The sequence below is a fragment of the Pristis pectinata genome, chromosome 37 (genome assembly GCF_009764475.1).
Source record: "Pristis pectinata isolate sPriPec2 chromosome 37, sPriPec2.1.pri, whole genome shotgun sequence".
In the NCBI taxonomy this organism is placed as follows: domain Eukaryota; kingdom Metazoa; phylum Chordata; class Chondrichthyes; order Rhinopristiformes; family Pristidae; genus Pristis; species Pristis pectinata.
This window is the reverse complement of record NC_067440.1, coordinates 9,334,641-9,478,819: the sequence shown is the minus strand read 5'-3', so window position 1 is coordinate 9,478,819 and position 144,179 is coordinate 9,334,641. Positions and strand designations below refer to the sequence as shown.

The 144,179-nt window shown below is 42.8% G+C and overlaps 3 protein-coding genes and 1 non-coding gene across 15 annotated transcripts in view; 2 read left to right on the top strand and 2 right to left on the bottom strand.

Annotated features, from left to right (window-relative positions):
* The window catches only part of LOC127586474 (uncharacterized), a 15,714-nt gene extending 375 nt beyond the window's left edge, over positions 1-15,339 (bottom strand). The window contains exons 1-6 of the mRNA XM_052044479.1: positions 15,224-15,339; positions 11,592-11,704; positions 9,109-9,257; positions 5,604-5,823; positions 4,977-5,071; positions 1-1,532 (exon numbers count right to left, since the gene is read on the bottom strand). The exon at positions 1-1,532 is cut by the window's left edge and continues 375 nt beyond it. Coding sequence (XP_051900439.1) covers positions 933-1,532; positions 4,977-5,071; positions 5,604-5,823; positions 9,109-9,257; positions 11,592-11,704; positions 15,224-15,291 — 1,245 coding nt within the window. The 5' untranslated portion in view covers positions 15,292-15,339 and the 3' untranslated portion in view covers positions 1-932. The remainder of the gene's footprint in view (positions 1,533-4,976; positions 5,072-5,603; positions 5,824-9,108; positions 9,258-11,591; positions 11,705-15,223) is intronic.
* A 23,582-nt stretch (positions 15,340-38,921) lies between these two features.
* Positions 38,922-38,993, top strand: trnac-gca (transfer RNA cysteine (anticodon GCA)). Its single transcript has one exon. It is a non-coding gene; the product is annotated as a tRNA-Cys (tRNA).
* A 1,618-nt stretch (positions 38,994-40,611) lies between these two features.
* On the top strand, positions 40,612-131,074 carry LOC127586467 (GRB10-interacting GYF protein 2-like). Of its 11 annotated transcripts, XM_052044452.1 has the most exons (35): positions 40,612-40,728; positions 44,085-44,162; positions 44,516-44,679; positions 55,763-55,844; positions 57,716-57,860; positions 59,620-59,755; positions 71,768-71,830; positions 72,732-72,861; positions 74,921-75,016; positions 77,797-77,908; positions 79,150-79,258; positions 85,515-85,555; positions 85,828-86,001; positions 86,404-86,627; positions 86,929-87,064; positions 88,622-88,816; positions 90,818-90,975; positions 91,514-91,679; positions 92,553-92,719; positions 92,885-92,923; positions 94,574-94,671; positions 95,962-96,069; positions 98,708-98,808; positions 99,391-99,479; positions 101,435-101,569; positions 103,338-103,481; positions 108,573-108,773; positions 111,379-111,471; positions 113,646-113,807; positions 115,007-115,203; positions 117,116-117,273; positions 119,859-120,025; positions 123,688-123,747; positions 125,289-125,436; positions 126,669-131,074. In XM_052044452.1, the coding sequence occupies exons 7-35, from the start codon at positions 71,790-71,792 to the stop codon at positions 126,734-126,736; spliced, it is 3,717 nt and encodes a 1,238-aa protein (XP_051900412.1). In that variant the 5' UTR covers positions 40,612-40,728; positions 44,085-44,162; positions 44,516-44,679; positions 55,763-55,844; positions 57,716-57,860; positions 59,620-59,755; positions 71,768-71,789; the 3' UTR covers positions 126,737-131,074. The 11 variants fall into 11 exon arrangements, with proteins under 11 accessions (XP_051900412.1, XP_051900415.1, XP_051900413.1 ...); XM_052044455.1 differs by lacking the exon at positions 55,763-55,844; XM_052044453.1 differs by lacking the exon at positions 57,716-57,860.
* Positions 131,075-142,159: 11,085 nt separating this feature from the next.
* The window catches only part of pop7 (POP7 homolog, ribonuclease P/MRP subunit), a 4,458-nt gene continuing 2,438 nt past the window's right edge, over positions 142,160-144,179 (bottom strand). The window contains exon 2 of one of the 2 annotated variants that reach the window (XM_052044490.1): positions 142,160-144,031. In XM_052044490.1, coding sequence (XP_051900450.1) covers positions 143,568-144,026 — 459 coding nt within the window. In that variant the 5' untranslated portion in view covers positions 144,027-144,031 and the 3' untranslated portion in view covers positions 142,160-143,567. The remainder of the gene's footprint in view (positions 144,032-144,179) is intronic. The other variant, XM_052044491.1, reaches the window with a different exon arrangement.

Below are 144,179 nucleotides of genomic sequence, written 5' to 3'. Positions count from 1 at the left end.
ATCTAAATCCTGGAATTTCTTACAAACAGCATTGGAAAGTATCATCCTCAGGACTGCGTGGTTCAAGATGGCAGCACTCTCCACCAACCCGCTCTCTCCCACCCCGCTCTCTCCCACCCCTCCCCCATGGCAATTAGGGATGGTCTTGCCAGCAAAACCCATATCTTGAAAACTGAATAAATAAAAGTGACTTGTGACATCATTCAGAACATGTTAAGACCTTGCATCACCTGTACATCATGGAAACATGAATGAGACTTCCCTGAACTTCACTCATTGTTTGTTCGAGCATGCTCAAATTTTCCTCTTTCACTGTTTAGCCACTTAGCTGTGCCTCAAGTTTACCATCTTTCAATCTTGCACACTCCTCCAGAGAAGAGGACTCTCTTCAGCCACTGTGAGACTCCACCCTGGTCTCACCATTTCTCAGTTGACTCTTTCATTAAACCCAGCTCCTTCGTCACAAGATGAACAAAAAAAACCCTTCAGATTTCCTTCAGGACATCAAAGCAAGTCTCTTAACACCTTTAATTATTGCCAGAATTATCTCTATGTGCACCAGTAACTACCAGAGAAACTGGGCATTGAACTTTTGGGCATTGAATATCTGGGTATTAAAAGATCCATTTCAGTAGAATTACTAATTGGCTTCCAACTGCAGAGAAGGAATGATCCCACATTTTAAATCACTTCAAGTTGTCAATGCTGCTACATTACATCTTAGTGTACCATTTCTTCACCGATAGTAGGAGCTAGGAGAAATGACTTGATTAACTGGGCAGAATTAATTTGTGCATTTTGCCACAAGGCTCCAAAACTGAATTAAAACAAAAGAGGTTCGGTGCCAGATAAACTCTGACTTAGAACACATTTCTTCACCTGTGGCCTGTCTTTTTCCTCCCAGTTAGATTGGATCTTTCAGAGTGGCTGGACTAAGTAAGGAAATCACAGCTGCCAATTTCAATCTCTTGACCAACCGCTGGCAAAATGTCTGTTGACATCACTGGGTCAAATGGTTTAATCTCAGCCCCTGAGGGTGTGCTGTTTAGTCTGGATGCCCAAGTATAATCGGTGGATTTAGGAGGCGGAGAGGAGCATTCACATTCAGGCAGGGGTACGTGATGAATTTTATGAGCCTCTGCGTCATGATGAGACTTTAATGAGGGGCTGTTACAGTCATGAAGAAATGAGAGGTGCTTTTGCTCAGTTCCATTACCATCCTTTATTCCCGAGGTTCCTGAATTGTCTGATAAATGAATGCCGTTAACGTCAACCTCTGGCTGTTGAATACCCTTGCTCTTCAGTGCACACTTTGGTGCATCTGCCTCTGCGCAGTCTACCTGGGTGCACTGTTTAAGTTCAAGCAAGGTGCTGATGGCGTCGTGCTCCGCTTTAGATATGGGCCTGCTCGGCCCCCGACACCCGTTTAAAGAGGGAGGAGCAGGGCTCGCCGCTGTTCTTGGAATGTTCGTTGGAGCCACGCATGCAGACATGATTGGAGGAGGAGTGTTCAGTTGTAAACCCTGAATCATCTGAAAAGACAATTGGATAATCATTAATAACACAATTAAACGTTTACCAACTCCAGTAACTCAAATATACAGCACAAAAAACGGGCCCTTTCGACCCACCTTGTCCATGCTGACTGTGATGCCCATCTATGTCAATCCTGTTTGCCCGGATTTGGCCTGTATCCTTCTGCACCTTTCCAATCCAAGGATTGTCCAAATGCCTTTTAAACATTGTAATTGTATCTGCCTGCACCACCTTCTCTGGCAGCTCATTTCAGATAATGACACTGCATTCTGTTATTGTTTTTCTTTTGTACCACCTTGATCTACTTATGTATGGTATGATCTGTTTGATGGCAATGCAACTAAAACTTTGCAATACAGCTCAGTACATGTAACAATGAAAAACTAATTACCCCCCTGTGCAAATTTACCCATCAGATGGCCTTTACATTTCTCCCTTCTCACCTTAAACATGTGCCTCTAGTTCCTAAACCCCTTCCGCCCTTGGAAAAAGACGATTCATCATATCTATGCCCCTCAATTTATAAACCTCCAAGGTCACCCTTCAGTCTCCTACATCCCAGTAACGCCAACCTATTCGCTCTCTCCTTTTACAGCCCTCCATTGCGGGCAACATCCTGGTGAATCTCTTCTGCAGTGTCTATTACTACTACATCCTTCCTGTACTGTGGCGATCAGAACTGTACTCAATACAATGACTGTGATAAAATCTAGAAAATCTCAACTGCAGATCCACATCAAACGTTCTAGTGAGCAGCAAGTGCAAAATGCCAGATTAAGTAATAAATGCACAACACTTTTCATGCTACGTTTGGTTGTAATGGTGACTGATCTCAATTGCTGGTTCTCTAGCAGGCTGCACTTTTAAATAGTGGGAAGGAAGGGGCTGGGTTTCATGGAAGCTGTTGGCTTCAGATTATTGGCATTCAAAAACTGATGTGTACCACTTACAAAATGCAGTGACTCACCCAGGCTACTCTAACAGCACCTCCCCAATCCCCAATCTCTACCCTCAGGAAGGACAAGGTTAGGTGGCACTTAAGAACACCACCACCTGCAGGTTCTCTCCACGTCACACGCCATCCTTACTTGGAAATACATCACTGTTCTTCACCGGAGAACTGCTGGATCCAAATCCTGGAAATCCCCACCCAACAGCACTACGGAAAGGACTGCACAAGTTCAAGAAGGTGGCTCACCACCACCTTCTCAAGGGCAGTCAGGGATGTGTAATAAATGCTGGCCTTGCTGTTAATGCCCAGATCCAGAAAACGAATGCTTAACTTAGACCATTCATTCTTGGCTAAGGAACATGAAAAGGGTTGCTACCTTCAGGGCAGTTGAGAAGATAGCAATGTAACATCACTCCTGTATAATGCACTGAGCAATGGCAATATCACATGAACAAATGGTGCCTTATGGAGAAACTAGTTTTTTCTTTTGTTACAGTTGACTGATAAAGGGAGATTTAACTGTGGTGGCCAAAACCAAGGATTTACACGAAGTAAAATTGCCAGGCAAATCAAAAACTGGAGGTCACACCAAAATAATGGACAAGAGAACCAGAGGGACAGCGGGGGGAGAAAATCGACACCACAGATCAAGTTATGATTATGGTTGGGGTTGGGAGAAGCAGATACCAGAGTAACTTCCAATAGGGAAACGGATATACACATGGATTATTTGGGAAGAGCGAGATTAATTGGATGGCCCAGTTGATCACCTACACTGTGAATGCCATCCAGCCAAAGTACGGGAAAAGGCACAATATTCACTAATCTGCTGAGGGATGGGGTGGTTCTGGGGTTAGAAAGAACAGCGAGCAGAATACCTGACGTCTCATCTGGGCAACAGGGCAACCTAGCATTGGTGCATCGTTAGTTCCACTGGATAAAACAACATGATGGCAAGTGTCCCACCTTTAAACTGTTGTCATATCAGAACAGTATTTATGTCTACTACCGGTAGGGCTTGAAGTTTTTGATTTTAATGAAAATCAGAAACACCCAATCCTGAAGAACCTACCAGGAAAATTCAGGTTTCTTTCCACTGATACAACTCTGTGCTAGTGATAAAGGCCAGGTGCACAGAACTGACATCATACTACATTTTGCTTCAATAGTTCAATGTGACATTTAAAGCTCACTCTTTGTCTACTGAGTGATCAATCCTATTAGCTTGGGACAAGCTGCTCAGCAGCCTGACATTGGTGAGCTAGCTGGTAGTGGTATATTTTTAGTATATTTGAATGTGCATCAGTGACTTTACTTTAGAGACCCAAAGCTGATGCATCTCTTGACTGAAGTATCTTTAATAACCAAAAATGCCCAATTCTATCAAACATTAATACCCCTGAACTGAGCCAAAAGTAAAAGTGGGAAAAATTTCTAGACCTAATTACCAGAATCCAACAGATGCAAAAGAGACAGCGAGAAACGTTTACATCTTCTCTGCCAGATTTTCACATTCTTAAGCTCCAAATATTTTATCAACATAGGTAACAGACCACCACACTTCGGGCCTTGAGTCAGGATCTTTCAAAGTAGCCAGGTTGAGGCAATGTTTAACTCTTCCCAACAGCATGCACTAACTAGCCACCTACTTGGGCAGCAGTAACTTCCAACCACCTCTCTTCCCCACCCATAACCCCTTAATTTTGAGACTCTGCGCTCATCTAAATTTGCTGGCCACTCTGCAGGATGCTCTGTTGCATTCTGCCAGACTGAAGGGTAATTGGGCTGGAGCCATCATGAGTAAAGCAATTGGCAAGGATAGTGGGAAAGAAGGAAAGATGGAAACACACATTTTCTGAGAAAGAGGTGGAAGGGAAGGAGAAGCAGGTAAGGGGAAAGGAGGTGAGAGTAGGGTAGCAGTAAGGGAGGTAAGCTGAAGGAGCAGAGGGAAGAAGGAGTGGGTCACCAGACTATTTTGTGGCTTCCCCAGTTCAAAACTTGCCTCTAGAGGGGCCTCTGCTTCCATGCCCTGTGGAACTGATCATATCCTGCCCAACCAGTTCCTACTTAAAAAGGTGACTTGATGTCCTATTCGTAATCACAGGAGCTGATTTCCATATGAAGCAAGTTCCATAACCAAGTGCCATGTGTTAAAATTAAAATGGCTGGCAACAGCCAGAGAGCAACACAAAACTGACCCCAGTGCATGTTATCTGGAGTGGAGAGGCAACAGCTGAGGTTTTAATAGCACCTGTAAGACAGTAAGATGTCCCAAGGCATTTCATAGGAATGAAGAAACCCCATCAATGAGGTAGGATCTACAGAAGGAGTAAAGGGTGGTGCAGATGATCAGGGATGGGGGTGGGTATCCAGAGCTGGGGGCTGTAGGTATGGTTGACAATGACACAGTGATGTAAATTAGGGGCTAGAGGAAACCAGGCAAAAAAGTTAGGAGAAGGCAACATCCAATCCAACGGTTTATAGTTACCTGGCGTGTGGGAAGCGAAAGATGGTTGTAAACTCGATAACCGGATGGCAGCATTGGGTCGGTGTAGAAAAACTCACACTGATGGAGAGCTGGCACTGAAATGGAAAGGTCAGGAGATGGTGAGTTAGACTGCCTTTATTTATTCAGGTCTCAGCAACAACCTGCATTTCACAGCATCAGAAGGGACAAGGTATTAGAAAAAGTCCAGATGTAAAATTATGAGGAAAGATTATCGAAGGGCGGCACAGTGGCGCAGCTAGTAGTGCTGCTGCCTCACAGCTCTAATGACACAGGTTCAATCCTGACCTCAAGTACGTGGCTTTCTTCCAGATGCTCTGGTTTCCTTCCACATACCCCAAAAAAAAGTGCAGGGAGGTAAGTTAATTGGCCACTGTAAACTGCCCCAAGTTTGTAGGCTAGTCATAAAATCTGGGGGAAGTTGATGGGAATATGGCAGGGGGGAAGAAATAAAATGGGTTAGGGTAGGATTAGTGTAACAAAAAAAATGGGTGTTGGATGGTCAGCTGAAGGGCCTGTTTCCATGCTGTCTCTCGCTACGACTATGACTTATTAAAATGTGCAAAAGAGTGTTTGATGGTCTTATTGCAAAGTTCTTGTTCCACTTACTGTTAATTTCTTGGGAATGGAGGCCAGTGGCTTCAGATTTTTCCGTAAAGTCAGCTGATGAGCAGGAATCGATGGAGTCTTTGTTCTTGAACGTGGAGCTGTTGATTTCTGCGGATTGGCTCTGTCTCTGCCGAGACGAAACAGCAGTGTAAAAGGACTGGAAAGACGGATGTGATAATGTCCTCATGGAGAACGGGGCAACGACACCCGAATACTTCGCCTAAACAGAAGAAAAAGATATATGCGTGGGTACTTTTTGTTTAAAATCACTTTCCCGGTCTGATTTTTTTTGGCCAAGAGCCCAGTCAGATCTAGGTTTCTGAAATTAGGAATTAATTTAAAGCTGCCTTGACCAATATTAAACAAAAGAGATAGTCTTTCATCTTAAAACTCTCGGAAACTTGTCAAGCATAATTTTTCTTTCATAAAACTATGTTGACTTTGCTTGAATGTCTTATGATTTAAGGTGTACAGCTATTAGCTCCTTAAATGATATATTCCAGTTTTTTTTCCCCTTAGTGACAGACGTTGGGTAACCAACCTATAGTTACTTCCTTTCTGTATCCATCAATAATACCTTTAAATATGCAATTTTCCGATCCTCTGTGACCTCTCCAGAATCCAGGGAATTTTGGTAGATTGCAACCAATGCATTTACTGTCCCAGCAGCCACTTTAAGACCCTTCAATGCAGCCCTTATTTCTCTACCAATTAGTTTGCCTCATAAGAGTGGCACAGCTAAGAGCTACCACCTCACAGCTCCAGTGACCCTAGTTAAAACCTGATCTCTAGCTCTTCCCATGTGGAGTTTGAACATTTTCCCTCGATCATGGTTTCCTCTGGGTGCTCCGGTTTCACCCCACATCCCAAAGACATGCAAAGTGACAGGTTAATTGTCCACTGCAAATTATCCTGAGTGTAGACGAGCGGTAGAATCTGGGAGGAGTTAAGGGGAATCTGGGGAAAAATAAAATCAGGGATTAGTCCAAGATATCGAACAGTCTCCTAGTATGATAAGATGGACTCTTGCCTTCACAATCTACCTCTTTATGGCCTTGCACCCTTATTGTCTGCCTGCACTGCACTTTCTGTGATCTGTATGGATGGCATGCAAAAGTTTTTCACTGTACCTCAGTACATGTGACAATAATAAACCAGTTTACCAATTTTCTGAAGGGTGATTAATGGTCAGTGTGGACACAGTTGGCTGAAGGGCCTGTTTCCTTGCTCTATGACTCTACAAGGTACAACATGGACACCTGCTATTTGCCTGCCTAATAACCAATGGTCCTGGGATGGATATTGTTAGTTATAGAACAGCAATAACCCACATTAAAATGTACCCCCTTCTCAGAGGTGGCCACTGTTCTTCTTGGGGACTTCAATAATCAAGGCTGGCAAAGGTGCAATAACATCAGGCCTTGCTTGCTGGACTTCAAGAGAATGGGAGCTGACCTCACAGGTTTCCAAGCTTCTGAGAGGGATCAACAGGGTCAATGCTGGGAGGCATTTGACCTCAGGCTAGAGAGAGTCCAGAACCAGGGACAGGACTCCCAATAATGCACTGAGATGAGCAAAGATTTCAAGCAGGAGATGAAAATTGATGGAATTCCCTGCTCAGGAGGGTAGTGCTCAGCCCTTGGTTAATCAAGGAAATCAAGATAAATGGGAATCAAGCAAGAAGTTGGACAAGGCACAAAATCCACCACTACGACTCCTTAGCCACTTCCAAACCTACAGCCTCTAGCAGTTAGAAGGACAAGGGCAGCAAAAGTGTGGGAACACCAGCCGCTGGAAGTTACCCTCCAAGCCACACACCATCAGGACTTGGACCGTCGCTGAGTCAAAATCCTGGAACTCCCTCCCTAACAGTAGTGTGGGTTTACAAGGACTGCAGCAGTTCAAGGAGGCAGCTCACCACCACCTTCTCAGCAGCAAGTAGGGATGGGGAATTAAACACTGGCTCTGCCTGCCAAATCCATATCCCCTGAACAAATAAAAAAAACTGATGAGTCACAAGACCTACTGATTCTATGTCCAATTCTCCTTTGCTTAGGAGGAGTCAAGCAGGCAGCAGCTTTGGCCATTAACTGCCTGCCCTTGGGTTGCAGGTCTAGTATTTAACAGGTTCACTTTAGCTTTCTGCTCACCACCTCATTCATCATAAAGCAGCACTTGAGAGATAATAAAGCTTGAAACGTTGATATCAGCACCTGTGCCCCAGGCACTGCTGAACCTGGAGCCAAAGTAGGAGGGCTTCCCTCACTGTAAAACTGTAGAAGCTTGGTCCTTGTAGTAAGTCCAAAAGACTGCAAGCTTTCAGCACCCAGCAGTCAGCAAGGCTGTAGGAAAACAAAATGCTGGGGGTGCACAATAGGGGGAAAATGCTGGCATTTGACTGCTCGCAGGTAAATACATCCCAAATGCAGCAAGCCCTGCTGTAAATCCAGAATGAACCGAGTGGTAGTGCTCTGCACATCCATCACTGCTCTCTGCAGCTGGACTCTGCCTGGCACAGCCTGATGTGGTTCTGGATTCTGCTGGGGAACCTGCCTCTGCAAACCTATGTCAGCCAGACCTGGAACAGGATTGCAGTTTTGACAATAATAAACCAATTTACCAGTCCACATTTACTTGACTGAGGATTCATATCCTGAGGATTAGGAAAAGAAAGGCATTAATTTTTTTTGGACAGAAACTTTATTTTAATGCTTTAAATTTATTAGTTTTAATGCATTTTAACAAATGCTTCCCCACCCCATGTAATATTTTTTAAACATTTAAAGCAATTTTAAATGCTTTTTACATCTCTGACTGCAAAATTCGTTACAAAGCCTCCAGATTTTGACAGGAGGCATGGTTTCAACCTCAGCCTTCTCTTGTGTCAAAGGGCATCAGGGCGTTTTGGGGCAGGGGGTCAGAAGTCAACTGTGGAATCAGGAATCCCAGGACGAGTTGATTCAAGAATCTGTACCAGTTATTACTGGTGTGGAGGGAACATGCGATTGAGGGTGGGGAGTTGTGATGAGGCGGGAGTAAGCAGAATTGAGCACAATTTGGCATGAAAGTTCAGCGGCCATCTGTGAAGGGGAAAGACAGATGTGGTATTTCAAGTAACTGCCGTGAAAGTTTACATACAGGACGCCCCACGGACCGTGCATGCTCCAATTCTGAGGATCAACCAACACAATCTGGGAATCGCTGTCTGAACAAGTTGGGAACTACGTTGCCAAAAACAAAAACACGTAGCCCGCATCAATGGCCTTTACACTGGCCTGTTACAAGGGTAAAAATCACCATCTTAGGGTGAGAGTTTTAACACAGAAAGGGTCAGAGAGGCAAATATCCAGCTGTCTTGTCTCATCCTCTCTCTGAGGCACATTATAAAGTGACATCCAAGCAGGCTTGACTGGAAAAAACTGCATCAGAAAGCCAATACAATAGAGAAAGGTTAAGCTGGGTATAAAGGTAACAGATAATAAAGTAACAACAGACATGTGCAAACCTTTCTGTACTGGGAAACATTTCCTAAGCTGGGTAACTCTCCCTCATCAGCGCTGTTAACTGTTGAAGGTACATCTTGGTTCGATGACAATCCAACATCTGGACTGCAGGGAGACTCTCTTCCTCTTTCGTGATCCTTCCTGGAACAAACTGGGTGAAAAGTGCCATCAACTCTCACATTCCCAAAAGGCCAGAATCTCTCTCCCATAGTCATGAACATGCAAGTCTGCATCTCACCAGAGTAAAAATAGGCTCAAGCGACCACCGAGGACTAATCAGTGAACCCTTGTGACTGGAGGACTTTTGTGGGGGTTGAGTGTCAGTACAAACAAGTGGGCTTTCACTGAAGGCAGAACAATGCTGGAAACACAACAGGTCAGAGAGCATCTGTGGAAAGAGAAACCTAATTAATGTTTTAGGTCATTTGATGAAGGATCTTTGACCTGAAACATTAACTGTTTCCCTTTCCACAGATGCTGCCTGACCCACTGAGTGTTTCCAACATTTTCTATTTTTATTTCAGATTAACAGCAGTTTTCTGATTTTTTTTTGTCTCTGAAGGTTGGGAACCACTGATGCAGAGAAACAAAGGGATCTTGGAGGGAATGTTCACAAACCCCTGAAGGAACAGGACAGGCAAATAAGATGTTAAGAAGGCGTGAAGTAAACCTGCCATTAATAGCAAAGGAACAGAATACAAGGGCAAGGAGATCATCCTCGAATTGTATGCAACATGAGTTAGACCACAGCTTGAGCACTGTGAACAGTTCTGGTCACCACGCTACAGGAAGCATGAGAGAGGGTGAAGGGGAATGTTCCTAGAATTATACTCATCAGGAGAGACTGGTTAGGTTGGGATTATTGTCTTTGCTACAACAGAGACTGAGAGAAGGATTAATTGAAGTATATAAAATTATGAGAGGCCTGTATGGTGTAACCAGACAGGACCTATTTCCCTTTACAGAGAGATCTACAGTTAGGTGACATAAACTTAAATTAATTGGATCAGAGGGGAATTCATGATAACAAAATAATCACCAACCAAGCTGTAGAGGCCTAGAACTCCCTGCCTGCAAGAGTAACAGAGGACAAAATCCTCCCCAAATACAATAGCTCTGAATAAACACAGGAAGAACCAGAACTAGCCTGGCTATGCTGAGCTGAATGGCCTCCTTCTGTGCAGTAAACTTCTGAGTGGATTGAGCAAGATTGCCCCAAACTCAGTGGAGTTTCAGACCTCAAGAGGTGGCCCCAGGTACAAGTGCCTGAGAGATTGATAAAGTATTTCAAGAGGGGTCAAGGGTGGCTAGTGGCACAACAGTTAGCACTGCTGCCTCACATCTCCAAGGACCCCGGTTTGATCCTGACATCCAATACTATCTGAGTGGAGTTTGCATGTTCTCCCTATGACCATGTGGGTTTTCCACAGACACCCCAATTTCCTCCCACATCCCAAAGATGTCCTGGTTAGTTAATTGGCTACTGCAAGTTATCCTTTAGTGTAGGTAACAGCAAAGGGGACTTGGTAGGCACGAGAGAGAGAAACAGCCAGGCTAGAGGGAATGGGGAGGAGGGAGGGGAAATGGGCGTGATGGATGGGAGCAGGAATGGACGCAATGGGCTGAATGGCCTTCTACATCTGAATAAGTTGCTGTAGCTGCTTCCTCTGGCTTGGACTGGGGTGAGCATAGTCTAAGTAGGAGGGGTTGGTTATTTAAGAAAAAGCAAAAGGAGAAATGAAGAAATTGACTCAATTTTCAGAACATTTAGGATCCTCTATCCCAAGTTGCTATGGATGTTGGGTCTTCAAGCACATTTGATTGATAGATCTTCAGACTCTAAAGGATGTCAGGTTTTTGGAAAAGTGTAATTGTGCAAGATCAGCACAATCTTATTACGTGGCAGAGCAGGCTCAAGTGTCTGAATGGCCTGTGCCTGCTCTTGCTTCTTACCTCATACACAGTTCATTGCTGCCATGAGTGACTGGAAGCCCCTCCCCAATATGCCAATGGTTTATCATTAAAAGTTCAAATTTTCTACCAGAGAGAAATGAACCCCTAATCGCTCAGGAATTCCCACAGTAAATAAAACACGTGATGGGCCATTAATAACCTGCATTAATTATTATGGTTATTACCACCACCAACTGCCTCCAATTGGTTATTACAATGCAGAGTATTTAACTTGTTAGTCTTGCAACATACCAAAGCAAGCAAATTTTGCAGCATCACGGTCAAATTAATTAGATTCAGAGCTGGAATGTGAGATTTTCATCATCGTCAGGGCAATTAGGGATTGGCAATAGCTGCAGCCTTCCACAGTGACTTGGGTGTGGGGGGGGGGGGGGGGGTGGTGGTGGTGGTGGTGTGTGTGCATGAGGACAAAGACAAAGACATCGGAAGTAAATCCATTTCCTCGTACCGATACCAGGTATGTGTCAGAAAGCACACTGTTACTTTCCCATAATCTCACCAATTATCTTACCTCCGGCATGCAGAAAAGAGAAAGAACTCTCTGTTCTTGGATTGTTCATTGCATTCTCAAACTCGGTGTAATACTGAAATGGGGGAGGTTTCCCAATGATCTGCAGCAGAGATCTACAACGAGAAAGAACACATGCTTATAAGTTTCATTTGATCTCATGACTCCAACACTCAGGTCTATCCCCACCCTTGCAGATCCAGCAAGTGAATCATATCCATTTGCTTTAATTGACGTCGTTCATTGTTTAGACATTGTTTCTGGAATTGGACCGGATTTCATAGATCCCATCCTGGGATCAGGTTTGGTCCCTGCCGTAAGAAGCTACTCTGTCTGACCTAACTGTTGACTCCACAATTTTCTTTGTTTTAGGTTCTGCAGAGGCTGCCCATGCAACATAGTTTTGAGGAATCCAACAAGGGATTCCAGGAACAGTTCCTTCCCCCAGCGAGTGGGGAGAACGTGGAAATCATTCCTGCATAGAAAGATTGAGAGGAAGAGAACAGATGTATTGAAAGGGGATGCTCAGCAAGTCCACTGTGAAGGCAGCAATAAATACTACACACAGGGATGTGGGTGTAAGGTCAAGTGGAGTACAAGTACCAACACAGAATAGTTTTTTTTTGAGCCTTTTGGTTCATGAAGTACACCTGCCCTTTTCTCTTTCTTTCAACATCATCTTAGGCAGTCCCTTGGATCGTGCACGAGTCATAAAACATGGAAACAGGCCCCTTGGCCCACCGTCAGTGCCGACCATTTACACTAATCCTACATTAACCCCATTTTATTCTCTCCACATTCTCATCAACTCCCCTCACCTGCACACTGGGGGGGGGGGGGGGGGGGGGGGGGGTGGGGGGGGGGGGTGGGGGGGGGGTTGCAATTTACAGCAGCTAATTAACACACCAACCCACGTCTTCGGATGTGGGGAGAAACTGGAGCACTCGGGGGAAATCCCACGCGGCCACAGGGAGTACGTGCAAACTCCACACAGACAGGACACAAGGTCAGGATTGAACCAGAGTCTCAGGAGCTGTGAGGCAATGGCTCTACCAGCTGGAGTACTGTGCTGCCCTATAAAATTTTGCTTCCATTTCAGTTCTGAAGAATGGAGGATGCATGTGCATGAATCCTTTTAACGTGGGGTGGCCATCACAAACGACCACATAGCAAGATCTTGGTCCAACACCTTTCTGTAACCTCATGAGATCTTCATAGAGTCCAGAGTCTCTCAGATGCCTAGCATCCACCCCACCGAAAGCTTGGAGCCATGTTCAGATATAAAACAGCCTAACAATTCTATCGTTTGGTGCCACCTTAAGGGAGTTGATCCGACAAATGATCACTGATACCAGTCAGACAGTTGCTCCATTGTCTGCAAAGTCTAGTAAATTATTCCCAGGCTCTCTGTATATGTCAAGTGCTAACACACATGGTCACGTGCAGTGGTATGTAACAGCATGCCATGCACGTTCAGATGCCAGTCCCGTGTAATGCAATTGTTCGTACACCGTTTTGGGCAGTACTTCGAGGACTTAGTACTGATCAGGACCCAGCCCAGTCTGTCACTTGGAACTGTCCTTCAAATACTTGCCCCTTGTTACAGACCACCTTCAGACAACCCCCCCCCCCCAATGCACCATACCCTGACTAACTTCCTCCCACATCTAGACTCTGACCTTTCTAAACCCAACAGCAGCTGACTGCGACTCCCCCCGCCCACTCCAATCAGAACCACTCACAAAATGCACCCTGCCCAGTTCCTGCGCTTGTCTGACAATGGTGCAAGAATGGTTCTATGCACATTAAACATGCAAGACCTGTTCTAATACATGCAACAACTTGGGCCTCAAGTACAACAGAAATCTTCAGTGGCAATCCCTCATACACTGCCCGTTTAACGCATCTTTCTGGGGCATAGAACAATTTCTGGGCAATTCTCTCTTTTGAGACTATTCAAACTTTCCCTGGCCATGAACTAAGTGGTTTGCTGGGGCAGTCTGGCCACATTGCTTTTGGTCTGAGATCACATGTAGGCCAAACAGGAAAGGGTGACAGATTTAATTTAAGAGGAATCTGGACAAGCACTTGAACTGCTAACCTCGTAGAAGGCCACAGATTAATTGCTGGTAAATGGGATTAGTATAGATAGATGCTTTGATGGTCAACTTGAACCTGTGTGGTCCATTGTGCTCATTTCCACGCCGTACAATCAATGACTATTCCCTTCCCTGTGAACTAGACAATTCAGTAATTTCATGGTTACCATTACTGAACCAGACTGATTTAATCAACCAAACTTAATTTACTCCAGAGAGATCAAATAGTTTCGTGACAAACATTGCTTTTTTTTGGGAATGGCAAAAAAAAAATGCATTTTTCACCTCTACTGAAAGCATTGTTCACAAGCAGTTGTCTTCCATTACACTTTCAGGCAAGAATTCTTCAGGCAAGAATCTCCAATGGGAGTTGGCAGACTGTTCAAGAGCAGGAGGCTCACCCTGCAGCCAAGCTGTGGTTATAGGACACACAGCAGGGACCGGAACTACAGCACAGTTTCCAAGCACCCTCCATCTCCCACCAACTTATTCATGGCGGTAAGGGGCAATCATGGAAAGGTACACTTCCATACAAATTAAACACAGTTTCCAAGGCCAAAGAGGAAAATTATGCCAGATAACATTCCATATCTGTACAAAATATATCAAATTCAGAAATAAATATGGAGTGGCAGGTAGTAAAGTCATCATGTTATATTGTATAACTAGGATAACAGGCACCTCCCAGGAATCAGTCCAACCTAGTGTGTAATGCATATTGATTCTGCTGTTCATAGCTGACAGTTCATCTCAACTCATCTATTTACCTGTCCTATTTCTGAACGTGTTACCTTATGCTTCATCCCTTTTGTCAGTTTATCTCTCCCAATCGAAGAACGTCCCTTTTGTGCTCTTCTTGTCATCCTCTCCTTTCCCAACAATTTTCTTCTTATGAATTCTTAAGTTCACCCCCCCCTCCAGTTCCATGAAAGGGCGAAACAACAAACAGACCACTGGAAGAACCCAGTGGGGTCAGGCAGCATTTGTGGAAGGCAAAGGGATTAGTCAACATTTCAGATCGAGAGCAATACATCAGGACTGTCCGTCTCCGATGAAAGGTCACCCTATTCAATAGTCGAGTTTATTGTCATCTGCACAAGTACATGTATGCACAGGTGCAATGAAAAACTTAGTTGCAAGCAGCATCACAGGCACATTAGCATCAGGTAGACAACATTTCACAAGGGAAAAAAAACAAATTAAACATAAATTATACCCAATTTTTACAAGATTGTTACATAACAACTGAAACATTAACTATGTTTCTGTCCTGATGGACCTTGCCTGAAAGGTGAATCCTATTTTTAATCGAGGTTAAATTAAAATGAGCCTAAATCATGTTTAAAAACTTTCCATAAGTTTAATCACAAGAGCATTCATGATCTAAACTGTAGTTATCAGTGTAGATAAATACACAGAACTGCCATTTTTTAGCAGTTTAAAATTATATTACATGAAGCAACAGTGGAATAAAAATGCATATGGAGTTCATGAGGAGTTCTTAAAACCCCAGCCACATCGTCTTGCAGACAATACCTGAGATAGTCGTGTTCTTCAGTTAGCTCCTCCTCTAACACATCAGACCACCGTGCTGTCCAAATCATGAAACATATGCGTCTGACTCCGAAGACCCAATCCCAGGTTTGATTCTCCGAAGCTTCACTGCGTGATTGCCATGATGTCTCTTCCATTGGCGACTCGCAATTCCAGTAACATTCCTTCTCTGTCAAAAGAAACTAAGTTAAGTTGCCTATAAAACCTGTGAAGCAACTGTAAAGGCAGGTTGTGGCTCAGTTACAGAAGCCCTTTATTGAATTGTAGTAAATTACAGTGCAGGAGGAGGCCATTTGGCCCACTGAATCCTTCCTGGCTGACAATGGGCCTTTAGGTCAATCCCATTTCATAGCTCCTGACGGTACAATGCAGCCAGTTGCCATTACCACCTTTTCAGGCAATGACTTTTAGGCCGTCAATCGCTCGTCGAATGAAATCAAGTTAATCAGCTCCCATTCATTGTAAGGTAAAGTGGCGGCGGCAGGGGACATTTTGTACCTGTACCAGGACTTGTTTCATTGGTAAATGATGAATTCCCAGCTCATGGTCATTTAAAAAAAGATTGCTGCACCAGAGAGGAAAAAAAAGTGTTGGCAATTTCCCTGATTTTGTAGGGTGTGGGATTGATCTCTTAGCAGAGAGGAAGGCCGTTCAGTCTTCCATGCCTGTGCCGACTCAATAAAAGCGCCTACACCCAAGTTTGTCCCCCATTAACATTGAAAACTGGCCTTCTGAAGTTGCATCGTTAATTTCATGTCCCATTGCTTTTGGGAGATACAATGGAAGCCAATGATACACCTTTCAGGTAGTTCAGTACCAGATCTTAAAATGTGAAAGAAATTCTTAGTTCCTCTCCATAGCTGTTATTTTGGGCCTGTTTTCTTTAAACCATTGCAAGAAGAATTTTGCTTCCTTCTGTTCAAGCAAAATCCCGTAAGAATTTTGAATAAGTCCTGTGAGTACAAGACACGCACAAGACTGTAATGGTAAGCTTGCACAATAGCAATATGGGACAGAGCACCCACCCATTGCTGGGTTTATGAACCACACAACCAGTAGAGTTTCTGGTTTAAATGCACCAGGTTGTGCTTTAGATGCTCCAAATGAGAGCCAGCAGGGTCTCTACACCCAGTCACTGTCCAGTGAGAACTGTGCCCGAATACAGCAAAGAAGGTGTGCGATGCCTTCCCCAGCTTGAATAGGCTGGCAACACTCACTCTTTAAGCTCATTCTTGAAGGATGGCCAGCTGCTGGTGTCTATGGAAACAGCATGAGCTAGTGCTATTAAGGAGAGGGACAAACACTCCAGGAAGTGGAAAACATTGGTGAAATTAAAATGAGTGGTTTCTCTGGACATTGAATGTTGTTGCAGACTCCAAAAAAGGAGCCTGGGGGCAAGAAGTGGGGATCAAAATATGGAAATACTTACCTCCACCCCATGCAGATCCATAGCTGGTTTCCTTTTTCAGAAGTGGGGGTGCCTGCCTTGGCTTCGAGGGGCTCACAGCTTCTGCGACGCTCCCGGAAACCTTGCCTGGTTCCCGGAGTTGACGATTCATTATCGTCGCCTTCCATCCCTCGTTCAAAATGTCGACAAGTTAAGAAGTTGCATCATTAAAGGAGGTCCCAGCACCAGGAGTCTAAAGGACAATGGCAGGTTACCAATCTCCACCCACATCCTAAACCTCTTTGCCAAGAAGCGCATGGTACAGTGAGCTGGAGGTAGGGACCAGCTGAATTGACATTGGCATTGGATCAAATCTTAAGATACTTTCTAAGCTAGCCTATTTTCTTTAACGTAAAAGGAACGTGTTGTTACTCTGGTGGTGTTAGTGGACAGGGACATACCACAGTGAGGTACACGGACAGACCTGGATTATCATACATTTGATTCCCATGGTATGCATTGACTGTCTCAGTCAGGGCAAGGTTGGGATCTAATACTGGACTTTGCATTCCCAAGTAGGGAAAGGGGATAAACATTGGTGGGGGCACAGGGTCCGATAATTGTGTCATGACCTCTTACTGGGACTGAATGTGGGTTGACGTTATGAGAGAAAGGGTCTGAGATGGGATGAGGCAGTTAGATTACCAGTTCACACTCATACACCAGGAATGGATCCATGCGCCATCCATGGGCAAGTTCCACGAAGTCACACACAAGGCGAACAGTCATGTGGGTGAGGTGGTTTCTGGCTACGTCTCAGGAACCTCCAACCACCAATGCAAGTGGTACCGTCGGTTACTGTTGTGAGTTCCAGGAACTGACAACTAGTTGGGGGAAGGGGGGGGGGGGGGGGAAGAAGATGGCAAAATAAAGTTCAGAGGCATTCAGGGGAGGTGTGCCTAGTGTGGGGCAGTGAGGAGGGAGAGGGATGAGGTGCCAGTTATTAGGCTGAGCAAGGGGGGGGAAGAAAGGGTCCAAAGTCCAGTTTGCGTCAGGTAGTGAAAGGGATGTGTGGTTGGCAGAGAGATCATGATGAGGATTGGGGAAAAGAGAGCCTGATAGGGACCGGGAGGAAAACATAGCATGACAGGAACTGGGCAAGAAGATGCAATGAAGGGGTAGGGGCTCAGCTGCAGGGAGGGGCAGGTGTTACTGGTTGGGGGGTGGGAAGAGAGGCAAGAGATCTAGGGAGGAGGAGGAGAAGGAGAGCTGGGTCGAGTTAGAGGGGATTCTGTTTGGGATGGAGGAGATGGGGGTGGCGATCTGTTTGGGATGGAGGAGAGGTGGGGGCGCGGGGTGGGTGGGGGGGGGTGCCGGCGAGGAGGCGGGGCTTCCTCGGGAGGCGGGGCCTGATGTGGCGGGCGGGCGGGCGGTTCCCGCCAGTGGCCGGCCGCGCGCCGAAATTCGCCGTTGGCCCAACCGCCGCCTCTCGCGGCCCTTTCAAATGCGCGGGGTGGGGGTGGGGGTGGGGATTGGGGGGGGGGTGAGAAGGAGGCGGTGCGCGTGCGCCGTGAGGGGGGGGGGGGGGGGGGGGGGGGAGAGAACGCGGACCGTGTAGGGAGGATGGCGCCACCTTTCTTCCCTGCCTCCCTCCCCCCACCTCGGCCCGGATTCGGTAATGGAGTTTTGTTTTCTCTCATTAACTCATTAATCTCACCCGCAAAACGTCGCCGTGTGGCTGCCCGCTCTTCAACAGGGCCCCGGCCTGAGCTGGTGCGCAGCCTGTACGGGCGATGTCCCGGACTGGCCGGTTCCAAAACCAACACTGACACATTAACTCCCGAAAAACATTTTTTATTTCCGCCAGGACCCCGTGATCCCGATGAGGCGCCGGGGAGGGGAGCTGATGGCTGCAGGGAGGGCCGTGGACAATTTGCGCGCAGCAAGCTCCCACGGATATTGGTTTGCGCACGGCGAGGGCTCACCTGGACGCGGGCTGTGCACAGCAAGCTCCCACAGGCGTGGGGTTCGCGGGCTGTGCACAGCAAGCTCCCACAGGCGTGGGGTTCGCGGGCTGTGCACAGCAAGCTCCCACAGCCGTGGGGTTCGTGCACAGCAAGCTCCCACTAAAAAAAATTAAAATGTTTGCCCACGGGAAGATCACTCAGGTGCCAATTTGGGCACAGCAAGCTCCCACAAACGTGGGTTTGTGCACAGCAAGCTCCCACAAAAATGTTTGCCCGCGGGAACTTCGTATCAGGTACTAATTTGTGCACAGCAAGCTCCCACAAATTTGGTTTGTGCACAGCAAGCTCCCACAAATATGGGTTTGTGCACAGCCAGCTCCCACAAATTTGGGTTTGTGCACAGCAAGCTCCCACAGAAATGTTTGCCCACGGGAACTTCGTATCAGGTACTAATTTGTACACAGCAAGCTCCCATTAAAAAAAAGTTTGCCCACGGGAAGATCACTCAGCTGCCAATTTGTGCACAGCAAGCTCCCACAAAAACATTTGCCCACGGAAACCTCAAATTAGGTGCTAATCTGTGCACAGCAAACTCCCACAAATATGGGTTTGTGCACAGCAAGCTCCCACAGAAAAGTTTGCCCACGGGAACTTCGTATCAGGTACTAATTTGTGCACAGCAAGCTCCCATTAAAAAAAAGTTTGCCCACGGGAAGATCACTCAGCTGCCAATTTGTGCACAGCAAGCTCCCACAAAAACATTTGCCCACGGGAACCTCGAATCAGGTGCTAATCTGTGCACAGCAAACTCCCATTAATAAAATGTTTGCCCACGGGAAGATCACTCAGCTGCCAATTTGTGCACAGCAAGCTCCCACAAAACATTTGCCCACGAAAACCTCGAATTAGGTGCTAATCTGTGCACAGCAAGCTCCCACAAATATGGGTTTGTGCACAGCAAGCTCCCACAGAAAAGTTTGACAACGGGAACTTCGTATCAGGTACTAATTTGTGCACAGCAAACTCCCATTAATAAAATGTTTGCCCACGGGAAGATCACTCAGCTGCAATTTGTGCACAGCAAGCTCCCACAAAAACATTTGCCCACGGGAACCTCGAATCAGGTGCTAATCTGTGCACAGCAAGCTCCCATTAAAAAAAGTTTTCTCATGGGAAGATCACTCAGCTGCCAATTTGTGCACAGCAAGCTCCCACAAACGTGGGTTTGTGCACAGCAAGCTCCCACAAATACATTTGCCCACGGGAACCTCGAATCAGGTGCTAATCTGTGCACAGCAAGCTCCCATTAAAAAAATGTTTGCCCACGGGAAGATCACTCAGCTGCCAATTTGTGCACAGCAAGCTCCCACAAACACATTTGCCCACGGGAACCTCAAATCAGGTGCTAATCTATGCACAGCAAGCTCCCATTATAAAAATGTTTGCCCACGGGAAGATCACTCAGCTGCCAATTTGTGCACAGCAAGCTCCTACAAACGTGGGTTTGTGCACAGCAAGCTCCCACAAAAATATTTGCCCATGGGAACCTAGAATCGGGTGCTAATTTGTGCACAGCAAGCTCCCACAAATGTGGGTTTGAGCACGGCAAGCTCCGGCAAAAATGTTTGCCCATGGGAACCTCGAATCGGGTGCTAATTTGTGCACGGCAAGCTCCCACAGATGTGGATTTGTGCACAGCAAGCTCCCATTAAGAAAATGTTTGCCCACGGGAAGATCACTCAGGTGCCAATTTGTGCACAACAAGCTCCCACAGGTGTGGGTTTGTGCACAGCGAGCTCCTAGAGATGTCGGTCTGCACACAGCAAACTCCCACACATCAATTTTTATGCAGGAAGTCCCCACAGACACATGCTTTCGACAGCAAGCTCCCAGAAACACCTGTTGTTGCATACGTTTGCAGTGGTTTTCCATTTTTATGTGGTGCCTTCAACATACCAAAACATCTCAAACAAAAATTGACATCAAGCCACATATCAGGGCAGGTGACCAAAAGCTTAAACAAAGAGTTAGGTGTTTAGGAGTATTTTAGGTAAAAGGTGAAAAGAGATTTTTTTAAAAGGAATTCCATCCTTTTACAGTATTGACAGACTAATGACTTTGCAAGAGAAATTCTATTATTTCCTCTGTAACAAACTGCATGAAACACATATTCCAAGCAGGACAAACTTTGGTATGAAAAAGAAAGCGATACCCCTTACATACCTGTTCCATCTGGAGCTTAATTATTCTTATGTGGAGCATTGACTTATCACTTTAATAAACTCCAAGGCTCCAAAATTATCCTACGAAACAGAAATCTATGCATGTTACAAACTCCATATTTTCTATTTCGTAATAACCTCTAATCTTAACCACAAACTCCAAAAACCACTAATCCCAGCCTTAACCACTAACCATATCCTCTAGATGTAACCTTAACCACTGATTTTAGATTATACCTCCAACTGCTATCCCCAAATCTTAACCCAAATCACTGATCCCAAGCACTAATCCTCATTTCTGTGCAGTTACTAGGCACTGAGATCATTGTTAACACAGATAAACCCTGTTGTAGCCTATAATGTAAATGGCTTAACTCCTATGTATATAGGCATTGGGGAAAGGAATTTCAGATGTATGTGTAAGGCATTTCCAAACTGCTTATATGCATGTATGATTTCAGGCCCCTATCATAGTCCACGTACAACCGTGCAGCATAATAAGGAACTATTGACTTATTCAGACCTATTTAATGAAATCAGGACACAAGAAAGACTGCAGATGCTAGAAACCTGGAGCAACACACAAAAAATACTGGAAGAATTCAGCAGACCAGGACCCTGATGAAGGGTCTCGGCTGAAACATCAACTGTTAATTTCCCTCCATAGATGCTGCCTGATCTGCTGCGTTCCTCCTTTTTTTGTGTTGTTTAATGAAATGCTATTTGGCATCATATCTTAAAACTTCATTTCCACTCTGAAGAGATATTGACCAAGGTTCCTTTATAAGTCACCTGACTTATAAAGAACAACTTTCTCTGGGAATATGTTTCATAAGTTTGTGAAGAGATAAATGATTCTTTAGCTGGTAAATCTTGTGACTTGTGGATCTCTGCATATAACTTTATCCTCATTTGTACTTTTCAATAACTTTGAAGCCATTACAGTCAGGGAAATTATTACAATTAAATATCCAGATGTGAAACATGCTGTAAACTCAGCTAAACACATAGATCTGTGTTTTCCTCCAAAGTTTTAATCAAAAATGCTATTCCAAATGAAAAATATGATACGTACCATATACGTACATGAGTAGGCAACTTTCCCATCCCTGCTGTGCATTTCCAGTGTTTTCTGTTTTTTTTACAGGAACTTCTTCCAGGACAACATAGCCCAGGTTTCTCCCTCCCCAAAGGAGCGTTGTGCAGGAATTACATCATCCCACCCCATGCACGACTAAGGTGGTAAATTGCACCAGAATCGCAAGTATGATTCATTCCCAGAAATGCCCAATTGAATTTTTGGAGTGGCACAAAACGACCCAAGATGGTCATTAATGCATTTCACTCCAGGACAAAGTTAAATTTCAGTTACAAGGACTGAAAAAGGGAACATTATGCAACTTAATTCTAAGAGCTCTATTTGTAAGCCTTAAAAATTATAACAATTCCAGGACAGCAGTGAGAATAGGACAACTGAGATTGGTGGTAACAATATCCTTATTTTTATTTTCTATTTATCTCTTTTTCTTCAAATGAAAAGGAAAGAAGGTTGATGCAAAAGATCCCATGCCACCATTTTGAAGAAGAGGAGGGAGTTATCCCTTGTGTTCTACCCAATATTTATTCCGAATCTACGTCACCTAAGTGGGTTATCTGGTTACTGTCACATTGGTGTTTGTGGGAGCTTGCTGTGTGCAAACATGCTGCTGATTTCCTATGTTTAAACAGTGATCACACTCCCAAAATAACTTCATAGACTCATGGAGCGATACAGCACAAAAACAGGCCCTTCAGTCCACTGATTCTGTGTTCTCCCCATATTCTCATCAACTCCCTGCAGATTCCACCACTCGCCTACACTCTAGGGCCAATATACAGTGGCAAATCAACCTACAGACCTGCACCTCTTTGGGAGGAAACCAGAGCACCCAGGGGAAACCCACATGGTCATAGGGAAAATGTGCAGCTCCACACAGGCAGCACCCAAGTTCAGAACTGGACCCAGGTCTCCAGCACTGTGAAGCAGCTGTTCTTCCAGCTACACCACTGTGCCGCCTAACTTCAGTGTCTGTAAAATTCTTTAGGGCATCCTAAAAGTGGCTTTGAATTGCCATATAAACGCCAGAATTTTCTTTGTGAGAACTTACCTAAAAGCGCAGAAGGAAATGCCCTGCTTACAAAGTGCTCTAAGACATTGCATGGGTGTGACAGAGCTCTAAATAAATGCTTCCCTGTTTTCTCTTTCATTCACTAGTCCTGCCTATGACTCATTCACAGAGCACAGTCTGAGAAGCCTTTGAAATGTTTCAATAAATAATAGTTCACAATTGGAAGAACTTGACCTTACCTGAATCCCCAAGTGCATTCAAGTAAATATCTTCACGTTAGTGCAGCTTTGCTGGACTTGGACTGGCATTTTAGGTGCCCTGCTTTCCAACACTTAAAGCTGGCAATGACTTGCAGTGACTGACCACGTAGAGACCACTCCTGTCTGGCCTTTAGTCTGGCCTGCAATCAGGTTGAGAGCCGGGGATTGGCCCAGATCACAGAGACAAACAAACCATCAGCACCTTCCTTTCACAGAACCAGCTGAGTGACTGGAACAAGGAACAGGAGCCAAATGAGGTGCTAATGGTCACATTGTCTCAAGAGAGGTGACTTCCAATGGGCTGCTCCTAATCAAGGATTCCCTTCCCCCAATGTGGGACATACATAGTCACAGCTAGACATTGTGTGAGGGACAATTGTATTACCGGTCAATCTTTAAGAACACTGGGAGGTATGGGGAAAGGAAATTTGGAACCAAAAATTAGATTTTCCATTGATTAATCAGTAAAGTCGAATTCCCATGTTTTAGCAGGATGTCCTGCTGCAAAGACTTGAACACAAAAATCCAGGACACAGAAGTCCTGCATAGCTGAAGGTCCTGTCTTTAGACGACTCTTTAGACTGATGTCTGCCTCTGCCCTCTTGAATTACTGGAAAGGTATGACCAATGCTGTCTTGACAAAATCCTCCAAATCCACTGGTAGCATCCTCTCCCAGACAACAACCCCAGCATTGAAGGCATAATTACATTTGGTTGGCTGTGTTGAACAGACCACATCATCTGCATGAAAGTTTAAAAAAACTGCAGATGCTTGAAATCTGAAATATATGTAAAATGCTGCAAACACTCAGCAGATCAACCAGCATCCATGGAAACATAAACAGGGTTAACAGAAAATGCTGCAAATACTCAGCAGATATGGCAGCATCATAGGCAGTGAAACACATCATTCGTATCCAGCACCAGACTCCTGAAGCAGACATTCTATTCTGAGCTCCGTTATGGCAGGAATTTACCAGGTGAATGGAGGAAGAGATTCAAGGATAAGGTCTTAAGACTTCTTGAAAACGAGCAACATCCTCACTGACTCCTGGCAATTCCTGACTCAATTCAAAGTAGAGCATGAACATTCAGGAAGGCTCTGAGAACCTCAGGGCCATGCATTGGGAGCACAAAGAAGCCCAGTGTAAATAGCACCTTCTCTACATTGAGCAATCATTGGCTGGGGATTCCCATAGTCAGTGGGAATGTCACATTTTTTTCATGGAGGCTTTGAGCACATCCTTAAATCTACTCCTCCGTCTACCTGGCAATGTTCTCTTCTGACAGAGCTCGGAATACAGTTTGTTTCGGGAGTCTGGTATCGACCCCACCTGAGATCCAGCTGTGATGAAAGATCATTGACCTGGCACGTATAAATAAGAAGAGGGTGGCTGAGGTAAATGTGGGGCCTCCAGAGCGTGAGGCTGGTGAATTAATAAAAGCAAACAAAGGAATGGCAGATATGTTGAATAAATTATTTCCATCAGTCTTCATCATGGAAGACATTGCTAATATCCCTAAGATATCTGATGGACTAATTTCAAATAACATGGTAGAACTTACAAAAATTCCAATTATAAGGATAAATTATTGGAGAAACTCAGAGGGTTAAAGGCGGACAAGTTGCCAGGTCTTGATGGACTGCAAAGTCAAAGTCGAGTTTATTATCATATGCACAAGTACATGTATGCACGAGTGCAGTGAGAAACGTATTTGCAACAGCATCACAGGCATCATATGAGCAGCATTCACAAGAAAAACATAAATTAAACATAAATTATACACAACTTTTACAAGAAAGAAGATAATTTGAACAAAAAAAGCAAGTCCATTTTAGTGTAGAGTGATCAAAGTGGCCATAGTGTTGCTGTACTGAGGTAGTGATGCCAGTTGGTTCAAGAACCAAATGATGAAGAGAAGTAGCTGTTCTTAAATCTGGTGGTGTGGGACTTCAGGCTTCTGTACCTCCTGCTCGATGGTAGTTGTGAAAAGGTGGCATGGCCTGGATGGTGGGGATCTTTGATGATAAATGTTGCCTTCTTAGGGTTTTAAAGGAAATGGCTGTGGAGATAATGAACCCATTGGTTGAAACTTTTCATAACTGGCTAAACTCCAGGAGGGCACCAGAAGATTGGTAAACAGCCAATGAGACTCTTGTTCAAAAGGGGAGAAAGGCAGAAGACAGGGAAGTACAGTCCAGTCAGTTTAGCAGCTATTATTGGCAAGATGCTAGAGTAAATAATCAAAAAGGAAAAGCTAATCATTTAGAAAAGCTGAATACAATTATACCCAGTCAACATGGTTTGATGAAAGGTAATTCATGTTTGACTTTCCCTCAATGTCAGCAAAACAAAAGAGTTGGTAATTGACTTCAGGAAGGGGAGGTGGGGGGCGGTGCACATGCTCCTCTCTTCATCAATGGTGCTGAGGTCGAAAGGGTTGATAGCTTCAAGTTCCTAGGAGTGAACATCACTAATAACCTGTCGTGATCCAACCAAGTAGACACCACAGCCAAGAAAGCTCTACTTTCTCAGGAGGCGAAAGAAATTCAGCATGTCCCCTTCAACACTCATCAATTTTTATCGATGCACCATAGAAAGCATCCTATGTGGAAGCATCACAGCTTGGTATGGCAACTGCTCTGCCCGTGACTGCAAGAAACTGCACAGAGTTGTGGACACAGGTCAGCACATCACGGAAATCAGCCTCCCCTCCATGGACTCTGTCTATGCTTCTTGCTGCCTCATTAAAGCAACCAGCATAATCAAAGACCCCACCCACCCTGGACATTATCTCTTCTCCCCTCTCCCATTGGGCAGAAGATACAAAAACCTGAAAACGTACCACCAGGCACAAGGACAGCTTCTATCCCACTTGTTATAGGCCTATTGAACAGTTCCCTATGGCACTATTGACCTCACAATCTACCTTGTTATGACCTTGCATCTTATTGTCTACCTGCACTGCACTTTCTCTGTAGCTGTGACACTTTATTCTGCATTCTGTATTTTACCTTGTACTACCTCAGCACACTGTGTGACGAATTGATCTAGATGAATGATATGCAAGACAAGTTTTTCACTTACCTCGGTACAAGTGACAATAATAAACCAATTCCAATTCCAATCATTTAAAACTGAGGTACCTAGAAATTTCTTCTTGCACTGAGTGGTGAATCTCTGAAATTTACTGCCCTGGTAGGTAGTGGAAGCTAGATCATTAGAAGTATTTAGAGTGGAGGTGGTGATAGATTAAGGAATCAAAGGTGTGGACAAATGGCACAGAAGAGGAGATGAATCCAGCATAGATTAGCCATGATTACTGTATATGAAATGGTGGGTCAGGCTTGAAGGGCCTGGTAGCCTACTCCTGCTCGTATTTTCTTGTGTTCTTGTCTTAACCTTACTCCACATTGACTCTATGATCTGCTGAATATTTCCAACATTTTCTGGTTTTATTGCAGTAAAAACAAAACGTTACATTTAATTTAAACCTAAAATGGGTTTCTTTTAATTATCCTTATTTTTTTTCTCAATGAACATAGTTCTAAGCACAGAAGGAAATGTAACAGTGGATCCTGATAAGGTAAATGCAGATGTAATCAGATACCCTGTGATCAATTGTCATGAGCACAAGGGAAATGAGGTTAAGTGTCAAGTGATCAAACACAACATGATTTACTATGGAATATATCCACGCCAAGTTGGCAAAAAAAGTGAGGGCAGCTTCAAAATTTGGAAGATCAGGCTAATTTATCTCCTTCCTTACCTTAGGAGTCAACCTGGTAACTACCTTCAACACCAACTACACCAAAATAGTGTAGGGTTTAGGTAAACGTGTTATTGGGATGGAGATGGCTTTAAAGTGTGATTAGTTAGTGCTGGTGCGCCTAATTTCCCTCTTTACATAGAAGCTTCAATCGTTCAGTTCTTAAACCAGGTTACAGGTCATGCAGGAAATGTAGAAAGAGAAACAGAAGTTAACATTTCAGGTCAATGTTGTTTGTTCAGAACTAAATGTACCAAAAACAGTAATCTGCTGAATATCTTGATATCTGTAATTGTGGGTGAATGCAAAATGTAAGGGGTGGAATTCTAGACGGAATCCATGTGCAATAAGTCTGAGCCAGTGATATTCCCTATGGAATGAGATGAGGAAATGAATCAGAATCAGATTTATTATCACTGAATTATATGTTATGAAGTTTGGTGTTTTGCAGCAGCAGTACAATTCAAAGACATAAAAGTTACTATAAATTACAAAATAAATAAATAGTGCAAAATAAAAGGAATAAAGAAGTAGTGTTCATGGGTTCATGGACCATTCAGAAATCTGATGGCGAAGGGGAAGAAGCTGTTCCTAAATCGTTGAGTGTGGGTCTTCAGGCTCCTGTACCTCCTCCCCGATGGTAGTAGTGAGAAGAAGGCATGTCCTGGATGGTGAGGGTCCTTAGTGATGGATGCCGCCTTCCTGAGGCACCGTTTCTTAAAGATGTCGTCGATGTTGGGGAGGGTTGTGCCCGTGATGGAGCTGGCTGAGTCTATAACCCTCTGCAGCCTCTTGCAATCCTGTGCATTGGAGCCTCCATACCAGCCTGTGATGCAACCAGTCAGAACGCTCTCCACCGTACATCTACATAAATTTGTAAGAGTCTTTGGTGACATACCAAATCTCCTCAAACTCCTAATGAACTAGAGCCACTGGTGTGCCTTCTTCGAGATTGCATTAATGTGTTGAGACCAGGATAAATCCTCCGAGGTTGACGCCCAGGAACTTGAAGCTGCTCACCCTTTCCACTCACATGAAGGTGAATTTTGGTAAATGGTTGGTCAAATACAAGAAAGGAAACAGAAACTGACGATTGAATAAACAATCATGGAGGAACTCCACAGGTCAAGCAGCATCTGTGGGGGAGAAAGAATTGTTGATGTTTCGGTTCCTCAAGATTCAAGCATCTGCAGTCTCTTGTGTCTCTTTGAAATAATGCTTCATCGTTTTTCAGGGGTTGGGATTCCTGCAACTACTGAATGCAAGCACATCACCCTATTGGATGTGCTGGTAAACCACGGTTGGAGCTATGCATATTTCAGAATTGTTGAATCTCAGTAAGTTACTGGTAAGGTAGGGAACTGGCTAAGTTTATCTTCCATTAGATCAACTGTGGCTCTTCAGTTGCAATTATGTAATTCAGAACCATGGGTCACAAATGTGAAAGCTTCTTTTGCTCTTGACAAGTTTTGTGGTGATTTCACCAAGTGAACCCCAAGGAATCTAAAGGATTGAGATCTGACCCTTGGATCATTTATTTATCTTCACTTCTGAGTCATATCTCCCAAACCCATGCCCTCTAACACGTAGAAGGACAGGGGTAGCAGGTACGTGGAACACCATCAGTGCAGATGAAAAAAGCAACAAGATGCTAAAGGAACTCAGCAGGCCAGGCAGCATCCATGGAGAAAAACAGTCAACGTTTCAGGTCAGGACCCTTCTTCAGGACTGAAGGTAGGAAAAGGGGAAGCCCAATATATAGGGGGACAAACAGAGCAGTGATAGGTGGACAAAAAAGGGGAGGCGGGGTGGGCACAAGGTGGTGATAGGTAGATGCAAGTAAGAGATTATGATAGGCAGATGCGAGGGAGGAGGGGAGTGCAGATCCACCAGGGGATGGGTCAAAGTATGGAGGCAGGCGCCTCATGGGGTGGAGGGGTGGAGAGGAAAAAAAAAGAAATAGGCGAGGAAAAAAAAGAGATATAGGCTAGGAAAGGGAAGAAAAGAGGGATAGTGGGGGGGGGGCACGGGGGTTGGTTTACTTAAAGTGGGAGAATTCGATGTTCATGCCATTAGGATGTAAGGTCCCAAGAGGTAACATGAGGTGCTGTTCCTCCAGTTTGCGTTTGAACTTCTGGCAGTGGAGGAGGCCGAGGACTGTGATATCAGTGATGGAGTAGGAGGAGTTGAAGTGACTGGCAACGGGAAGATGTAGATCGCGGTTACGGATGGAGCGTAAGTCTCCTACAAAATGGTCACCTAGTCTGCACGGTCTTGCCAATGTAGAGGAGGCCACACATGGATCACTGAATGCAGTATTAGGGGAGGTGCACGTAAATCTGTGCCTCACCTGAAAGGACTGTTTGGGTCCCTGGATGGAGGTGGTGTAGGGGCAGGTGTTACACCTATGGCAGGCAGTGGAAAGTCCCTGGGGTGGGAGCGGGATGGGTGGGGAGGGAGCGGTCCCTGTGAAAGGCAGAAAGGGGTGGGGAGGGGAAGATATGCTTGGTGGTGGGGTCCTGTTGGAGATGGCGGAAGTGGTGGAGAATGATGTGTTGGATACGTAGGCTGGTGGGATGAAATGTGAGGACAAAGGGGACCCTATCCTTGTTGGGTCTGGAAGGGGTGAGGGTGAGAGCAGAAATGCAGGAAATGGCAGAGATATGGGTGTGAGCTCTCTCGACCACAGTGGGGGGGGGAAGCCACAGTTAGTAAAGAAGTTGGACATTTCAGATGTCCTGGAGTGGAAAGCCTGATCATAGGAGCAGATGCGACAGAGGCAGGGAACTTGAAAGAAAGCGATAGCGTCCTTGCAAGAGACAAGGTGAGAGGAACTGTAATCAAGGTAGTTGTGGGTGTCAGCTGATCAGAGTACCTTCACCACACAGACTGCAGTGGTGCAAGATTGTTCATCTCAGGGGGAATTATGAATTGTAATTACATCAGTGCCCAGATCCCATGACAGAATAAACAAGAGTTTAACCTGCTGCAGGGACTTAAGTGCATGGTTCAAATTGACCACACCAATCCAGTACTGAAACACAGAAGCATTTATTTCACACACAGTATTTTGGGTGTGTATTTCATACGCTGAAAAATAAATCTAATCAGAATGAGGAACAAACCTTGTACAATCAGGACACCAGTCATATTTGAGTTCACATGAAATTGCTCATGGAATATCTATCCAAGCAAATCAGTCCCTGTGGAACTGTACTCTAACAAGTATAAAAATTTGTAAAAAAAAACAATTCATAGTGCTTTATTGTGTGATAGTCAAGCAGAAGTTGGAGGAATATCTGAGAAAGTAATACTCCATGGCCTGATCCATTCATGGTGATAGATTTTTTTTCAAGATACGAATCACTAATGTGAATTAACTTGAAGCAAATTATGTCTCTTCATTACTTTAATCATGACAAAAACCCTTATATTTCAGACAAGTTAGGTTTAAGTGTGCATAATAATATTTCTTCTGTCTTGTCTGTGTACACCCTCAGCAAATGCAGAACACCTTCACAATCCAATACCTTGTATTATTTCTGATCCATCAACCAGCCTTCAACCTGCCATGGAGAATGTTTCTTTATATTCATTTTCAGGACGTGGGTGCCGCTGGCATTTATTACCTATCCCTAATTGCTCTCGAGAAGGTGGTGATGCAGCTGCCTTCTTGAACTGCTGCTTTCTGGTGAAGTAACTCTCACAAAGAATCTAGACCCAGTGATAATGGAGGACCAGCTATCTACTCGCAAGTTAGAATGGTGGATGAGTAACTACAGTGCGTTTTGTAGATAGTACACACTGGAGCCACTAGAGGGCCAATAAAGCAGGTTGCTTTGTCCTGGGTGACTTAAGCTTCTGAAGTGTTGTTGCCTCTGCACTCATCCGAGTAAGTGGAGAGTATTCTTTCATGCTCCTGACTTATGCCTTGTAGGTGATGGCAAGGTCTCGGGTGTCATAAGCTGAGTCACTCACTGCCTCTTACCTGCTCCTCTTTACGTGGCTGGTTGGTTGAGTTTCTGGTCAAAGGCGACCTCTAGGACATTGAGAATATTGATGGTAGAGAACTTGGCGATGGTAGGGTAGGTGGTTAGGGTCACTTTTGTTGAGTATGATCTTTACCTGGCAATTCTGTGGTATGAATGTTACTTGTCTTTATAATCCTATGCCTGAATGCTGTCTGTTCTTGCTGCATGCAGGGATAGACTGCTTTTTTTGCTAAGAAGTTGCCAATGAAATTGAACATTTTGAGATCATTCACAAAATCCCCACTTCTGAACTTATGATGGAAAGAAGGTCATTAGTGAAGCAGCTGAAGATGATTGGGCCTAGGACACTGCAGTGATGTCGTAGGAATGGGATGATTGACCCCCTGACAACCAAAACTATCAATGTTTGTGTGAGATATGACTCTAATCATTGGAGTGCTTTCCCTTTGATGCTCATTAACTTCAGTTTTATAGGGTGCCTTGAAGACACAGTCAAATTCTTTCTTGATGTCAAGAGCAGTCACTCTCACCTTGCCTCTGGGATTCAGTTCTTTAGGTCCCAGACTATGAGGGGGTCTGGAGCCCAGTGATCCTAGCAAAACACAAACTGGCATTGGTAACCAGATTATTGGTAAATAAGTGCTGCTTGATTATACTGTTGAAAACAGCTTCCATCACTTTACAGATGATTGAGGGTAGACTCCTAGGGCTTTAATTAGCCAGGTTAGATTTGTCTTGCTTTTTGTAAACAGAAAAATCTGTGCAGTGTTATGTAGATACCAGTGTTGTAACTGTACTACCATGGCATTATGTCACAATTTGCTGTCATATTTCAGTCCATCTCCACACTGGACAACATACACTGTAAAGAAGGATACTTATTCAGTAATCTGAATCCACACAGGGAGAGACATACTTTACAGTGGGGTGTTTAATATGTAGTGCAGCTCCTCACTGGAAGAGACACATTTTATGGAGGGATACTTATTGCAGATTTCAAGTCTGCACTAGGAGAAACACTAAACAGAGAGGCATGTATTGCAGAGTCTAACTCCACACTGGTACATTCATTGTACAATGGAACATTTATTACACAGACTGACCCCTCATTGGAAGGCACTCACTGTAGAGATTAGCCAGACTGATTCTATACTGGAAGAGGCATAGAGTGTGCATGGATTTTCTGTTCTTTGTGATCTGGGTCAGTCCCCATGATAGGCCTGCACAGTAGGTGGTGCTGTGTTGATAATGTAATGAGTGGTACAGTTGTGCTCCTAGCCTCTGTTCCTAGGTCTGCCCTTATGACCTTTGGTTTCCACTTATTGACCTACCAGTTTTCCTCTCCTTCCAGTCTGTCACTTCTGCCACTGCTATTGATTGATCCTTCACCCATCTTCAGTTTCCCACTGCATTTGCCTGATCTCTTACTCCTACAATCAATTACATCCATAGATTTACATTGTGTCCACAGTAAAGATTTGATCACTAAACCCAACCAGTCTGTGCCAGTGTTGATGCTCCTGGAGCCTCCTCTCATCCCTCTTCATCTCACCCCATCACCATATCCTTCTCTTCCTTTCTCTGTTTATCCACTTTTCACTTCAGTGCATCCATGCTAATTACATCTACTCCTCTGATGGCCAACTGCACACTGCAGAGAGTAATATAGATGCATAGGAAGCTAGAGCAGGAGTAGACAACTTGGCATCTTGAGTCTGTTGCACCATTCAATAGCATGGCTTATCTGGTAGTCTGATTCCTCACACATGTTTTTTTCCATGTCCCTACTGGGTTTATTATTTAAGATGTATGACCTTCCAGTTATGGATTTACTCCACACGGCATATTGGATTCTTCCATTTTCTTGGGGACCATCAGATCGTTTTCCATCCCTTATTGCCCTTGCTGAGTTAGGCCATTTCAGAGGGCAGTTTAAAGTCATGAAGACTCAGACCAGAAATGGACAACAGATTTCCTTCCCTGTATAACACTAGTAAGGCAGTTAGGTTTTTTTACGACAAACCAGCAGTCTTCTGGTTACCTGATCTGGGTTTGTATGTCCGGGGATGTATGGTGCACCAATCTCGTTTGGGTGTGGCCCTCTATAACCTCAACCTACCTCTCCTTTGTCCTTTAACCTGTTTCCTCACTCTTTATCCTCCACTTTACTGTCCATTTGCCATCAACCTTCCTGAAGCCATGTTCTTTCCACCTCGTTCTTCTCATGACATTTTATTCCTCTCAGCCCGAACTCCTTCCAACTTCACCCTTTATCTGAAAAGCAACTTGACATTCTCATAACAAACTCACATCCATCAATTAAACTCTGCACCTTGACCTTTCCTTAGATGACACACCCACTTTTAGACAATCACCATAGATGAAATAACCTTCCAAAGCAGTCTCACACACTTCTTTGATGTCTATCCAAAACTCTCCATACAAACCAACATATTAGTGAAACCATATGGGGTACTGGTCTCCACATTTAAAGAAGGTTATATATACATTGGAAGCAGTTCAGGTAAGGTTTAGTAGACTGATACCTGGAATGGGCAAGTTGTCTTATGAGAAAAAGTTGAACAGGGTAGGCAGGTATCCACTAGCATTTAAGAGAGTACAAGGAGACTTGATTGAAACATATTAGATCCTGGGGAGTCTAGACGGGGTGGATGTGGAGAGGATGTTTCTCTTGTGAGGAAATCAACAATTAGGGTTCACTATTTGAAAGTAAAGCGTTGTCCATTTAGTCCTTTGCATTTTTCTCTCAGAGTGAATCTTAAAAACTCTCTTCCTCAAAGAACAGTGGAAGCAAAGCCTTTGAATATTCTTAAGAAGAGATAGATAGGTTCTTGATAAGGAAGGGGTGAAAGATTTCTGGGGGTAGACGGGAATGCAAAGTTAACATTATAATTAGATCAACCTTTATCTTACAGAATGGCAGAGCAGGCTCAAGAAACCAAGTTGCCTATTACTGATCCCAATTCATATGTTTGTGTGCTCATTTGTTCACATGTATCTGTCCTTATCATTCTCTCTTCTCACCCCTTCCAATGGGCAGGAGATACAAAAGCATGAGAACATGTACCACCAGGCTCAAGGACAGCTTCCACCCCACTGCTTTAAGACTCTTGAATACTCTTAGGTGATAAAGATGTACTCTTGATTTCTCAAGGTATCTCTCTTGATAGATGCTGCCTAACCCGCTGAGTTCCTCCAACACCTGTGTATTGCTCTTGATTTCTCAGTCTACCTCGTCATGGCCCTTGCACCTTATTTGTCTACCTGCACTGTGCTTTCTTTGTAACTGTAACACTATTATCTGCATTCTGTTATTGTTAGTTATTGTCTTCACAGCCTTGGACCAAGTGTGGACAAACAAGCTAAATTCCAGAGGTGAAGTGAGTGTGACTGACCTAGACATCAAAGCATCAAAGATTCCTGGTAGAACTGAAGTCAATGGGCAAGAAGGAGAAAGCACTGAGTGGTTGGAGTCATACCTTGCACAAAGAAATATGGTTGTGGTTGTCAGAGGTTAATTATCCAGCCCAAGGATATCATTGCAGATGTTCTTCAAGACAGTCAGAGTCCTAGATCCAACCATCTTCAGCTTCTTCATCAATGATTTTTCCTTCCATTATGTGGGAATATTTGCTGTTGAATGCACAGCATTCAATTCCACTCATAACTCCTCAAAAAATGACAACATAACTCCTAAAAAAATGACAACAGTCCACACCTACAGACAGTAAGACTTAAAACAACTTTTCAAACATGGGATGACTGTGACAAGTAACATTTGGGCTACACAATTGCCAGATAATGGCTATCTCCAACAGGAGAGAGTCTACCACCTAACCTTGACATTCAATGGCATTACCATTGCCAAGCCCCTTATCATCAACACCCTCTGGTTACCATTGGCCAGAAATTCAATTGGACCAGCCTGAATAGCTGGAGGTTGAGGGTGTGGGAATGTATTGAGAGGAAGGGAAACTGCCGAGCAGGCGCAGTTTGTAGGGATACCCCTATGCATACTGGGAGGTGGCTCTCAATCAGACAAACAGACTGAACTCCTAGCCATGGGAAATTCAAGACCCAAGTACTGCTATTGGGAGATGTTGACATCCAGGACGGTGAGGCGGTCTCCTGAGCATACTTTTACAAGAAGGAGCATTCTGTGGGTTGGACTTCTTGTATCCAGAACATAGACACCTTCTATTTGCATTTTTCTATTCTGATATGAGCTTCATACAGCGTGGAAACAGGCCCTTTGACTCATCGAGTAAATAGTGTGTCTATAAGAGCAGGTCAAAGGCTGAGCATCCTTTAGCAAGTGACTCACTTCCCAACACCTCAAAGCTTTTCCATCTTCAAGGAACAAGTGATGAGTGTGATGGAATAGTCTCCATCTAACATTAAATATGAAAATTAAAAAAACTGGAAATGCTGTAAATTCAAAATAAAAACAAAAAATGTTCCCCAGTGCCATTAACATTTAACCTTGTGTTATATTCTTTTTATGTAGCACCTTAGAGAATATCTTTTATAATTCCAACTGGACTGTATCTATTGGTGCCTCTTTATCCACCCTGCTCGTCACATGCACACAACAGAAGTACGGAAAGAGCCAAGGCCATGATTTGGAAACTGGGATGAGTAGATGAAAATTGAGACATTGCAGAAGGAAGAGCCAATGTAGATCACTGGGCACAGGGGATGGTGCGTGAAGCATTGCATGCAAGTTCATGCAATGAAACAAAACTAATTCTGCTGGCTTCCTAATGGGATTGATTGGAATACTTCATAACCTCACTCAATCCTGATCCGTAACCTCTTCAGAACAATGTGTGAGATTATCTTTCTCCCAAGAAGATCCCTCATTTACCAACATTGGACATAATTAGTCCCTAAACAACTGAAACTTTGGATCTCATTATTAACTCACTAAAGGGCTTTGGACAGAATAATTGCAAGCTGCTTCCTGTACAGCAGGCTGACTTTGATGTTGTGGGAGAATCTCCCAAGAATAGCCAGAAGTTGTGGCTGTGGGAATGCATAGAGGGGCGTGGGGGGCTGCTGAGCATGCCCAACTTGTGGATGGTTCTCCTATGCACACTGGGTGGTGGCTCACAATTGGACAGAACTTCTGGCCAGGGGAAGCTACATGTCCCAAGTGCTGCTATTGGATGGGGATGGGGATGGGGGTGGGTGGGTGTGGACATCCAAGAGAATGCAGAAGTGGCCCTAGCATACTTTGATAAGAGAAGCATTCTGTCGATTAGAGTTGGGGTATTCATAACACAGACTCTTTCTATTTGCATTTTCTACTTAGATGAACTTCATAGAGTCATACAGCATGCAAACAAGCCCTTCTGCCCACCAACATTTACACATCCTACAGAAATTTTATTCTCCCCACATTCCCATCAACTCCAGCCCCCTGTTCCACCCCCAACCAGGTTCTACCTCTCACCTACACATGGGGCAATTTACAGTGGTCAGTTAACCTACCAACCCACATATCTTTGGGGATGTGGGAGGGAACCAGAGCACCCAGAGGAAATTCACACGATTACAGGGAGAAGGTGCAAACTCCACACAGACAGCCTTAAAGGTCAGGACTGAACCCATGTTGCTGGAGCTGTGAAGCAGCAGCTCTCTTAGGCTCTTCAGACCACACACCCCTTTCACCACCAAGATTGATTACTTCCAGTTCTGTAATATCACCAAGTGCATCCTAGGTTTACCTGCTACTCAAACCCTCATCCATGTCTTGATACCTCCAGAAATGACTATTCCAATGTAGTGCTGGCCAGCTTCCATCATTTTACTGTACCCAAACTGGAGCTCATTCAAAACCCTGCTACTCATGCCATAACTTGCATCTGCTCCTGTTTACCTACCATCCCTGTCTTGCTGATCTGCACTGACTCCTGGTTTAGCAATGTCTTTGATTTTAAAGCTCTCCATGGTCTTACCTCTCTATGCAAGTATAATCCCCTCCAGCACTATCTTTTTTTGATTCTTTTATTCAGCCAGAGCAAGCAAAAGCAGATTAAAGTTGAGGTTTGATAACCACTTAATGTACCAGCAGGCCAAGACCTGATGATATGCAAATTCAGGGTTCAGTTTGAAAAGTACATAAAGCCCTAGTTGTTCAACAAATTGGCACACTTTCTATGTTCCAAACTAACGTGGTTCAACACAGGCCAGCATTTATGATGCAGCAGATACTTGGAATATTGATGGCTAGATCCTTGACCCAATTTTTGAGCTCTGGTGGTGCTGACCACTTTACACATTGTCTCTAGAATGATGGAAGTTGGAGTGCAAGAACATTAGGAGCAGTTGTAGGTTATCTGGCTCTTCAATCCCCTCCACCGTTCATTAAAATCATGGCTGATCTCCTGTCTCAACTACCCTTATGTCCCTTGATTCCCTTAAAGTCCAGAAATCTTTCAGTTTTGAATGGCTGAGCCTCCATCTTCCAACAGTTATAGAACTCCAAAGATCCACCACCCTTTTAATGAAGAAATGTCTCCTTATTTCAGTCCTAAGTGGCCTCCCCTTTAATCTGAGACTGTGACACTTGGTGCTAGACTCATCAGCCAGGGAAATCTTCTACCCTGTCAAGCCCCATAAGAATTTTGTAAGTTTCAGATCACTTGTCATTCTCCTATACTTGAGAGAATTACAGGCTTAGTCTATTTAATCTCTCCACATGCCCTATGAAAAAGGCATATGGTATGCTCGCCCCCATAAATTGGGGCATAGAATATAAAAGTTGAGTTGTTACATTGCAACTTTACAAAATACTAGTTAGGTTGCACTTGGAGTATTGTGTGCAGTTCTGGTTGCAACAGTATAGGAAAGTTGAAAATATGTTGGAGAGAGTGCAGAGGAAATTTGCCAGGATGTTGCCCGTATTTGGAGGATTTCAGTTATGGGGAGAGATTGAGTAGTTGGCTTTGTTTGTTTCTGGAGTGAAGGAGGCTGTGGCTGCTGTGATAGAAGGATATAAGATTATGAGAAACATAGATAGAATCTTCCCCATGATAAGGGCAGCAAAGGACATACAGTAGGTTTAAGGTGAGAGGAAGTAGTTTTAAAGGGGACCTGAAGGAGTTTTGTTTTAAGCACAAAGAGTGGTTGATATCTGGAGTGCATTGCCAGAGGAAGTGGTAGAATCAGGCACAATTACTATGTTTAAGAGGCATTTAGACAGACACTTAAATTGGCAAGGCATAGCATCCTAATGTGGGCAAATGGGCCAGTGCAGATGTGGGCTGAAAGGCTCATTTCTGTGTTGTACTATTCAATGACTCCAATCATCCCATCAACTAGACTGGTGAATCTTCATTAGGTTCCCACTTCAATGCAAGTTAGGTAAGGTGAAAACTGTGCAATAATAACAAAGAGGCTGTTGAGGAGATTCTGAGGCTGGAGTAAGGAATATGAGGGAGCCCTCAGAATGGGTAGGCAAGAAAGTTTGACTGGATGTGAGGAAAGGTTGAGATAGGATGAAGAAAAGGCCTAAGGCCAGAGGGAGGCAGGTTTTATGGGCAGCCTCAGGCTGGGGTTGAATGAGAGAGGAACTCTTGAGATTTAGATTGGGTTGGTGAGGATGTTCAAGGTGGAGGAATCTCAGAATCCTCAGGCTGGAAGAGACATTTCAAACAGCATATGAGTATTTTGATCAGGGTTAGGTGAATGAGGGAGGTCTTGTGCTAACACAAGAGACTGCAGATGCTGGAATCTGGAACAACAAACTATCTGCTAGAGGAACTCTGGGTACTATCTGAGCACTATCAGTAGGAGGAAAGGAATTGCCAACATTTTGGGTTGAAACCCTGAATCAGGTCTAGTGGTAAGATGGGAGAAGTGAGAGGAGGCCTCAACCCTGTGTGTACAAAAGGACATTTGAGCCTCAGGTTGGGTTAGTCAGTATGTCTGTGGGTACATTGTTAGTAGGGGGTATAGCTCAGTGGTAGAGCATTTGACTGCAGATCAAGAGGTCTCTGGTTCAAATCCAGGTGCCCCCTTCCCAGCATTTTTTGGGCAGCACAGTAGCATAGTGGTTAGCGTAACACTATTACAGCACCAGCAACCGGGTTCAATTCCTGCTGCTGTCTGTGAGGTGTTTGTACGTTCTTCCCGTGTCTGCGTGGGTTTCCTCCGGGCACTCCAGTTTCCTCCCACATTCCAAAATTACATACAGGTTAGGAGCTGTGGGCATGCTATGTTGGCACCGGAAGCGTGGCGACACTTGCGGGCTGCCCCCAGCATATTCTCAGTAACGCAAAAAGACACATTTCACTGTGTGTTTCGATGTACATGTGACTAATAAATATATCTTATCTTATATGTCATCTGGGTCAGGGTTTACAAGGAGCTTAAAGTGGGCTCAAGAATCTGACAGAGGCTGCGTTGGGCGGTGAGGGAGCAGCCCCACGGTGGAGAGGTACAGTGGCCCAAGCGATTGGGGTGCGACATGTGAAGGAGGTGGTTCTCAGACAGACTGCGGATTGTAGTGTGTGGTAGAAAGCTTCTGGTGGCTCTGGCACGGTGAGGGGGGGGAGGCCTCGGGCGGCAGCGGGCAGGCTGAGGGAGAAAATGTTTGGTGGGGGCGGGAGCGGCAGCGTGCAAGGAGGCCTCGGGGTGAAGCGGACACGGTGAGGGACGAGGGCTGGAGCTGGAGCGGGCACGGTGAGGCGGGAGATCCCGGTCTGGAGGCTGAGGCGGGAAACACCAAGCTGAGATGGGCGCGGCGAGGGACGGGGACCCGGGGCGGGAGGGCGCGGCGAGGGGCGGGGACCCGGGGCGGGAGGGCGCGGCGAGGGGCGGGGACCCGGGGCGGCAGGGCGCGGCGAGGGACGGGGCGGGAGGGAGCTGCGAGGGGCGGGGCCACCGGTCCGGGGCGGGAGGGCGCGGCGAGGGACGGGGACCCGGGTTCGGGCCGGGAGGGCGCGGCGAGGGGCGGGGACCCGGGTCCGGGGCGGGAGGGCGCGGCGAGGGACGGGGACCCGGGTCCGGGGCGGGAGGGCGCGGCGAGGGACGGGGCGGGAGGGAGCTGCGAGGGGCGGGGCCACCGGTCCGGGGCGGGAGGGCGCGGCGAGGGACGGGGACCCGGGTTCGGGCCGGGAGGGCGCGGCGAGGGGCGGGGACCCGGGTCCGGGCCGGGAGGGCGCGGCGAGGGGCGGGGACCCGGGTCCGGGGCGGGAGGGCGCGGCGAGGGACGGGGACCCGGGTCCGGGGCGGGAGGGCGCGGCGAGGGACGGGGCGGGAGGGAGCTGCGAGGGGCGGGGCCACCGGTCCGGGGCGGGAGGGCGCGGCGAGGGACGGGGACCCGGGTTCGGGCCGGGAGGGCGCGGCGAGGGGCGGGGACCCGGGTCCGGGGCGGGAGGGCGCGGCGAGGGACGGGGACCCGGGTCCGGGGCGGGAGGGCGCGGCGAGGGGCGGGGACCCGGGTCGGGCCGGGAGGGCGCGGCGAGGGACGGGGACCCGGGTCCGGGGCGGGAGGGCGCGGCGAGGGACGGGGACCCGGTCCGGTGGCCCCGCCCCTCCCCCCTCGCCGCCTCTTCCCGCGCCGCACGTGGCCCGGGACGGCCGACATCCGGGTCCCGGCGGCGGCTGCGCGCGGGGGTCACGTGAGCGGGTGCGCGGCGGCCATTTTAGAATCGGAGAATCCGCAGAGAAGCGGCGGCGGCGACAGTGTGTGTGAGTGAAGAAAGGGAGAGAGAGGCGGAGGCGGACCCGGACCACCCTGCTTCATCCCAGGTAACCCGCCATCGTCCGGACCTCATCCCGGGCTCGGTGCGGATGGGAAAAGAGCGAGACTCTCCACCTTCCTCATCCCGCTGCCCGGCTCCGCCCCTTCGGTTCCCTGGTAGGCCCCGCCGCGTCTCCCCGGCCTCGAGTGACTGCGGCTCCCGCTCGGTCTTCAGGAGAGCCCGAGGCCTCCCTCCAGCGAGCGAAGCCCATCGGAGGGAGAAGCAGCCGGTTGTCAGGGGGGAGAGGAAAGGAAAAACAATCCCGGCCCCAAACCGCCGTTCAAAATCAATAATTTTCCTCCCAGATGAATCTGTTTGCATTTACTTGAATTAAAAATGAACGCACAGTAAATTTGGAGAGTGGTGGATGGAAAACGGACGTGGCAGCTCTGCTTCCAGAGTTGTTTGGCAGTGAGGGGCCTTCTCACTGTTTGAGATGTCAAATGCCAGGCTTTTTTTTTGCATCAATGTTTCATTTATAATTAATAAACAACCCCTCCCCCCCCCAATAAAAACAGCCCCTCTCCCACATCCAAACAGATGGCAGTTTGTGTTACTTTGCAAGTTCTAAATGGGCATTTAAATTTAAAAAAAAGATCTCCCCATTTCTAAAGTAATATTTTGCATTATTTTATTATGCAAACTGAAATAGGTTTTGAATCAGGCTGCCTGCAGACCCTTTCTGCTCTGACCTTTGTCCCTTGTATTTTAAGTGGTCCCCACCGTATTTCTATCTCTTTCTCATTTGGGGCAGGTCTAAGTTGTGACTTTTTAACAACAGTGAGGGATCTTTGCATCTCGATCCCACCTCTCTGTTTGTGTGACCTTGATTGATATCTTGGGGTTAGAAGGGGGAAATGATCTTTTGTGGAAGGTAAACATTTCTGTGATTTCAGTCTTGTGCACTTCGGGGAATGTTTTGAAGAATTGAGGCTGTCTATAGTGGGGCCTGTTCCAGACTTAGTAACCGAAAGGGATCAAAAAATGTCTTCCTTGCATTTCGTTGTTATTGTCTTGTGTGTCGTGATATACTTCAAAAATAAAACAAAAAGTGCTGGCTTAACTTTAATGTGCTTTAACAGGTAATAGTAGTTCATAAACTGTAGATGGTCATTGTTTAAAATTGAGAGTTGTGTTTTGCACTTTAATTTTTTTGGCATCGTTCCATTGTTAAAGTACGCTTGTATGTTTAATGTATTTTCTTTGTGTAATGTAATTGCCGAGTAAACTTTGCAAATGTTATGTTATTGAGTTAATTTTGTTTTTATGTGGGCGTACAATGATTTTGTGGTTTCAAAACTGCTATAGCAAAATGGCTATCTGAGCTAAATGGTTTCTTTGCCTGTTGTGTTAATGAGGGACCAGCAAGATTTTTGTGTGTAGTGCTGTAGGTTTGAAATTGTGTCATTAACTCAGTTTAACCAGTGAAATCAGTTGCTGTTTACATGGGCCAGTTGTCCAAATTGAAATGTAAACATAACACTGGAAGTATTCTGCAGAACTAATTCTGATGGTCATTGATGTAAAATGCTAACTTTGTGTTCTGCTTCAAAGATGCTGCCTGACCAACAGAATTTTTGACAATTTCAGTTTTTAAGATCTCTAGCAGCTGCTGTTTTTTTTAATGTCGATGAATTGTTGACTGTTGCCTAAATGTCTTTACCTCAAATGAGAAGTCAGAATATCACATAACTTATAAGTGGACTGCTTGATTTTGTGCATGCATGCATGTATGTACACCAAGTTGACTTAGAGGAGCAGTTAATTTACATAGTGTGTGACTTCATTGGTATTGATGGAGATGATTAGAAACCCATGAGCTCCAACCTTACAATGACCCCTCACTAAGCTTTCTCTCCTGTCCTTTCCTGGCATCTCTCCCTCCACTTCCCAGCATTTCCTCCTCTCCTGGTTCCTGGAATTCCTTCCCTCTTCCTCCTTTTCCTGCCTCTACATCACAGCATTCCCCCCCCCCCCCCCCCCCCCCCCCCCAACCTCCACACTCCACCTCTTTATTTTCTCCCTCTGTTGCCTCTATTTGGATACTATGGTTTAATTTTCTGGCTGTCATCACATTTCACAGATCCCAATTTATAACAATGCTCCAAAATTAAACAATGTATTGTAAAATCCTGAGGTATAGGTGCATGTATCATCCAGATACAAAACATCATATGTCCCTATGATCCCATGTGACTGCGAGACATGAGTTGTCACAGACTTGAAACATCCCACTCCTACTTTGCAGGTGTCACTGGGAGATGATGCAGTAAAAAATCTTGGTAGTGTTTACTATGAGGGCTCTTTGCAGGCAGTCAAGACCTTTTGTGGCTTTGGAATACCATCAACGTCTTTCCCATTTGCTTTGCCTTTAGCTATGGTATCTATATAGCACCTAATAAGCAAACTTTCCCAGGAGCACTGTCAAATATGGAAGTATTAGGGCAGATGATTAAAAGCTTTGTTTAATGGTAGGGTTTAAGGAGCAATGAAAGATAAAGAATTTAGAGCAGTTTCCCTTGTTCAGGGCCTTGGCACCTGAACGAAATGTTGGGCTAAATTCAGGGGACCAGAATCAGATAAAGCAGAGGCCAGGGAGGGTAGGGGATGGGGATCTGGGAATTTGGGAATGAGGATGAGAATTTTTAAATGGTTTTCCTGTTAAGCAACTAAGTCTAGTTCAGTAAGTAAAGGGATATGATGGATGAACAGGATTTGGTGTATGTTAAGATACTGTTGGCATAGTTTTACAGTTATTAGGGGAACCCTAATATCAATCTGAGCTTTCACTGACTTTGAATAACTGAATCAATAGGGTCCACTAACATGGAGTCCTTTTCCTTCTATTCTCCTGCTCTATAACAGTTATTTTTCTTATATGGTGGAAGTGTGAATTCCTAGTGGGATACAATTGTACAAGCATAAGCAATTCTGCCGCATTTTGCGTCTGTTTTCTTGGGACCGTGGGCTGTATAATGAAAGTCCCACAGTAGTTGGCTTGTCCATTCAAATTAGGATAGTGTTGAGTCTGATTCCTGATCTGTACTATGTTAACTGACCTGAGGTCAACCTGAATTTATTTTGGCCATCATGGTTGAATCTAATGACCCCAACACCAGCAGCTTGGCTTTGACAGCCTGCTATGGTGGAATTGAAATTCAGTGCTTAAGCTTGCAGTTGAAGGATGGGCAGACATCTGTGATGTGCAACTGTTCCCTGAGGTGATTTGGTGCTTTCAGGAGAGCAAAAATCTTCAAGATGGCACACTTGATAAAATTGCTTGTGATGCTTATTGCCTATTTCACTTATTTTGGTTTGTCAGTAGGAATAACTCTACCTTTAATTTTTTTTTGTCTTTTACAGATTTATTTCTTTTAGGTGGTGGTGAGACATCAAGTCATCAGAACAATACTCTGCAAACCTATTCCTGGCTGTGGTGCAGTAAGTAACAGTTTCAAATTCAGTTTGTATTGTAGCAGTAAAGCTTTAGATTCAGTGTAATCAGTGGGATTTTAGTAACGTGTGATGGGAGTTTGTGAAATATTCATGGCCTGTCCACTTGAATTGAAAGCATTCAGTTTAAGTTATTGTCTTTCCAAGTTTGGATTGTCACAGCAGCAAATGCTTTTTAACACTGATAGTTGGCTGCATGAGAACAGCTTTAAGGGCTTTAATTCTTCCTTTCCATTATACTGATACACTACATGGACCCAATGCATTATGTTCATATATTTAAGCATGTGGAAACAAAGAGTTTAAGCACATCTCATGCATTGTGTGTTTCCTTTTTAAAGGTTTCATTAACACTTGGAATACTGTCCAAACAAAAACTAAAAGGACGCAGAGTTGATAATCCTCAACCTTCTGATGCACTAGTCTCTATGGCTGCCAGCGCTAGACTTCGTGTCAGACGCTGTCCCCACCAATATCTGAACTAAAACGTAAACTACAAAAACACGTAAGTAAATATGGCTAGATTTTGCAGTAAAATCAATGCAGGCTCAAAATCTGCATTTGCAGTAACTTCACTGGTGTTCCATTGTCACATAAGCTCTTGTCTCATTTCTGATTTTTAGAGCCACTTTTACGTGTGTTTAAAATAGCTTCTGTGGATCGAGAGAACTTTTAGGCCTGTCCCTTTATGAAACTTCAATTAGCGGCTGAGTTGTGTGGGCAGAGAATAAGCCAGGTTAATCCTTTAGCTGGGGTGGTGATAAGAAAAATGTGTAAAATAGAGAATGAAGTGCTGTCATCTATATACACAAAAAAAAAGAAGAAATGGGCAGCCTTCACTTGGGCAGGCAGGGAGCTTTATATTTTTCCCTTTTTAGTCTATTTTTAAAATTTTACCCCTTCCTAAAACCAGACTCTGAAGATGTGAATGCAAGTAGCAATGCATCCTGCAAGCCCCAAGGATTCACTGTTAGCACCTGAGCTGCGTGACCAAGCTGTGAGTATGGAGAGTAATTTTGGGTACCACACCGTAGAAGGGATACCATGGCCTTTCAGTGTGGTGTGTTTACCAGGATGATACTTGGATTCTAAAGATTAAAATACAATGACAATCACAGATTAGAAGATTAGATGAAAGTTCCTGATATATTGAGGAAAGCTGTTACTCCTGGTTGGAAGTTTGAGAATAAAGGCAGAGTCGAGAAACTAAGAGTTAGGTCTCCCATGGAGTTCGCAAATGCTTCTACATGCAGAGGGTAATGTAACTTTTATAACTCTTATGCAAATGGCAATAATCATAGAGTACACAGCATGGATAAAGGCCCTTCGGCCCAACTCGTCCATGCTGACCAAAGTGCCTTCCTGAGCTAGTCCCATCTGCTTGCATTTAGCCCATGTCCCTCTAAACCTTTCCTATCCACATATCTGTCCAAATATCTTTTAAACGTTGTAATTATACACGCATCTACCACTTCCCGTTCCATTTATCCACCATCCACTGTGCAGAAAAATTTGCCCCTAAGGTCCCCTTTAAATCTTTCCTGTCTCCCCTATAGCTTTACTCCTTCACCCTGGGAAAAAGATGGTGATCATCCATCATATCCCTCTCAATTTTATAAACCCCTATCAGGTCACCCCTCAGCGTCCTTTGCTCTAGGCAAAACAGTCCAAGCCTATCCAGTCTCTCCTTATAACTCAAGCCTTCCAATTCCAGCAACATCCTTTTGAATGTTTTCTGCACCCTCTCTGGCTTAAATCGCATCCTTCCTATAGTATGGAGACCAGAACTGCACACAGTATTCCAGAGGCAGTCTCACCAATGTCTTGTACAGCTGTATCATGATGTCCCAACTCTTTACATGGCTCATCCAATGAAGGCAAGTGTTATATATGCCTTTTTTATCATCTGGTCTATCTGTGTTGCCACTTTCAGTAGACTTGTATCTGTAGGGCTTTCTGTTCTACAATACTCCCCAGGGCCCTGATTTAACTTCCCAAACTGCATCACTTTACACTTGTCTGAATTAAATTCCATTTGCCGTTCCTTTGCTCACTTTCCCAGTTGATCTGTCCACCATGCCACCAATTTGGCGTCATCTGCAAATTTACTAATCATGTCACCGACGTTCTCATCCAAACTGCTAATATATATGACAAACGACAGGTGACCGATCCGTGCGGCATTCACAGGCCTCTATTCTGATAAACAGCCCTCCACTGCCACCCCTTCATCAAGTACCACCAAGGCACATTCCCACCCCCATCCCATGCTGGCAGGTCAGATCCACTTTCACAAAGGTAAACTCTCAGAAAGCGGTCAGCCCAGATGGGAGTCCCTCATTGGGTCTGAAATCGTGCCCCAATCGACTGGCCACTGTCGCCTTGTGTTGTGAACCATGAGGACGTAAATTGGTGGCATGCAGAAGCCCTGTGTAAGTAGCGGAAGGAGTGTACCACGTCACAAACTACCCACCCTCCTGTCCCATCCCTGGAAGAATTTGCGATTCCCTCGTTGGCCTTAACACCTTAAAATCAGAGTGCAAGCAACCTTGACGTCATAGGAATGTCTAAGGGGTGGCCAAATAGGTGGGATAATCTAAAGAGCCAGCTCCTGTTTGTGTTTTCCTATTATACATTGCTTATATTTCTAATTTCTTTGCTGAACATGCTCATTGCACAGTTACTGGGTGAGAACAGGATGCAATTGTGACTATTGAAGTATCATTCAGAAGCTTGATAAAGATTGGCCACTTTGTACCAAACAGTTGTTGATGTGGGATTATTCTCTGGCTCTTTAGGAATAGTGTAAAATTGCTTTTCTTGAAAGTGGCAATGAGAAGTGAGAAAACTGAAGAGTTAAGTAAAAATCAGACCAGAAACTTGTTCTCTTTTCCATAAAGTTTTCGCAGAAAATTAATGTTGATCCTATTCTTAACTGTGTACCAGAGCTGACTTCAGGCTTCTGTAGAATGTTGGATTACTGTTAAAAGTTAAATAGCTTTATCTGCTGAACAGGTTATGTGATTTTTCATGAACTTTGGCTTGAATAGTTACTAATGTGATTTTATTTAAAACTTGTTATTATTCAAGTGTTACACAATTGCATTTTGGGATATTATTTAAAGTGATTGAAAACTATTTTGCAATTGAGTTACATATTCCAAAATCACACGAATTCAAAGTAAGGTTTAAAACAAAAGACCAAAGTATGTATGCATCAAAACGTTAAGCAAGATGAACCAGTGTGGGGATGTCACAATCTGACGTCTGCTTCACACTGGTTTGCTCACCCAAACAGAATTCACAGCCCACCCAATCAATTTCTGCTGCTGCACTTGAGCCTCCTCTCATCTTTCCTCATCAGCTTATCCCTTTTCTCTTTTGGTTTATCCAGATTCCCCTTAAATGCACCCATTCTGCTCAACTGCTGTCTGTCACACAAGCACGCTCATATGCTTGACACACCCTGAGTAAAGAAACTTCTCAGTGTTTTTTAATTTTCTGGGGACTCCTCAGTTGTTGTCCTTCAATTTTTTTTCTCAAGTGAAAGTGCTGTTTGCTTATCCATAGCAAACTCTCTAAGATCACATCTCAGACCTATTAGCTGGGGTTGGAGTTTTCTCTTGCCTGATTTCAGGAGGCTGTTTCTATTGTATAGGCACAATATCTGGTGCCTGCAGAAACTATATTCCTGAGAGAAGAATATTGGAGGGTGTTATTTAACAAAATAACACACATTTTGTTAACAGACCTGCTCAGTCCCACATGTTGAGGTGTTAATTTGGTTTAGAGAAACACGGGGTTAACCAGGAAATCAACTGGCAAGCAGATTTTAAGGAAGTGTCTGTGGATTGTAAATTTCAGGAATTGCAAGCTGAGAAGAAAACTGGGCAATTTTTGCTGCAAAATGTGACTTGACCAAAAAGTTGGACCAAAAACAGCCAATCTCCGGGGGCTCTTCGTTTGTTTTTATTGTACTATTGGCCTTGGAAGTCTCTTGGTTTGATTTTTAAACTGATTAGAGAAATCTGTCCAGTTTTGGTCCTATGAGTCATGTTGTTAATACCCCTGTGTTGCACTTTTATGTATTGAGCTGTGGGGACTCGAACCAAAATGTAAAATTCCTGGACTATAGTAGGAGTGATCAACACCTGTATCTAAGAAAATATAAGGGAGGCAAAAATTGCAGATGTTGGAAATCTGAACTCAGTAAATGTGGGAATGTTTAGCAGGTCGGTTAGTGCCCTTAGAGAATAAGAATTAATGTTATGTGTTTATAACAGTTCATCAGAGCCCCAAACCTGGAGTAACCTGTAATATATAGAGAAATTAGAAATGAAAAGCATGTTAATTGTTAATAATGTAAATCAAATTGATTAACAATTGAGCTGATCTTTGCCACTTTGACTCTTCACGTTAGGAATGATCAGTGCAGGCATAACAACAGTGTGCAAGTACTTGGCTTGGAAAATTGGAGAGTGGTTTTACAGCCAATTTTTCAGCTGGCATGTTTGGTTGTGAGGGTGCGATTTCCTCTTTCGAATCATCAGCTGCAATTGTAGACACCTTGGAACTTAAGCACTGGGAACTTTAATGGACCCATGGCCATTGATGTGGTAAATTTAAGTGGGTGACTAGTGATTGAAGACCTTGTATTTAGATAGAGTTCTGCCTGCAAAATACCATTTTCTTTCCTTCCAAGTCTTCGAACTGGAACGTCCTCTCCTTTGGGCTTTCTCCTACAGACTATTACAACTGAAGCTCGGTTTCTTTTCTCTCCCCCTCTTTCAATATTACATTTTCTGCTTTTGTGCTACACAGTTGACCTTGGGATTTCACTGAGGTTTCTTTGTATTGTGACGAATCCTGGTTTATAGAAGACAAGTATTAGTGGTGTATAGAAGATTCTATTTTCTCCGCCTCTCAACAAGCCCAGTATATGAAGTAACTACACCACAGTCCCTTTGGTTGCTTGGCTGTTGTGCTATCTTCAGCAAATCTTTGTGATGAGGACATCAGTCATCTGTGGCACTGGAGTCTGGTGTAAATAAAAAGACTTGCATCTGTAGAATGTCCTTCACAACTTCCATATCCTAGAACATCAGGAATAGCAGCAAGCACAGGCCATTCTGCCCTTTGAGCCTCCTGCACCCTTCATTGTGATGATGACTTGATATTCTACCCCGTATTCAGTTTTGCGTACTAACCCCTTAGTATTTGTAAACGTTGGCTGGGGCACGAGAGAGCTTTCCTTGTTCAAGGTAGTGAATGTTCGAGGCTTTATGGCTTCCTGAGAATAGGGACTCTTTAATGTTTCATCCCAAAAGTATTGCCCTAAACTGTCGGTCTAGAGTTTTGTGTTCGTGTTTCTCGGCTGAGACTCAGGCCAATAGCCTTCTAAATTGGAGAGGCAAAAGAATGCTGCACAATGAGCTGTGGTCAACACACGTGTCCTAAAGCACCTGTAGTGAAACTCTCATAGTTGTTGGTGTAATACTTCAGTTAATATGTACAACAGTGCAAATAGTAATTTGGATTATAACCAGCTAACAACCATTAGTCCAAGCCATGTAGAGGAGATAGGGATGTTTACATATTGATCAACATGTAGCTTCTTAAGAAAATTTGTGAATTGTCATGGTTAGTATTGTTTTGTGTGGAGTTAGTACAAATTACTAATTGTTTCTGTGGGAGCATTTTTTTTACTCGAGTAGTGTAACTCATGCATTTGTACCCCATGGTTGAAATTGGACCAAGTGAAATGTGTATCAACTTATGACCTTTTATGTTTCTTTTTTACTTGTGCTATTTTTATTCTTGTGTCTGTTCCTTGTAGCCTTGCCTCTAGCTGCAGCTAAAATATGATCCATGGTACTTTCAAGCTGGTGTTGGTACTTGCTCTAACTTGCTTTGTAAATCTGACTTGACTTGTGTAAATACTGAGCGTGGCTTGTGAATGGTATGGGCATCTGAACTGCCTTTGTTCTGTTGATGGGCACTAGGATTCTTCTATTTAAAAATGTTTGCTTCCTCCATTCCTCAAACTGTGATTTACCATGACCCTTCCCCTCCGTCTTTCTCCCCCCTCCCCCCCACCACCAAGTCATTGATTCCTATAATGACCACTCATTTCCACAGTCCTTGCTTTTTTCATTTGTTCATGAGATAGAAGATGTCAGCAAGGCCAGGATTTATTTCTTGTCCTTAATTGCTTTGGGGTAGGTGCTGGTGAGCTGCTTTCCTTCGTGAACAGCTGTTACCTTTGAGTCCTAGGATTTTGATCCAACAATGTGGAATCGCAATATATTTGCAAGTCAGGCTGCTGTATGCCTTGTGTGTGGTGGTGCATTTTCTAGGCGCTGCATACTGCAGTCTCATTATGCCATAGATGGATGATAGGAATGTTTAGTGTGATGGTTGGGGTAATGATCAATGTGGATTGCTCTTGGTAGGATTGAGTTGAGTTCATCCATACAATTCGAGAGCTCAACTTGACCTTACTTGGGAAATCCACTCCTGATTTGTTCTGTTGTGTTGCAAAGGTTTTGGGGAATCCTGAGGTGACTCACTCAATAGAATACTAGGCCTTTTTGGCAGGCAATTTGAATACACTCAGGCTCCCACAAAGGAGTAAGATGAGATCAGCTGATCAGCTTCATTGGTATGTTGATCGGAGAGGTAAATGTTAGCTAGACATCAGGAGAATTCCCCATCTCTTTTTGACTAGGTTTTATTGCCTTTTATTTGTATGTGACCAAATAGCTAGAACCTTGCTCTGATACTTCATCCAAAGGAAGATGTAGGTTTCAGCTTCATTCCTTAAGTATAAAATATGGGTAGTTAGTGACTGCTGCTTTGTCTGAGATGCCATCTTTCAGACAAGAAGCCATGTAAAGGCTTCGTCCTCTTTTGTGGTTATGTCTAGAAGATCCCTTGGCACTATTTGAAGAGGAGCAAGGAAGAGGTTTTCACTTCTTTCACATGCTAACCTTGGCCAGCATCACTGATTATTTATCTGAGCCATGACTTTTCTGACCAGAGCATTTCTTGGACCTTAATGTGTTTGAATTGGCTGAATCACTTCCCCAGCTGCCTTTGCAGATTGCAATGAAGTAGAATTTGGACCAAATGCTAACTCTCAAAGATATAGGAAATACTTTTAAAGAGATGGTGACAGGGAAAATACCAAGTAGTGATCATCTTGTCACTTTAGCATTGTGTCACTCTTTAGCATTTCTTTTTGCACTACTACAGATTACACAACAATCTTTGCACCATTCTGTTATTTCATGCTTGCTGCTGTGTTCATTCTTGTATTTATTATTACCTTGTACACTGTTTACTCTGAGCTTCACGCAAGCAAGGAATTTCATTGCACTCTGGTGTATATGACAATAAACTAATCTGAATTGGATACTTCCAGAACTTCTAAAGCCAGAGGAGGTCTGGGAAGGGAAGGAAGCTGGTAAATGTGAGCCATGCACTTCTCTGCACCTGCAGTGAAAATGCCTCGGATCTGAAAGATGAAAAAGATAGTTGCCCTACATTACCATTTATATCTGCTGGTCGTCAAGATGTTTGCAAGGGTCCTCTTGGAAAAGTTGATTTCTTGCTGGAAAAATTTAACCCGAGAGCTAGTGTGAATTTGGAGCAGGACTGACGAGTTCTTTCTACGCTTGTTACAAGAAAAAAATCCATGACTTACAGACAGCTCACTTGTGTAGCATTTATTGACGGCAAAAGGTCTTTGACGTGATGAGCAGGAATGGCATCTACAAGATCTGTTTAACTTTTGCTGTCCAATAAAAGATATTCTCCTTATTCCAAGAATTCCATGTGAAATGAAGGCAGAATGAGAATTAAATATTTTTATTGGTATGGAGCAAGGCTGCATTTTGGTGCCTATTATCTTAGGCATTCTTTAATCTGTGCTTTTCAAAACTATCATTCTGGTTTGATTGAATCAAATTTGACAGCACTTGTTCAGCATCAGGCAGTTTTAGAGTAAAAAAAAATGTCTTATTTGGCTCAGTATTTGAGATCTATTTGCAGAATCCACATCCGTCTCTAACTTGCCTGATAAATTGCAGATCATGATAAACACGTTCTCTGGATGCACCAATTTGTCATCAACGTTTCACCCAAAAACTGAACCAAGAATGAAGCTCTGGCCAGTTTTGGACCTCTGCCATCTCGACTCTTCTCCGCTAACTTGAACCTTGACAGACGGCATTACAGAAATGAGTGAAGTCTCTATCACTTTTGACAAACTTACCTCGTATGTCTTGGAGCAACAAATTACTAGCCCTGAACACACATTAGGCTTGTGGCCTCTTTACCCTTTTTCACTTGTGACAGTTGGATCAGATTGAAGCTCCAGCTTCCTACGTTTAGTCTCAGAAAAATCCTTGGAGTCATTTAGTCCCAACCGGTCATTAACAGTATAATCAAGACAACGACCCTAGTGTTTGCAGGCTATGCTGGATACATGGGCTTCACTGGCACACTCTCCATATCAACTTTCAAAGGTTGCATTCTAAGGCCATCTCGAGAACTGTCTGCATTAAAGTTCTAGTGGTAGAAGATAAAGCAAGCTCTCAATTCAACGTTTCCACTGACAACTGGAGGAATCCATGTTCACAGTCATTTGGACAAGATGAATCCAGGTAGGTGGGGTTACTATTTAAAAAATCTGGCTGAGCCCCTTCTATCTTCTGGCAAGTGGGTTTGTAGTCACTGGAGGAATATTTCCAAATTCGGCATCAAACTGTTCTCCCATATCACTGCCAAGCAACACTGATTTACTGATTTTTTTTTTGTCTCATCTCCTTTCATTTGTCAATATGTTGGACATCCTTCCAAGTTCCCTACGTCATGATGATAACATTACTTCAAAAATAAATTTGAGCAGTGTTTTGCAATGTCCAAAGATGTATGATCCTCTGCAAGAAAAAAAAACTTCCATCCTAAACGAGCAGCTCCTTATTCTGGATCATTTTCTATCAGAATCTTGAGTTTCAGTAAGATTACCTGTCATTTTTCTGAAGTCTGATGGGTAAAGACCCAACCTGCTTGGTTCCTCTGAAGACAACCCCACCATCCCAGGAATCAAAATGAATCTGCTTTGAACTGCCTTCAATGCAAGAATGTCCTTCCTTAAATCAAACCAAAATTGTATGCAGTGCTCTAGGTATGGCATTGCCAACAATTTGTACACAATTGTTGCAGGCACAGTAGTGTAGCGGTTAACGTAACGCTTTACAGCGCCAGTGACCTGGGCTCAAATCCGGCTGCTGCCTGTAAGGAGTTTGTATGTTCTTCCCGTGTCTGCGTGGGTTTCCGCCAGATGCTCCGGTTTCCTCCCACATTCCGTTCCAAAGATGTACAGGTTAGGAAGTTGTGGGCATGGTATGTTGGCGCCGGAAGCGTGGCGACACTTGCAGGCTGCCCCCAGAACACTACGCAAAACGATGTATTTCACTGTGTTTCGATGTACATGTAACTAATAAAGGTATATTATCTACTGTTATAGAAGACTTCCTTATTTCTGTATTCCATTTACCTTGCAGTAAATGCAGTTTAAAAACTTGTCCACAGAAGTACACTGTTGCTCCACAGTGTACTTCACACATGCAGTAACCATTTGTGTGGCTTCTTGTATGTCTTTTTGAAATACAACATACAAAGGTTTCCTGTTATCCACCCTGATGCTTGCCGGTGGGGGGGGGGCGGGGGGGTCACAGTCTCAAAATAAGGGGTGGCCATTCAGGACAGAAAGGAGAAAGCATGTTTCTTTATCTAGGCAGTGGTGATTCTTTGGAATCTGTTACCCAAAAGGGCTGTGGAGGCTCAATCACTGAGTAAGTGAATGGCAAAGATAGATTTTTAGATATTGGGGAATTGAAGGATGAGGGATTAGTGCAAGAAAGTGAAGGTGAATTAGCCTTGATTTTACTGAATGAAAGATCAGGCAGGAGGGGCCAAATGACCTTCTATTTCTTATGGTCTTGTGTTACAGCAGTTAAGCCCATTCGTGTGCTTAAGCATTAGTTGTCCATGTGGTGACTGGGGTCTGTAATCTTCCTTAGTTGTAGGGCTCAGGAAAGCCGGTACTGGATTAACTTGATTTATCTGGGGAGATTCCATTGCTAATGGCACACATTGCACTGTTCAAGGAGAACAGTGAATTCTTGTGAAGTGATGGCTTTGGAGTAATTAAGGGATTTCTGTGACAGCAAAAATAGCATGCAAGTTCTTCTGGCAGATTTTAATGTGATTATAAATTGGTTATCACTTAATTGCAATGTATATGGTCTGAATGTGTTGAGCTACATGAGAGAGTGAGTAACATTGACCTACAGACACGTTTAGAATGGGAAATGATCTCACTGAGATATTCTAAGAGGACTTATCATGGTGGATGCTTCATAATGTTGGCTGTAGGCTGTTGACGCATAGGATCAGCTACTGTTGAATGGTGGAGCTGACTTGGGTGAAGTTGGGGGTGGGAGTGCTGCTGCTTGGTGCTACAAGGCTTGCTTTGAGTTATGCTCTTACTGCTAAGTTAGGAAATGGGCAGGAGGTTTGTCACAAATTTATCAACCAGTAAGAACATAATGGGCTGGGAGAGATTCTTACTCAAGATTAATGGTCATCGGATCAGGAAATGACGTGGTACATGTGTATTTTTATCATCAGTCTAGCAATTTTGGTTGGTGCTAGGCCAACAGTGAAACTGGATGACCTTTACTAGAGTCTGTTTCAGACAGGTGGCAACAAGCTATTTTCTTTGCTGCTTTTTCTTAACCAGTCAATAACTCCTTTTTGCTTTGCAATTCCATTGCGTTACTGTGTCTGAGTGACTGCTCTCCATGGGTGAGTGTTGGATCCTGAAATTGGCACATCATTGGGAGGTGTGAGCTTACTGATAATTCTACATTCAGCTTTTCTCATCTATGCTGTATGTCTGGAAGAATTATCCACTTTCCCTATGCAGTTTACTACTTTTTCCAGATAACTATCTGTCTTACTGTTTCTGTTGGGGCATTAAACTTGCAGTATTATTCTTTAAATTCAATTTGTTCCCAAACTATTCAGTACCGGGAATTAACAAAGCCAGTATCAATTTTGAGTGCCCATACCTACCTTTCTTTAAAAAAAAACTTTTTCTAGATTTGCATCATTGATATTGCCTGTAAACTTCTCTAGCCTGATCATGTTCTCAAGATCCCAATAAGGTAATGGGAGAGTCACATTATTTGAAATAATGATTTCTATTGGTTTTCCAAGAAAAATAAATTCTTCACTCTTTATAAAGCAAAGAATGCTACAACTTTTGACAGTTCTGTCATGTGTTTTCACTCTTGAAGGTCCTGGTGAATATACCCCTCGGATCTTAAAATAGTAATTGTTTCCTCATTTTATTGATTTCTTATTCAAACTGTTTATAATTGTTTGCAGCTGAGTTAGCCTTCTCTGTTCCAATTTATTGCCTAACTTCTCCACAATATACTTCATTGCCAATCTGCTTATTTGTAGTTGCTTACTGTCCTGTTGCCAATTTTCTTTTTCTTTTTTCTCCCACCCAGTGATACTGAGACCAATTGTAGTATCCTTATCGCCATCCTAGGTGACAAAAAAAAAACCAGCTGAGCCTCTGGGGGAGACTGTGTAAGTACCCACTTCAAATAGTTCCTTTTAGAAAGAGAGCGCTGATTAGTCTTGTTACTGCTCCATACTATTCATTTTAGGACCCTTTCAGTTACAAATCTCAATGGAAATCTGCATTTAAGTTACTTAAGCCTTTTGCCTCATGGCTCACTCTCCTTCAGGCATGCTGTCAAATTTGATAACCTTCTCTGTATAGTTCTCCTCCAGTTTCTTTAGAAGTGATTGTGTGGTTTTAATTTCTTCCTCATCTCCATTCTTTCCTCTAAGTTATTCATAACTTGATTAGGTAATCAAATTGTTTGGGGTACCCAGAGTTAGTGCTGAGGGAGTTACTGCTGTGATGTCTTGAGAGCTTTCAATTCTCCCTTTTAAAACCGCAGGCGTTCTTCATACTGAAGGTTTACAGATCTGTGTAGCTGTGATATGTCTGTCATAATCTGCAAAACTCAGGGCCAAGAACTGCACAGTGAGTTTATTGGAGCACCACCACCTGCAGGTTCCCCTCCGAACTGTACATCATCCTGACTTGGAAATTATCATTGCTGGAATTCTATCCAACAGCATTGTGAAAGTACCTTTACCAGTATAACTGCAGTGGTTCAAGAGGGTGGCTCACCACTGCTTTAAGGGATGGTGGTGAATGTTGGCTTCATCAGCAATGCTCAATGAATGAGTTTTTTAAAAAAAATGATTTGGATTAGCCTTATTTTGGCATCATGGACATGTGTTGAATGGTCTCCTGTACACACACACGCTCACATTTGCAGCACAAAGTAGATTCTGGAGAGAAAAGTTGATCAAAGGGATACTCATTGCATAATGTCGAATGTCTGTGCTTGAAGACAGAATTTATCACTGTGCTTGTGATTCATACTTAGGGGGAGAGAGGATGTTGATGGGTTATTGGTATCTTTTTAAAACAAAAAGTTGCTAATTATGTGAAGGAACTATTTGGACTGAAAAGCTTATTCTTACCAGAGTTTCTATGGGGCAAACTTGTGTGAGAGTTGCAAATGAACATTCAGCTTGATGGGCAGATGCTTCAACATCTAGCTGTCCTGATGATCAGTGATTTTTAACAGTAGCTTGTTGGTGATTCGTCAACATTTTGGAAGGCCTGTGGGGAAGCAGCATGCCTAGGAATTGGAAATTAGTATCTGCTTTGGTTGGAGTGTAGTCAAAGATTTCGTATTCTGGTGTTAAGCTGGCATGATGCCACAACTGAATAGTAGGAGCCACAGGACAGCTTAGCTACTTGGGGTTCTTGAAATGTGTCGTGTGATATGTACATATTTGTGAATACCTACCTGTTCAGGTAATGGAAATTCACCATCCCAGAATTCACAAATCACTACCCAAAAATTTGAGATGTGGAATAAAATTTGTTCTTGCAGAATTAATGTTTAGTTTTCTCCCCCCTCGACTCTCATTTCTTGGTGCACACTCAGATGATGTGACTTTTGCGTTGTGGAAAGTTGCTGTACAGACTGTTTTCCAGGAACAACTCGTCCCCCCTCCCCCCGGGTAATGTGATGGTCATCTGTGATCAGTAACTTTATAAAGGAATTAAGCTCAAGAAATGTTTGTTACCTGTTAAAATGTTGTAGGTGGGCAGTTGCTCAACCAGTGTTTGTTGCTGCACTATTTTGTCTCTCAAATCCATTGGGATTCTAGTGAGAGTGAATGGAGGCTGCCTGTTACCAACAGTTATCTTTCTCTTGCTTCAGGAGCTATAATTGTGGTCAGGGTAAAGTGAGACTTTCCACAGACTGACTGAAATTTTCACCTGGGGGTGTGTTTGATACAAACCTCGGGTTCTAAAAGTGAATTAAGAATGTGTTCTTGACCTCTCACCCTTCATTCTGTTTCAGTGCAAATATAATGACAGTTATAATGGGATTCTGTTGATCTAGCCAAAGCTAATGGTAATCTACTAGACACAAACCTTTCCCTTGTGCACCTTGCCAAAGTCAGTGAGAAAGGATGCAGTGTGTTTCTGGCTGCTTGGAGGTGCAGGTACAACATTTGAATTATTTTTTTTCTTGCCCTTCTCCCTAACTGGTTTGATTGATACTTACCACTTACCATGTCCATGTGTGCAACTTATTGCATGTTAGGAGAGAAATTGCCAGCTTGTGTTTTTAAGCAGTCGTGAGATACCTGGCTGAGTGCTTTCTATCCCCCCAGATTCCCTTCCTACTTTCTTTCCCATTGTCACCTCAACAAATTAAATCCAGTAACTTTCTCTTCTTTCCTACCCCTCCCTCCCACTGCTGATCACATTGAGACTAATGGATCCAGCAGAGAGCATATTTTAGATGCAGGGCTTTCATGTCTGCATAGCCAAGGAGTTGCTACCTGCTGGTTAAGCACTTGATGAGGAGGGGACGTGGGAGGTGGCATGTGCTATTTTTAACTTCCTCTCTGGCTGATGCATCTGCTTGACAGGACTGCTAATGGTGGTATAATGTGGGTGAATTGTGGGTCTGTTTGAATGGCCAAACCTCAATCCTTTATGAAAAGGAGTTGCTGACTCTAGTTTCATTTCCACATAGTCAGTAATTTGTCTACTATGGAAAGTTGTATATAATGTACTAAGTTACTTAGCCAGTTGTGCCCTTTGCTTATGCTCTTATTAAACGAGGCAAACAAAAGTCTGTGGCTTTCTGCCAGACTTGGATAATTTCACACAGCAACAGATTGCAGAATATCTGCTGATGTCATCTCAAGTTCTAATGCTTGCTATTTTAGTAAGGGCTTTCAGGGCTGTTTCTAAACATTCCTGTGATGCAGAATTGCATAATTTTGCCTTTAGATGTACCACTGCTATGTGTAAAATCTTGACCTGTGCTTGACTCTTGACAAGTTGAACCCTGTGGGCTGTTGTTTAGCGGAACCTGTACTAATGTGTTGTAGTTCGTGCATAATTCCTAGCGCTATGATCCTTCCCATTCTCCAACCCCTCGCACACTTCTGCTCCCAAACAAATCTCTGGTAGATGTACAGCAATTCCAGCTGAATATTTGACATTTTGGTGGGTTGGGCTCATTCCAGGTTCCTATTTTAAGGCATTACATGGAGTGGAGTTTCAGCCCAAAGGGTTACTCACTGTTCTGCAGTAGCCAAGGCTAAAACAATTAATTTGGAGAAAGAAAAGACACTCTTTGCATTTATATAGAAACTTTTGCATCGGTTACGAAGTAGTCACTTCAACTATAGGACTTCCAGATTAAAATTTGAGATTAAAATGGCAGACCTGTCTTTTGCATATTATATAAAAGTCAGTCTTTTCATTAAGCATTTGTATACCATTCAGTGTGGGTTGATTTTTCTATTCCTGTTTTTTTATCCCCCCCTGGACTCCTAACCATTGCATCATTAACAGCTTTTGACAGGCAATTCTATACAACCATGATTCTAAACAAGTTCATTGTTTCCTCTTCAAGCATTTTATCTTGCTTTTAGTTAAGTACATTTTCACTTGCATTGGGTTTAAATGGCTATTTGCCTACCTGCATCATACCTCTAATTTGATTTCCCACTTCATCTCCAACAGATTCTACATTCTCTCCAGTGGTACTGTACAACTCTTGCAATTTTTGAGTATTGATTAATGCCTGCTGTCCCATCATTAGAGCATTTTGCTTGGGTGTGAGGGTAGTTACCATTGATTTTATCTGGTAGCTTTCTAATCTCCATAATCCAAAAATAAATGTTCAGTAATGTAGGATGCGGTGAGTCTTGTTTCTAATTGAGAACTTTGTCCATTTTTCAGTGAAGCAAGCAAGAGTTTTTTTGAACCATAAGAGGGATATCATCAGACCAATTCATCTGTTGTTGGCTACTCAGAACAACACACCTTGGGAGTCTCCAACGCTGCTAGTAGGTTGGGGACCTGACCTTGGGTCAAGGTATGTGACACTCTACTATTCCATTGTGTTATGGATTTTGTATGGATGTACTTGCCTTACCCAGCTCCCTCACCAAATAAACAAACTCGTAGTGATTTTTTTCTTATTTTTACACCCCGTTCCTATACCCCTGCAAATGTAATTAATATTGATGTGTAAGTTTGAAGTAAAATGTCTATGTAGTATAGTTAAAATTTTCAATGTGGGGCACTGTAACATGGTGGTTGTGTTACTGAACTAGAAACCAGAGACCTGGATTTTTGATCTGGAAACATATTTAAAGCTCAGTACAACTGTGGAATTTAAATTTGGTTATTAAATCTAGAATAAAAAGTTACTGTAATGTTGACAAAACTGACAGATTGCTGACTAGCATCCTTCAAGATACCATTCAGTTTCTTTAATCTTGTGGGTCATGTTGTGCGTTAAGTTCTATTTGACAATGACACCTTTGACATTTCACTTCACTTTACCCTCCTTATAATGTCCTCTAGGCATATCTGGTTTCAAAATTCCCTAGTATTGATATCCTGTGTCATCTTCAGTGTCTGGTTAATTTAACCTGTACCCTGCCTTGTTTTCACTGAAATTTTACTGTGTGTAGTCCAGAACTTGCTGTGTTTTGACCAGATAACTTTCTGTTACTTTGTGGAGAAACAGTGGCCCTTGGATTTACTGGTTCATCTGAATAAGTTATAACCACCTGACTGGCATTCAAAATGTAAAAACTCTGCAAATTAGGCAGTGTTTGCAGTAGAGAAAATGGAGTTTGATGGCCTCTTTGTTGAAAGTTCATGGACTTGAAATATTAACACTTTCGTTCTCCACAGGTGCAACCTAACTTGAATGATTTCCATCATCTTTTTATTTCAAATTTCTAGCATTCTAGTTTTATGTCGACTCTACTAACAAGTTTCCAAAATTAGGACAATGAATTACTTCTGTAATGTAGGAAACACCATCACTGGGACTAAATCCCTATCCAGCAACTCCGGTGGGAGTACCTGCAGCACATTAAGGTGGCTCACCAATACTACCCCTGGGATAATTAGGGCTAGGCAATAAATTCTGACCTTGTCCATGTCATCTGCGTCCCACAGTATGAATCTTAAATAAGTGAATTAGTGCAAAGTAAGTTCCTCCTTGTAATCATGTGAAAACAAGGCAAGTATTCCACTTCTGGCAGTGATGATTGAGGAATAATTTGTATACTTTATATTTCCTTGTGACTTAAATGGGCTGAAATAACATCCTTCTGAGTCTCTGCTGAGTCACAGAGCAATTCCTGTTCTCTCACCAATTTTCCCTGGAAATCTATTCTTTCTATATTCCAATCAACTCTGCCAAATGCTAGTTCTGACACCAGGAAGACTTCTCTTTTTCTCACCTCTAGATCTTTGTACTGCCTGAGACAGCTGATATTCAACATAATTTCTGAAGTGGTGTACCTCTGACGGTACTGTTCCTCAGTACTGCACAGGAAAACTAAATAGAAGCAAACAGGGCATTTGGCCCCATATCTGCTCTATCGTTCAGTAAGATTCTGTCTGATCTTTTACCTCCGCACTGCTTTCCTGTATTAATATTTCCCTTAATTTCTAAAGATCTGTTGATATCTGTATTGAATAAATTCGGTGACCAAGCCTCCACAGCCTTGTCTGGGAGTAAATTTCAAAGATTTACTACTCTATGGATGAAGAAGTTTCATCTCGTTATTCATGAATGGCTTGCTTTGAGACTGATCCCTTGGTTCTGGATGCCCAGCTAGGGGGAACCTCAATGAGCTGCTTAGAATTTTATGCATTTCAGTGAGATCTTTCAAACTTGAGTGTAGGCCTAGTCTTTTGTACAACAAACCTGCCAATCTGGTGGACCCTTGCAGCACTCCCTCTGGAGAGAAACATATGATGGTGCATGAGTCAGACTTAGCACTTTGGACAGAGTCGGAAGATTAATCAACTGTCAAAGCCAATACTGGAAATGCTGTTTCGGACAGTGCTGAATGAAATCTTGGCACAATTGGCAACACTTTACTGAAGGAGAAGTCAGCATTTCAATTTATTTCTAGAATGAGACCATTAACCTATGCTGCTGCTGCTCTGCAGCACTGAAGGAATACTTTATTAATTTTACCTTTCAGAGCCTGGAGCTTTTTGTGTAGGCCCGAAAAATTCCATGTTGCAACTGTAAGGGGGGACAAGGCATTATTCCTGGTCAACTTCCATCGATCAAAGTGTATGAAAATGGGCTTCTCATTAATCCATTTGCTACATTGTTGGAGCATTTGTCCATATAACTTGCTTCAGAGAAATGTATTTGAAGAAGTCTAGTTTATCCAAAAAGAATTTCTTGGCAAGTATATTTTTAAAAGTTGGCTTGAAGTGCAGTAAAACAAATCATTTTGTGACATGAGGTTCTTTGTCCCATATGGATTGGTATTTTAAGTATTTGTGATGTGTGCAGGTCACAATTCTTTCCTTCCATTCCCAGCAAAACCAAAATGTGAAATTAATATGGAGGAAACATGAGGTGAAAATACTTCATTAAAAATGTTGCTTTGTATTCCGAAATCATTGTTCAATTGAGTGTTAAAGATTCTCTGGGGGAGTACACTTTGCTTCACATGCCTAATTTGTATTTAGAATCAAAGGATCTTTAAGACAAATCCCCAGATGTCTTCTGGCAGCAAATCAGTTTTTTAAAATATTCCTCCTGAGTTTGGTGGATGAGGTCCAGAATTTTCCAATACTCTGGTGATGCCTGTAGCATTTGCCACCTTAATTCATTTGTTCATGGGACATGGATCTTTTGTCATTTGTTGTTCATCCCTAAATGTCCAGTGAACTGCCCATGCCCTCGTCTCATTGCTGCCATCAAGCAGGAGGTACAGGAGCCTGAAGACCCACACTTCAAGGTTCAACAACAGTTTCAGCCATCAGGTTCTTGAACTGAACTGAAAAACCCTAATTCTACCTTTGACTATGTTTCCCTCAACTTGCATTAATATTATGTTTATTTTTGTTTATTCTGTCATGTAAATTGTGTATAATTTATGTTGATCTAAGTTTACGTAATTTATGTTTGTCATGTTTTGTAATGTACTGTGCTGCTGCTGCAAAAAGCTAATTTTCATGGTATTTATACCCTTGGTATGTATGCCCATGACAATAAACTTGAAACTTGAACTGAACCTTTTCAGAGAGTAGTTTAGAATTAGCCACATTTGATGAATGTGGAGTTGCATGTGGATCAGTTTTGAGCAAGATTCGCAGGTTTCCTTTGCTGAGGAACGTTACTGTACCAGTACCAGCAAAATTGCCATCTGCATATTATGTGCTGAGTTTGCAGGAGCACATACAGCTCTGGACCCAAACTTCAGAGGTGATATTTTTATGATGGCATTTTTATTGTAGGGGGCCTGATTTATCTTTTGTCATTACCATAAGAATATATGTCATATTTCAGCAAATACCATTTGTGCCTAGTTAAGGATGGAGCTAGGGCATATGTGTACCGGGGCAATAACAATGCCGTTTGTAGTCTCCTGAAGACTTGGATCATCAATCAAAAACTGATTCAAGACACCTATAAAGCCTTTTATTCTTTGCAGGAAAAAAGTTATGTTGTATCTATTCCCAAGGCAATTTCTGCAACTTTTTCCACCATTGAAGAGGCTAGAACCATAATATCAAAAATTTTAGTTAAAATGGATATAAATCAGAATTTATTCGTGAGTTCTGTTGTAGTATTACAAACAATAATGGGTGTCTTTTAGTTTGACTGTTTCTGTGTCCATGAAGGAAAAGCCTAGGTGGAGTGAGAAAGTTTGGAAATCCAGGTAGACATTATTTATAGCTAATGGAATATTTCTTTATCTTGTCTGGAATGAATAAGGGAGGAAAAAGTGCTTTATCTGTACAGAATCTTGTTCTTAAACCCACCTGGAGCACAATGTTCAGTTTTTGGGAGCTGTGGCCTTGGGCTTCAGCACAAATTCATCAGAATTTTAGAGGTTTGAAATTGTTGAATTATGATGTAGGTCTTTGACTTTGTTTGTATTTCCTTGGAAACAGAAAATTGTTTGCACATATAGTACAAACCTGGAGCTGTCTCCTGGAAAGGTTTTGGGTGCTAAGGGTCATTTGGAACCTTCGAGATTGAGATTAAACTAAAAGTCAAGTAACTTGAGCATTGATAGCAAATGTTGTTGTGGTACCCACCAACCATGATGTGAGTGAATGGAAGAGAAGGCTTTTAAGATCTACCACCTTTTTCTGTTCCCTCATCTTCAACATGCATTCCTTCCCAAATCCTAGTTTTTTTTCTAACAGTCAAGTCTGTAAAGACCCAAATAACTGGCAGAAGTAAACTTTTCATAGTCCTATGTGACTTGAAGATACTTCCTTGCAGACACCAAGGAATATCTTGGTTGGGATGAAGAACTGCAATGTTGTATCTATTTTAGAGAAAGTCTAGATTTATCTAGTGTGTTTGGATATGTTTGTTTTCATTAGTTCTGGGACTGTCCATTGGAAAGGGGCAGGGGAGTGGACTTTATTGTATGTGTGTGAGGTAAATTGATTGCAAGCCATCAGGTTTCCGCAAATGCCCATTAGAGGTACATAGGTGGTGAGTTGGATGTTGGGGGTGACCTCCGGGTCAGAAGGAGAAGCAGTAAAAGCAAAAGTAAGGGTGGAGCATTTGGGGATGGGGTGGGGAAGGGTGCATTGCAAATCTATTGGATCAGTGCAGATGTGGGAGCTGGTACAAGAAGCAGCTGTGAAGTGGGGAGCAACAGTAAATGCTTGAGGATCCAGGAATGTCACCTATACTGTAGGTGAGATAGAATAGTATTGATCATTCATTGAGGGGGCACTAGCTCTGAGTGGAAGAACATCATTAATGCATTATGTGTTCTATAAAACAGCGTATTTGTTACTTCAGAATAAACGCAAACTCCTCTGGTGTCCTTCCCCCAATAGCAATTCAGATAAAGCAATTGCTTTTCTTGCTTTCAACGGTTGCATGGGTGGAGAGTGGAAGGCAAAGAGGATAATTAATTCTCAATGGTCATTTGACTGCTTTGCACAAGTTTTCAATTGACCCTCATATCTTCGAGTCTGCTCCAGCGAAACTGTCGCGTGGCAGAGAGGTTATTTCTTATCTCTAACCTTGTGATATTTGTACTTGTCCTCTAGTCGCTGTCCAAGTTAAATATGTTGTTTATTTTGACCACCTCTATATCTTTCCTCACTTTAACTGCAGGTAATGATACAGCTATGGGGGCAGGCCCTTCTGCCTGGTTACTGACGTTCATGTAGTTTTTAACACTCAGAATGACGCAGCACAAGGTGCTGTTAGAAAGCTATTTGCGTGTGCATTTGTGGTTGGTGTTCAAGTGGGAAAGGACCAGATTTTTCTGGGAGGGATGGTTAAGGAATTGCACAAGTTTCTCTGTTCAGAATTTACTTGTGTGCATTCATGATAGCAGCTTCCAATAAAGTTCATCTCTCTGCCCCCAACCTCCCCTAAAGAAATAGGTTTGCTGTCAGTAAACATTTTTTATAATAGGTAAATACTGGAGCAGTTCAAATATAACAAATGTTAGACTTTTTGAGTGCAAAATACATAATTAAAACCACAGGTGATCAAGGCAGATAAAAGTACATTTGTCTGCAGAACTTGGTGTGGGTTGGCTTTACGTTTAGGACATAGAACATAGAAAACCTACAGCACAATCCAGGCCCTTTGGCCCACAAAGCTGTGCCGAACATGTCCCTACCTTAGAAATTACTCAGCTCCATGTACCTATCCAAAAGTCTCTTAAAAGACCCTATCGTATCCGCCTCCACCACCGTTGCTGGTAGCCCATTCCACGCACTCACCACTCTGAGTAAAAAAAAAACTTACCCCTGACATCTCCTCTATACCTACTCCCCAGCACCATTAACCTATGTCCTCTAGTGGCAACCATTTCAGCCCTGGGGAAAAGCCCCTGACTATCTACCCAATCAATGCCTCTCATCATCTTATATACCTCTATCAGGTCCCCTCTCATCCTCTGTCGCTCCAAGGAGAAAAGGCCGAGTTCCCTCAACCTGCTTTCATAAGGCATGCTCTGCATTCCAGGCAGCATCCTTGTAAATCTCCACTGCACCCTTTCTATGGCTTCCACTTTTTGTTGAAAAAAAGGATTGGTCCCTTGCTCTTCACCTTCCCAATGCTCGGGTTATGAAAGTACGAGTGAAGTATTCTGGTTAAAATGTGTAGTATTTGATTTGGTGCCACGATCTCCAGTTGGCCATTTATTTTACCTGAAGGTGTTTGTGGGTCTCTGGGGTTTAATATACTCTGCCCCTCCTCCCTGGAGAACCTGTCACATGTTGCAAAAGGTGCTTTTTTTCTCCAGTTTTATTGCCTAGCAGTTTTTGTCTGATAAAGACTTCCTGTAAGTCTCTCATGAAGAAAGCAGGAAATTATCAAATGCTTCACTTGCAATCCCAAATCCCTTGGGCAGTTTGTTTAGAAGTGCTTTCAAAAAGGAAATCTTAAACTAGACTGATGAATGGAGGGGCTCTAATTAGGTCTGCAGAGTGCACTGATCTCAGCTGAGATGTAGCTTTCAGTGCAGTAGTTGCTGGATTAGAATCCAGATACCCACACCTGATTGCAATTGTCCTGGACCATTGTGTGGAAATTGACTGGAGATTTCTTAGTTATAGAGTTTTCCAGCACAGAAATGGGTCCTTTGACCCACCACATCCTGCACTACTTCAGACTCCAAGAGACTACAGTCAGCCTTCAGTATATTCCTGAAGAATGATCACTTGGAAAATTCCTAGGATTGAATTCCCTAGCCCCAAATGCACAACTTTTTAAAGACTGCCAGTCCAAAAGCAGTAACCATCTGGAAATGATCCAAAAGGGATGCTCAAAGAAAATCGCTTTGGTGGCTGCACATTTTGATGCACTTTGCTTGATTCTCTGATAGCTACCGCTTGTCCAGTCAGCACTTGTGGGACATATTCACCTGCTTGAATTTGGCTGGTAGAGTGATGTGGAAAATGATGGCACTGAAAGATAATTAAGGATGCAGAAATACAGCAAATAATTCATGGGGTGATAGCACCTTTTTTCATATCAGAAGAATCCCACATTCCTCGTCTATCTGTAATAATAGCTGGGGAGTGTGGAATTTAACTGGGACCTTCTGAGTGCCACTAGAAAATTACTACTGTTGAATTTAAATTGATTTCAATGTGTGTTGATGCAGGAACTTGGTACCATCACAACATTTGCAACAACTGATGAAAACTAATGTTTGAAGCAGAGATTTGGCTGAAGGATCAGGGTTCCTTTTGTTTAGATGTGATTGAAAGGTCCCATAGCAGGACTTGGAGAAGCAAGGGATTCTAATATCAGGACAATACTTACCCGTCCCGAATCATCACAGTCTTGAGTGACTGTTTACCTCCACTGTCTGCTTGTGTTGCTCCAAGCAAATTTGTCATATTTTCCTACAAAGCACAGACTGCAGTTCAGAATTAGTTCACTGCACATTACCTTGGGGTGTGAAAGATGCCATATAAATACTCATCTCTCAGGATTTAAATTGGGTCTACATGAGTCCCATTAGAATTGCCTGTTGCAGTAGAAGTACATTCCGTGGTTGCAACTGATATTCTTTAGGGAAAGCGTTAGTATATTTTGTTTTCTACTTTGACTCCATCCTTGGTTTTTAAGTAATGCTGGGTTTTGATTTCCACTGATATTGATGGCCAGTGTAGTCATCCTTTGCATGCAAGCTTGAGACTGATTCTATTTGACCACACGGCATTGTAGCTCTTCCTAAGCTTATTCCTACAGATAATACTAGTGCCCCAATTGCAGTTGCATTTGTTGCGTAAATTCAGCATTGACTTCAATTGAAACTGCAGTCTACTTTTCCCCATTTATTTTCTGTCATTGGAGGAGTTCATTTGATGACCCAATGGGCCTAATATTGAAAGGAAGAAAACATGGGTAATTCAGTAATCTGAAATTCATGGTGAAAACTGAATTCACTTGTGCCCTCAGATCGAGGATCCTTTTTTTTGTTCTGTTTTAAAAATCAGTGAGAACCATTGTAATGCGAGTAGAATCCCAGCAAGATGACTTTTTTGTTTGTACCTTCCTGTACAAGATAACTAATTCTTGTATCCAGGTTTGTTGCATGCTAGAGAAATCTGTGGAATAATATTGGTGGTGGCTATTATGCTTTCTTTCCTACATTTCATAAAATGGCAACACTTGTGCTTGTGCATTTCTGCTTGATTCAGTAAACTACATTCTTGCTCCTGAATCGTAGAGTTATAGACCTGGAGAAAGTCATGCAGCTCATCACAGCCAGGTCTTTGAAGGAACTACCAGTAAGCCCCTCTGCCCTATTCCCCTTAGTGCTGTAAATTTATTCCTTCAAATAAATATCAGATTCCTTTTTGAAAGTATTACTAATTCTTCTTCCTCTACAGGCAGTCCATTTCCGTTTACAATACTGCATAATGTTCATTCCTCTGGCTCTTTGGTAACTTTGGCTTGGAAACAGTTTCCTATTTACTCACTGAAAAACCCTTCATGAATTGTGGACAGTTGTCTAAACTTGCTCCTCTTTTCCAAGGAGAACAACCCCAACTTCTCATGCCAGGTTCCTGCCATCATTCTCACTGTTTTTGGCATGCTTCCTCAAGTGAAGTGCCCTGAACTGAAGTCTCAACAACTTGATCTGAGAAGCTAGACAATATGATATTGTTAAATATCACCGGTATGCCACTTTTGAAATTTTAGATCTCGGGGCATGTTATGGAGGGCAGGGAGTTTACCTGATTGGCATTCTTGGTTAGCATTCCCCTCTCAATCCAATGCTATCCCCACTGTACATGCAAATTATCTAGTCATTACTGTCATTGTGGTTTGCTGAATTTTATGTGACTGGGTTATGCTTGAGTACATCACTGTACCAATTCATGGGCTAACTAAATTGGGCTGGTTTTACAGCGTCATATATTTAAAGTGGTCGGATTTGACATTTCAGTGTGCTACATATTGGTTCTATCTTCCAAGAAATTCTGATGCTTCAATATAAATGGTTTTCCCTGAGTAGTTATACTTGAATGGTTCGGATTTGTGTACAATATATTGCTGAAACTATATAGAATGTCTGTGTAAATTGGTGGATGTGATTAAATATTAGTTGTGACAGATTTGCCAAAATATTCTGATTGGGAAGGGGGAAAATTAAGACTTGTGGGAATGAAAGTTAGCAGTAGATGAGCATTCAGGACTTGCATTACAAATGTGCATTTTAATCAAGCTAGTAATACTGTCATAAGGTAGTAAACGTAAAGTGCTATTTAAGTGGCTCTGATTCCACAAAAACAGCTTCTGCCCTCTCCATAGTTCTTCCAAGTGGCTGTTGCTCAGGTCTGAGCCAAAAGTGTAGTTCTCCTTAAGCAGTTTCACTGTGGGATATGTTACAGCCCAAGAAAATGAATCATGGAATTAGCATAATATTGAATAGTCAGATTGAAGTAGAAAGTGAACAGGAGCCGGTGCAAAGTAGACAACAGAATTTGAATGATATGAGGACTACAACGTTTTCTGCAGGATCATTGGAATTCCCAAACTTGGAGGTGACGTAGACCTAAGGCAACGCAGGCACTGGCAGAGATCATTGGTGAAGGGCTAGAGGTTGGCTGCCTTTTATCACAGCTTGAAAGCTCTGCTGGAGGTGAGCAGGATAGTAAGAATGCAAACAGTCTAGTTCAGCTGGAGAACTGCATGTATTTTCCAATTAATTAGTCACTTGTACATCTGCCTTGGCTCTAGAAGCTCTTGTGTCTGAATCAGATGGTTGCTGGATCAAGCTGCACTCCAGACCCGTGAAGTCCTGCTTCACTGTGGTATTGAAAGAGCGCTACACTGTCAGAAGTGCCAACATTCAGATCAAATGTTAAACTGCACCCAGGTTGTCCTAAATATAATGCAATATTCACTGCTTTGGGTGGGGGAAAAAAAACACGGGAGTTCTTCTTGATGCTTTGAGCAATATTTATCCCCAAATCAGTACAGTTAAAGCAGATTAAATGGTCACTGTCTCATTGCTGTTTTGGGAGTTTACTGTGGGGGAGAAGTTAGCTGCTGTGTTTTCCTACAATGGTGACTGCATTTTCAAAAAGACCTTGACTGTAAAGTTGGGTTGTCCTGAATTGTGAATTGAATATGTGCAGTTTTTATATGTGTGAGCTGTAATTAATTGAAGTGTCTGGTGACTCCCAAGGCATGGACAGGGTTAGAATTTTCAGTGCTATTGCCCATTTCTCACATTCTCTTCCCACAAAGTCCCACATATGAAATCATTGCTGTAGTATTTTAAGCTTGTATTCTTTGAATACATCACAGGAATAGTTTATTATATCTACTCCAAATCAAAAAGATTGCAACAAATTCATTGCCAGAAAGGTAGTAGCAATTTTATCACAAATTGGCCACATGTCCTGGAGGTAAAAGTATTAGTTTAGGGGTAAAGTGCTTGTAATTGGGGAGTTTAACTTTCCACTTTGATACTGGGCTGAATCACTTAGTTTACAAGTTAGTGTCTTAGTTTTCATGGGAAAACAGGAAATATTACTGAAATTAATTTCTTTTTGTATAGTTATAGGTTCCCTTCCCTCTTATGAAAGTGATGCTTTGAGGCCATTTCTGGTACATTTTAAATGCATGTATGTTCTGACACTTTAGTATTTTGAGCCTTTAAGAGGTGCCCTGTTCTGTTTTGTGGGGATAAAAATACGTGCCAAAATGGGAGGTAACCTCTAAGTTTACAACATTAATTTATGATATGGAGAAGTTTGTAAAGAGTGGTTTGAAATGGTCACTTTCAATTAGGGCTGTAATCTTACTGGAAAACAGCTGATTCTTTCAGCCTCAAGGTTAAGGTGATTTTTGAGTCATTTATAACACAACCTAGTCATGCCTTTCACCTACATCTGCTCCCCCAAATCTTAAAATAGTAACTTGTACTTCGTAAAATGGTGTTTTGATGATAGTTGATTTTACAAAACTGCTGTGCTTTGGAGGCACCCTGTGTTGTTTGTGCTTAACGCTAAGGCCTAATGCTGTAAACTGGTTCTTTCAGCTGACCATTTACTTGTCTGGTGTATTTTTTTGCCACTAAATCCAATGCTTACAATCTGGTTGCGGAGTTTGGTTTCAGAGAGCACTGCGTGGCCGATAGCTCTGGGAATTATCATAGCCTGTGATTATACTCTGCCATCAGACATCCTTGTGCAGGCTATACTGGAAAGACGTGATGAATAGGAGCTGAAGCTTCCCACTGTCCTTTAAGCATTACCTTAGTATTTCTGCATAATTTGAAATAACTGAGTGCATGATCTGGGTATATTAGTGCAGTCACCCAGTACTTGCATAAAAATAGTATGAGAATCTAGATATAAAAATGAATTGTTACTAGCAATTTGTCTTTTTCTTAAAAAATTATTTGCATTGTTGGTGGCTCTTATGGGCTGTTTCATTAGGTAGCTGTTGACGTAGCTTATTGTGGTATTTCTTAAGCTTTTCCTTGCCAATATTCCCATTCCCTAGTAATCCCTTTTCAGAAAGCAGTTATTTCAAGATTTGTGTTTTGTGGGTGGTGACGAGCATCTGGTACATAATTGAAGTAGCTTTTGAATCCACAATTTCCACCTTGGGTGAGAGCGCTGTCTTTGAGCCAAAATGATAATGGTGCCCTGTGGATTTGTTTTAATTCATGACAGAGTGCCAACCTGTGGCACTTTTTCATAGGCAGGGCAAGTATACATCAGACATGGTGTTGCCCAAGGTGGTGATTGAGCATTTTGTATTAGCTGCTTTTTAGAGCAATCTCCAAACTGGCTACTTAAACGATGTAAAACAAAGCTTGTCAAATTGCCTAATTTCTTAATAGAAATGTATTTTTTGTTTTTAATCTTCTAGAGCTGTTGTCAAAGACAAGGAAATGGCAGCAGAGACTCAGACACTCAACTTTGGACCAGAATGGTAAGGGGTAATCTTTTCAGTGTTGCAGTTAGGAGTACTAATGGGGCTATTGGGTAATTCAGAGTATGTAACCATTTGTGTCTGAGCTGTTTTACTTTGGGTCTCTTGAGCACATTAGTTGCAGTGGATTTTGGCTTGATTTTTGGTGAAGGTTAATGAATCTCTTGGTGCAGGTCAATATCACCTCAATAAGGACAAAATATTGTACTGAATGTGCTGCACTTCCCCATATCAGTGGGGTGGTCTTATTGAATTAAATTTTCATCCAGTTATCTTTGTGCAACCTAATTGAGTCCAAAATGAGCTTGCCCATGCAACATTCTTTTTAACTACTTGCACCAGTACAGCAGACTGTCTTTAATTCTGCATTCACGTCCTTGTGTCAGATCTACCCAAATGAGTGTTGTGGCACCTGTGAATCTTGAAGAGGTGGAAGAGACCCTTCAGCCCTTTGTGCTTTTGCCAGCTCTATCCAATTTGATCCCACTTCCATACTCTGATTTCACTGATAACCTTTTCAGTTATGTGGATACCCATTTTATGGGTCCAGATCTTTTCCTTGGAATAAGAAAGCTAGAAGTCATAGGATGGAAAAAACAAATAACTGTGGAGCAATTCTTCAACAGTATAGTTTTTAAAAAAAAAATGCCCTGCCTGTATCTCATTTTAAATAATGTGGCCAAAGAACTAGAGAGAGGAGCGCTGAATAAATTGTGCATTTGATTCCTTCTGATTTGTAGCACTGGTTGTTATTTAATAGTTTACCATTGTCTCCAATTGTTCATTCATTGTTGGATGGAGTTTGAGTTTTCTCTGTACACTAATTGGTTTTATGCTGTAGGTTTCAAGGATGTTGCTATTATATAGGTATGTTTTTGAATTTCATTCTCTCTTACTGCAGGCTTCGCGCATTGTCCAGTGGTGGAAGTGTTGCGTCCCCACCTCCTTCACCTGCATTGCCAAAATACAAATTAGCAGATTATCGATATGGAAGAGAAGAAATGCTAGCACTTTATATGAAAGATAATAAGGTATGTTCAATATTATTTCAGAAATTTAAGTTCCATTTGTAGTGTGTCACTAACTGTCATTTGTGGATCCAGCAATTTTTGTTTGTAGAAAGGTAACTAAATAGCTGGCTGTGTTATGTCAAGTTATCATCTCTGAGCATTTTAGTAGGTTGAATGAACATTGTGTGACAATTGGGACATCTAGGAAGTGGATGGAAATTGGTTACTGATGTTCCATGGATTATGAGGGTCCCAGACATAGAATTGCAAATACTGTTTGATTTGGCTTAGTTGGGTGCCTCTCCATTTATTTTGGCACGACCTTCATTTACCTGGTTAATTGGAGTTAAAATAAATCTGTCTTCTGCTGTTTTTATTTGTGAGTAAGATTTGGGATTTGTGTTTAATTTGAAGTAAATTCCTCAACAGCTCTGCACAATTGTGATATTCAGTCTTTCAATCTAGGAAGCTGGTGCACTTCCCTCTTAGCTGCAGCCCTGTACCAGCTCTTTTGCTTTGCAAATTAACATAAGTAATACCATTAATTCAGGACTAGCTGAATTTAGATTGAAGAGATGCAGATTGGTTTAAACTGATTAGAACTTTGCAAAGTTGGTGATTGAAGGTGAAAGACCTTGACCCCAACATGGGATGGCACATTCCATTGCAGCTTAAAGGCTTTGCAGCTAAAATTCAGTGGAGAGGCAAAAACTTAAATTAAGAATCCACAGGAGTAGGACAAATTCATTGGCAAGCACTATTGAATGTGCCTGTATGAGAAAGAAAGACATTGCATCCATTTGGCAGTAACAGGCAAAATATCTCCTATCAGCAGTGGCTGTACAAGTGCTTATGGGGTTAGGAAGATACTGAAACTAGAGTGAGTGACACAAAATATGGTTGAAGATGCACACTTGGATGTTAGCAATCTCCTTTGTGTGGTGCTGTGATTGCTGTGGGAAAATATTTTAATCAGGGTGAGGATCCAAGGATGATATCTATATAATGCATTAATGCAAATGTTCTTGAAAAACAATATTGCAGCAAGTTCTGACCCTCGAGCCCACAGAAGAAGTGAAGATTATTGAATATATTGTGTTTTATAAATGTGTAATTTTGATCTTTGACTGCAATAAAGCGGAACAGATGCCAGAGTATTGAATTTAGTAGGGTATTTAATTTAGGAGCCAAGAGGTAATGTTGCAGCTATATAGGACCCTGGTCAGACCCTGCTTGGAGTACTGTGCTCAGTTCTGGTTGCCTCACTACAAGAAGGATATCAAAGCCATAGAAAGGGTGCAGAGGAGATTTACAAGGATGTTGCCTGGATTGGGGAGCATGCCTTATGAAAACAGGTTGAGTGAACTTGGCCTTTTCTCCTTGGAGTGACGGAGGGTGAGGGGTGACCTGATAGAGGTGTATAAGATGATGAGAGGCATTGATCGTGTGGATAGTCAGAGGCTTTTTCCCAGGGCTGAAATGGTTGCCACAGGAGGACACAGGTTTAAGGTGCTGGGGAGTAGGTACAGATGAGATGTCAGGGGTAAGTTTTTTTTTGCTCAGAGTGGTGAGTGCGTGGAATGGGCTGCAGGCAACGGTGGTGGAGGCAGATCGGATAGGGTCTTTTAAGAGACATTTGGATAGGTACATGGAGCTTGGTAAAATAGAGGGCTATGGGTAAGCCTAGTAATCCCTGAGGTGGGGACATGTTCGGCACAGCTTTGTGGGCCGAAGGGCCTGAATTGTGCTGTAGGTTTTCTATGTTTCTATGTTAGTATTGTTTGTCCATTCACTCTGCTGTTCTTAGTTCTCCCCACCCCCCTTCACTCGCCCCAACCCCCCTTTGCTGCTTCTCCCTCCATCACAACTCGTCTCACAGCAGCATAGAAAATTAGCAAGCCATCTTTGGCACACTCCTTTTGCCTCCCTGAAGTTTTATGGTGTAAGGTGGCACTCCAAAACTGTTTTTAGCGCTAGTACATGTGACTAGCAGATCAGGGACTCCAAGCAAATGAAACCAGAAGCAGAAGTTACACTAGTGCACATACTAATAACAAGTTCCTCATTTTAATTTTGCCAGGTTCCTGAAGAGTTGGCGGATAAAGAATTCCTGGCTATTTTACAGGATGAGCCACTTCTGCCCTTGGCACTTGTACCTCTTACAGAGGAAGAGCAGGTGGGTGGTAATACAATTTGTTTACAGTAAAAGGATGCAGATATTGTTGGATAAAGTGCTTAAGTACTATATTTTTTCCCTGAGTGGTATAGGTAATTGTATGGCAGCTAGACTTGCTGAAGGTCCCTTGTGTACTTAAACTGGGGCATTGCTGATAAACTCCAGCTACTAAAAATGGAATAGAGACAACTCGTTTAGATGTTGTAGTTACTATCCTGCCCCCCCCCCCCCTCCCAATTTGTTTGGAAGGTAGACCACTTTAATATTTAATTGCGTAATATCTGGATACCTGTGCACTTAAAGAAAAGTTGGGACATTCCTTGGTTTAATTGTGTAGATTGTGCACTGGAGTCGGAAGTTTCCAGGCTGCTGGCAGCACAAACCTTCAAATGGCTTTGATTGCTTTGGGCAAATGCAAATGAAGTTTCTTTCCTACTTTCAGTGCACTTTAGGAGAGAATTAGGTTGCCCAATCTTAATTATTTTTGAATTTCTATTTAAATTCAAGCTGCCTGCAGGGCGCAATATATATAGAACAGGTACTGTGGATAAGATAAGATCAAGCTGAAGCTAAGGTTTCATTAGCCTCTTTGGAGCAATTTTTTTTCCTCTCTGATGAACAGCAGGTTCAGAATCAGGTTTATTATCACTAATTTACATGCCGTGAAATTTGTTGTTTTGTGGCAGCAGAGGTGGCTTTGGAAGGGTATGGGAAGGTGTAGGTAGGCTAGAGAATGCAGAGCTCCTATCCAAACCAAAACTTCCTTGAACACATTCTTAGATATTCCTATTCATTACTGACCTTGATATGAACAAATTGTCTGATATATTTACCCTCAATGAACAAATAGTGAATTCACTGTGAAGTGCTTTGGGATATCCTGAAGACTATAGATGAATGCTAATTTTTAAAGGAGAAATCAATAATTGGCACTAATTCTGTGTAGTCATATTTTAGGCCAGATAAAACATGAGCAGAAATAAAGCCTCAATTGTGGTGACACCAGAATTGTAACTAATGTTTCCAGTATTGTAGCTTATTTTCCCTCTAACTTTATTTTACTCGTTGCAGCTACAGATGCATGCTGAACAGTAAAGATTTTTCGAGAGCCAGTATCTCTGTTCTATTTAAATGATTTATAAGTCTTGGTTGTGTGTTGTCAGGCAGGGAATTAGGTGGGCTGAGTGCTGGGACTTCGAGGAAAGGAGAATTGCAATAGTGGATTCTGAGCTTCTCACTCCCAATGGCAAATGTGTGTTCCTTGGGAGGAAGTGGCTGGATAGTAGTTACAAAAAAAAACTTGTGTTTGTAATAGTCTTGAATATCACTTTCAGGGAATCTTGAAGCCAATGAAGTAGTTTTTAAGGTGTAGCCGCTGTTGCAATGCAGCAATCAATTTGCATCGGCCTCTGATGTGATAGTGATTGTACCTCTCGTTAACATTGAGTGAGGCATAGACATTGACCAAGGCTCCAGGGTTAAATCCTCTGCTGTTCTTTGAAATACAGATATGGACCTTTTAAGTCATTGAATGTAGTATTTTCGGAGGAGGTCCAAGAACTCTTGAGCTATATCTGACAATGTGCTTGCAAGCTGTATCGTTACTAACCCCTTCATACTGTGCTGATTGTTGGCTATTTAAATCAGTGTAGAAACAAACCTAGATCGTGTGTAATTTTAATGGAGAAGTTGAATGTTTGTTACCTTTAATAATGGTCTAATTACATTACTGTGGATGCAACTTCATTGACCTGTCTAAATCATGGGTGCCATCATAATTAAATGAACTAAGAAAATACAGTTATACTTCAGTCCCACTTTAGCCAATTTTTTTACAGCAGCTATTCTCAGGAGAATATATGCTGATTTGTAGAGGGTTACAACATGCAGATCGACTAGTTGATGGTTGAAATTATTGAATAAACATGGATTCAGTGCAGCTTACAATAGGTAAACATGGAATTAATGTGCAAGATAGTCATTGCGATAGATGTAGCAGGCTTTTTTCTGGGAGTTGCTGTTAGCATTGATATTTAAACATCTTCTCTAATTGTCCTCCAGTGGTGACCCCCCCCCCCCCCCCACACCTTTTTTTTTGAACCATTGCCATGTTTGCGAAGGTGCTTCTGTGATTATACTAGGGAGTGAGCTTTGGGATTTGTACCCAATAACACATTCGTTTCATTACATAGACTGTATTAGTTGGTGTTCCAGTGGTAGAGGATATGACTATTTAGAGTGCCAATGAGGTGGCTTGTTTTGCTGTTGATGGCTGAAGCTGCCCTTATCCAAGTTATTGCAGAGCATTCTGTCAAACTCCACACTTGTAGTCAAAAAAAAATTCAGGAGGTTGGTCCCTGGCTGTGGGCAACCCAGCCTCTGACCTGCCCTTAGAACCTCGGCATTTATGTGGTTGCCACAGTTAAGTTTCTGTTCATTGGTGATCAAGGTATTAATAGAAGGAGATTGAGCAGTGGTAATGCTATTGAATGTCAGAGAGGTGTATTAGATTCTCTCTTTCTGGGGTGATCATTGTCTGGTATTTATTACCATGAATGTCATCTATCATTTAGCAGCCCATGCTTCAATATTGGCTGAATCATGCAGGTCCTGTACATAGAATAAATGGCAAATGTTTGGACAAAATGTCTTTACAGCCTCTACATGAGGAATGTCCGGGTCACACCCCAACATGAGACTGTTACAAAGTAGAGCTTAGCACTTGAAAGCGTTTATGAATTTCGTTTTAACCGAGATCTTTTTTTTTAAATCCTATGCAGAGAAATTTTTCAATGTCTGTAAACAGCTCTGCAGTGATGAGGTTGATGGGGCGGGGAGGAGGAGCCCCACCAGCGGGGGTGGTCAGAGGCAGAGGTGGTGCCAGGGGCCGGGGTAAGTAACCAAAGTTTATACAAACCATAAATTCCCAAAATAGTGAAGCAAGCTAGAAAGCAGCTTAGAACCCAAGTTCAGAATTGGTTCACGAGACCCCTCATTCAATAAGTTTATCCATACAATGCCTGTTGTGACAACAATTATGATATCTAAATAGTGAGAGCTTATAGAGCCTGGAGATGGAGGCATCCGCATTACTTGCAAAAGGCTTGTATGCAGATACAACCAGCGATTAGGTAATTTAGCCATGCTATTGCTAGGGAAATTGAATATAACAGTGGAGAAGTTATCCTTAGTAGGATGTGGGTAAAACTATATCTGGTATACTGGGTACAAGCATTATTGGTCTCTTTATTTAAGAAAGATATAAATGCACTGGAAGCAATTTACGGAAGGTTTATTAGGCTGATACTGGAATGGGCAGGTAGTCTTGTGAGGAAAGGTTGGACAGGAAAGGCTTGTAACCACTAGAGTTAAAAATTTATACAAGATCCTGGGAGGTTTGACAGGGAATGTGAAGGGGATGTTTCCTCTTGTGGGAGAATGTAGAACTAAGGGTCACTGCTTATAAATCACCACCTATTTAAATCATGAGGCAAACTATTTGCTGAGGGTTGAGAGCCTTTGGAACTCTAAGGGCAGTAAAAGCAGAATATTTGAATATTTTTAAGGCAAAAATAGATACTTGATTAACATGAGGGTGAAAGTCTACCAGGAGTAGAGCTTGCAGTCGAAGCAGCCATGATCTTATTGAATGGCAGAGCAGGCTTAAGGGGTTCAAGGAACTACTTCTCCTATTTTGTATGTTTATATACACATTCATATGTTCCACAAGCAATTTTTAGTTTTCATAAACTGCAATTGATGCAATCGTCAATTAACTTTAAATCAGAGACTCAGATTATTGTTAACTAAAAATAGTGATATGCTGCAAATGTGAGCATATTCAACTTTGAGTTATTCTCCTCTTTTTGTTTTAATTGCCTCTTAAACCTGGGGTTTGAAATTCTCTTTTGTTCATTATTCTTCATTCAATTTGAGAAGCATTATGTTGTGTTTGTTGCTCTACTGGAGACAATTTCAATGCAGCAAAAGTGGAAAGGTAGTGTAGAGGCATAACTCAATATCTTTGGGCCCCGTACTGAAGAGATCTTCGAGGATCTTTTTTCATTGGTGAATGTATTTGGGCACAGTGTTCGATGTATCTGAGTACTTTCACCTTGCCCCTTTTTATACAGGTCGAGGAAGAGGAGAAAGCGGTTATTACCAAAGAAGTTTTGAAGATGGAGAAGGGGGGTTTAGCCGTGGAGCACGTGAAATGCTGAGGAGTCAGAGCTGGGAGGAAAGGTAAGTGTCCACAGGTACTGTGTACAGTTTGAGGATTAGAGCATCTATAACTTGCTATAGGTAAGATGTTGTCCTAGACATTCTTGGTTGTCTTGAAGCAGTTTAGAAAAATGATGATTGTTGTTTAAAATTTACCTCTTAAAGTGAAAGCTTTCCTTGGTGTCTGTGGGTGGTGGAATTGATGTTGCACAAAAATATGAAATTTTGACCACCAATTTTCTGAGCAGATCACACACACTGCATAGGCTTTCCAGCGGAGTGAGTACTTGGGTGCCCATTGACATGTGGTGAATTCTTTTTCTTCCCGGTTCTAAGTAATAGAGAAAAGCCACTTGCAGTCAGCCAACCGTTTTGCTGGTAAAGTTCAGCAAGCACAGTACAAATGTTTGTGAACGTTCTCACTTTTGTCCTCAAGATAAGCTCCCTTCTTTACATTTGGTGGTAGTGCCTTTTTTCAAAAGGGGTGTCACTATTTTGATTTCTACATCTCTGGTGGTTCTTTTAATACAACTCTTAGGTTTGGGTGTTAGAGTTGGAGAATAGAAGATTTTCTTGCTACCGAGCAACAGCAAGTTCAGAAATTGGATGGAAGTTGAGAATGAGATTCACACAGAGCTACCTCCAATATCTATACTTTGTTTTGAAATATTTAATGAGCCAGTCTTACCACTTTACCGTCTGTACAAGGCTGATGATTGGAAATTTACCTGATGACCATCTGTGCTCATTGAGTTGATTTGTGTGCCCAAAGTGTGCAACTTAGGAACTTCTGAATTTGGCTATAGAATGTTGTCCTTCCCAATGCTGGACTAGGTGGACAAACGTGGACATGTTTTAAATTGTTTAACCATTGCCTTGACTGTTAGCTATAGACCTACAAAGTTGGGCAATCTGAGCTACTCTGTTGCTGTCACCTGGCAAGTGAGAGGAAAATCCTAAATGACAATGCCACCTCTTGATTTGGTATAATGGCTTGTATTCAGTTGCATATTTCTTTAAATCAAATTGTAAAACTATTCCTACATTCATCCTTGCAACCATCTTGGATGTACTTCCCAGTTGAAGACTTTTAATTTTGTAGATCAACAAAGTCTTGGGGTTCATCCTTGTTTGCTGCTCAATAATTAGTCTCAACCACCGACTAGGTATGCAAAATTTGGTTTCGTTGTCCATGTTGTTCAACATTGGAATTCCTGATGATGACTGCCTGCTGAAGTGTGCTAGGGTGTGTGTGTTAGCATTGAGGTGGCACGAGGTCAGGCCTGGATGCAACTAATGATTGCTAGAGTTTATTGTCTGGCTTCAGAAAGAAGATTGGCGCTGCTGAAAATATTTATTGGATGCATTCAACCTTTGAGAGGTGAGGGGGAAAAAAGGATTAAAAAATAACTGGCTAGGTTTAAAGGATGTTCCAAGTATTTTTCTAGTTGATTGGACTTGTAAAAGAATTATTGCTGAAATGATGTGGATATAAAGCGATAAGAGAATTCTTGAACATGGATTGGAATTGGCTTAAGGCTAGAAAATGGTGCTGTCTGTTTAGTGCATTTTGGCCTGGAGAAATGTAAATAATAGTGTAGCTTATAATTTTAAGGAGCGTCTGGCCCCTGTTCTTAATATTTTATATTTTCCTAAATTTATTCATGCCATAACAATGATTTTGGCAAAGCTACATCCATGGTTACCCTAAGATGATTGTGGATCTTTTGATGCTTGCTTCAGTCTTGATTTCCGAGTAGTGTTAGGTTGGAAGTTCCAGGCCTTCCTTGGTAGTATGTGATCAGGAGGGGGGCATTATTTGTATTTGGTGGGAAGGTTGTCATTGGGAACAGTGGGTAACGACTAATGTGTTGTTCAAGCAACCTTGGTGCTTTGCTGCAGTTATCCAATAGACCTTCTGCACTGTAGCCATGCTGTCCTGAATTAGAGTTGGGTTTATTATCACTGACATGTCATGAAATTTGTTGGTTTGCGACAACAGTACAGTGAAAGACATAAAGATTACTATTAAGTTACAAAAATAAATAGATTTTTTTCCCGGGGTGGAAATGTCAAGTAGTAGAGGGTATAGGTTTATGATGAGGGGAAAAGTTTAAAGGTAATTCACAAGGCAAGTTGTTTTATTTTACACAAGTGTGGTAGGTCTGGAACATGCTACCAGAGGAAGTGGTAGAAGAATCAGAATCAGGTTTATTATCACTGACATATGTCGTGAAATGTGTTGTTTTGCGGCAGCAGTACCGTGCAAGACATAAAAAATAAGTCATAAATAGTGCAAAAGCAGAATAACAGTAGTGTTCATGGGTTCATAGACTGTTCAGAAATCTGATGGCGGAGGGAAAGAAGCTGTTCCTAAATCGTTGAGTGTGGGTTTTCAGGTTGCTGTAATTCCTTGATCTATGCCGCCGCCTTGATGCACCTTGAAGATGTCCTTGATGGCGTAGAGGGTTGTGCCCATGATGCTGGCTGGCTGAGTCTACAACCCTCTGCAGCCTCTTTCGATCCTGCGCATTGGAACCTCCGTACCACGGTGTGATGCAACCAATCAGAATGCTGTCCATGGTACATCTGTTGAAATCTGCAAGTCTTTGGTGACATACCAAATCTCCTCAAATTCCTAATGAAGTAGAGCCGCTGGCGTGCCTTCTTCGTGATTTCATCAATGTGTTGGGCCCAGGATAGATCCTCTGAGATGTTGATGCCTAGGAACGAAGCTGCTCGCCCTTTCCACTGCTGATCCCTCAGTGAGAACTGGCATGTGTTTTTCCGACCTTCTCCTTCCTGAAGTCCACAATCAACTCCTTGGTCTTGCTGAAGTTGAGTGCAAGGTTGTTGTTGCGACACCACTCAACCATCCGATCTACGTCACTCTTGTATGCCTCCTCATCGCCATCTGAGATTCTGCCGACAGCAGTTGTGACATCAGCGAATTTATAGATGGTGTTTGAGCTGTGCCTAGCTCCACAGTCATGAGTGCAGAGACAGTAGAGCAGTGGGCTAAGCACGCATCCTTGAGGTGTGCCTGTGTTGATTGTCAGTGAGGAGGAGATGTTACTACTGATCAGCACTGACTGTGGTCTCCAGAAAAGGAAGTCGAGGATCCAGTTGCAGAGGGAGGTACAGAGGTCCAGGTTTTGAAGCTTGTTGATTAGTACTGAGGGGATAATGATGTTGACCGCTGAGTTGTAATCGATAAGACAGCAGCCTGACATGTGTTTTGCTGTTGTCTAGGTGCTCCAAAGCCGTGGAGAGCCAGTGAGATTGCATCTGCTGTTGATCTGTTGTGGCAGTAGGCAAATTGCAGCAGGTCCAGGTCCTTTCTCTGGCAGGAGTTAATTCTAGCCATGACCAACCTCTCAAAGCACTTCATCGCAGTGGATGTGAGGCAATGGTCCTTGAGCCAGCTCACCCTGCTCTTCTTGGGCACCAGTATTGATGCCCTTTTGAAGCAGGTGGGAATCTTTGACTGCAACGGTGAGAGAGGTCCTTGACCACTCCAGCCACTTGGTCGGCACAGATTTTCAATACCACGCCAGGTACACAACTGGGGGTCTGATGCCTTGGAGGGTTCACCCTCTTGTAGGATGTTCTGATATTGTGGTAGGCATTGGTAGAAATCAAGCACCTCTGGATAGCTTGGGTAATGTCGTTCTTAAAACTATCTGGGAGAGTGCCCCATCATACTTCTGCTTTTATTTGGAGTCCTATTTCAAGGATGATTTCAAGGCCATGGACTTGGTGTAAAAGATGTTCTCTAACATGATACTGGTGCTTAGCAGGTTTATTTTTGTGGAGAGCTGAGAAACTGGAGATGATCCACGTGCTTGTTATCAGAAAGCTCTGTAGCCAATCAAGAAAAAGAAAAAAGTCTTTTAATTTATTCATTCATGGGATGCAGATATCGCTGCCAATGCTGACATTCATTATCCATCTCTAATTGCTCTGGAATTGAGGAGGCAGTTAAAGTCATTGGGTCTGAATTCAGAAAGGGCAGACCATTTGGAGAAGCATAATCTTATTAGGGATGGTCAACGTGGCTTTGTGAGGGGCAGGTCGTGCCTCAGAAGCCTAATTGAGTTTTTCAAGGAGCTGACAAAACAAACTGAAGGTAAAGCAGTGGATGTGGTATATATGGATTTTAGTAAGGTGTTTGACAAAGTTCCCCATGGTAGGCTCATCCAGAAAGTCAGGAGGATTGGGATCCATGGAGACGTAGCTGAATGGATTTGGAATTGACTTGCCCACAGAAGGCAGAGGCTGGTAGTAGATGGAGAGTATTCTGCCTGGAGGTCAGTGACTTGTGTTCTGCAGGGATCTGTTCTGGGACCCCTGCTCTTTGTGATTTTTTTTATATAAATGACTTAGATGAGGAAGTGGAGGGGTGGGTTAGTAAGTTTGCAGATGACACGAAGGTTGGGGTGGTGTGGATAGTGCAGAAGGTTATTGTAGGTTACAACAGGATATAGACAGGATGCAGAGTTGGGCGGAAAAATGGCAGATTGAGTTCAGTCCAGAAAAGTGTGAAGTGATACACTTTGGAAGATTGAACGAAGGCAGAGTACAAGGTTAATGGCAGGATTCTTCGTGTGGAGGAACAGAGGGATCTTGAGTTCTAAGTCCATAGATCCCTCAAAGTTGCCATGCAAGTTAATAGGGTGGTAAAGAAGGTGAATGGTGTGCTGGCCTTCATTAGTTGGTTGATTGAGTTCAAAAGCCATGAGGTAATGTTGCAGCTCTACAAAACTCTGTTTAGACCACACTTGGAGTATTGTGTTCGGTTCTGGTTGCCTCATTTCAGGAAGGATGTGGAAGCTTTAGAGAGGGTGCAGAGGAGATTTACCAGAATGCTGCCTGGATTAGAGAACCTATCTTGTGAGGAAAGATTGAGCAAGCTAGGGCTTTACTCTTTGGAGAGACGGAGGATGAGAGGTGACTTGATAGAGGTGGATAAGATTGAGAGGCATAGATAGAGTGGACAGCCAGCACCTTCTTCCCAAGGCGGCGATGGCCAATACCAGAGGACGTCTGTTTAAGGTGAGTGGAGGAAAGTTTAGGGGAGATGTCAGAGGTAGTTTTTTTTTACACGGAGTGGTGGATGCCTGGAATGCACTGCTGAGGGTGATGGTAGAGGCTGATACAATAGGAACATTTAGAAGACTCCTAAGGCACATGGATGTAAGAAAAATGGAGGGTTATGGGCTATATAAGAGGGAAGGATTAGATTGATCAAGGAGTAGGCTTATAGAGGTCGGTACAACATTGTGGGCTTCAGGGCCCATACTGTGCTCTACTGTTATTCTGTGTAAGGATAGATTTCCTTCCTTAAAGGGCACTAGTGAACCAGATAAGCTTTTACAGCAACTCAATAAGAGGCATTGAGTATAAGAGGCTTGAGGGGTGACCTTAAAGGTTTATAAAATTGAGGGGTATAGATAGTCAGAATCTTCACCCCAGGGCAGGAGAGTCTAGAATTGGAAGGTGATTGAGGAGAAATTTTAAAGGAGATCTTTAAAGGAGTAAGTTTTTCACGCAGGGTGGTGACCATCTTGAATAAGGTGCCAGTGGAGGTGGGTTGAGGCAGATACGTTACAACATTTAAAAGATGTTTGAACAGGTATTTGGGTAGGAAATGTGTAGAGAGATACGGGCCTAATGCAGGCAAATGGGAGTAGAGTAGATAGGCATCAGTGGGCATGGATGAGGTGGAGCGTAAGGGCACATTTCTGTGTTGTACATTTCTGATTCTAGCTGATAGTAACTGTAATCATGAAACTGAGCATTTCTTTGGTCTCCAAGCTAATAGCAAAGGAAGAAGTTTAACGTGGAGAGATTTTACATTTTTAAAAAATCATATGATATCTAAATTATAAGTAAAAAAATGCCAAGCTTGATTGCAGCAGATTCCACCAAAAAAAAGTCTTAAGTGCTTCTCAATGTATTTGGAGAAGGAAGATAGGAATCTCTGGACAAAGATGAAGATTCATTGATGAATAGCCAACCATATTATAAAATCTTATCAATTAAGGGTAGGAGAGATCTGCACTCGCCTAATACACACTGCTTAATGATAAAATCCCACCATTATGCCAAAACTGGGCCAGTTTTTGAGAGCTGGTGTAAATTTACAATTTTTGTGCAGAGATTTTGAAAGAGACTTACTGCAAACTAGCTTGCCTGCTTGCATTGGCATTTTTCCTCTACTTTCTCCCCTTTTTGAGTATTTATTCTCTAATTGACGATTCCTTGCATCTTGTAGGGGTGACAGAAGATTTGAGAAGCCTGGTCGTAGAGATGGAGGTATGATTTGAAGTTTTAGGAAAATATTATGGACAAATTTAAAATTCTATTGTAGTAATAGAATGGTGATCAGAAGTTAATGCTAACTTTTGCTCAACTGTTTTGGGGGAAAACTAGTAGTATGGAGGTAACCTGCACTTAATTTCATGGAACTAATATTAGGCAGCTAATTCCCTTGGGGAGAAAAAGTACAAAACCTGACATTATTTCTCTTGTTTCCCATTTTTTTTCTCCTCTTCCATCTTCCTTCCTTTTCTCCTCTTTCCTTTAAGTACGGGTAGGGTTTGAGGAAGTGACTCCAACCTCGCGCAAGCAGGATTTTGCTCGTTCTGACAGTGAGAACTGGCGAGCCATCCGTGAAGAGCAGAATGGTGAAGATGAGGATGGAGGCTGGAGAACAGCTGGAGCAAGAAGAGAAGGTGACCGGTGGCGACCCCCCAGCCCAGGTAACTTGGCAAAATTGTCAATTCATGCAAAGCCCTGGAATGAAAGAAAGATGGGAGACAACAGAAGGAAGTCTTTGGTAAAATGGAAGGCAAGGGCGATTAATGGCAAAAGGATGATGCATGCATTCCCATGAGTATTCATGACATGGGGTTACTTGATGCTGACATCCATTTCTTTGAGTCAAGTGTGTGTGTTCTTTTAAATAAAGAAATATTGTCATTTTGAGCAACTTATGCTTACATTTGCTGAGCTTGTATGGTGAGTTAGTTAAACGATGAGTCCAGTCTAGTTTTGTCAGCTGTAGCAGAGAGAAAAATTTAAACTTCCTCTTCGTTTTGTTTATGAAGTGCTTATTGTCTCTCGTGTGTCCTGGTAGTCTTAACCCCCATCTGTTGTTCCAGATGGTCCTCGCTCCGCAGGCTGGAGGGACCACACCGATCAGCAGCGGCGGCGGAGGTTTGACTTCGACTTTCGGGAGCGAGATGAAGACCGTTCATATAGGAGAGGCAGGACGGGCAGTGGCAGCTATGAAGATGAGAAGGATAATTTGCCCGAATGGTGCCTGGAAGATGCAGAAGAGGAAATGGGAACGTTTGATTCATCTGGGGCTTTCATGTCATTAAAGGCAAGGAGTAATTGTTCTGAAGTAAGATGGACAAGAGAATAGAAGAGTAACACGGATGTTTTAGTGTATGTGTTTTAGAAATTTGTAACGTAATTTTCAACATTTTTAATGTGATTCTGTTTTTCCAAAGATAACTTCCTTTTCTACCTCTCCGGAGATGCATTGGACTGTGTTGTGTAGCCTTGTGTACTGGATCATCAATGTGTGCTTCATCAATGTGATGAAATTCCTATTCATGATCAATCGCCTCTTCAGTTCCGCTTTTTAACCCCCAACCTTTATTAATTGGTACTTTAAACAGAAAGGTTCCAAGGAACCAATTCCCGAAGAACAGGAGCTGGAGTTCAGAGGAGTGGATGAATTGGATGAGCGACCAGAAAACGAATACGATATGGAATTTTACAAGGAATCTGACAGGACGGAAAATGGTGATGCAGGTAACTAACTATTATACTTATTTAATCTCCAGACTATTAGTGTCTTTGAGCATTACCAAGCAAGTTCAGTGGTACAGGTCTGATCTGTATATCTCAACAAACACCTAAAATATGTCTTGAAAATCAAAAAGCTAGAGGTGCTCAAAATGAATAACACAAATGCTGGGTATACTCAGGTCAGAGTGTTATATGTGAACTACTTGTTTCCACAATTAATGCTCAAGTGTTTCTAACATTTTCTGTTCTTATATTAAAAATGTTTTTACTTTTAAGGTGGTGGATTTCCTGCTGGTGTATGAATACACAAAATGCATCCTTGGGAGAGGGGGAGGAATGTGGGCATCATAGTCACCTGGTTGAAGGGTAATCTAATGTCCCCAAGTGAAAGAAAGATGGGGAATAGGAAATGGGGCTCCCTGGTATGCAGGTGATGATTGCCAGAGATTTCTTGACGTGCATAAACAATTTGTAATGCAAGATTTTCATGATATGAATTGTGCCGGGGGTATGTATTGGCAGTACAAGGTTTCCTGTTTTATCTGGTTGCACAGAACAATGCTGATTAAGTACATCTCCATTCCTTGTGCATTTTTAATTTTGTTCCTGACCCCACCTTGACCTTTCCCATTTGTGGTCTTAAGTTAGAGTCATTGAATAATAGTGTGGAAACAGGCCCTTCTGCCCAGCTCGTCCATGCCAACCATGGTGCCCACCGTTAGTCCCATTTGCCCATGTTTGGCTCAAATCCCTCTAAACCCCTCCCATCTATGTACTTATCCAAATGTCTTTTGAATGTTGTTATTATACCTGCCTCAACCACTTTCTCTGGCAACGCTTTCCACTTACACACCACCCTCTGCATGAAGTTGCCCCTTGGGTCCCTTTCTAGATGTTTCACCTTAAACCTATGCCCCTCTAGTTGTTAGATTCCACCCCCCCCCCCCCCATCTTGGGGGGTGGTGGGGAGGGGGTGCAGAAAAAGACTAAGTGCATTCACCCTATCTATGCCCCTCTTGATTTTATACACCTCTATAAGGTCTCAATCTCCCACAAGAATTAAGTCCTAGTCTGCTCTACCTCTCCCTATAATTCAGGTCCTCAGATCCTGGCAGCATTCTTGCAAGTCTTCTCTGTGCTCTTTCCAGTTTAACGATGGCTTTGCTATAAAAGGGCGGCCAAAACTGTACACAAGTTCCAGAAGAGAGCAAGTTGGTAGGTAGGTTCCTTGCGCAACGCTTGATACCTTTTTGAGGTAGCCACTGATGAGAGTGCAGATGGTGGTGGCTGACTCTGTGACTGTGGTGGCTGTTCCTGACCTGTCCTAACCTCATGTTTTTTCTACAGGGTCACTTGTTTTTGATCCAGAGCCCATTCTTGGAGCCAGCAAAACCATTTGCTGCATCCTCATTGCCCACGAGCACATGTACACAATCAATATAAATTGTCTGACAACCAGGAGCTGCCCATGGTAGCTTTTGCACATTAATCATGTGAAAGGAGGTAGTTATTTTAAGTCATGAAAATTTTGGAGTTAAATAACCTTTTTATCCAATGCAGACAGAACAGATCTGCCATCTGAAGCATACAACGGCAAGACCTCTCCATCATGCTCATCTTCCTCTCCTTCGGAGTCCCAGCCCCAGGAGGTGTTCCTTCCGGTACCTGAAGAATGTGAGGCTGTTGTACATCGGGCTGAGACAGAGTTGACAGATTCTGTGTCAGACACCCAAGGACACAACAAACCAGTTGATGGTACAGAAATCTCATTGCCACCTTATTAATCATGCATACACACTATTAGGGAAATGTGTGAAATTGTGCAACTTGTGCAGTTGTAGAAATTGGAATTTTGTGGCTATGTATCCCATCCACATGAGTTTCAGTAATTACAATTAAATATTTTAAACTGTTAATTTCTGTAAATTAGCAGATTATATGGATACAACAATCTAAATCATACATAAATTGCTAGCCAATTCACAGGGGACAACTACAAGAGGCTTCAGCCCAGAGCATTGAAAAAATGTGGTTGTGCATGCACTTTTAAAAACAATATCAATGTTAAACCTTGAGAATCAAAGGACTGCAGGTGCTGGAATCTAGAGGAAAAACATGATGATGCTGGAGGAACTCATCAGGCCAGGCAGCCTCTGTGGAGAAAAGCAGGCGGTCAACGTTTTGGGTCAGGACCTTTCTTCAGGACTGAAGATAAGAAAAGGGGAAGCCCAATATGTAGGAGGGAAAAGCAGAGCAGTGATAGGTGGACAAAAGAGGGGAGGCGGGGTGGACATAAGGTGGTGATAGGTAGATGCAAGTAAGAGATTGTGATAGGCAGGTGTGGGGGAGGAGGCAAGAGCAGATCTACTGGGGGATGGGTCATGGGTAAGGAGGAAAAAAGGGGGGTTAGAGAAAAGAGAGGCTAGGAAAGCGAAGAAAAGAAGAGGCATGGTTGGGGGGTGGGGGTTGTAGGGAATACTTAAAGTGGGAGAATTCAGTGTTCATGCCATTAGGCTGCAAGGTCTACATTGAATTCTCCAACTTTAAATAATTCCCACAACACTTTCTCCCCTCCCCAACCCTCCAACCATGCCTCTCTTCCTTTTCCTAGCTTTTTTTTCTAACCCCCTTTTTTTTCCTCCTTACCTTTCCCCATCTGCCGGTGGATCTGCTCTCCCCTCCTCCCCTGCACCTGCCCATCACTATCTCTTATCTGCATCTAGCTAATATAAAGTGCTTTGAAACATACAGAGGTCATGAAAGTTGTCCACTAAATGTCAGACTTTTCCTTTCTGGAAGGGGCAGAAGGTGCTCTCTCATGCTACTTATCAAGCAGGACTTTAAGAAACACTTAATTCAGAAGCAGAATTTGCATTTATGTAAGATGTCCTAAAGCACTTTAGAGCCAATTAAATACTTCAGAAGCACAGTCACTATTGCAATGTACTTGAGTTCTGGAGTAGGGCTCCAGAGTGTCCTGACCAAGAAACAAGATAGTGGATCTGTTGCCTATAAAGTTTTAACGAAAGTGCTTTTTTGTTTTGAATTTAACAAAAAAAAATTTAATCTAAATGGTCATTTAAAATAGTTTTTCCTGTGTGTTGCACTTTAAAATAGTTGATTATTGGAGAGGATTTGCTTGTGTTGAAGTAGAATCTGTAGTGCAGGAGAGAGCCACTGAATCCATTGTTTTTGTGCTGGTATTTCCAAAGGTAAGATCAGTTAGTCCCTTGCTCTTGCAATTTGTAGAAAGATTCATGTACATACAATTACTAACCAGTTATAGGGGCTGAGAGCACATTGGTCTTGCTGGTTAGCCCCCTTTTTTTCTTTAGATTGGGAGAGAAAAATAAACGGGAATCAGAAGTAAAAGCAGGGCGTAAAAGTAGTACACCAGGTTTAGTTCAGTAACTAAAAGACTTTTGGTGCGTACTGTTTAAGACTCGTGTGATGAAGTGCCCAAGCCAGTACGTTGACTCTTTCAGATAATGTAGTTCCAGCAGTTTTTAAAAAATATTTGATCTCCGATTCATTTTTCCTTCAATTGAGGTACTGACCTCAACATAAGAATGCAGAGACTGTAATGCTAATTGTTTAGAGTTAAATGTGTGGTCATTCTGACCTTTGCAACTCCGTTCGTGTATTACTGAGGCAACACTTGAAATTCTTTGTATAAAGAACTCTTTATTTCACAAGTTGTTTTGTCAGGGTGATTATTGAAACTTTTGACCCTTGATTCCTTTTGCTTCCATGCAGAAGCTGTGAATTTGGGCCAGCCTGCTCAGCTGAGTCCAGCCACGGTCTCGACTTTATCATCCTCTTCACCTTCCTCCTCTCCTCCATATCCTGGCACTGCTGCTGAATTCATACCAGCGGATAATGACGACGATGAGGGAATGAAACGTTTTGAGCAGGTAGCAATTGGAACACTTGTATTCTGTGGGGATAACTCCATGCTGTGATTTTTTTTTTAACAAAACCATTAAAATCCATTGGCCTCCAGCTCTGGTGGCTGAAGTAGAAGCAGCGATTTATTTTACCCCCACCCCAAGCGGGTTTGAAATTTTAGCAGTTCATTTTACTTTAAGCCTTTCTATGGTTTAATGTGTTGCATTTGCTATCAGTTTTGTTCTAGAAGGTGCTGGAAGGTTTCTAGCTTGTTCACATTCTAGTCAGTTCACATGCTTGTTATTGGAAGTGTATGTGCCTACACATCATGAAGATTGGGTCTGAATTTTAAAATGGACAGCCCACACATAACAGGTCCACGTTCATAAAATCATTTAAATCTATGACCCAGAAAGTAGCTAATGGCTGAGAGCCCATGAGAAACTACGCAACTCAATCCCAGTCCATGGTTTCTAATCTTGTAGATAATGCCTTGCCAAAATTGGTGCAGATTATTGCATAATTATCGTGTTCTTTTGATGTGTTGCTATTCCTCCCTTGCAGGAAGCTGAAAAAATGGTTGCATCTCTGCATGACAACTCTCTGGACGATGAGCGGTTTGTAGAGATGATGCAGGATCAGAGGAGTCGAGCTGCTGCTGCTGCCTTGCCCCTCTCGCATGAGGCAGCTATGAAGTGGTTCTACAAAGATCCACAAGGAGAGATTCAGGGTAAGCTGAACCCACAGTATTCAGAAGTCTTATCGGATAAATTGGTATTGGGTGAAGCAAAGATTTTACCAAGTGGTAACCTGCACTGCAAAGTCTCCGGGGGCACTTGTAGAAACAAAGGTAGTATTTCCTGGAATTTTGAAGATTAAGAACTAATTTTGATAGGGTGAATCGTAAGAAATTATTTCCACTAGTTGACATGGTCTAAAAATTAAAGCCAAAGTCAATTTTATATTGTAGTACTGATTTTTGTTCTATTAAGGGAAATGTGTGAAAATGGGTACAAGGAGTTAGGTGGCACATCAGCCATGATGTGACGGGTTTGAAGGGCTAAATGGTGTTCTCCTGGCCCTGACCCTGTGACTTCAAGTTAGCTGGCTGTCGTGACTGTAACACATGATGTGCAGAGCAAGAAATTTCAGATGCAGTTTCAGGTCGATGCTGAATGAGCTCATCTTGCCCAAGACAGCCATAGCCTTTATTATGGTCCGCATAAGGGACAAAGTGAAAAGTGCACTCAATTGCCATCCAGAATCACAGAAATGCTGACGAGTGCATAACTAGATTCTCCTGCTTTGGGACTCGAGGAGAATGGAAATCTGCAATTTTCATTCCACCGCATTCCCAAACTCTGGATGCTGACTGTTAATTGGAAATGCTCATAGTTGGATTGATATACTTTTAAGAGGTGTACCAGGGATACAAATCCAGGAGGCACAGGATCTCTTTCTATGATTGCATTGGCTCTGGTCGTGGTGGAGGGCTGAGGAAGGAGAAAGAGGGTTGCTAGTGTGACATTTTTTTCTGATTTGCTTGCATTTTACTGGGGGTCAGAGGCTGAAAATCATTTCTCAATACTAATTGTTTTTCAAGGCCCATTCACGACACAGGAAATGGCTGACTGGTTCCAAGCTGGATACTTTCCCATGTCCCTGCTGGTCAAACGGGGTTGTGATGAGGGTTTCCAGCCTCTGGGCGATGTGATAAAAATGTGGGGAAGAGTGCCTTTTGCTCCTGGACCCTCCCCGCCACCATTGCTGGTAAGTAACCCAGTCGTTATCCTCTGGACTTTAATTATTAGGTTGGTCTAGGATATGAGTGAGCTTATTCTGACACTTTGTTACTATTCCTTTTTTTTGCCCTGCTTGCTGGTTCCTGACACAACCCATCCCACACCTGAACATGTGGTCGGGATATACACACAGCCCAACCCGAATTCGACAGATGTAGTCAGGACACATCAGGCACGTGGGTTAACCAGTCTTGTGCTTTCTATATGCTACATTGCTCTTGAACTTTTCTTTAAATATGGAAACTTGGATACAAAGTGAAATGTTTTCTGGCTTGAAGTGCCAATAGGTCCTGGAATCCAGGCCTTCATAATGATTTTTCTGGTTACCATGGATTGTTTCCAATGAAGCAGGAGTGAGGGCCAGCCCAACAGCACTCCTGCTTTGTCTGTGCTACTTGAGCACAAGATGGGGTGCTGTAGAGAAGTTGCTGTTAATTAGATCGTGCTTTTGTCTGGTTGGGGGTGAAGATTGCCCTTTTGCGGCAAATCCTGTTAAAGGAAAATAAGCAGTTCCTTTCTGTATTTAAATTACTAAAATATAGTTAAATCGTAGAGCAATCCCCAGTTTTAGATTGGGGAAAATGTTGCACTTGAATACTGAAGTCTCACTGAGCCGCAAAGACTTGCCTTGCTGGCCTCCATACTGTTGTCATCAGGTCTGAGATTTCTCAACCAGCCTCACTGACAAAGCAGACTGGATTAAATCATAGCGTTATTAAAAGCTATCAAAAAGAAAGCAATTATACGTCATATCTTTCACATTCCTTCTAGGTTTTACAGGTACATTTTAAGATGTTTTTAGTTCCTGCTAATTTTTGGCCCACTTCCCCTACTGGGTCTATTTTAAGTTGAGCCAGAGTTCCTTGACCTCTGCATTGATGCTCTTGGAGGCACTTGTGAAACGAGCTGTCCTCCCATTTTACCCTTGCTATTAAAGTGAGTGGTTGGTCTGTGATCAACCCCTTCCACAGAGGAATGCTTGATCCTTTCTCTATATCAGTAGATTACTAAAGCACCTGATTCCTGCATAATTATAGCTCTCTAAACCCTTTAAACATTGCCCTTTAAGTAGTTTGTCATTGTAGGTTACTACTTGACTAACACATTTTTTCCGCTAGAAATTTAATTAAGGATAAGTTGTTTTGGGATCCATGTCCACCCTTTATTAACAGTTTGTCCCTTATTCTGTAACTAACCAACCAAGAAAGTGGACATGTGGAATTGTGATCTCCTCACACTCCTGTTAAAAGTGCGACCTTCAGCAGGTAGGAAGCCCATGTCAGCTGTAAACTAAGGTGTCAGTGTGTGACTGGCTGTGTTACCTGGGACTAGAATTTAAAGCTTCCACACTTTTCTATTTGTATTCAAAAACAATTGCAAATTCAATTGACTCCATAACTGGTAACTGGAATGAGGGGCATGAATCAGTGGGCTTTTATACCTAGTTGACTTTCAAACTAGCAGCCAAAGGAAATCCAGTTCTCTTTCCCTGCCTCATTGGGTTTCACGTTGAGCTTGTGCAGCGACTGCCCAATTACACTCTGTAGGTGAAATGCTGAGAATTTATAAAAAGGATTTTTTTTTGTGAAGTATAGGTGTGTATAATTATTTGCCACTTTTTTCATTTTATTTTTCTCCCTATCTGTATTTCACAGGTGTTTCACAAGATTAACCAGTACAAATATTTACCTGTGGTTAAAACCTAAACGTAAAGGTGACCGAGCAGTCTATTTGCAGAATTGGTTTTACAGAGTACATGTTTATTTGAGAGTGAGAGGTTAGATTTATTTTTTTTCAAATGGAGTTTATTTGGTCTTGATAGGGCGATATGGACCAAGGGAGACTGAAAAAGCAGCGAGAGCTGGCAGCTGCCTTGTATCATCAGCTTCAGTACCAGCAGTTTCTACAACTCATAAACAGGTAAAGAGCAAAAATACTCTCTCCATGGACTGCAAGGGGCACAGAGACCTGCAGTGTTTATTACATTGCACCCCTCCCCTGCCTCTCTCTCCCAACCCCTTCAAATGTTAAACTATTGCCTTGGCGCATTCCTTCCAACTCCAGTCATCTAATTGAGGCATTTGCTGCCTGAAGGTCAATGAGTGCATAGGTGCCTGAGTTGTGTAAACCAGATGTTTCTGGGTTAATTGGTTTGTGCTGTGCTGGATTCAGACAGGGTCCACCATTCGAACACTAGACCCAATCTCTTTGATCTACTGTCTGCTTCCCTTGCCTACCTCCACCCACTCACTGGTGATACCCTGCTTATGGGACACACTAGATTGATTTTTGGTCTCAGTTGAATCTCTGATAGTTCTCTACAAAATAATGAGTTGTGCTATTTTCTCAGCAGTTTTAGAATGCAACCTTTCTCCTTGTATGAACTCTGGTCAATATGAATGTGATAACATTTAAGAAATGGTGACTCTTTCACTCATTGGCATTACCCACTCTCAGATAAGAATCTAAAGGAGTAAATTTTACTCTGTGCACCCCCCAACCAATTTGCCTCAACTGTCAGCTTGAGAAGGGCACCACTGCTTCCCTATGTAGCCTCTTGGTTTCTCCCACCTGTTATTGATGTGATCTCAAGATATATTACTATTTCGAAATAGTGGGCAGAATTTTGCGCATATACAATAGACAAGCCATTACTAAGATCTGTGTTCACGTAATACCGTGTATTTTAGAAAAAAAGACATTAGTCTCAGCAATTTAGCCTGGGTCCAAAATAATAATAATGTACCAGGCTATAGTGCTTCTGTGAATGTTTACACAAGATCAATTTGTCAGAAATAAAAGCACATTGGTCTATCAACATCTGTAATGAGAAAGGATGGGTGATCATTTCATCTTTTGGTTCCTTGATTGATTCGTATTCCCTGCATCGGTCTTGTTTGGTGACTGTCTTTATTAGGCCAGGCTTAGGAATATTATCAAGTTTCCTTTGGATGTTTGACTCATCAACCATCTCTTTGCAGTTGAATCCTGTTCCAAGTAATTGTGAACCTTGATTTGAGATTAATTGTGCTTTTTGGGGTTTGGTGCTATTTCTCCGATAGAATAGAGGGAATTTAACATCGACCAGAAGAGGTGTACTTGGCCATGTAATTTTGGGTGATCCAAAAATGGCAGCAGGTTTCAAGGAACAGAAGAATAAATAAATAACAATTTGAAGACACAATTGTAATGCCTCTCTTGTCTTTGTAGTCGGCAACAGCTCTTACAGTGTGCACTGCAGCAGAAGGCGAACATGACGCCCCAACAGCAGCAGCAACTTATGCTGTTCCTGCAGCAGATCCAGAACCTCAAATCCAGGTGATGAAGTTAACTCCCTTGTATATACTGCACTGAGAAATGAATACAGTGGAACTGCTGTCTTTAAAAAGTTGCAATGTTGTCAACTAATTGTAGTAAAACCAATAGTTGTGTCAGGAATTTGAATTTAAGCCAGAATTCTTCAAAGCATTACTTGTGCGCTACCCTTAATTCACAAAAGCAAGTTGAGTGGTTATAACTTAAAAACAGAAAATGCTAGAAAAACTCAGCAGGTCAGACAGCATCTGTAGAAATAGTCAATGTTTCAGATCAATGTCCTTTCATTAGAATTGTTCAGATATTGCTTGACCCAAGTATTTTCAGCATTTTGTTTTTCTTCTCTGTACAGTTATGTAGTTTAATTTGCCACCTACTTGGTAACGGGCCAAGCTTTATCGACACTGTGCTGACCTAAGGTTTTATTCTTCCTCCCTCCAGTCAGGTCCCGATCCCACATTTCTATTTTATGACCTTCCCAATGGAAACTTGGCAGGAGAGGTTGAGGGTATATGAGCACATCCCGGCTGAGGCATCAGTCTCTCAACAGGAAAATGGGACAAATGAATATTTTCTGCTAGTTTTCTTGTGAAAACCTAGTCATGATGGAATCTGCATGTATAAAACCATGACCTCCCATTAGAATAATATTGCCCTGCAGTGGTTGGAACTGAAAGTCTTACTAAAAGAAAAAAAATGTGGTAACTAATTAGTAGGTCAGGCAGCAGATATGGGGAAGGAAAGATGATCTTTCATGTGGAAGTTTGAAAGATGTTCCCAGAAGGTCAACAACCTCGAATCCTAACTTTATTTCTCATCCACAGGTACTGCACAAAACAGGTTTGTGCGACATCTGTGGATGGGAAATGAATATAAAGTTCCAGGTTGATGACCTTCCAGAATATCTTTCACAGAATCTTGCTTCTGAGAAGAGGCCAAATAAAGTTTGCATGTGTCTATTGTGTTCTTCAAGGTTATTTTTTAAAAGAAGAAGAACTTCTACTTCCTAGAATTTAGAAAGTTGGTAATTTGATCAAAGAGAAATTGATGAGGTAGAGAGTAATTCCCAACTGGATTGAGGCTAGGACTGGCATGCGGCCTATAATTAGACTAGGGCTCAGAAGTGAAGCTAGGAAACATTTTTCAACACAGTGGTAGAAATTTGGAACATTCTTCCAGAACTGATATATTATGTCAGAGGTATTCGTTATTGCTGCTGCCTGACCCACTAAGTATTTCTGACATTTTTAACCAGTATGGGGAAATGTTGAGTGTGCAGAGTTAGATCACAGGCCTTTGGCTAAGTGGCCCACTCCTGTCCTTGTGTCTGTTGTGTCAATGTACAAAAGAAAATGACTGGATGAGTAGTCCCTTGACTGTTCTGGGACAAATGGATAAAGATCAGACTTTGATCATTAGCTGCCTGTGCCATTAGCCACAAGTCCTTTAATGTCAGTGTGTCCGAATTCCATTTTCCCAACTCTGGAGAAGCATTCCATGATAAACGGGAAGACAAAATAAGCAAACACTTGAAATCCCAAATAAAAACTAATTTAAATCACTTTTTCTTCAGATCCCAATGTTGTCCGTATCCTGTGTAATTCATTCATTGCATATGTTTTAGCTGTATCTGTATATATTTTTGTTGGTCGTTGTTAAAGTACTTGATTAATGATTCCTAAAGTTGAAACCAAGAACAAATGACCTTTAAATGTTGCTTTGATGTACTGCTAAGACCATTCTAATTCATATTTCTATTTAAAATAGCCCATCAAATTTATGCTGGCTCATTGAGCAATCCCGTTCCCCACTCATTTTCCTTGTAACCTATTCTTCCCACATTCCCGTAAACTGCCCCCCAAGATTCTACCACTCGCTCTCACTAGCAACAATTTACATTGGCCATTTAACCTATCAATCCACACATTGAAGCTAAACTGAACCATCCAGGAGAAACCCACACAGTCACAGGGAGAACGTGCAAAATTCACACCGGCACTGGACATCAAGATTGAACCCAGTTCACTGGAACTGTGAGGCAACACTCTACTTGAGGTGAAACCGACAACATTTTCTAGTTCACAAGAATTCCTGATAAAGGGAGCAGTTGTAAAGGGGAAGATGGGAGGTCAAATTGTTGGCTGTCAGCTGCATTTTCTGGTAGGAAAAATGTTTTTAGTCCTGTCAATGTTGTGCCAGCAATGGGAGAGAATATTTACATTAATGATACAAGTTGATTTTAACATTCATATCAATCTGGTTGTAAGATTTCACCTATTGGGCATGTGTGGGCTGAATAGAATTAAAGGGAAGCTTGCGTTTTACTGGGAGCTGCTATGCAAGCTCTTTAGTCTCCCAAGCAGGTTTCCCTGTTGCTGATTTGGGCTGTCACCTGAGGGATCGAGGAGTGTGATCCCAGATGTAATGATTAAAAACATAGTCTTCAGTCATCTTGAAGCATTAGCCCAGATTATTTCGCTTTCAGTTTCAGTTTCAGGATGGTTTGGAAAAAAACATTTTTCTACTTGGTTACTGTTTGTTACCTTTATATAGTGACTTCCCCCTCCTTCATCAACCCTCCCGCCCTAAAAAAAGAGTAGAAATCACTGAAGATCTTCCCCCCCAACTTTTGTCCCCCCAGGTGTGCAGAACAAAATTTGATTCCTCCTATCAACAGATCTGTGTCAGTTCCCGAAACTGGGTCCCTCTGGGACCTTCCAGCCTCTGCTTCACAGCCCTCAGGTGAGGACCCACTCTTGATGCTTAGTGCTTCAGGTAGCAATTCCTCCAGATTGCTGCAACCTAAACTGAAGAGAAGCAATGTAATAAGTGACATGATAGACTGGTTTGGATGAGTGTCAATATAGTATGATACATGTTGATAGGTTAATATACATAGTGTGGTGATGGTTTGTAAAGTTCATTCACTCTTTCCTCTATCAAATTTTCTCTCTTGCTATCCTTGTGCCTGGCATCCAGTCTTCGCGCATAGACAGCCCCTTCATGAAAGGGCTAAGATAGTGCGTGTGTCTCTATTTCTGTTTTCAGTTGCAAGTTCTATCATCCAAAACATTTTTGTATTATTGTTTCTTGTAGAGGTCACTTCATAGAGCAGTTGGCCACTATTGCAACATGGTCCATAGGTCCCACCATGTTCATAATAGTGGCTATTTCAGAATGCATGCCAATGATGGAAGAAGAGAAAAGCTTTGCCACTGCATGAGTCACCCTAATAGCTTGTTTAACGTGTGTTGTGTGTATAACAATGGTAGTTTTGAAACTGGTGATTTTCCTCCTCTAAAATGTGTGCATTTTCTGTTGTAGGCTGTGAAGCGGGTAGTTTGTGGGATTCAGCATCTCAGGGTCCGCTACTGGAACAAATTCAAAAACTAGAGCGAGAGAAAGCTACAAAAGTAAGACCATTGTGTTTTATTGACCATTTTATGATGCAGTTCACCCACTTTTCATAGTGTTTCACAGCAGGAATTGTGTGAATTTGTATTAATGATAGGTTTTCCAAGTGAGATTCCTGAACTGTCATTTTCCCCAGGGATTTACAAGCATCTCTATTTCATGGAAGATGGCCCATTGTGTCCTTAACTTCTTCAAACTTGAGTCCCTGTTCCTTTTAAATTATCTAAGGAATTGGATTCCATTACCTTCAAAGGATGAGTGTTCTAGATCTTGATGAGACCAAGTGAAAAGAATGCTGATCTCCTTTGATCTTTCACCAGTGATTTTTAAATCTGTCACCTCTGGTTGTTGACCACATGCATGGAAAAAGCAGCACAGCTAAGGCATGCTAGATAACAATGAAATAACTGTGGTGGCCAGTTGAGAGATCAACAACTACACCGGTCAAGGTTGGAGACTAGGGTAGGATGTGCGATCTTGTGGACTGTGACTGCTCGTCGCTACCTTAACAGTTGAACTGTCGAAGAAATTCCTCCATTTTCCATTTTTACTTTTTCAGAACTAAACCTGTATGAATATATTTCTGTTAACTTGTTTTTACAAAACATTTGTTAGTAAAATTTAATTTTTATGTTACATAAAAATGAATGAGTGTACTAGTACTCAAATTCTTCAATTTGAAGTGACAGTAAGAGAAGGACATCCAAGTGAATTGAGGAATTATCCAACTTAGAATCTCCAAAGGGATCTTCCCCCCCCCCCCCACCCCTACCCCCACCCCCGAGGGGAAGGCAATTAGGCCCATGAAGTCTCTGCTTGTTCTCAGAACAATCCCATTAGTCCTGTTTCCCTGTAACCTCTTTTCTCTCGCATGACCACCAACTTCATCCTGATTTTCCAACCTTCACTCCCATTCACTAAGGGCAATTTACAGTAGCCAGTTGATCTACCAGCCATCCTTGGAATGTTTGGGGGAGGAGAGGGGAGCAGAGCCCCTGGGGAAAACCAAGCAGTCACAGGAAGAACGTGTAAACTCTACACAGACAGCACCTGAGGTCAGGATTGAACCTGAGTTGCTGGAGCTATGAGGCAGCAGCACTGCTGCGCAGTCAGGCATGTATTTAAACATTGGATTTCATGGCAGCTTCTTTTGATAAGGTATCTTTTATTAGTCACACGTACATCGAAGCACAATGAAATGCATCTTTTGCGTAGTGTTCTGGGGGCAGAAGTGTCGCCACGCTTCCAGTGCCAACATAGCATGCCCACAACTTCCTAACCCGTACGTCTTTTGGAATGTGGGAGGAAACCGGAGCACCCGGAGGAAATCCACGCAGACACGGGGAGAACGTACAAGCTCCTTACAGACAGCGGCGGGAATTGAACCCGGGTCACTGGTGCTGTAAAGCGTTATGCTAACTGCTACACTACCGTGCCTGCCCAAATTTAAATTCCCCAGCTGTCATGAAGGGATTTGAACTCCGGGTCTCTGGATCAATGAGCCAGTATTCTTGCTGCTAGTCAATTAACTTAACCACTGAACCACCAAAGACTTCTCTGTCTCCCATTCCCTCTAATCAGGCATCATCCAATGACTTGTCAAAGATCGTTTATGCTCCTGCTGCACTACAGCTGTGCTCATGTCTTCACTTTCCAAGAGCATGGAACTTGTAATGTAAATCTAGTTGAGGTCCCACCTTGTGCAAAACAGGCCACATAGAGCAAATCTATCCTGCTTATTCCACTTTCTCCAGGTACATGCAAGTTTTTAGTGCAAGCAGAGATAGAAACATACAAGTGTGGTTTAAATTCAGTCCAAAAGGTGCTATAGGTCTGGGTGGCCTCCACTACCACATTTTGATGATCCTTGTGAGATGAAGTTGGCTGTGGGGTCTGGGAATGGTATAATAAACATGCTCGCCAAGCAGTCCAGAGTAACATGTTGTTTGTTCAGCTAAAGCAGGAGCGAAGAGATGTGGAGCTAAGGAACAAAAGGGAAGAGGATGACAGAAAACGACAGGATGAAATCCGGTGGCAAGAAGAAGAGCGCAAACGTAGGGATGAAGATGAGCTCACGAGGAGGAAACAGGTAAACTGTCTGTGTAGTTCATCATTGACCATTTGGGTCCCACAGCTTTACCTAAATTTATTTTACAGATCAGTTTGTGGTTTAGGAAACTCTACCTTTTTGGATAAAACAAGCAATCCATAGTATTGCACTCTTTGGAGATTTGTATAGTAGTGCATGTGCAGTAGCATCTTGTCAAGTTACTGGGCTAATAACCAGAGGCCTGAGCTATTGATCCAGAGGAGCAATTTAAATCCACCATGATGCTGTGCAAATTTATGTTCAAGTAATTTAATGAATCTGGAATAAAAAGTTAGTAAGAACACACCTGGTACACTAATGCCTTTCAAGGAAAGCCTCCCATCCTTACCTAATCTGTCATATGTGACTCCTGACCCACCAATAAAGCCAATGCTTAATTACCTTCTGAAATGCCCAGCAATAGGTGATTAATAATGGACAATAAATACTGTTCTTATTAGAAATTTCCACATTAAGTGAATGAATAAAAACCATTTTAAGACATGGAAATAAATATAATTCCACTGCTGTCTGGATTTCTGTAGATAAGTGAGAGTGAATCAAAGCGCAAATTGTATGAAACTGTCTTTCACTTTTTTGGCAAAATTTTCCTGCTCTTATTGAGAAAAGTTGCCATATTCTGTCAAAGCTTTGTTTCCTCTGCTCTTTAAATAAAATCAACTTAGTCAAGAGTCTATTTCCTGTACAGTCTGCTGTGAGCCCCTCTTCCTAATTCATTAGTTCACGGAGCTGTCAGTAGAGTTGCTGCTTAATACCTTGAGGAGTATGGTTTTAAAACCTTGCAAACTAGAATGCTCCACGTTTTGTGTGCAGTGTTGTAACCATGTTTCTAGTTGATGAGGCCAGGGCCAGAAAGAAGGCAGGCACTCTGGTGGGGTTTGAGCTTCTGTAAGATAGTCATTGATGTTTACTTGAATGTACATGATTGGGTCTTGAGTGAGGTTAGGTTAAATTAGACTGGATAGCATGACTTTAATGAATGGCCCACTGACATTACTTTGGCATATTTCATGAAGGCAGACTGCATCTCAGAGAACTCTGTGGAGCTTTGCCTCCATGAGTTGCCTCTACGAGGAGAGGGAAGAGTCAGTGACAATGAGGAATGGAGGCTAATGGTTATTGGAAATATATTGTTGAAAGAAAAATATGTCCTGGGGATACAAGGCCTTTTTATTGGACTTTGGTGCTCTTCCTGCACAACTGCAATCCTTGAGCTGAAGCTACTCCCACAGTGATGTTCAAGGATGGAAGTCCCAAAATAGGATACCAATAAAGGACTGGTAGTGGTGTTCCAAATCTGGCTGATGTGCAATTTGGAGGGGAGCTTTCTGGCAGTGTTCCTATTGCATTGGTAGAGGCAGTCATTAGAAGACTGCACATGGCTTAAGCAGTGCTGAAGTGAGCTTGCAGAGTTTCTTGGATGCGTCATGGAAGTGGCATCATGTTTAACTGCAAGCTGCCTTTCCCCATCAAAAATCTAATCGATACACCTTTCATTTGTGGTCAGTATTGTTACTGGATCTTTGTTATGGCTCAGTTTCCTCACCCCAGCCTAACCTCACTCCCCAATTTTCTCGTGGATCTGTCACTTGATCAGTTGGCCTTGTGCATGCCAAGGCTTTACTGTGCAGCATATTAGTGCTGTACAACCATAAGCCAGCGCCTTGCTGTTTGATTTCTGATGTGAAGGTCAAGTTTCCATGCTGCGTTCCCTAGCCTGAAAATAACATGCCCTGTTTTCTTCCAGGAAGAGGTGGTCCGATTTCAAAGAGAGCAGCAAGAGGAGGCTGCCCGGCGCCAAAGAGAGGAAGAGGATCGGAGACAAGAGGAGGCCCTGAGGCGACGTGACGAGGAGGAAAGGCGGCAGATGGAGGACATCCTCCGAAAGCAGGTAGCTTAATCATTTGTATCTCACCTTTTACTCTGCATGTAGCACTTATTTCTAAAATAATTTGCATATTTGCTTTTATAAGCAATTTGACAGCTGTTCACATTGGAGTAATATTCCAGAGCAGTTTTTGAAGTAATATTGTACACCTCAGTTTCTTTAGAGCTTCACCTATTTTCATTGTCCCTCCAATACTTCTCCAGCTCCTCATCTGCAGTTCCAGGCAGATTGTTGAGGTGGATTAATAATATAATTACAGTGCAACCTGTACTACATTTGAGACCTCACTGGCTGCAATATCAAATCCATCATTGAATTTTGTGTCTCTCTGGAAAAATTGTGTCTATTCTGGAGGCATGGTCAGTTTAATCCATTTTCTACAAGAGTAGCGAAGTCTCTATCCCCAATGAAAGATCACTGATTTAAAATGTTAATTCTCTCTACAGATGCTGCTGATCTGAGTATTTCCAGCATTTTCTGCTTCTATTTTAGATTTCCAGCATCTGTGGAGTCCTACCATGTACTTTTGTTACTCTTGGGTTCCTTGTCCTTGATTATTTTGGAGTTACCACTCTCCAAAATTACTTATGGAACCAGCTTCTATATCTTTATTAGGGAGAGTGTTACAGATCCTAAGTGGTGAAAAATTCTTCCTTATCTCTAGAACTTTTGCCAATAATATTGAATCTGTGAATCCTGTTAAATTGACCTGCATGTTGGAGGGAATGGTGGTTGTATAAGGGTTAAATTACTGGACTCGTCATCTAGAGGCCCGGACTAACATTGCAGAGACCAGAGTTCAAATCTCACCACTGCAGCTGTGAAATTTAAATTCAATTCATAGAATTATAGAATCATACAGTATAGAAACAGTACAGAACCATTCAGCCAACTCGTCTCCATCAACCAGCGGGCACCCGTCCGTATTATCCCTTGCCCAGCACTTTGTGCATAGCCCTCTATGCCTAAGCAATTCAAGTCCTGTCTAAACACTTAAATGCTGTCAGCAACCCAGCTTCAAACCACTCTCTCTCAGGCAGTGCATTCCAGGTACTTGCCATTCACTGGGTGAAGAAGGTTACCCTCATATCCCCATTTAAATCTCTTCCCCCTTGCCCTAAACCTTTATCCTCTAGTTTTATCTACCTCTGATATGGGGAAAAGTTTCCTGCAGTCTACCCTGTCATTTGTATGTATCAATCATCTGCACTTCCTCTGCTCCAGGGAGAACAGACCTAGCTTCTCCAGTCTATCCTCATAACTAAACTGCTCTATCCCAGGTAACCTCCCGGTGAATCACCTCCATCTTCTCCAGTGCTATCGCATCTTTTCTATACCTTGGTGGCCAGAACTGCGCACACTACTCCAGCTGAGGTCTGACCAATGTTTTATAAAGTTGGAGCATAACTTCTCTACTTCTGTATTCAAAGTCCCAACTAATGAAGGCCAGATCCCATATGTCTTCCTAACTGTGTTGCCACCTTCAAGGATATGTGGACTTGTACTCCAAGATCCCTTTTGTTCCTCAGTATTCCCTGAGACTCTGCCATTTGTGGTGTATGTACTAGCCTCATTAGTACTCCCAAAATGCATTACCTCTTAGTCTGGATTAAACTCCATCTGCTGTTTTTTTTTCAATCCATTTCACCAATACATTGATAGCTCTCTGTAGCCCAAGGTTACCATCCATACTATCAACAACTCCACTGATCTCCATGTCATCCACAAACTTACTGATTTTTTTTTTTCCTTCTGCATCCAAGTCATTCACATATCACAAACAGCAAGGGTCCCAGTACCAATCCTTATGGGAGACCACTAGTTACAGGTATCCATTCGCAACAACAACAGTCTACCATCGCCCTCTTTTCTGTGGCCAAACAATTTTGGATTTGGTTAGTCAACTTGCACTGGATTCCATGGCCCTCATCTTTTGAACCAGTATCCCCTGTGGGACCTTGTCAAAGGCTTTGCTGAAGTTCATATAAATCACATGTGCTGCCCTGCCCTCATCAATGTTGGCGCCGGAAGCGTGGTGACACCTGCGGGCTACCCCCAGAATGCTCTACACAAAAGATGTATTTCACTGTACATGTGACTAATAAAGATATTTTACCTCTTCAAAGAATTCAGTCAAGTTGGTCAAAGAGGATCTGCCCTTAAAGTCATGTTGACTGTCTGATTTGTCCCTGCCTTTCCAACTGATCAGTTCGCTGAGAACTTTTCCCAGTATTTTACCTATTGCTGATGTTAGGCTCACAGGTTTATAGTTGCGAGGCTTTTCCCTGCTGCCTTTCTTGAAAGAGGAACCACATTTACTGTGTCATGTTCAGTTAAGATCTAAAAAATCTCACCCAGACCCCCAGCAATCTCATCTTTTGAGTCCAGTAGCAGCCGTGGATAAATCCCATCTGGTGATTTATCTACCTTTTAAGCTTGCCAAGGCATTAAGTACCTCCTTATGGAAACCTGCACTAGACTTTCACCTACACCTTCACAAAATTCTTCAACTCCAAAGTCTGTTTTCTTTGTGAATACCGATTTTGTTGGGGGGAGGGGGGGGGGAGGTTGTATTCATTTAGGACCTCACTTATATCTCTGGCCTCGCAGACTGATTGCCCCTATTTTTTCCCTGGTTATTCTTTTGTGCTTAATATACTTGTAGAAACCTTTCGATTTACCTTAATTCTGTCTGCCAGTGATTTTCCTGTGACGTCCCATAGCTTTCCTAATTTCCTTTTTAAGCCCCTCTTGTACTCATGACAAGCCTCCCTTATCATTAGTTCCTTAGTTCCCCTTTTTCTCTTCTTCCAACCCTGAATATCCCTCAACGTCCAGTGTTCCCTATTCTCGCTACCCATGGCTTTTACCCTTATAGGAATGTGTTGGCCATGAACTCTTATTTCTCATTTGAATGCTTCCCACTGTGCAGATGCAGACTTGTGTACAAGTAGATGCTCCCAATCTATGTTTGCCAGGTCCTCACTTGTGTTAATGAAATTGGTGTTCCCCAATTTAAGACCTTTTATTACTGGTCCATCCCTATCCTTTTCCATACCCATTTTAAAATCTATGGGGTTATGGTCACTTTCCTCAAAATGGTCTTCTGCTGACACTCCTTCCACTTGACCACCCTGCATTTTTCATGATAAGGTCCAGTAATGCTCATTCAATCGTTGGGTCTATCTACATACTGCATCAAAAAGCTTTCCTGGACATGCCCCAAAACTTTTGCTCCCTCTGACCCTTTAACGCTAATGCAATCCCAGTTAATATTTGGGAAATTGAAACCCCCAGTGCAATAGCCCTTATTATTGCATCTCTCTGATATCTGCCTGCATATCTGTTTTGCTCTCTCCTGTTGACTCTTGGGAGGTTTGTAATACACCTGCAGCAAAATGACAGCACCCATTTTGTTTCTAATCTCTACCCATGTGGTATAGATTGAGGAGCCTCCTAAGATATTCAATATCTTAGAACTGAATAATTAATTAATGCAATCTTTGATTAACAGTGCAATACCTCCTCCCTTTCACTCCCCACTGTCTTGCCTGAAAATTTTCTACCCTGGGATATTGAGTTGCTAGTCCTGACTATCCTTCAACCATGTCTCAGTGATGGCAACGACATAATCAACCCCGATGTTAATTAAAGCGTAGTGTTCATCTACTAGTTATACTCCTTGCACTAAAAAAAAGTTGATCTAGAATTTGGAAATGAAACTACAGGATTCTTATTCAGCAACAAAATCTGCCTTCCCTGGTCTGGCCAAAATTGGATCCAAGACCCAACGTGCATGGTGGATCTTAAACACCGTCTGAAATAGCTTAGCACGCCACTCAAGGAAATTAGGAGAGGACAATAAATGCTGACTTGTCACTGATGCCCAAATATTGAAAAATTAATTTAAAAACAATTTTTTCCCCCCCATCAATGTCAGGCATTGTTTGGAAAACCTCTATTAGATCACCCCTAAAGCCCTCCAAGGATATCCATCCTAAGGTTTCCAGACTCTTAGCTGAAGATTCCCCCATCCCCTGGTAACGCAGTAAATAAACCTCCAATGTAATCAGGTGGAGATCACAGACCCAAAACAATCACTGTTTCTCTTTCCATAGATGCTGTCTTACCAGATGAGTTTTTCCAGTGTTTTCTGTTTTTCAGATTTCCAGCATTTCTAGTTTTTATTCATTTACTGGTAAATTTCTAACTTCCAGCTAAGCAGTTTGACTGGTCTACATTGTGGATTGACTATACTTTACACATGGAGATACAAGGGATTGCAGATGCTGGAATCTGGACAAAAAAGCTGGAGGAACTCAATGGGTCGGGCACTGTTAGTCAAAAATTGCATTACTTCGGATTTGATGGAGGATGTCTTGTAAAGCTCCTCAATCTGTGCCATGTGGGTAGAGATTAGAAACATAAAGGATGTTGTCACTTTGCTGTGGGTGTGTTACAGACCTCCTAACAGGAGATAGAAGAGCAGATATGTAGCCAAATATCAGGTCCAATTAGAGTTGAGTCCCGGAACCTCAAATGTCCATTTCCCCCTTCACGTGCTGAAGAAGGAATCCATTAGACTATCCATGAGACACTTCAATTTTTGCGAAGGTAAATGTCTTCTGTGCTCGTACTGCTAAACATTTATATTGTATTTTATGCCTACATTTCCACATCTTCAGCGTTATATGAGAGGTTGGAACAGCTTCCCACGCCTCATAAGTGCTATTCCGCACATCAAAATGATTTATGACTCAGTGCAGTTTATTTCCATTTGCCTCTTGGAAGGGTTGGTGGTGGGAGGATGAGAGTCCTTGCAGTGGGGGATGTTGCTAATTCCACCACGCAAACAGAGAACTCGGGGATAAACATTTGCTCCAGGCATTGAGCCCCCTTTAGTTTCTCCCCTAACCTGCTAACAAGCTGGCAGCTGGAAAATTGCAACTTGCAGCATGAAAACAGCCAGTTCAGTCCAGTTGAATTGTGCCATTCTTATCGTGAGCAGCTTCATACCTAAATGCCGCTAACCTTCTCTGTATGGTATTCTGCTTGACGACATCCAAACCGCTCGCCTCTCTGACTTCATTGCAGGAGAAGGATCGGCGGTGGATGGAGGAAGAGGAGAGCAGGCGCCAGCTGGAGGAAGAGGCCAGGCGCAGGCTTGCTGAGGAGGAGGAACGGAAACGCAAAGAGATGGACCTGCAACTTCAGCGGCAGCAGGAAATGCTGAGGCATAGGCAGCAGCAGGAGGCACTGAGGCGCTTGCAGCAGCAACAGTTGGCACACATAAAGGTACTGTTGATGGTTTTTTGGAGGAGATGGTATAACTGGGTGATTAGTTTGTCCAGTGAGATTAGATTCCCTTTTGACTCTTCAGTACAGTAGCATAGGTTCCTGGACTGGTATCCAGAGTGTTGATTTAGATAGATATTTGAGTAACATGTACATTGAAACACACAATGAAATGCATCATTTTGCCTTACTGAGAATGCTGGGGGCAGCCCACAAGTGTCGCCACTCTTCCGGCGCTAACATAGCATGGCCACAGCTCCTAACCTGTACATCTTTGGAATGTGGGAGGAAACCGGAGCACCCGGAGGAAACCCACGCAGACACACGGGGAGAACATACAAGCTCCTTACAGACAGCAGCGGGAATTGAACCTGGCTCACTGGCACTGTAATAGCGTTACGCTAACCGCTACACTACCATGCACTGAAGATATGGGTTTGAATCCAATCCACAACAGCTTGCAAATTTGCTCTGTTATTAAATTAAAATACAACATCAGTAATAACCTTGGAACAATCTGCCTAGTTTACTAGCATCCTTTAGGGGGAAGGATGTTTTTGTCTAGGTTATGCATGATGCCAGCTATGTGAAATAGACAGACAAACTGCTCAGTTTAGGAGCACTGAGAAATGAACGATAAATGGTAGTCTAGTAAGTGAAGCCCACCTCCCATGAATTAATAAAGAAATAAGAGTTTGACAAGTCCCACCCTAATGGAAATGAATCTTCTCCTTTACACGTCCTTTTGCAGACGTGCTGTTTTTAAAAAAAAATTGCTGAATACATGACCTGAACCTCCATTTGTAGGTCTGCTTTTAGCATCGGTGTGGCTCTTCAGAGATGTGGGTGTTCCAGTTAACTTAAAACAAGTGGAAGTCTTGTTGTCTAAAGGTTTTTTACTATCTCTGTCTTCCTCCCACCCTCCCCACCACTTCCAGTGGCTGTCCTCCTTCCTGCTAACCGTCTTGAGAGTTGAGAGCTCAGAGATTTGAGTCAGTAATTGATGAAAGAGACAGCTGAGGACTCTAGTTTCTGACTGGTAGATGCGACCAGTGATGTTTGCAGGGTACCTTCATTCAAGCCTTCCCTTCACTATATGTATTAATGTTTTGATGACATGAAGGCAAACGGCATAGTGCCCGACACCAGAAAAAAAGCTAAGTCATAGAGTTGCAGAGAGATGCAGCACAAAAACAGGTCCTTCAGCCCATCAGTTCCGTACTGACCATCTGTCACCCATTTAGGTTAATCCTATTGTTTTTCTCCCCACTTTCTCACCAACTCCCCAAGGTCTGGATTGAACTTCTCTGGCGCTGTAAGTAGTAGTTCTACTAGCTGCGCCATTGTGCCACTCATTTAGACTTATCACTGAATCAAACTCCAGTGGTTTGAAGTCCCTGGTTTGTCCCTACCTGTGTTGTCACTGTTTCTTCTTTCTTCCCCCTTTGCACATGGGAAAGGTGTTCTAAATAATCCAAGTACTTTGCTGGGCTCGCAGTGATGTTGTAGATTCTGGGATATCAAAATAACTCTGATGCTGAGATACTGGGATATATCAGCTGCCACCAGCTGAATTACAGAGGGGATAGGGGTTGATTGAATGGTCTGTCTCTTGGTTCTGTGTAGTCTCCACATCTGCCCCTATAGATCAGACATTCTGATCCTTCTATGAGCGTTGTGAATTTTACTTGGATTAAGGATGAATATCCTGTGAAATATGATCACAGGTCTTTGTTATCCCCACTTCCTCCATTGATACTTGGTCACTGCAATGGTGCCCATCATAAATGTTTTACTAGTCTGTAGGTTTAATTGTGAATGTGATGATGATACGAGAAGACAGGACAATTCTCTGACCAAGCCCATAGGATAGGGACGTATCAAAACCTCAACCACGTCAACTGCATCTAAAGCAGTGACCCTCATTCAAAATGGTGGCAAGCGGTTTGTTTTCAGTAACTTTAATTCACGTTAATAGGAGATCAATGGCGCCAGAGCATGGCGACTCATTGCAAGCTGCTCTGTGCAAATCTATTCATTACTTCTATTGTAATCGTTCTACTCTTTTAAATCTGAGTCTAAGATGGCCTTGCACATTATTTTCTGCCTTCACTGCACTTTGTAACTGTAACACTTTATTCTGCATTCTGTTATTATTTTCCCTCATGCTACCTCAGTGCACTGTTGTAATGAAGTGATCTGTATGGATGGCAGGCAAAGCAAAGTTTTTCACTGTACCTCGGTACATGTCACAATAATAAACCAGTTTACCATCTGTGATAGATGCTTGGCTGGGGCTGGATGTGGAAGACCTCTTGCTCCTTGATTACTCCTCCCCATCCACCACCAACCCTGGTCAAACATGGAGGAGAATAAGATTGGGACCATCACTGTTAGTTCCTTTTAAATCCAGAAAGGAATTTGGGAGAAATTTCTTTTGTGAGTATTGAAAGGTTGAATAATGAGGGACAGATAGATGTGGTGGCGGGAGGAGAAATAGGAGGAAAGGGTTAATGTGGAGCATAAACAACATGGAATGGTTGAGACGATTGGCTGTGGTTTCTGGAAGTTGCAGAGCGAGACTGAATTGTTTCCTCTTCATTAGATCCCTTCTTCCACTACATGGGGGCAGCAATCCAACTCGGTACCACCTCTTCAGAAGCTGGAGGAGGAACGGGAGCGGCAGCGCAGGGAGGAGGCAAGTTGTTCAAGAACACATTTCATGTGTTTATTAAACAAAAACAAGAATGTTGCCCTGTTGATACAATCCTACCTTGATAATTTGTTTGAGAGGTTTCCTCTTGTGAACTGAGAAATGTTAGCCGATAAATTCCACGATGTGTGGCATCAGTTCCTGTCATTCCTTAACATATCTCATGCATCCATTTCATGTTGCACTCAGTACAATGTGGATAATGGCAGAGACTGTGGTTGATTTTAATTCTGCCTGTGCCACCCCTTCCCCCCCCCCCCCCCCACCAATCCCTTACCCTTTGGCCAAGATGCTGAGGACAATTCTGCCTCATAGCTGCTGTCCTGGCTTAGGTCATCTAAGTAACACAGTACAGGATGAATACTCTTGAGGTTTCTGAGGAGACGTCTGTGTTGTGCCATGTGAAATAGCCTTTGGAGCTTCAGAACACGGGAGCTCTTGCTCTTAATAAGGACCACCCCTAACCTCTTAGTGGGATGTCTCGTTTTTAATTGCTATAACATCCTGAATTTCAGCCTCAAAATGCTGTTCAATTTCCATTTCTTGGTAAGTAGAGGAATGAAAGTGTTACTCTTAGGGTGCCTCACGTCCTGTTGTGAAGCCTTGCACAGTGACCCTTTGAACTATTTTGTTCACCCAGCTCCATCCCATCGCTTAAACATTCTGGCTAGGTATGATGTGACAGGAGCCCTCGTGTCCCTTTGCCTAAATCATGTGCATCCGCACAGTGTGTACTGCTGGAGCACCACAATCTGGATTCATTATGTTACTGTATTTCACATAGTCTGTAAGTGGAGTCCTATACTGAATTATGAACTATGACGGCCTACTGTAGAATCATAACAAATGGAAGCTGAGGCATATTGTCTAAATGGTGAGAGGTAGCAGAGGTCTGAGATGCAGAGGGACTAGTGCATAATTCTCAAGGCTAGAATGCAAATGTTGGCTATGTATTATTTGTTGCTGGAGGAATTGAATTCAAAGGTTGGGGATACATGGTTCAGTTACATGCAGAATTGGTGAGGCCTATCTGGAGTACTGTACAGTGTTGGTCTCCTTATTTAAGGAGGGATGTTGATGTGTATTACTGAACCTGGAATGGATTGGGTGTCTTGAGGAAAAGTTGAACATGCTAGACTTGTGTTTAAAAGATTGAGAAGGGACTTGATTGAAACATAAGATCCTGAAGGGTCTTGACAGGCAGATATGGAAAGGATGTTTTCTTTCATGGGAAAATCTAGAACTAGGTGTCACTGTTTAAGAATAAGGCCTCGCTCTTTTAAGGCAGATGAGGCAATATTTTTTTCTGAGCCTTGTTGAGTTATAGAGTTCTTCCTCAAAGGGTGATGGAAGCAAAGTCTTTTACTGATGCTCAATAAAGAGATGAAAGGTTGCTGCAGGAATGCAAAGTTGATGATTGTCAGATCAGCTATCATTTTAAATGGAAGAGCAGGCTAAGGTCCTGAGTGACCTAATTCACAGTTTGTAAGTTTGTTCCATGTGGGTTACTTTCATGTTGCTTCTACCAAGTTGACGTGCAATTTCAAATGAATTCAAATCTGCATTTATGCCATTCAACAAAAATTGTTTATTTTGCCCTTAATTTAGCAAAATATCCTATGGTGCATTACAAGAATGTAATCAGACACATACTAAGCACAAAAGCTTAATTGGTGGAGGAGTGAAAGGCAGAGTTGTTTAGAGAGAGCATTCTAATTCTTGGGGAGCTATCCACTGGTGGAATGAGCAAAATCAGGGATCCACCGGAGGTAGAATTAAAGGAGGGTAGATACAAAATTTGGGGGCTGAAGGAGATGGCTGTGGAGGGATTTGAAAACTGGCATAGCTAGATCCCAGTGCTGATTGGAAGAGTTCAGAATCCCAGAGCCACTTTTAGGACAGAGTCTGGATTAGCCATGGGCTGAATGGTATTGAGTGGATCAGTGAGTTTCTCTCTTGTGATAGACTTGCTGAGAGGAATTGCTGCGCCGTGGGTGGATTGAGGTTCATGCTCACAGCTACTGACAAAAGCTTAGGGTCACTTTGGTTCTGCTTTGATCAATCTGGAAATCAGTGTTAAGCACTGACAGAAATCTTGGTGGGTGTACTCGTAAGGATGAATGGAGAAAAAAGGTAAGAGTAAACTTTGTTTGGTTCAGCAGTGTCGTCAGCAGCAGGAGATAATGAAGGTACTCCAGCAACACCAGCAGAAGTCACCTGGCTGGAACAGTATCCCCAAGCAGTCTATGTCTGTAAAATCACTACTGGAGATGCAACAGGAACTGCAGAAACAGCAGCAGCAAAGGGCACAGGCACGGGCTGTGAGTATTCTTTAGCTTGCCCAAATTCAATTCCACCATTTCTCACTCCAGATAGACTCTTCCTGTGGCACAGACCCAAAGTGTTTCTGCAGAGGGGTTTGCATGTCAGTGAGGTATTCATTTTTGTGTGTATTACAGGTGAACCCATTCTCTTCACACTTTCAACCACAGTGTCCAGTCAGAGAACCTGGTTAGTGATCAATAGTGGTTGCAGTTTGTAAAGATGTCGGAAACATTTTCCAACAGAAGTAATTTTTCTTTGGAAACAGCATCCAGCCCAAATCCTGAAAGACGCGCAGTCATAAAACAGCTCCCATCCCAGTTATGTCAACTTGACCCAAGAGCCTGAGATTAATTATGGCTGCCCCAGCACTGGCAGTTTTTATTCTTTTGTGGGATGTGGACGTCATTGCCAGTGTTGGCCTTTACTGTTGGTTGTTAACCGAGTAGGTAGATAAGAGTTAACCTCATTGACTAAATAAGGACAGGTTTCCTTCCATGAAGAACATAAGCAAATCAGATGGGTTTTTACAACAATGCATTACCATCCAAGATGCTAGAATTTCATTTTAATTTCTCAGCTGCCATGGTGAGATTTGAACTCGTCTCTGGGTCAGTGGTTCAAGACATTACTAGTCTAGTAATCTAGCCATACTATTGTACTTGTAATAATAAACCTTAATGTGGATATATGGAATGAGCTGGTAGAGGAAGTGGTGGATGTTTTACAATGTTTAAAAGGGATTTAGACAGGTACACAGATAGGAAAGGTTTGGAGGGATATGGGCCAATATCGGGCAAATGGGACTAACTCAGGAAGGCATGTTGGTCGCCATGGTCAAGTTGGGCCAAAGGGCCTGTTTTCATGCTGTACGACTTGATGGCTAATAGATATGAATGAACTACAGGGATTCTGCAGAACAACACACACCCGGCATCCTCTTCAGCCTCTCTGTGTCACTTTCTTTCCTTGAGTTAGTTATAGTAACTTCTCCTTTAATGTGCCTGACAGTTGATGTTTGCCCTCTGGGCTTCTATTTCCACCTCTCATTATGTCTGAGATGAAGGTGCTGTGGTCTACAGGGTTGGTGACCAGGTGGATTTATGATCTTATGGATAATGGCTCAGTTATGTTACCTTGTTTTTAATCTGTCTCTGAAAACTTCTCCCCCTTTTTTTCCCTTTCTGCCTGCCACTAGCATTCCGGTATACCTATCAACAGCTCTTCGGTGTGGGGATTACCTGGTCAGTGGGGGTCTGATATGAACAACATGTGGAGTGTACACGAAACTAAGAACTCTAACATAAGCCTGTGGGGGGATGAGGCTGTGAAGAGCACAGGCCCTGTGATCAGGAATGCAGGGTTGAAGAACAGCAGGAGCAGTCCTTCACTAAGGTTTGTGTCTCCAGTCTCCCAGACTCTGCTCAGTTTTCATGTCTTAATGCGTGCATGTGTATCTTGTAGATGTTGGTGTTTTGAGTCTGAGGGTAAAAGAGAAACTAGAAGTGTGTGGTTTCCTGTGAAACACACACTAGAAATCTGAAATAAAATCAATAAAGGCTAGAAAAACTCGGATCAGGCAATGTCTAAGTAGAGAGAAGTAGAATCAGTGTTTAAGGGCAGTTACTCTTCATTACAACTGATGAAGAGTCATCAGTCTAAAATTTCAATGTGGTTTCTCTTGCCACAGATGCTTGACTTATTGACTGTTTCCAGTATGTTCTCTTTTACATTTGTAAAAGCATGCCTTGCACCCATTTCAAAAGCTGGTGACCTCTTGCGGCTTCCTTGACATTTCATGGGTGGCCTGAGGTGGAGGTTGATGTCAAGCAGCTGATATAGTGTTGCTCTGATGTCTCCCTGCTATCTGTGGGCCTGTGTCTTAGATGAGTGCAATCTGAGGTAAGTGAAAGACCAGCTACTTGTTCATTTCTCCTTAATGAGGTACTTATGGCAAGTACCAGCTTACCTGAGTCAGTAAAACTATAAAAATTAGTTTCAATACATATGAAAAAAAAATGTAAGTCTGGTGAATTTTTTTTATTTATAATAAGGAACACTTTGTACCATGAAATGAAGAGTTTCTATTAGATATCCAGTGTAGAAGTGATCATTGTTTAATACAGTAATGAATTAAAAGTCACACTGTACAATCTTGCATACCAGTGGGTATGCATTCCACCCTAATCCAAGACTTGAGGATTTAAGGTCAAATTTGTAGAGTTAAGGGTTTCCATCTTAGTGTGTCTGGAGATACTGCCAGAGTTTAACCTGCCACGGCACAGTTAGTGCTACTGCCGCACAGCTCCAGCAACTTGCGTTCTATCCTAATCTCCGGTACTATGCAGAGTTTGCATGTTCTCCCTGTGGCTGTGTGTGTTTCCATTGGGTGCTGGTTTCCTTCCACATCTATCAAGCTGATAATTTAACAGGCTACTGTAAATTACCCCTATAGTCGTAATAAGTAAGTAATTTCTGCACAGGTATTGCTGTAGATTTCTAAGCTCCTTGCCGTATGCATGCCATCTTGCATGTTAGAGCATTGGTTTATAAGGCTGTGTGGAAGAGGGTGGGTGACAGGAGAATGCTGGGGGGAAGATGAAGTTGATGTGCGTGTGAAATAGATTACAGGGAAATAAATGGGAAATAGATCTGATAGGAATGCATTGGAAGCCAGCGTAGATTTGATGGGCAGACTGACCTCCTATGTTGGATGAAATTATGAGAAAGAGATCCAGTGAAGACTTGCACCCACCTCCAGCAAAGTTACACGTGAAGCAAAACAAAATGTAATTTCCAGCATCTAACAGTGAACTAATAGAATTTTTAAAAATGGTTTTGTTAGCTGAAGAGAATTTTTTTGCCCACTTCCAAAGGTCTGGAATACTTGCATTGAAAAGATGGTGGAAACTGATTCTATGAATCTGAAATGGGGCCAGATAAGTTCTGGCAGATGAGAGGCCCCATTGTTAGGTGTTTGGAAGAACTGGGGGAAGATGGTTGCAGTGGGAGTCCAAACACAACTTCAGTGCCATCACAGCGTGATAGGCAAAGTGACTGCTTCCTGTGTATTTCTATGATCTGCAGAGTTTCATTTTTCATTGAGTCAGGTTGTAGCAAGGGTTGCTTTGGGTGCTTCTGTAACTTGATTTCACAAAGTAGATTTCACAAGAGTATTGATCAAATTTTCAGTCATGTATAACCTGGTCCTCCTTGGAAAATTTATTCAAGAAGAGTCTTTTTAACTCAATCTGATCATTGCACTGCATTCTCAACTTTAAAGATCTTTATTTAATATTTTGTACAGTGACTCGTATGGTATTCCCACCAGACCGAGCAAGAAGAAGACTGAAGATGAGGAGAAGTTACTGAAGCTATTCCAGGGAATGAATAAAACTCAAGATGGCTTCACACAGTGGTGTGAACAAATGCTGCACGTCCTCAATACAGCCAACAACCTGGATGGTGTGTGTCATTTGAGTGTGTTTCTTCAGTCTAATCCCATTTGAGGTCCAGTGGAGCTAAACAAGGTGTTCAGACTGCCCTGTCATATTTTATCCTTTTATTAAAAGTTGGTAGGTTCTCCATTTTTGAGACTGAGAATGCATCCCTTAATTGAGGACGTAAACTTTTTTCGTTGTCTGTGGGCATAGTTAACTTTACTATTTACACTGTCCAATGAAGGCACATGCCAAGTGGAAGGATAGATGAATAGCCTGTTTTCCTGACAGCTGGCATTGGATCGTTTCTAAGAATGGGCGACTTGTCTTGTGCCATCTATTTTTTACCATACAGCCTCGCTGATAAAAACAACGTACTCACAGATGGTCAACTTAGTGCAATGGGATAATTGGATGTGAACCCATTTGCAGCATATGACTCTTACTACTCCATGTGCTCGACTCCAGATAATAAGAACACAAAGAAGCAAGAGTGGGCTGTTTAAATACCTCAAGCCTGTTGCCTTTCACTAAGATCACAACTGATCTTTTGTCTTCGCATCTGTTCCTTGTTTCCCATGGTATCCAAAAATCTTATCAGTTTATCTTGAAAATACTCAGTGACTAAGCCTTCTCAACCCTCTTAAGTGGAGAATATCTGAAGAAATTTCTTTTTGCCTCAATCTTGAATGGTCAACCCCCTCATTTTGAAACTGACCCCTGGTTTTAGACCAAGCAAGGGGAAATATCTCTGTATCTGTCTTATCAAGCCATTTATGAATTATGTATATTTCAGTGAGATCAGACTTTATTCATCTAAACTCTTTGGAGTACAGGTCCAGTCTGCTTAATCTCTTATTGGACAATCTTCCAAACCCAGGGGTCAGTCTGCTGAACCTTTGTTGCATTCCATCTATTGCATGTATATCCTTGGTAGGGAGACCCAACCTGTACCACTGTATTCCAGGTGGGATCCCAACAGGATCCTATATAACAGGTCTTTTCTATTCAAATCCTCCTGCAATGTAGACCAGCATACTGTTTGCCTTCCTAATTGCTTGCTGTACCTACATACTAACTTTGGTGAATCACATAGAAGGACATCCAGGTTGCTCTGTACACCAGTGCCTTTCAACCTCTCGATCTATAAAATATTCCTTGTGCCAAAGTCCATGACTTCATTTTCCGTGTTATATTCCAACTGCCACGTCCTTGCCCTTTAACTTAACCATTCTATCTCATGAAGCCCCACTGCATCCTTCTCATAGTTCATAGCCCCATTCAGCTTTGTATCATCAAACTTGGGTATATTGAACTTGGTCCCCTTATCCAAATCACTTGATGTAGATTGTGAACAGCTAGTGTCCCAGCAATCTTTACACACCCAATGAGTCACAACATTCCAACCTGAAAATGACCCATTTTTCCTGCGGTTGGTTTTCTCTCTGCTAATATTGGTTAAGGTGAGAGCAGTTAAGTTCAAAGGAGATGTGCAGGGCAAGTTTTTTTTTAAACAGAGTGGTGGGTGCCTGGAATGCACTGCCAGGGGTGGTAGTGGAGGCAAATATGGCAGGTATTTAAGAGTCTCTTAGGTCCATGAATGTGCATAGAATGGAGGGATATGGACATCGTGTAGACAGAAGGGATTAGTTTAGTTAGGCATCCAATTACTAGTTTAATTAGTCCGGCACAACATTGTGGGCCGAAGGGCCTGTTCCTGTGCTGTACTGTTCTATGTTCTGTATCACTTGAAATCCCACGTTCTCATTTTATTTACAACTGCTTGTGTGGCACTTTAAAGCTTTCTGAAAGACCAAGAACTGCACATCCACTAGTTTCCCCCTCATCTCTTCCGCTAATTACAACATCATAAAACTTTGTCAAAACTTTGTCAAATGTTTCATAAGTACTTGTGCACAATTACCACTTCCTGTAATGCTAGCTTTTTGTATTTTCCCTACTACTGATATCAGAGTAATAGATTAGCCACATCATCTCTATGGTTCTCATTGGTTCTGTCCAGCAACCCACTGGAAATTCTGTCTTGAGCCCCGCTGAGTGACTTTGGGTGGCATGTGATGGAATTCCAGCTCATTATTGCATGGGTAACCAAGGGATTGACATTGCATTTCGAGAAGTTTTTTCCTTAGTTTTTCCATCAGGTTTTCCTTGACTCGATGAATGTTTGTGACCCCCCCCACAAACGTGTAGCATTAAAATGACTGAGGTGCAGCGTTGTGTTTGAGACCATCGGTCCCTGCAGCAAAAAAAAAGTCCCAGGCCTTGCACAAAGCAAAGGTTCATGATATCTGCTCCAAATGTCAGAGCAACTTCTGGATGCTCAGTTTTCTGCTTCTCACCAGCTGTTCTGAGTGAGGTGAGGTCAGTTTTGATTGCCTTCCAGGGGCATTCATTGTGCCACTATCCCATTTCCGCTTAGAGTTGACACTGTTAAAAATTTGTTCTCTGGTTAGAGCCTTGCAGCCTAGAGGGGGGAAATCCTTGGCTTTGTGTTTCTTTGATTCATCAAGTCAGAATCCCTGCACTTAGAAATTGTATTGGACTTCTGGCACTCTTGCCTTGACCTCACTGGCATCTTTGTCGTTGTAGTTCCTACGTTTGTGTCCTTCCTTAAAGAAGTGGATTCGCCATATGAGGTGCATGATTACATTCGTGCATACCTGGGTGACACCCCTGAGGCCAAAGAGTTTGCCAAGCAGTTCCTGGATCGTCGTGCCAAACAAAAGGCCAACCAGCAAAGACAGCAGCAGCAGCAGGTAGTGTACATATGGTTGAGAAAAGCTTTGCACATGCCTGCAATGAGAAAATTAGGGCAGTGCAGCGGGTAGAGCTGCTGCCTCACAACTCCAGCAACTCAGGTTCAATCCTGATCTATGGTGCTGTCTGTGTGTGGAGTATCCCTGTGACCACATGGGTTTTCCAGTTTCCTCCCGTGTCCCAAAAACGTGCCGGTTAATTGGCTGCTGTAAATTGCCCCTAGTACATACATAAATATTAGATTCAACGGGAATGTGGGGAGAATAAAATGGGTTAGGATAGGATTAATGTTTTTTTTAATGCTGCTTGATGACAACGTAGATTCAGTGGGCCAAAGAGCATGTTTCTGTGCTGTATCCCTCAGCCTATGGCTCTAAAATCCCAAAGGCACAAGTGTCATGGTATGTAAATTCACTGAATTAACTTTGATGTTCTCCTTGTCACATTGAAACTACTTTCCCATTCCACTCCTTGACTTTTGATGGGATACTCTCGGACTGGCCACCCATTCCTTGCTGAAATGACATTATTCCTTCGATCCTCATTCAGTGCATATTGCAAGAGTATAGACCATTTTGATGGTCTCCCAAGAACCCCTGGTCTCAGTGTAGATGGTCTGAATTAGCAGGAAGCCTGATAGCTCCACCTGTCAGCTCTGGTTGCCAGGTTTGGGCTAAAAGTCTGCCTCTACTTCAGACCTGTCAGCTATCCAGCATACTTTTGTTTACTTAGCTAACTTGAGTATTAGCATGGGTTGAAGACATTAATAAGGTGTGATACCAGAGTGGCAATGGGACAGCACAGAGTGAGTATGCAAGTAGATTCTACAGAAGCACTGCTGCGATCCTAATCACACATTAATGGGAAGAAGAGCTGATATTAGTCAGTCGAGTTTATTGTCATATGTTCATTGTCGTCGTCCTTGAGTCAGTAGAAGGAGCATGGAGTGACTATGGTCACTGGTAAGTGAGGTGCCTATGGTTGGAAGCGTCCTCATCAAAGTCAAAGTCGAGTTTATTGTCATATGCACGTACATGTGTGCACAGCTGCAATGAAAAACTTGCAGCAGCATCACAGGCACATACCATCATCATATTACCAGCATTCACAAGAAGAACATAAATTATACACAATTTTTTTTAGAAGAAGAACACAATTAAAACAAAAACAGAAGTCCATTTTAGTGCCAAGTGATCAAAGTGGTCACGGTGTTGCTGTACTGAGGCAGTGATTAGGGTTGTGCTGGTTGGTTCAAGAACCAAATGGTTGAAGGGAAGTAGCTGTTCCTGAACCTGGTGGTGTGGGACTTGAGGCTTCTGTACCTCCTGTCCAATGGTAGCTGCGAGAAGGTGGCATAGCCTAGATGGTGGGGATTTTTGATAATGGATGTCGCCACCTTGAGGTAGTGCCTCTTGTAGATACTACCAATGGTGGGGTGGGATGTTCCTGTGATGTATTGGGCTGAGTCCACTACTCTGTAGCTTCTTGCATTCCTGCACATGAGACTCTTTACATTTGCATGGCAATTGAATGCTGGAACTGAGTCAAATTAAACCCTATTCTTCCAAGGTGGTAACTTGGTCCAGCAATGCAGCCTCCGTTGCAGATTCATGAGGTAAAAGTCAAGAAATTGTCCTGATTTCCTTGAATGGGTGCAGCTGCTGCCACACTACGTTCAGCATCAGTCAGAGTGAAACAGCCTGCTTCACTGGCACTCATCGCACACCACTGACACATCCATGTACTCTATCCAATGATTGCACAGCAACTCGCCAGAGCTGCTCCCAGGTTTGACGACAGCAGTGGGTGCACTGGTATATTAATATTTCCAAGTTGTACACCATCCCAGCATAGGCATGCCATTCCTCCAGTCAAAATCGTGATACTCCTCACCAACAATACTTGCACTGCACTAAACAACATTCAAGAATTTTCACCGCCACTGTTTTAGGGGTGAATAGTATCAATAAATGCTGGTCACTTTAATTTATGATCCTAACAATGAATGAATTTAAAATAATCCCTCAAAGGACCTTGTAAAAAAAAATCTCCAAATGATTCCTTCCTCTCCCCTACCAAGACAATGGCATCTTTGACCCCTGCTTAAGGGTGTAAAAGGCTGTCACTTTTCAAATAAGTAATCCACCTCTATTTTCCGTGTACTACCTGTATCCATCACGTGGAATGCCTTCCTTTCAAATCTACTGCTTTGTAGATGATGAGGGATTATTGAGGATTATCCACTGTGTCTTTGTGCTTCAAAAGGCTTTTGAATCTCCTGCTCAGAACAATTCAGATCTGTGCCTGAGGTGGCTGCAGGTTAGCTGTGTTGAGTGGACATGATAGGCCTGATGGTCTTTCCTTCCTGTCGTAAAACAAAATGCTGGGCATACTTAGCAGGTAGTATCTGTAGAGAGAGAGAGAGTTAATGTTTCGGACTTTGAACAGAACCATTCTAGTCTTTGACCTGTAACATGAGCTCTCTTTCTCTCGCCACAGATGGTGTTAGTGACATTGTTCTTATACATTACAAATTTCTGCTATCTTTGTTTTGCTGCTTGTTTTCTTGCCTGAAAGTTTTATATATTAGTAGGTTTTTTTTTAAGCTTTCAATTAAAATAAATTGGTGCAGGGGAGTCTTGTCGTTTCCAAGGGCTGGGACACCCAATGTGGCATTGACTGACCGGCACTTAATGTGTGCCCAGTGGTTTCCCTCCCCATTATCTACTCATTCAGCATCTGAGTTTTGAAGAATAGACCCAACGATCTTGAGAGTAAGTTTGACTCTGCTCCTGATTTGTGTATTACCCTTGCATAGACTTTCCTGTTGAGGTTGCTGGGAATGAAAGTCAAGAACAATATTGTGAAATATTACAAGTAGTTGCCTTGCCAATAGAGTGTCTCAGCGATACAGCATGGAAACGGGCCCTCATATTCTCTCCACATCGCCATCAGCCCCCCACCCCTATAGTCTGCTACTTATCTACACACTGGGGCAATTTACAGCAGCCAATTAAATTACCAACTTGAACATTAGGATGTAGGAGGAAACCGGAGCACCCGGGGGAAACCCACACGGTCACAAGGAGAATGTGCAAACTCCACACAGACAGCACCGGAGGTCAAGATTGAACCCCAGTGGCTGGAGCTGTGAGCTGTAAGGATTGTGTAAGTTGAATGTACCACATTGAAGTACTAAGACAGCAGTTTGCCTTTGAATTTATCTCCCTCTTTGGCGTGGGATGGTTTAGGGAGCTGAAGGGAAAATACTTGACCACTGGGGGGCTGAAAGTTACTAATGTCCTCGTTCAAAGGCGGCCGTAATGCACAGCCAGATCAAATCAGTGCGGCACTGCATAATTAACTGTTGACACTGAAGGACTTTCTGATGGCCTTTTTATGACAATGTGGGTCAGTGAATTGTGCAATTAGTAAGTTTCAGTCACAGGTAACCCTGTTCTTTAACTACCATTTGGACAGGTTGTGAGGATGAAAGCTGCAATAGAACATGTAAAAGGAAGTCTCCCTTCTCCTCTGTTCTTTGTGTCACACCTTTACCAACCCATAAAAAGTATATCTTTTCCCAGAATCTCAGTGTTCTGATGCATTTTATATTTGGGTCCAGTCCTTACAGATTTGATGTTTTCCTTTTTCTTCCTAGTTAACAAAGGAGCTTTTAGGCCTCACTGGGAACCTCTCTCTGCAGCCTGACAGATTACAGGTGAGTATGGAACTTTTCTGCTTTCTTTTATTCCTGCTGTTATGGTGGGAAATGGTTGTCCTTCAGGGGACAGGAACATTACAACATAAGCCCCACTACACTTCAAGATCATGGCTAATCTTCTATTTCAATGCCATTTTCCTGCTCTATTCCTTTAGTAGATGCATACCAATCTCTGTTTTGAAGAAGCTTCTGACTGAAGTCTGAGTAAAAAGTTCCAAATGTGAAGAAATTCTCCTTGTTTCACTCTTAATGAAAGAGTCCATCGCTTATTCTAAGACTGACCCCCTGGTTCTGGACTCTTGTCAACAGAAACACCCTCCCTGCATCTGGCCTTTTGAGCACTGTAGGATCACCATTCAGTGAGATCACTTCTCATTCTTCTAAAATCTAGACCGTGCAGACCCAGTTTATTCAAACTCTTAATGTAACCCACCATCCCTGGAACTAGTCCAATAAATCTGCTACCTTCTCCCTGTCGAGAAAGGAGACCAGAACTGTATACAATACACCAGGTGTGCTCAAGATTGTATGGTTCGCTAGACCGTGCAGGCTAAAAAGGCAGTGGAAAGGAAATTACTGCTGTCCTAATTGCACTGATGGGACCCAATCTGTTAGTCATCACACCTCCAGTCTGAGTCCCATAAGTATGCCATACCACTTTTTAGTTCTTTCCTCTTTGTTTTCTTCCCAACAATTTTCCAGCTAGCAATCCCTTCCCCCTTTCTCTTCCACTTCTCCCATGAAATGCCCAAAGTTGTTCTGCAGGATTCATGCTGTATTCACTACAGGCACCAATGCCTATTTAAAGAGGATTTTGAAAGAGCTATGCCAGAGCTAATTCACAAATACAGGGAGATAAAACGGTTCCTTCAAACACCACGACCCACCATATTGGAATGTTCAAGAACAGAAGTGGTTAAGTGGGTTTGTAGATGGTTTTGAGGACTTGGGGTGGCACGGTGGGAGATTTTGCCTCTTAGTTGCACTAAGTGATACTATTTCTATAAATTGAAATTGGATGAGATGGTTAAAAGCAAGTAAAGGATGGGAGGAAAATGCAAAGAAAGCCCCACTTGCCCTGTTACTGTCCAGTGGAGCAATGCCCCCTGGGTCCTGCAAATGGTGTTTTGGATTGGGCGGGAATTTTCACATCCCTCATCCAAGACCCACTTGCCTCTTTCCCCCCCTTTGCGGAGGTGCTGACAGATGCTGGATTGTGGTGGCATGTAAGCTGGTGATCCTCAGATGACCTTACTCAGGTCACAGTGTAAGGGGGTGTTTTAAAGCCGAGCCAATGCATCTGTGCCGTAACTTCTAGCTGGAGGTGTGGCAGTGGGGGAGAGGAGGGTGTGTTGGGGGGGGGGGGGGGGGGGGGGGGGTCAGCAGTTAGAACAGTAACTAGTTTTCCTTCTGTGAACCACTCGCAGCCCAGCGACACTAAACCCATTTGTTGTATCACTTCCGCCCAGCTGGTGAGTCAGGTTGCCTGTCTAAGCATTATGGTGAATTAATTGTGTGAACGGCTTCTCTTGTGTCAGGACTCCATCTGGGGGATCAGTTCAAACAGCTTACAGTCACTGTTCCAGGCTAATCACAACAGTGCACAGCAGTCATCTTACGAGAGCTCCCAAGCTGGGAAAAAGAAAAAGAAGCAAAAGATGGTGAGGGCTGATCCTAGTATCCTGGGTGAGTCGCACTCCATTTTAATCGGGTTGCTATTTTGTGTAACTATTGGAATGTGCAAGGGGAATGGCCAAGTTTCCTCTATCTTGCTCAGTTCACTGTAGTTTTTGGTTTCCACTCACTCATTCAGGTGCTTATGGGGAACTTCATTCCATGAAACATTCCCTTCCTTTCCAAAGTTACAGATTTATGAATGTCTAAGCTTTATGGAAAGTGGCACCTTGACAAGGAACCTCAATGCAGGTGGCTTATTATGTCTAAATATTATAATAAGCTTTTGTTTCTTTGTGAAAACCAGTCCCATCCCCCCTCTTTTTCTGTCTCCACTTCTCCACCCCTCCTTGCCTCTCACTTCCCCTGGCCCCTTCCTCAATTCCCAGGATGGGTATATTTCTACAGATGTTGGTATTGTTGCCCTGAAGGTTGTAGTGAGCTGTCACCTTGAACCACTGCAGTCTGTGAAGTGCAATATCGTCAACTTCTTTAGAGACTTGTTACAGCAGATTTTATCAAAAGGCCTTTGAGAGCCGATTACATTGGTCTGGGGACCTGTGTCACATAAGCCAGACTGGGTAAGGACAGCAGGATCCTTCTCCCATTGGGGCTTTGAGCCCATTATCTTTTCACAACACTCTGGCAGCTACTTGGTTACTTTAATAACATTTGCATAGTTATGAACTTGAATTTAGATTCCCAATATGCCATTCTTGGATTTGTGCCCTCTGGATTAATATTGAACAACATCATAGTAATTTACTGCACCTTTGTCTGTATTGGCTGTTTAAAAGATCAGTAGTGTCCATACCCAAAATTTTGTTGATAACACTTAAATTCCTCATTGATAAGACCCTGACCACTGAATTTTGTGTTATTTATAGAACTGGTTTGAGATTCCATTAGCTCTTTGGGGCGGAAAAAAACTCATCTTCCCTTTAGGTCCGGGTTGGTTGATTTGAATCTGTTACATCTAGTTATTGACTTGCTCGTCAGAAGGAGTGGTTTACTCCAAGACCCTTTGTGATCTTGAAAGCCTTCATTTGATGTAGGAAAATACCCTTTTTATCATACAGGCATCTGAATTGCATGCCCAGTATCACCACCGCTGTACTCCACTGTGCTTTTACATTTATGCTAAGGATAAAGCATAACTGTAGCATTGAGAACTCGGGACCTCAATAATTTAGATCTGAAAAATATCCCTTTTTAATTTGTCTGCTTTCTTTTAAACACAACAGGCTTCTCTGTGAATGCATCATCAGAGCGACTGAATATGGGAGAAATAGAGACAATGGATGACTTTTAAACAAGGTTTTTTTTAAAAAGTTCCTAAAAGCTGCCTTTGACTCCTAATTGACCATACCTGGAACATGCTTCATGGTAGGCATCCACGGTGATGAATCCAGGATCTCCGCTCCCTGTGCTGGCAAGAAGTGTGAAATTCACTTAATTTTTTTTTGTGAACCCTCTGGGTACTTCTGCTCTTCATTGGATGAAGCACCTTAATAACCATGCACTTTATCAGACATTGTATATAGACTGAAACTGGAGGTTTTCTTGAATATAAAGTTCCTTTTTTTTTGGAAATATATCTGCAAAACACTGTTACTGTTTTTAAAAAAAAATTGTTTTTTTTGAAAGGACGTGGAACCTGAAGAAATGCACTTAAAGACTGAATCCAGAACTGGAAGTTATGGTGTGCTATAGTTTGGACAATGTGATTTGAGTGTTTAGGTCCCTTTTTTAAACAAAAAAAAGGAGGCAGAGAGAGAGAAAGAAAAGGGAGAGGATCAGGAGGCCACTTACTCAGTTTTGCTTTGGTTGCACATAAAGCACCGAGCTACATTGGACTAACCCGAACAGCACTGCGCGAGAGTGGATTTTCAGCGTTTACGTGGTGCTTTATACAAGGAATGTATATATAAAAAAAAGACAATAAATACATACTTGGACAGAGTAGTTCAAGTGGACTGCTGCGTTGACAGCTTTTTGTTGGTTTTGTTTTTTAAAAAAGAAAAGCTATTTTCCCCACCCCTTCCTAGGTTAAGTACCTCTTAACCCAGGAATCCAAGCTCACCGGCAGTAACGCGGAACCCACGCTGTCTTGACAGCCACGCGGACTGCACCACACCCAGAAGCGGGTGGCAGCTGAAGAATCGGAAAAGGGAAAGAAGGGGAAAACGGAGAGAGCCTGACCCTCCATTTTGCTTTGTTCTTCAAAAGGTTGCAAGATGGCGGAAAGTCCCTAAAAACCCTTGTTATCCCTTCCCCTACCCCCCTCCCTCACCTTACTCCACTGAGGTGACTTAACAGCTGTGCAAGGGCTGTACGCTAATTACCACTGTTCATGTGGGACCATTCAGTCTTGTGTGTTTTTTTTTAAAGAGGATAGTTGTACTTGGTCTAAGTTTGTGTGTGTGTTTTTTTTTCCCAAATTTAAACTTCTGTTCCCTTTTGGAATAGATCCAGAGTGGTAGGACTGAAGTGCATCTCTTTAAAAGTTGGCTGCTTTGTATTTGGACTCTGGCAGAATGGCTCCCACTGATGATGCATGTTTTTTTTTCTTTTTTGTTTTCTCTTATCAAACCACAACTTGTCTTAAAGCTTTAAGAAATGAGGTGATCCACAGGTTAGCATCCAGAAAGTCTGGGTGGAAAAGTGTGCCCGCTTCACAGGCGACTCTTTCGGAAGATTGGAACCATAGTGAAGTCTAGTTGACTTGTGACCGGACAGAATAAAGTCAGTAAGTGTCTGCAGAGTACATTTAAAAATGGCGGTGAAACCCTTTGAGGAGAGAGAGAGAGGGAGGAACAGTGGTTCAGTTTAGAAGATGCACCAACTGGGCGCAGAGCCTTACAGTGCAGAATTATCCCAGGTTGCAAACTCCTGGCTAAGGTGGCAGTAGGATTTCTTCAGATTGTCCCAGAACCAGATCAGTGGGTTCTGCTAGCATTTATCCTTTCTTGCTCCATTGACTCCTGGTCTATAGCATCCAAGTGGATCTGGAAGCAAACTTGGTTCTGACACTTGTGACTGCATATATGCTTTCCAGGGTTGTGGATGTTTGAGTTGAGAACCTAATTTTGTGGAGAGGGGGGCAGGAGGGAGAAATGGTGCATTTCTGCTGGAACGGGGCCTACAGAGTCTGCATGTGCAGTGCCGGAGAACCTGGGTTAGACACAGTGGTTTGGAAGTGATTGCATATCATTTACTAATTGTGGTAACTATGATTATAATGTAATTGAGTGTAAAAGTAAAGACCATTTCAGTATTAACTAACCTCAAGTGTACTTTCCCAACGAGTGAGTGCATCTCAAAACTTGGTGTGAAAAGGCTGTTTGCATCTCTCTGAAAGCGTTGTCTTTCATCCCCCCCACCCCTATCCCTAAATGTGTTCAGCTAGCTGATTTATTACATATACACTCCAGAGCACTGTTTAAAATAGGAATTGGGCATGAAGATAGTAACTGTGCAACTGTTGCTGCATCACCCATGTACGTGTGTTTCCTTGCACTACAACAAGCAGTAACAGCTCTTCCCCTGTTCACGTTAATTTTGTGCCCCCCCCCCCCCCCCCCCCCCAATCCACCTATGGTGCACCCTTGCATCTGGTTAATTACTGCAGTGGATGCAAGGAGGGAGAATACTGAGCTTTATTTTTAAGTGGCTGTATCTTCCCTTTCCTAATTGAAAGCTTATAAAGTGCATTGTGCCTGATTTGAGATTGCTGTTTCTGTTATGTCTTCGCTTAAAAAAAACTCAAGCATTTAAAAAAAAGTTATCTTAATTCAAACAACCCCGTTTAGTAAATTACCCTGAGTAAGTTAAGTGAGGATCGTTTCCTTCTGAACTAAATTTGTTTCAACTGGCGGAAGTTACAGAAGCTTTAATTGAATGGGATGTGGTACATTGTCTGAGTTGCTCTCATGAGAATGTAGTTGTAAACTGTTTTTAATTGTGTGTGTGCTTGCCCACAGGTCAGCACTTCCTTGATCCCTTGTGCTAGGGGAATGTGCGCACAAAATTAAGAACCTAATGTACTTGGAGTGTAAGCATTAAGATGCAACCAATAGGACACAACTTGTCCTTTACCAGGGTACTCCGTATTTGCATTTACCCCATATAAATCTCCTCCACCCTACTCCCAAAGCCTGTAATTGTTGGAAGTGTTGACCTGGTATGCACACTGTTCACATGCTTACTCACCTCCCACCCACCCACTCACTATCTAGGTTAGTATTCAGGCTGAGTCTTTTGAGAAGCAGGCTAGTGCTTCTTCCAAATTTAAGCAAAAACGCACAATTTTTTTTTTCCAAGTGGGTTGGGCACAGAGAGAGTAAGAATCACTGCATGACCTCTAATCCACTGAAGGTATTCTTTATTGTCCATTTCCCCAGCAAGCATTTTGTATTTTTTTTTTAAAGTTCTCCTGGGTAGACTGGTTGTGTTGCAGTTTACAAAATGTGGTCTTCCCTGTGGAAGGGTTCACTGCTGTCACCAGACTGGTTTACTTCTAATTGTGATGTGGTATGTTCTGAATTGGTCCCTTCAAATGACTCCACCTTCATCCACCACCCTAGTGTAAGATAGTTCAAGGCCCTTTCTCCACTTGCACCCCAGAGTTGAGATGTCTCTTAGATACGTGTTCTGGTTATGGTGGGGAAACCCGGTGTGTGGCCTTGGTGAATGTTTCTAGGTCTCCAGCGTGGTCTAATGCGATCTTGATGACAGCAATGGGGTCAACAGGATTGAAGACCATTGAGAGTGATGGAAAGATAAACATAGGACAAATGCATCAGCTGCTGCAAGGGTTGCACTCTGGAGCATTGCATTGACTCCTGGCCCCAGTATAGTTTTGTATAAAAACAACCCCTTCCCCAGGCCATGGCAGTCAGCATGCTCATCTGGGGTCAGCTTCACTGCAAGATTTACTCATTTTGTGCCCATTTGTGTTTGGCTGCTATTGTAAGGAATGACGATTGTAAGACTATAAAGCCATGAGCTAGCTTATTCAGCCTAGGCTGTACTGGTCCAGATATGAAGCACCACTTATTGCATAAGCTAAATTAATTCTGCACTCTTCTCAGTGTAGATGTGTATATTTTAAACCATGTCGGGTTTTTTTTTGCGCAATGCCACATTTTGCTTTCTGGAGCACATCCAGGAATGTAGGCAGATGAAGGAGGTTTTTTTTGTTGGCTTGGGAAGGGAGGGACATTGGGGAGTTAATGCAAGTTGGATGACTTATTTGCACAACTGTTTCATTTGATTTTACAACCAATATCTGTCGTAGGGGAGGGGGGTTGGGTGGGGTACGGGTGTAATGTACTTTTTTAAAAATTGTTGTGCATAATCTCCAGAGCTTTGTAGATACTTTGCTTACTGTATTAATAACTTGTACTTTTTGTTGGTTGGAAGCCTGACTACAGAGTAAAAGTTTAAACCTCCCTCTGCTAAACACAAGATATTATTTTCCAGGTTGGGGAGCTGTGTGAATACTGCCTTTTCACAAGTCTTTTGAGCTTTGCATTCTTTTTGTGGATGTAATAAGGGGAAGGGGGAGGTAAAATAAGACAGACAAATGTAAATAGTTTGAGATGTAAAAAAAACAGAATAAATTCGTACTGGGTTTCTGAAACTGAAATGGCTTTTTTGTGGTTGTACATCTCTCTCACTTCACATTTAGATTGTCATGTTGCTCACTCTGATTACACTGATTCTCAAACACTTTACTACTCAATTTACTTACAATTGTTTCCACTTGTGACCAGCTTCAATACCCCAGTAGTTACGGAGGTCAAAATGTCACCTGTACAAAGAGTATAGCCAACTCTGGAAGAGCCAGTCACGGAACTGCACCGGCTGATACCTCTGCATCATATGGGAATGAAAAGAATGTGATTTCGCTGTCCTTACTACCTCGTAGAAATCCTTGAGTTGTCAGACTTTCAGGTGAGACATTAGACTATGTTAGTGCTCAGGTGGACATGGGTAACCTTGTGGGACTCTGAAGGGCAGCTGAGATTTCCCTAGTATTCTGGACTGTATTTATCCCTCGGTCAACACCATTGGAAAAATATCTGGTCATTATCACATTGTTATAAGTTGGCTGCCACATTCCCTGCATTGTACCAGTGCTCTTCATTTAATTGCTTGAGTGGTTGAAACACTTTTGGGCAACTTGGTTTCAGGGAAGAGCTACAGAAATGTGAGCCTTATTGAAAGCAACCATGTTTCATTTTCGTGTTTCTTGCAACAGTGGGGTAATGCCCAGGTTACCAGTGATGGAAATGTGAATGGTGGATGTCTCGTTTCATATCTCCCCTCGTCTTGGGAGAAGGTTTTTCAAAATATTAATAAAATTTCTTAGTTGGCAAGAGAATAAACACAAGATCTTGATCATTTGGGTTGAGAAATGTTAACAATTAGTCATGGCATGGATAGTAAATGCAGTAGTTTTATAATTCTGTAAAGCCATACACCAGCATACCAAAACTTTTGTCATGAAGTGCAAAATGTTACAGTTCTGTTTGTGGATTGAATCTGATGCAGGAACACTGCAGAATCCAACAAAAGGATTTCCACTGACTGGGAAGAAATCTTTCTTGCAGAATATTTATGATAAAGTTACTGCTTCCTTCAAATAGTTGAGTTTGTGAAGAAAGCACTCTGACAATGTGTATGTGCTGAGGTACTTGGGAATGGAGTGAAATGATTGGTAACTGGAACCTTGGGTCTGTTAACTATGTTATAGTTCATAGTATACTCAGTTCTGAATCACATAACGGTTCAAGTCCCACTCCAGAGGTTTGAATACACAATCCAGGCTGACAGTGCCCTGAGGAATTACCTTGCTGCCTGACGAATTATTATGCTGCTGGCGCTACAGTCTGTAAGATGAATTGTTGAGCTGTGTGGACTCTCGGGTAGATGTTTTTAAAAGTAGTTCGGTCCATTTTTATCTTCTGTCGACATTGCTAACATCTGAAGATCATGAAGAACCCTATATAAATGCAAGTCTGTCCATTTTAGGATGTAGAAAGTCAGCAAAGGTTCCTACTGTTAATCAGTGACTTCTGCTGGAAGCATCTGTATGTAGCTGCTAAGTAATGTTAAAACACAAAAAATGGGAGCAGATTAGGTCCTTCAAGCCTGCTTTGCCATTCAATTGGATTGTGACTGATGAACTATCTCAGTACTGTAGTCCTGCTCTCTCCCCGTACATCTTTTGCATCTAGAAATATATCAATTTCCTTAAATATACTCAGCGACTTGTATGCCTTCTGTTATCAAATTCCACAGATTCACCATCCTCCAAATCGCTCCTTGCCTTTCCTGAATTTCTTGCCCTGTGACCACTCATTCTAAAACCCTACAGCCAGTGAGAAACATGCTGCTCACATTCAATCTGTTCAGCCCTGTCAAATTTTTAAGTTTCAGTTTGATCACCTTCATTCTTCTTAGCTCTGTGAATATAGGCCTAAGCGGACTAACTAGCAGTCCTGCCATCCTAGTAATCGGATGGTGAGCCATCGCTGTACAGAGAAGTGTCCCTTAGTAAGGAGAACAAGTCCATGCATATTCAAAGCCCTGTATAGTAGTATTAAGACATTCTTGCTCCTATACCCAAATCCTCTTGATGTATACAGACAGCTGCTGCAAAATCATGGTCACTCTCTGTGAGATGATAAGTTTACATTTGTATCATGGCTTTGATGTCCATGACAAACCATGTCCATGTCCATTTTAAATAAAAACTTGCCCGGTACATCGTTTAAACTTTCCCCCTCTTGTCTTAAAGCTATGCCCTCTTGTATTTGTCATTGCTTCCCTGGGGAAAAAGATTCTGGAATAATTCATGGTCTACTACCCTCCTATTGGATTCCTCCTCCTCCTCCTCCAGCCCTTTGCCTCTTCTACCTATCACCTCTCGGCTTATTATATCTTCTCCCCACCCAGTACCTTCCCCCTCTCACCTGTCCTCTGCCTGCGTGTACCCCTTCCCCCTCCCCCCACATGCTTATTCTGGCTTTGCCCTCTTCCAGTCCTGATGAAGGGTCTCGGCCTGAAATGCCGACTGTTTATTTCCCTCCATGGATGCTGCCTGACCTGCTGGGTTCCTCCAGCACTTTTGTGTGTTTGCTCTGAAGTATGAGAGCACATGGCTTGTCACGTGACCATAATAACACTGACCCCGCTGGTCAGAGGACAGCATTGCTGTTTGGATCAGAAGTGACATCACTGTCCATCAAGTGTGCTCCACCCCACCCATCAGGTATAGGATTGGCTTTTGGAGAGGCACCTTTGTCCTTGAACCTGCCTGACCATTGGCCGTGGCAGGCACCTTTGTCCTTGACCCCCCAAAACCATCGGCCTGTCTAAATCACCTGGCTAGCTCCACCCAGCCTCCTAGCACTATAAAGAGTGATGCAACCCCCTGGTCTCGCTCTCTCTCGACTGCCCCCAGGACTAGTGCGACAACGCTGCAGAGACCACTGGTAAGCGTGTGCACCACCATGTGGTTTGGGAGCATCTTAGTCAGATTCCAGGCAGTGTTAGAGCCAATGCTTGTTTGGATCAAGGTATTCAGGCATTGAAGTGTCTATCCCTTGATTAGCTGTCCCTTGTTTATTGTGTGTGTATGTATCTCATCCTCGTTGCGATTTCCCCCTCACATTTGCAGTCTCCTGTGTGCGAGTGTGCATCTGTTCCATCATTCTTTTTGTCCCTGCGTTTGCCTTTGTGATTAAACTATTTTTAAAATTACAAAGACTGTGTCCAGAGTTCCTCTACCTTTTAAGACCTCGAACTGTTTCACGCAACATTCTCCAGATTCCAGCATCTGCAGAATTTCTTGTGTCAAAGTCACTGTGGGTTTGTGAAAGGGAAACTGACCAATGTATTGGAGTTCTTTGAAGAAGTAGCATAGACCATGGATTAAAGGGAACCAGTGGATGGATTACATTTAGATTTCAAGAAGGCATTTAAGGTGTGGCTTCAAAGGTTATTGCAGAAAATAATAGATGGTGTAGGGGGTAACACTGGTCTGGATAGAAGGGTGGCTGGCTGATACAAAGCTCTGGCGGGCCCAATGTACCGAGTAGTATGCCTTGGACTGGTGGTTTTCCACTATTTATATACATTATAATTACAATGATCTGGCATCCTAGGGACTTTTGAACTAGCAGATTTTCCAGGTGGTAACCCCAACATATTTATTTGCCTTTTTTAAAAAAAAACATGATGTACGGTATTATAAATTTTACAGCGAGCTTAAAGGGAGTGCAGGGAAACTGAAGCTGGTGACTTTCAGGTTGTGTTTGTTTGAAGTATGTGGATCCACAGATAATGACAATGTACTGATGAATGAGCCAGTTGCTGAGCTATCAGCATTTCTGAGCATTTGGATACCAAGTTATTGGTGTTTTACTGTAGTTAACTTGGATGAAGGCACCAAAGGTATAGATGCTACATTTTCTGATCACACTGCTAGGAAAGTAATTCGTGAAGAGGACATAGAGGCTACCAGGAAATGTTGATGGGTTCAATGAGTGAGCAAAATCTGGCAAATGGTGAAATTTATGGAATATTTGTATGTTTATATTGGTAGAGACAAATGTCAGCTAAAATTGCAGAATTCTGAGATGCAGAGGGATCTGTGTGTCCTTGTGGATAATTGGTATGTATGTGAAGCAAGTATTTACGAAAGCTAATGCACGTCATCACTTGTGGCCAGTGGAACTGAATGCAAATGCAGGGAGGCTATCCTTCACCTTACAGGGCATTGGTGAGACAACATCTGGCATACTGATTAATCTCCTGATTTAAGAATGTTAATGTCTTATGAGGAAAGGTTTAGACAGCCTAGGCTTGTATTGATGGAAGAGTATGAGGTGACTCGATGATGTGGAGCAAATGTTTCCTTTTGTGGGAGAATCTAGAACCAAGGGGTCAATGTTTAAGAATAAGGGGTGGCCTGTTTATGACATGATATTTTTTTGTTTCTGAGGGTCAGGAACTCCTCCTTAAAGGGAAATGGAAGCAGAGGTAGATACCTGATGAGGAAGGGGATGGGAATGTGGAGCTACAATGCTATTAAATGTGGCATAAACTTGAGGGACCGAGTAATCTACTCCTGTCCTTTTTATCTGCAGGTTGGTATTGTGCCACTCAATTTGAATGCAAGATTTTCTTTTGAAATTACTTTTCTCTGGGGAATTACCTCCTATGAGTTCCTAATTAAAACCTATTATTACACAAGATGTGTAGTCAATTTCTTAGTTGATTTCTTGCTCCAGGAACCAGTCTCAAATGGAGTCAACGCATTCATTCTCCAAACTACTTTTGCCAGTTTGTTTAAAAATTAAAGCCGTCCATGATTTTTTTCATTTCCTTGATACAAGCTCTTCTTTCATAATTAATACTTCAAACACGTTGCTGCTTTTAGGAGACACAAGTTACTGCAGTGTTCATCGACCTTTATCTGCTGCTTCCATCTGTACTGATTCTAAAAGGACAATGATTATTAGGGGCACATTATCTGAATGCCTGTAGTATTTGAAACAAGGTCAGTGAACTTGTGGCACAAATCAGTACAAAGGGGTAGGATTTAGTGGCTATTACAGAAAAGTGGTGGTAGAGTGAAGATGATTGGGGATTAAATATCCAAGGGTGTCAGGTAATACAGAAGGATAGTCAGGAAGGTAAGGGAGGTGGGGTAGCACTCTCAATTAAAAATGAGATCAGGGCAACAGTGAGAGATGATATAAGATCTAAGGAGCAGAATGTTGAGTCCATCTGGATAGTGATTAGGAATAGTAAAGAGGAAAAATCACTGGAAGGAGTTGTCTATAGGCCACCGAACAATAACATTTCAGTGGTACAGGCAATAAACCAAGAAATATTTAATGCATGTAAGAATGGAACGGCAGTTGTAATGGGGGACTTTAACTTCCATGTGGATTGGGCGAATCAAGTTGGTTGAGGCGGTCTTGAGGAGGACTTCAGAGAATGCATCTGTGATGGCTTTCTTGTTAGTGAATCTACAAGGAAAAATGCTATCTTAGATCTGGTCCTGTGCAATGAGACAGGTAAAATTAATGATCTTGTAGTTGGGGATCCTCTTGGACAGTGATCATAGTATGATTTGAATTTCTCAAATGAAGGGTGCAGTAATTCAATCTAAAACCAGTGTATTATCCCTAAACAAGGGAGACTACAATGGGATGAGGGAGGAGTTGGCTAGTGTAGACTGGGAAGCACAGGCTATGTGGTGGGACAGTTGAGGAACAGTGGAAGACTTTCAAATAGATTTTTCATGATGCTCAACAGAAGTATATTACAGTTAAAAGCAAGGACAATAAGGTGGGGAGAGCCAGCTTTGGATAACTAAGGAAATAAAAGAAGGCATCAAGCTGAAAGCTCATGCATACAAAGTCGCCGAGTAGTAGGAAACTGGAAGATTGGGAAAACTTTAAAAAGTAACAAAGAATCACTAAGCAAGCAAAAAGGAAAGGGAAGAAAGTAAACTAGCACAAAATATAAAAACAGATAGTAAAAGTTTGTATAATATAAAGTGGAAGAGGGTGGCTAAAGTGAATGTAGGTCCCTTGGAAGATGAGAAGGCAGAATTAATATTGGGTAATGTGGAAATGGCTGAAGCCTTGAACTACTATTTTGTGTCAGTCTTCGAGGTGGAGGACACGTCTAACATGTCAAAGAGAGATGTTATGGATGTGATGGGAGGTGAGAACCTCGATACACTCGCTATCACTAAAGAGGTAGTGATGAGCAAACCAGTGGGCCTAAAGGTAGACAAGTCCACTGGTCCTGATGGGATGCATCCCAGGGTACTGAAAGAAATGGCAGAAGTTATAGTAGACGCATTTGTGATAATTTACCAAAATTCTCTGGGCAGGTCCTGGCAGATTGGAAGACAGCGAATGTCATGCCACTGTTTAAGAAAGGCAGGTAACTATAGGCCAGTTAGCTTAATGTCTGTAGTCAGGAAAATGCTTGAAGCTATCATTAAGGAAGAAATAGCGAGTTCCATCAGGCAGACACAGCATGGTTTCAGGAAGGGCAGGTCCTGTTTGACCAACTTACTGGAGTTCTTTGAGAATAATAATGAGTGCAATGGATAGAGGGGAACAGGTATGGATGATGTATACTTGGATTTCCAGAAGGCGTTCGATAAAGTGCCACATAGAAGACATCCATAACAAGGATGCATGGAGTTCGGGGTAATGTATTAGCATGGATAGAGGATTGGTTAACCAATAGAAGGCAGAGAGTTGGGATAAATGGGTGTTTCTCTGGTTGGCAATCAGTGAGCAGGGTGCTGCAGGGATCGGTGCTGAATCTGCAACTGTTCATGATATACATTAATGATTTGGAAGAGGGGACTGAATGCAGCGTATCTAAGTTTGCTGATGACACTAAATTGAGTGGAAAAGCAAACTGCAGAAGATGCAGAGAGATATAGATAGGTTAAGTGAGTGGGCAAGGGTCTGGCAGATGGAGAACAATGTTGGTAAATGCGAGGTCATCCACTTTGGAAGGAAAAATAGAAGATCAGATTATTTAAATGGTGAAAGATTGCTGCATGCTGTTGTGCAGAGGGACCTGGGAGTGCTTGTGCATGAATTGCAAAATGTTGGTTTGCAGATACAGCAGGTTATCAAGAAGGCAAATGAAATGTTGGCCTTCATTGCTCGAGGGATTGTATTTAAGAGCAGGGAGGTTATGCTGCAACTGTACAGGGTACTGGTGAGGCCGCACCTGGAGTACTGTGAGAAGTTCTGGTCTCCTGACTTGAAAGATATACTGGCTTTGGAGGCAGAGCATAGGAGATTCACCAGGTTGATTCCGGAGATGAGGGGGTTGGCCTATGAGGAGAGATTGAGTCGCCTGGGACTATACTCGCTGGAATTCAGAATGGGAGGGGATCTTATAGAAATGTAAAATTATGAAAGGAATAGATAGGATGGAGGCAAGAAGGTTGTTTCCACTGGTAGGTGAGACGAACTAGGAGACATAGCCTCAAGAGTCCAGGGAATAGATTTAGGACGGAGATGAGGAGAAACTGTTTTTCCCAGAGTAGTGAATCTGTCCAGGGAAGCAGTAGAGGCTACCTCATTAAATATATTTAAGACACATAGATTTTTGCATAGTAGGGGAATTAAGGGTTACGGGGAAAAAGTGGTTAGGTGGACCCAAGTCCACAGCCAGATCAGCCATGATCTTGTTGAATGGCAGAGCAGCTCGATGGGCCAGATGGCTTCCAGCTCCTATGTTCTTGTTCTAGGCCAAGATCACGCTTCACTGCCCTTATGTTGACTTTATTATCAGGGCTTCCCACTTGCATTCTCTGACCTTTCTAAAATTCGGTAACCTTGCAACCATGTCACTGTATTGGCTGTTAGATCCGCCATTTATTGGTGCCATTAATTATTTCAGATCCATTTTATTTTACATTTTTAATATTTTTTTCATGGTTTGACTTTAAAACTCCATCCCTTCCTTTCCACATCCTTGGTCTTTCTTAAATCTATAGCTCTTCTCTCACCTGGTGTCCTCTTATGTAACTTTAAAGTGCTGGCTACAGCCCAGTTCAGTTGAGCCTGTGCCAACAAGAGCTTCCTCTTTACCCTGTAATGGCGCAAGTGAATTGAATCATTGTCTGATCTATTCAACCCAATGTCAATTTGCATTTAACTTGAGTTCCAAACTAGAGATTGATTACCCATTTAATTTCAGCTGTGCTCTTTAAACTTCTCTCTCTCCTGTGTAGACTGTGCAAGCCCCTCTACCCCAGGAATATAAATAAATCCTGGCCCTCCATTTTTTTTTACAATAACTTATCTACCAATGATTTAACCTGGCTCATGTCTACTTTTTGAATAAAGGAACCACATGTGTTATCCTTCAGTCATCTGGTAGCTCGCCTGTGGCTAGTGAAGTTGCAAAAATCTTTGTTGGGGTGCCCCAAATCCCCTCCCTTGCCTTCAATAGCAACCTTGAATATTCCCATCCAAGGTCCTCATGCTAAGGTAGTCCCAGTCAATATTGGGGAAGTTTTAAAAAAAAAAATTACCCTATCCTATTGCTCTTGTAACTAAGTTTTCTACATATCTGCTCCTCTACCTCAGTAGGACATCAGATGAAGGGATTGGAGAATTTAGAGGTAGAATGGTCGTCCTGGGAGTCCTCAACAGACCCAATGAAGTTTCCCAACAGCAGGTCAAACACAGGCACAGAAACTATCACCTGTCCTTGTCAGGTGATGATTGGTGCTCCTGCGTTGAACCTCTGGAATTACTCTGGGTGGGGGGATTTCATTCGAATCCAAGAGTGGCTTGCTAGCATTGCCACTAACTGAGCTTGTTGAGTCTTGAAGGACATGGCTTCCAGACTAGTTCTGTGGCAGGAAGTGAGTGAACCAACCTACTTGCCCTTTACCTACCAATGCACTTCAAGTGTCTAACTACCTATGAAAGTAGGAGATGTCCACTTTGGTTAATTACTTCCCAATCAGTCAAGCATCAGCAAAGTGAAGGAAGCTATCAACTCACCTGAAACATTAGCTCTCCCTGACCCAATATTTCCAATGTGTTTTTACTTTAGCTTTCAAGGCTTAATAGGTTTTTTTTTAAAAAAGAGATGGCTATTGAAGGTCAACCATCCCAGCAACAAGCCTTCTCTGCAGGAGCTTTGGGGTAGTGTCTCAGGCCCATCCATCTGCAGCTGCTTCTGTCAATGTAGAGATGTTTGGTGATGAGTACACAGCAAGTAAAATAGTCCACAGAGCAACTGATATTCATGACAAGCAACATTCATGTCAGGCAATCACCATCTCCAAATACAAGGCTGCCTAATCTACCCTTGTATTTCATTGCAGAGTCTACCAAGGTTAATATCTTAAGAGTCATCATTGACCAGAAATTTAACTGGATCTGTCCTATAAATACTGTATTACATGAACAGCTCAAAGGCTGGTTATCTTGAGATGGGTGATCATATAACAGTACAGCACAATATAGGCTCTTCAGCCCACAATGTTATGCCGACCTTTAAACCTCACCTAAGACTATCTAACCCCTTCTTCCCACATATCCGTCTATTTTAAATTCCTCCATATGCTTATCTAGCAATCTCTTGAATTTGACCAATGTACCTACCTCTATGCCCCAGACAGCGCATTCCATGCCCCAACCACTCTGGGTAAAAAAAACCTTCCTCTGATATCTCCCTCCCTTGATCTTCCCACCTATTACTTTAAAGCCATGCTCTCTCCTGATTCATCTCCTGACAGCCAAAGCCTTGCAAGGCTCAAGGATGTGATGGAATAAATGACGAGCAACATTCTTGCCAGACATTAGAGTGTGCCTAATCTACCCATGTCATTCAATGACATTCCTTGGAATGATCTCTACTCATCTGGATGGAAGTATTTCTAGTGAGGCTCCAGAGTCAATTCAATGAAATGCAAAGCAGCCCACTCAATTGGTACCCTATTTACCATTCCCAGCATTTGTTCTTTCCCACTCCTTCCATTCTGTAGTGACTGCAGTGTGTCCCATCTACAAAATGCACAGACCACTCTGGCAGTCCCTCCCAACCCCACGATCTCCAGCACCAAGAAGGGCAAAGGCAGACGATTCAGGGGAACACACTTGCATGTACCCTTTAAATTGCATACAATCCTGATTTGGAAAGCTTTCCCTGGTCCTCCTCCATTGCCAGGTCTAAATCTTGGAACACTCTACCCAATGGCACCAAGAACATCTTTCACCAGAAGGGCTGCAGTGGTTCAAGATGGCAGCTCATCCCCACTTTCTCAAGGGATGGGCAATAAATGTTGGTGTCTCTAGATCTTTGAACACAAAATGAATAAAGCACCAAGAGGGCTGTCATCCAGATTCCTCTTAAGTGTAACATAGAACCATAAAACACTACAGCACAGAAAACAGGCCATTTGGCCCTTCTAGTCTGTGCCATAACTTTATTCTGCTAGTCCCACTGACCTACACCCAGTCCATAACCCTCCAGACCTCTCCCATCCATGTATCTATCCAATTTATTAAGAGTGAGCCCATATTTACCACGTCAGATGGCAGCTCATTCCACAATCCCACCACTCTCTGTGAAGGAGTTCCCCCTAAACCTTTCCCCTGAAAGCCATGTCCTCCTGTACTTATCTCTCCTAATCTAGGTGGAAAGAGCCTAGTAGACAATGTGTTCAATTCAGAAAGCTGGGAGCAGTGAGAAAAGAGAATTTCTCAACTAAATACCTAGAGAAATATATAGGAAATACAACACATGGTTAACGTACAGGTCACTTTTAGGCAGCGAATGGATTCATTTTTAACAGACGTCCATAAATTGATTTTGTCCGCAAGTTAGAAAACACACAAAAGTCACTTGATATGGTTACATACCTCCACAGTATTGTAATGAATGGCATCGAAAGCACACAAGACTAAAAGTGGAGAGAAGCCTCATCGTGGCGGCAGATGCAGCAGAATTAAGAAAAAGGGATCGCGTCCTTGCGACAGGGTGGAGACAAAACTAGTTCTGTCACTCATAGGAACCAACATTTGTACATGTTGGGCTTTTAAATTTAATAATATTATGGGAGCTTGTTCATATACAAGGGTGTCCATAAATCGGGCGTTTGTAACCCAGGGATGGTGTGTAATCCCAAATAATCCACACAGTCTCACACCAGGAGTATGAAGCCAGTAGTTTTATCAGCTGCAATATTAAAAAGTCATACTGCAATCACAAACAGGATGTATTCAGAGTGATATAGCACAGAAAGATACTCTATTTCAGAGCATCTTTTGCAACCTCTCAGAACATTTTGAAGCAGTACATCTAATGTTTGGAATTGTGCACACAAAGCTCTGACAAACCGCAAGATAAATGACTAGATCTGTTTTACTGGCATTAATTAAAGACAAATCCCCTGTTCCTTTTTAGCTGTGGTTTACTTTACAGAGGGCAGTCAGGGCATCTGTTTGAACCCTGCACCATCAGCAGTGCAGCACTCCGCAGGAATACAGCGATGTGGATGACTCATTTCTTTGAAGCTAAATTCGTAACCTTCATTCTTAGCAGAAAGTGATAGTAGCTGAGCCAAGTGTATAGAAAGAGCATAATTAAACCTGACCTAAGCCTAGAGCGGAAGAGGAGGCGGCTGAAGATTAAAGGATATTGACAACACCACCAACCACTGGACCAATAAAACAGCTGTACAAGGCAAAAACAAATGCAAACACTTTCCTCGTGAAAATTTCTCTGCAGAACCACACCTACATCTAACAGTTAGTCTACAGGGATGAGGACTGAATTTTCCAGAATCAAGTTGGGTTAGGAAATGATTTGACTGAAAAACTGCAAGCTAGTAAGAGGAACTTAAAGACCAAACAGAAGAAAAATTACAGCTACCAGTTGGGTTTAGATCTGTGTGAGGGTGAGATAGTCATGGAGTCAGAGTACGGCAACAGGCCCTTCAGCCCACCAAATCCATGCTGACCGCTGATTTACATTAATCCTACATAAATGTTATTCTCCCCATATCCCCATCAACCACTCACCTGAACACAAGCAGCAATTTAAAGCAGCCAATCAACCTACAGACCAGCACGTCTTTGGGGAGAGGGAGAAGGTGAAAATTCCACAAGAGGCCATACCAGAGGTGCCGGCAATGAGGTCTGATACCACAGGAGGAGGTAAAAGTTTATAATTTACCTCTGCAAGTGGCAAACGATGAGAGGACCAATGGGTAATTTTAAACCTAAGACTAGAAGATCTTTGTTAACCAAGGATAGAGGGGAAAAATACCCGGGTAAGTGGAAAGAGGTCACAGAGAAGCAATGAACGTGCACATGCGGTTCAAGGGATTAAGTAGCTTCTCCTTGTTCCAATGTCATAAGTTACTTAAGACAAAAAAAATACTTTTAATGATTCACTCATGGTAAACAACACCGTATTGTACTTTCGGAATTGAAAGTAATTTGAAGTGAAAACACCACAAAAACAAGCAAGAGTCAGTCTGGTCACACCCAGCACACACTGGGCTGGTCCTGAATGAATTCAAAGGGTAGTTGGAGGGAGAGAAAGCCATGCGCCCCTCAGTTGCAGGGGTTAATCGCCTCAGCTTGTTCACCCTTGGGGAGTACCAGGAAGACCCTGATGTGAATGGCGGAGTTGTTCCTGGTGCGAGTCATGCCCTCGCCCTCGTCCAGCTCAGGCTCCAGATCATCGACCAGCTCGACGGTGGAGGTGTTGGCCGCAATCTGCAACGCCCCAAAGCTGGCGGCCTGCAGCTGCAGGGCAATGTTGATGGCACGGTTGATGGCCAGACCCAGGCCGTGGATACAGATCTCGCTGAAGCTGCCGCTCTCCAGCATCTTCTGGCAACGCCCCAGCTGCGCCTTGAAGTCGGTCTTCATGTTGATGTAGATGTCGTTCTTGCGCCTGGGCAGCTTGTGAGGAAGGCGCCTGCGGAGGGTGTACTCCACCGGGTCCATTTCCCCCGCACTTTCCGACACCGGCCCCAGGAGCGGCGCCCCCGTGGCTCGGTCCGCCATGGCTGCTGGAAGGAGGCAGAGCGAGAACAGGCGAGTCAGTGGAGCAATGCCAGCGTTGTACCATCAGAGAAATATAGTATGAAAACAGGCTCCTCAGCCCAAGTCCATGCCATTGACCAACAATCCAACTGCACCAACAGTCCTGGTCCAACC

Excerpts from the sequence above, each read along its gene's own strand:
- LOC127586467 (XM_052044448.1), top strand. Across the intron at positions 88,817-90,817 it reads ACACAACAAACCAGTTGATG|AAGCTGTGAATTTGGGCCAG; the intron begins GTACAGAAATCT and ends GCTTCCATGCAG. Across the intron at positions 123,748-125,288 it reads TGCAGCCTGACAGATTACAG|GACTCCATCTGGGGGATCAG; the intron begins GTGAGTATGGAA and ends CTCTTGTGTCAG.